The 109,530-nt window shown below is 41.3% G+C and overlaps 1 protein-coding gene and 1 non-coding gene across 5 annotated transcripts; both read right to left on the minus strand.

Annotated features, from left to right (window-relative positions):
* Window positions 1-6,351: 6,351 nt before the first annotated feature.
* On the minus strand, window positions 6,352-82,996 carry BLNK (B cell linker). Of its 4 annotated transcripts, XM_055300434.1 has the most exons (19): window positions 82,761-82,996; window positions 56,284-56,349; window positions 52,594-52,643; window positions 49,851-49,934; window positions 43,897-43,937; window positions 39,629-39,694; window positions 39,273-39,429; window positions 37,773-37,939; window positions 33,570-33,651; window positions 32,334-32,405; window positions 25,000-25,069; window positions 23,021-23,048; window positions 22,194-22,236; window positions 19,908-19,992; window positions 19,328-19,359; window positions 15,475-15,542; window positions 14,544-14,627; window positions 11,982-12,137; window positions 6,352-7,095 (listed from the first exon to the last, which is right to left on the minus strand). In XM_055300434.1, exons 1-19 carry the CDS (start codon window positions 82,805-82,807, stop codon window positions 6,976-6,978), a joined length of 1,518 nt encoding a protein of 505 aa, XP_055156409.1. In that variant the 5' UTR covers window positions 82,808-82,996; the 3' UTR covers window positions 6,352-6,975. The 4 variants fall into 4 exon arrangements, with proteins under 4 accessions (XP_055156409.1, XP_055156411.1, XP_055156410.1 ...); XM_055300436.1 differs by lacking the exon at window positions 49,851-49,934; XM_055300435.1 differs by lacking the exon at window positions 39,629-39,694.
* Window positions 82,997-96,099: 13,103 nt separating this feature from the next.
* Window positions 96,100-96,203, minus strand: LOC129494012 (U6 spliceosomal RNA). The gene has a single exon (XR_008661272.1). It is a non-coding gene; the product is annotated as a U6 spliceosomal RNA (small nuclear RNA).
* Window positions 96,204-109,530: the final 13,327 nt, after the last annotated feature.

Genomic DNA, 109,530 nt, shown 5'->3' on the forward strand with positions numbered 1-109,530 from the left:
GTACACACATACACACTGGAATATTACTCAGCCATCAGAAAGAATGAATACCTACCACTTACATTGATGTGGATAGACCTGGAGGGTATTTTGCTGAGTGAAATAAGTCAGTTGGAAAAAGACAATTATTATATGGTTTCACTCATATATGGAATATAAGAAGTAATGCAGGGGGCCATAAGTGAAGGGGGGAAAGTGAATGGGTAAAAATTAGAGAGGAAGACAAAATGAGAGAATCCTAACTCTGGGAAACAGACAAAGGTCGCAGAAGGGGAGCTGGGTAAGGGGATAGAGTAACTGAGTGATGGGCATTAAGAAGGGCACATGATGTGATAAGTACTGAGTGTTATACTATATGTTGGCAAATTGAATTTAAATAAAATTGTAAAAAAGATAAAACAATTCTAAAGATCTCTGCACATAATACCAAAGCTTTAAAATATATGAAACAAAACTGACAGAATTACAAAGAGAGATCCACAGGTATAGTTAGCGTTTTCAACGCTCTCTGTAGAGTAAGTAGGCAAAAAAATCAGATCAGTAAGGACATAAAAGATTTGAGCAACACTACCAATCCACTTGAGCTACATGAAACTTTATAACACTCCATACTTCTTTATAAATATACATGGGGCATCCACTAGATCATTCCAATTTTCAATAAATAAATTGAAATAAATTTAAAAGAATTGAATTCATACAGACTGTATTTTCTGTCTAATAGAAATCAACCTCAGAAAAAGATTTGGAAACCTGTCAGATATTAGAAATTAAATAGCACTTTTCTGATCAAACAATGGTTTAAATTAAAAAAAAACCCACAAAATTTGAAAATGTTTTGAAGTGAATAAAATTGAGAAAACTATATTAAAATTTGTAGGATGTTCTAAAGCTGTGCTTGGAGGGAAACTTTCAGTTTTAAAAAGTTATATTAGAAAACAATAAAGGTTTAAACTCATTTATGTAAGCTTCCATTTTTTTTTTATTTTTTTTTTAATTTTTATTTATTTATGATAGTCACAGAGAGAGAAAGAGAGAGAGGCAGAGACATAGGCAGAGGGAGAAGCAGGCTCCATGCACCGGGAGCCCGATGTGGGATTCGATCCCGGGTCTCCAGGATCACGCCCCAGGCCAAAGGCAGGCGCCAAACCGCTGCGCCACCCAGGGATCCCTGTAAGCTTCCATTTTAAGAAAGCACATAAAGAAGAGCAAATTAAACCCAAAATAAGAAGAAGGAAGAAATAATAAAGGCATCTGTGAAAATTAATGAATAGAAAACAGACAACAGAGAAAATTAGTGAAACCAAAATTTGGTTCTTTGGAAAAAATCATAAAAATGATATTTAGCTGGACTGAAGAAAATAAGAAGATATACATTGCCAACATCAGGACTGAAAGAGGGGATACTATTACAGACCCCACACACCTTAAAAGGATTATATGAGAATATTAGTATCAACTTTATGTAAATTTGACATTCTATTTGAATTAGACAAATTATGTGGAAGATATAAACAAAATACAGAGAAAAAATAGAAAGTCTTAATAGCATGTATCTGTTAAAGAAATTGAATTCATAATTTAAAACCTTCACACAAAGAAAACATCAGCCCAGATGAATTTGTTGGTGAATTCTATCAAACATTTTAGGAAGCAATAATATCAGTGCTATACAAATTCTTTCAGAAAGTAGAAAAGAGAACATTTTTCATGTCATTTTATGAGTTCATCAGTCACCTGATACTAAAGCTTGAAGACATTATAAGAATACTACAGACCAACATCCTTTATGAATGTATGCAAAAATCCTTAACACTGTATTAACAAATCTAATTAGCAATATATAAAATGGATGATATATCATGACCAAGTAGGGTTTACTCCAGGGAAGTAAAATAATATGTTTACAATACATATATTCATCAAGGGACTTGTATCCAGACTATATAATATATTCTTATAACTTAATAAAAAGACAACCCAATTTTTTAAATGGGTAAAAGATTTGAAGTGACATTTCAAAAAAAGAAGATATGTACATATGAAAATATGTTCAATATCATTAGTCATCAAGAAAACACAAATTAAAGCCACAGTGAAATACTACAACACACCTCCTGGAATGATTAAAATTAAAATACTGATAATATAAAAAATAATAATAAATAAATAAATAAAATTAAAAAAATAAAATACTGATAATATTAAGTGCTGATTAGAGTATGGAGCAACAGAACTCTCACATATTGCTGAATGTCACTGTAAAATGGGACATCTACTTTGGAAACATTTTGGCAGTTTCTTACAAAGTTAAATATGTACTTTCCATGTGACGCAGGATTACCACTCTTAGGTATTTACCTAAGAGGAATGAAAACAGATGTTCACATAAAGACTTCCACATAGATGTTCATAGCAACTTCCATCATTTTAAAACCAGAAACAAATTCCATCAATGGGTGAATAGAAAAACAAATGGATGTATATCCATATACTAGCATACTATTTAGCAATAAAAAGAAACAACTAACGATACACATAACAATGCAGATGAATCTCAAACGCATTTTGCTGACTTCCAAGTCCTGGAGTGTCCTTTTCTGGATTCTCCTCCATTCCCCTACTTGCTCCCATCATACTAATCTGGAGCCTCAGCACTTCAGGCCTTAGTTAATCCAGTGGCCACTCTGCCTCCAGCCTTTCAATTTTCAACTGCACTTTGTCAGAACAATCTTCATAAATGCTACTTCCGTATATCATCGCGAAAACTAAACAAAAATGTAAAATAATTAATATTGTGTTAACATTTAATGCAATTCTTCTAATGCCCCAGCTTCCAGAACTCTAAGATTTCTTGCCAGATCAATACAATAAATTTTCCTGTTACTGAGACTATACGTAAGTCTTCTAACTTGTTCTGATATTCTATTCAATGAACTGCATTTGAGACTCTTACCTTAGAACTGTATGGTCAAGGATGTAATACAAATCAGCCCTCCGTCCAGACTTTTTTCTCAGTCAGAGGCAGTTCCAGTCTTCCAGTTATCCAGGCTTGAATCAATGGAGTTAGTGTGGACTCATATTTCACCCTATTCCCCATATATGATCAGTTAACATTCCCTGTAAGTCCTTAGACATTTCCCTTATATCTTTCTTTCTATTAAAAAGATTTTATTTATTTATTTGAGAGAGACAGAGAGAACAAGTGGCAGATCAGCAGGGGCAGAGAGAGGGAGAATCAGGCTCCCTGCTGAGCAGAGAGCTCGATGTGAGGCTGCATCTCAGGAGCCTTAGATCATGATTTGAGCTGAAGGCACACACTTAACTGACTGAGCCATCAGGCACCCCTGTTTCTTTATGGAGCCCTGGTCAGTACCAAAGTTTAGACCCACATCTTACAACAGCCTGCTTGCAATAATCTTCAAATTGTGTCTTTTGCTTCTAGACTTACATGTGAGATATTTGAGACTTCAACTATGGGGATAGCATTTTCAGAGACCTACATTGCCATAAGTATTTGTATATATTATTCTCATAAAAACCCTGCAAGGGAAATAAGAAAAATAAGTGCACTGAGTACTTTGTTCAAGGTGATACAGCTAGTGAAGGACAGAGGATTAAGACCTAGGCCCACATGGCCCATTTATAAGTAAAAAGAGATAACAGATAAAATTTTAAAGTTCTACATTTGTCTAGGGTTAAAAAGGGAGGAGACTTGCACTTGAGATAATAGACAAGTGCTTTTAAGTAGGGACTTTTATTCCACGTATTTTCCTTTAAGGGTTATTCTAATTCTCAGCCATTATTTTAAGTACAGTTACCATCCTGAATAAAAGTTCTGTTTGACATTCTCATAAAGTGATGACTCTGATTTTAAAGATATTTGAGTGGCTATTTGGTTATCTTCAAGGTCTTGAGATTATTTGTGCATTTCATTTGCCTGACATACATACCAACAGACATACTCAGTAAATGTTGGGTGGTTGAATGAAAGAATTATAAATAACACTTTAAAGTTTTACAATATTTAATGCACTCATTTAAGAACCCCATAAGGTTGGTTGCATTATCATCTCCATTTTACAAATGAGGAAACCAAGACACTCGTGGCCAAGTTCATATGATTATTGGCAGACCATGGTTTATAAACAGAGATTGAGGCAACTAACTCATAATCCCTTACACTAAACCACAATAGTATCTTGCTTCTTGGCTCATGGAAGAATTATCTTGGTGGTCATTCAGATTGTTAGTAGAATTAATATATGCATCTTGATGCTTCACATTTTAAGATGTAGGCCAAGGGTTCTTAGCCTTGGATCTTTGGATCTGTGGTCCATGGACAGGCCCTATGGGACCATGTATCTCATGAAATTTGATTAGAGTTTGTGTGTGTGCATAAACACATTTTTCCCTTGGGGCAGAGACCTACAGCTCTCATCAGATTCTTAAAGAATTTTGTAATAACCAGAAGATTAGTTATTATATAATAATGGACATGGAGAAATATTTGGGATTTTCCTGAGACAAAATTAAAGTTATTAAATGTTCAAAAATACTTATAGGTCAGTTTATTTGAAGGAATGTCCACAGACTACATTTTATCTCTGCAAAGGATACTTTGGTTAGGGGACTAGAAATTAATATTTATTAGGCACAACTAAATGTCAGGTATTTAACATATCTAAGCTTATCTTAATTCTTGTATCACTACCAGAAAGATATCATTTTACAATTGTATAAAGTGAGGCTTAGAATGGTAAGAACATGGCGGATAATGTACTGAAGGACTAGGGTACCCAGACCTAACTCTGAAGCTGGTACCACCTCACCTTGTGGTTAGACACAGTTGCTAAATGCCAAGGGCATTCAATGTAACCAGCCTTGCTGAGAGGCAGCTCTTCTGTGGTTTCCTTATAATACTACCTAGAAATAGAGGCTGAGTTATATGGCACCTTCAGGCCATTTTGAAGAACAGGAATTCAGTTTGGCTTTAAGATCATATCCCATTCACATCTCTACATTCTGTTCTTTGGGACTCCCTTTTAGACAAGTCTGTCACAGCTGCAGTAGGATTGGTTTAGCTCCCAGACTGTAGGGTATCTGAACCATTGGTCTGGCTGACTCATTATAGCACACTTTAGGCCTCTGGTGCCCACAGGCCTCCTTTTTCCATTTCCGTTGTCCATTTGAACAAAGGAACAGTCCTCCTCCTCCTGCAGCTGCAATGGAGTTAGCAACATCCTTGAAACACAAAACAGGAACTGTAGTCAATTGCTTCTTTGAGCTGCTATGCCATGTACTTCTTCTTGACTAGCGACTTTTATTCTACCTGCTAGCTTGCATGAAAATCTCCCTATGCAAAACCATTTGTCAAGCACTGCAAATCACGGACAGGGCCTTTGAGATCTCTTAAAAGCTTCTCTAGTTTCACAGAGTAGCCTATACCACCTGCACAAGAAAGTTTTAGAGAGGTAGATAGGCCATCCTCTTATAACATAGGGGGAAGAGACTGCTCTCTTGGATAGGGTGTTTCTCCAGCTTTGGGGAGAAGTGGATCCCTTAGCAGAGACTGGCTTATCTCCCATAAATTCTCCCAGCCTCTGCTCCAAGAAATGTACCCTAGCAGTACTGAGTATCATTTGACTGGATTAATATTATCTCATGGCTATTCTCCTCCACCTAGCCTCACTAGGCTACCTGCGGGGAGGATAGTGGGGATGGATTCAAAGAGGTTGTTATGGGGCCAGGATTATTTTGGTAGCAGAATAAATTAGTGAGAATTTACTCAAATAGAAAATAATTCCACACAGCACTGAGGAAAACTGAAACAGAAACTTCATACTCCATACTACTAATGGATGCTTTGCTTTACAAAAGATAAACCCAGTTTATCTGAGTTTCCTAGAGCTACCATAACAAAGTATTATAAATTGAATGACCTTAAAAAGAAAACCCAGAAATTCATTGTCTCCCAGTTCTAGCGGCTAAAAGTACAATGATCTTTACAAGTGGGTCTGTGTGTTACTCTGAAATACTGCCTTCCAGCCTTTCAAAATCTTTTCAGATTTTGCTCTTACTCAGTGATCAATTATTAGATTTATCTTAATTAGCTTCTTTACCATTTAAGTACACAGTAGAATAAAAAGCTTTGATATGACAAAGTATATTACATTTCTGGGATGATCTAAGACCTTGTATGTGCCTGCTGGTAATGGTATCTCTTTTATTCCTTAGTGTTCATCAATGTCTGCTTTTCTGCTCTAGTTCTGTAGGATGTTTCCCTATTTTTGCCTTCATCCCCCTTTGAATTTTATATCAAGCTTAGGGTCCATTTAATAGACATGCAGATCAAAGAAGTATAATTATTTTTAATAAAGCTAACAACATAATTGTGGACAAAAACTTCTAGAAAGTTCCTATTCACATACATCTCCCATGGCTTAGTTGCAGTTTCCCACTCACAAAACAGACATCCCCCTTAATCTGTACTTACAAATATTGTACATTATCTTTATTTTATTTTCTACACATTGCAATTTCAACCAAGACATAATTGTCAAGCATTGGTAGTAGACATTACATTAGTGTACCAGTGACCATTGTGGTGGCTCAAATTTCCAGTAGCTTTGTTTTAATCCAAGAGTATTTTTTTCTTATTTTGAAAACAGAGGGTTATTTTCTTACATGACTAAAAAGACTTTACACCTATTTCTTTTAAATAAAGGCATTTATTTGAAGAATATTAGTAGCATGATAACTCAACCTCACCAAATATTCACAGTTCATCAGGTCAGGCAATAGAACAAGTCCATGTGAGCTTCTTATAAAGAAATGGATGACCACTTCAGTAGCTGCCTCCATCTTCTATTACTGGAGGATTCAGAATCCAAAATATGAAGTTTGGGGACTTTTTCTCAAAAGCAGAAATAAAGAAAATGTCTGAAGCGATGATGTTGACCTTTTTCAAAAAATCTATGAAACTTTAACTGCATATTTCAGTCTTGTTGAATCTTTTGTATTATTCTGACTGTCAATGAGAACCAGAGGGCTATATTGATGATTCTTGATAATTTCAGCAACACTTCCAAAGTACTACAGCAAGAAAACATAAATGAATTAAACGTTGGAATTTAACTTTGAGCTCTGCTCCTCCAATCTGCTCCCACTTTCTCAAGTTAGTCAAAGTTACTAGGTCTCAGCTGACATTCTACCCAAAAAAGTCTGATTTAACAAAGGCTGTAATCCTCAAAGTGGCAGATTCTGGCCTTGCCTGTAGTCGGTAACAGTAAAAACACTGGCAGCCTCAATTAGTGTAACCACTTAGAGAAATTATTTCATTGAATTATGATGTAATATTTTAATGGATTTTTATTTAGTAACAAGTGTAAAACTGTCATACACTGAGTTTCTCTACATTCTTTATAAAATATAGCTTATCTGTTATGTTGCACGAGTCTTAAATGCAAGGACTGATGGAATAAATTAAGTGTTTTAGTGTCAGAAGAGAGTTATTTCCCAGATTAATTCATGCTAGTTTTGTTTTTGTTTTCCATTTTGAATAAAGAAAGCTTTATTAAATTCTCATATTTCCATTTTTTTCTCTAGCTCCCAGAGCTACTTAATAATTAGTTTAGGGATCCCTGGGTGGCGCAGTGGTTTAGCGCCTGCCTTTGGCCCAGGGCGCGATCCTGGAGACCCGGGATCGAATCCCATGTCAGGCTCCCGGTGCATGGAACCTGCTTCTCCATCTGCCTGTATCTCTGCCTCTCTCTCTCTCTCTCTCTGTCTCTCTGTGACTATCATAAATAAATAAAAATTTAAAAAAAAGTTATAAAAAATAATAATAATAATTAGTTTAGAGTTAATCAATAATGGAATCCATGCTAAGCTCTTACCATACATACTTATTTTCCTGTGTGCTAACTCCTATTGTCTATGGATTTTAATTTAAGGTTATGACAAATATTTTACTGAAAATTTATCAAAATTTTAAATGAAAGATAAAATAAATATAATATACAGCAGGAAATGAAATGCATTGATTATACAAAAGTATTACAAGTTCATAATCATAAATAAATGCATTTAGAGTCATTTTCAAAAAAGCAGTAATTGTTTTGCAACACTGCCAAAAATTTAGCAATTATCACTAACTGATTTTATTGTCTTTTCATTTCTTATATAAAGACAAACAAAATAAAAAAAATTTAAGCCTTTATTATTTGGATAGCTTCCAAATATCTATATACTGAATAAAATACTCAGAATACTGGTCAACTTTTTCAAATAAAATGCCAGCTGTCTTTTAAATAATTGGCTATTTGAATATTAGGTCAAGGAGGAGAGATGAGAGACAGGGGCCTTCAACTATCTTCATATTTCTTAACTTGCTCTTCAATCATACAGCCCTTTTGCAATTGCCAATGAAATTCTTTTATAATATTCATAAAGACATTCATTTTGTTTGCTTGGCATAGCATGTTGTTAAATTGAATACAGTTGGAAGTTAAATTGATGGACTAAAGAACCAGGAAATGAAATAGCATGGCCTCTTTGAAGAGGATTCCAAGGGAAAAAGTATTTTCTGAACCCAGGAAACACAGGAGAGAGTTGCTATACTTACACAAACAGACATCCAGTCCCTGAGTATTTTTGAGTATTTCTTTGTTGGAGTGTTTGGGGCTTGAAATGTTTGAAATAGGGAGTTGAGGTGAGTTGAAATGCGTGATGTAGGGAGCAGAGTTGAGGCGTATTGAATGTAAAATTGAGCATAACTTAGTTGCAGTTTCCCCTCAGTGCTTTTTTTTTTTAAAAAAAAAAAGGCTACAGTAATTCATTGTATTTGAGATATTCATACATGGACAGAAAAACAACTTGTTTAATAACTCACAATCTCATGGTCCATAAAATAAAGCAAACATATCAAAGCTACAAAATTACTGAATGCCATATCTACTAATGCCAAAACGACTTCATAAAATAGTTAAACAGTCAGCTGGTTTCATTTTCTACTCATATACACTCAAACACAAATACAGGCAAACAAACTTTTCACAATATCCACATATCATGTAACCAGAGTTTTCATTTTCCATTCAGATATTCAGTATATGGGAGAAATAACCTTTTAATTATAGATAAGTAAGAGTTTTAATGGACTCTGTCAGCACTTTTAGATACCATTTAATAATATGCTATTTGTTTTGCTATCTATAGGCTGGATGTGGGGAGTGAGGTGAAGTTCTGATCTATATTCATCCTGTAGTAGGGATGAAGACTCTTTAGGCTAAGAGGAATCCCTGCTTACCAGAGTTTCCTTAGCAGGACAAGAGTCCAGAGCCCTTCTGGGAGCTCAAAATTTATGAGAATTTCAGGACCCCTAAACAGGATAGCTACCTCACCCACACTTAAGCCTCTTTTAGAAGGACTGGACCCCTGCCTGGGAAGGCTTAGAATGAAGCCATCATCCAAAGTCACTCTGTCCTACTAGGATCACCACCATCTGCTACCACTGATTGCTACTGAAGAGCATTTATTTTTAAAAGGTTTGTCAGATAAAGGTTTCAGTGAGAATGAAGGTTTTTGTGAGTAGGGAAAAGTAGACAGTTCTGTTAAAGTTTAACTGGTATTAAATAATAATGCAATCTATATTTTAAAACCTAAGTTTGGTCTTGATCTATGGTTTGTGTTTTCATATTCAAGAGTTTTGCATTTCCAATTATCTTAGAATTTACTAAAAGCAAAATAAAATGCAAAACTATAAAACTCCTAAAAGAAAAAGGGGGAAAATCTTCATGAGATTGTATTTGGCAATGATTTCTTGGGTATGACACCAAAAGCATAACAAAAACAAAAATAGACAAATAGGACTAAATTAAATTTTAAAACTTCTGTTCATCAAAGGTCATAATCAGTAGAATGAAAAGGCAGCCTATGGAATGGGGGAAAATATTTTGCAAATCATATATCACATAATGGGTTTATATTTAGAATATATGAAGAACTCCAACAACACAAAACCAAAAAATCAAATAACCCAATTTAAAAATGGGCAAAGGACTTGAATAGACATTTCTCCAGCAATGATATACAAATAGCCAACAAACATGAAGAAATGGTCAAAATCACTAATTATCAGAGAAATGCAAATCAAATCAGAGAAATGCAATGAGGTATCACCTCTTATCCATTAGGATAGCTACTATTTAAAAATCCCAGAAAAGAACGGGTGTTGGTGGGCATGTGGCAAAGTTGGAACACTTGTGCACTGTTGGTAGGATTGTAAAATGAGGAAATCATGAAAAACAATACTTCAGTTCCTCAGAAGTTTTAAAATAGAACTACCATATATGATCCAGCAATCCCTCTTCTGGATATATACCCAGAAGAACTGAAAGCAAGGGTCTCAAAGAGATATTTGCACATCCATGTTCATAGCAGCACTATTTACAATAGCCATCAACAATAGCCAGATGTTCATCAACAGATGAATGGATAAACAGAATGTGGTGTATAATACAATGGAATACTATGAAGCCTCAAAAAGGAAAGAAATTGTCACATGGTGTACAACATGGATGAGCCTTGAGGACATAATGCTGCATGGAATAAGCCAGTCAAAAAAAGGACAAACATGGTATGATCCCACTTATGTTAGGTATCTAAAGTAATCAAATTCATAGAAATAAAAAGTAGAATGTTGAAAGTAGAAAAGTGATTGCCAGGGACTGGGGGAGAGTGGAAAAGGGGAGTTGTTTTCAATGAACATAGATATGCAAGAGTTCTGGAGATCTGTTTTATAACATTGTAAGTATATTTAACACTACTAAACTATGCACTTAAAATGATTAATATAGTAAATTTTAAGATATTAGAGGTTTTTTACCACATTTTTTAAAAAGCAAAATAAAGAATACACTCATTGATAGAAGTTTCAGTTTGTTTTATAAATGCTAGTCTCCTGCCTGTGATCACTCAGTCAACAAGTAAATTCATTCATTTAATAAGTACTAATCAAGTATCCACTGAAGATAGCTATGCTATGGTTCTGGAAATACAGAGATGAGTAACACCTAGTGGAAAAGACAAACACTTCAGCAATTATGACACTTTCTAACAATTCAATTCAAACATTTTCTAACAAGTGCTGGGTTTGAAATGAGTATAGTTCTTTCTGGAGTAGTATTAAAAATATTTCTTAACTTAGATTTTTAAAATGCTATCTTCTCTGCTTAGATTGTTCTTTCCACTTTTCTCCTTATCTTTAACTTTCATTCTCCCTACTAAACTCAATCCATCATTCAAGTTCAGAACAAGTTTCACTCCCTTTCTGATCATTTATGATCAGAAATAATCAGATCATTATTCCAGCCCATATATCAGGGCTTTCTTATAAAAACAAGCTGACTAAACAGATGTATGGTAAGCATTGAGTTTGGTCCAGATTAAAGAGGAGTTGGACTTCATATTTGGTTAGTATTCAAGACCTACTGGAATGCTCTTCTCTTGCTACAGGCCCAAAAGCTCATTCTGGTCCTAGGGCTACAGTATAATGTTTCAACACAAGTTTCTGCATCTCCTCTGATCTTTCCCTGGTCATCTGCTTTGGTAGTTGAGTTGAGATCCTAGTTCTTGACTTAGGAGCTTTGGACACTGACCTTGATTCTACTGACACTTCAACTTTGATTTCTATGTTTTCCTGAACCAAAATACTGAATCAGACTGAGTGCACTAAATAGCAGGGTAAAGGGACTAAGATGCAGCCTTTACATCATACAAGTCTTTCTTCTTTTCTGATTTCTCATAGGACATGCTGCCTGAACACAGTATTTTATCTTGTACTCTTTTTATGACATGCATGTGAGCTTTGCACCAAATACTCTTGAATCTTTTCTCCTCTTCTCTAGCATCTAATACACTATGATGCCATTGTGCTCAATACATAGTTATAGAGTTAGAATAAAAGAGAAGTTACTGACCTCTTCTCCATTTTTCTTTCTGCCCAAAGCATACTGCTTTGTTGCTTCAATAAATCGCACAGGGATATTATATACTCGCTTATTAAAGAATACAACTAGTGTATATGGCTGTTTGGAATCATGGCCAGAGCTTTTCCGAATAAGAAATGATCCATCCTGTTTATTAAAAGGAAAACATAACTGTGGTGAGTATTACTTATGTTTTCACAGGTTATAAATCATTTTATACCTATATTATATTCAAAAGGTAATTATTGAGCTATGTGATTTTTATTATTGGTTACAATTTGTTTTATTATTTTCCAAAAAAATACTTCAGTAAAATATATACTTATAGAAAATCCTGAGTAAAGTCAATGCTAGATTTCTTTTTTAAAGATTTTATTTATTTATTCATGAGAGACACAGAGGAGAAAGGCAGAGACACAGGCAGAGGGAGAGGCAGGCTCCATGCAGGGAGCTCGATGTGGGACTCAACCCTGGGACCCCAGGATCACACCCTGGGCCAAAGGCAGGCACTCAACCACTGAGCCACCCAGGCGTCCCAACGCTAGCTTTTTGATGCATGAAATAAGATGTTATGTTTATACACTTAGAAATGGGTGAAAGGACACATTAAGATTAAATATATAGGGCACTCGAACTAGAAACCATGTCTACAAGTTATGTATGAACAACAAAATATGAAACAAATTTCATTCAAAAGTACTATGAGGAAAAAAGCTGAAATTGGGAACCAAATCATTTTAGCTGATGAAAATTCTCTTCCCTAAAACTTATATTGAAGCAGAAAGGAACTGTAACACAACATACCAATTTAATTTTTTTCTAAAATGTCCAAAGGGTGCCTGGCTTAGTCAGAAATGCATGTGACTCTTGATCTAGAGGTCATGAGTTTGAGCCTCATATTGGGTGTAGAGATTGCTTAAAATGAATAAATTAATTAAAAATCTTTAAAAAATAAATGTTCTAGAATCATAAATCCAAAAATTATGAACAAAAAATAGACAAAAAGCAAAAAAGAAGAAATGCAACAAGAATTGATCAAACTCAGGAAGGAAATCAAAGAAAAAGGCAAACCTATCTCAGTAATGAAGAAATTACAAGATGCCCAAGGGACAATATCTTTAAAAAGAGATATGATAAATGACTGAAGGAAGGCATGGAAGAAACCCAGACAATTTTTTAAAATTATTTTTTAAAGATTTATTTATTTATTTATTCATGAGAGAGAGAGAGAGAGGCAGAGACACAGGCAGAGGGAGAAGCAGGCTGCATGCAGGGAGCCTGATGTGGGACTCAATCCTGGGTCTCCAGGATCAGGTCCTGGGCTGAAGGCGGCGCTAAACCGCTAAGCCACCCAGGTTGCCTGAAAAGGAGATTTTAAAAAAAGGAAATACAATAGGGTCAGAGTGGCTGGAATGAAAGAAAGACAAAAAGGTCCAAAATGCATGTAATTTGAGATCTTGAAGAAAAATAGAATAAAGCAGAACTGCTTTTTAAGACTGGAGTTTAAGAAAATGTATTGGAAATAAGAGAAAACAAATCTACATATTAAAAGGAGTTCCATCTATCTGAAAAAATTGACCTGGAAGTCAACTCAGAGACATATTCTGGAAAGCTATTAGACTTTAAAAACAAAAGGTCTGCAGAATAAAATATGATATTATTTATAAGGGCAAGAAAATAACATTAGTTTCAAACTTTTCAAAAGCATCCTATAAAACAAGGCTATCCAGTGGAGCAACACTTTTAAAAACTCAAGACAAGGATATTATAACCAACCAAGATATCCTCCAGGTTATCAACTTATGAATAGCTTTGAATGTGCAAGAACTCAGGGAATAATAATGTAAATATAGTCCTTCCTGAGAATTTACTACAAGGTGAGCTTGGTGAAACAAAAAGAGATAACTGGTGAAGCCAGCAAAGGGATTGATGGAAAGCATTTAACATATTTAATTACAGAGCTAGGACTAAAGCAAAGGTAACAAAAACCAATATGTAAATGTTATATATTCCAACAAAATAGGGTGCAAGTGAAGAAAAATGGAAGGAAGAGAAAGCAAGGGAGAAGTGGCACTTTAACTTTGGATTTTCCAAACCGCTCCTAGTGATCCTATATGATTGGGCTTAGACTCTCCAAAAATTTACTTCCAGGTACTTTTTGCCATCTTGACCTCCATCTTTTAACCCATGCATTGATTCAAAATAGCCTGTTACTTTTCACTCTTGAATGGCTCTCATGTAGCGCCAAGCCTTACAGAGGTCTCACCCTGGAGCCTTATTCTCTCCCATTGTTTGGAGAACAGTGGAGCCTATAGATCCTTGCAAAGAAAGGGCAAGTAGAAATGAGATGGAAGAACAAAGAGGGAGAAACTTGAAAGAGAGAGAGAGAGAGAGAGAAAAGGAGGAGGGGATGGCAATTGTTCTCGAATAAATAAATAAAAAAAGATCCCTGAATCCATAATTGTTGCAATTATTTAGTCAACGGATTATTGGGATGACAGCTGTGCCTATTGTAGGCCTAGAGCAGAATATGGGATCTAAAAATGGTCAAACCTTGTTTGATCTGTATAAAGCCTCTTCAGCAGACTTCCGATCACAGGCCCCAGCGTACCAAGGCTTGCAGTGAATGTCTGCTTCCTGTGAAATGGAGACCATTACTAAGCATGAGATGGTCCTTCAATAATACGGCACCTTCTGTGCACTGAAAACATAGTCCCATTTTGCATTACCAAACTATAGGTAGTTTGCATTACCTAACTATATTTGAACCAACAATTTGAAAATGAGTTCTCTGCTTCTTTGATCAATCACAGGATTATATAATTGATTTTTTTTTTGGCCTTAGCTGTTCAATGTACTTGAACATTATTATCAATCAATCAATCAATCCTGCAAGATTCCTAAGCCATTTATTCCTTTCTCCTAAAAAGTTATAAGCTCCTTATCACGATCTTATTGTTGTTGCTTTGTGGAGTGCTTTCTAATTTCCGAAGTGTTTTTACCAAGTATTATCTTACTGGATTCTTTTAACTACTTTGAAGGCAAGATGGATACATGCTATCATTCTTCTTTTACATTTGAGAAAGCTTAGAGAGACTTGCCCAAGGGCACAGAAAGTTCTTTCTCTTTTTAAAAAACTGCTGCTTTATGGGTTTTAATATCATATTGCCTCCACAGATCTATTCTGCGAAAATTACACAGTTTAAATAGAATATTTGTGAATGGAAGAACAATAAAAATAGCACACTTCTTTGCTAGTTTTGAAGAAACACAAATTATTACTTAGGGCATCCAGAATACAAATTGGAATACGTGGAGCAGGGTCTTAATCCCTGAAAACAAAATGCATTCTGTACCTATTAGCAAATGACAACTCTCTAGCTGACTTAAAAGATAGTCTGTCCTCAAGCTTCACCCTAAACTCCTTATAAGAAGACATTCCCTTTCCTGCAGTTTAATGGTAATTATAAGAGTTCATTCACACCTGTTCTGACAAATGAGGGTTAGATGAAAATAGGCCATCCACAGTTGGGCTTCCTCCTTCTGGAAATCCTGGAAAGGATTTGAAAAATCAACAGGTCTTCATTGTATCTTGAGCAGTTAAGTGTGACTATACTCCAACACTGTGCTAGATGCTGCGGGGGACACACACACTGAAAAATCACACACACACACACCAAAAAATCCTTAATAGCGGTGGTTCTCAAAGCATGGTCTGAGGACATCAGGAATCCCCAGGATTGTTTCAGGGAGGTTGTGAGGTCTTTTCTAAACCCATATCTCTGTGAAGCGCCATTTTCTTAGTAAAGTTCAGCCAGAAAAACACTGCAACAGCTTGAATACAGAAGCAGATGTGAGAATCCAACTGTCTCTGTTATTCTAGGTATTAAAGAGATTCTTAAAATATAAAACAACGCTACTCTTCCCACTAAATTGTTTTTGTTTGGAAGATTTTTCATAAAAACATGTTATTTATGTTAACATGTAATGTATTTTTTGAGTTTAATATTTTTAAATGAAAAATATAAGTTTTAATTAAAATAGATTAATAAATCTACTAATTAAGATTTTATTTTAATTGTCCACTTTTAATTAATACATTAAATATCAATGGAAAGAAACGTGAACTAAAGTTCTTTGGGTTTGCAATGATTTTAAGAGTGTTAATGTGGTCCTGAGACCAAAACATTTGAGAATTGCTGTCTTATGGCATGAAATTCCTCAAGGAGTTTATAATCTAAATATGGGACACACAAAATAGGGAAAATACTTCACTGCATTCATTCATTCATTCATTCATTCATTCATCATTGTGTGCCTGCCATGGATCAAAACCTTGGGGATAGATGTATAGATATATCAAACAATACAGCAAAATGCCCTGCCCTTAAGTTTTAATGGAGCTTAAGTTTTAATGTGAGTGAGATAGACATAAAGCAAATGTATATACAATATCACAGAGTCATAAGTATATGGAGAAGTACAGGGAAGGGGGTTGGGGACTAGCCTTGGACACGCAGTATGTTTAAATAGGCTAGTCAGGAAGGCTTCATGAAGAGACACTCAGGTAAGATCTGCAGGAAGAGAGGGTACGGGAGGAAGCATGTGGCTGTCTCAGGAAAGAATGTACCAGGTAGGAGTGATAGCAGCACACTAGGGCCTAGCATATTTGAGGGATGGACAGGGAACCACTGTGCCTGGAGTGTGGAAGGAAAAGGAGAGACCAAGGGATGGAAGACAGCAGGTAAGGAAGGGAACAGATGTGTAGGACCTGGTGGAGCTGTTAGCATGACTTCAGCTTTAACAAACGTGGTATGGGAAACTTTTGGAGGGTTTTGAACAGAGTAGGAATGTGATCTGTCTGTCTTTCAACAAGGTCCCCTGGCTACAGGATTGGAAATAGATTCAAGAGAGCAAGGGAAGAAGAGAAGAGGTCAGTTTGGTGTTCTTACAAGCCCAAGCAGGACATGATGGTGGCCCAGGATGGCATCAGTGGATGGTTGGACATCAATTATATTTTGAAAGAATAGCTGGAAGGTGTGTGAAGAAAGCAAGCAAGCAGTCCTAGGGGGACTCTAAGGTTTTTTTTTTGTTTGTTTGTTTGTTTTTTAATTAGAGCAGAGTAGAGCAACTAGAATTGTCCTTTATTAGGAAGGGAAGTGTGTAGGAGAAACAGGCTTGGGTGAAAGTGTCCTGGATGTTTAAAAGTGACAGCCACCATTGTAACAGGAGTGGGCAGTGATGGCTTGCTGGGCTCAGCCAGGTGGGCGAGAAGGAAGGGCTCATTCTAAGATAGGGATGGTACTCCTGGGTGGGAACAGCAAAAGATAGTGGGTGGTCAGGCTCTCCCAAGGCACACAGTACAGTATAAGTTGTGGTTGGCGGTTTCTGCAGGTTAAGTAATTGGGGGTGTTCAAGACTGATGTTTGCTGAGCCTTGAATTAGTACCAGTCCTGTTCTGTTTTCCACTTCCCAGCTCATTTTGTCCTCATGTTGGCCCATTGTGGGAGGAGCTATTAGACCCCATTTTACAAATAAGGCCTTCCCTGACTGCCCATCCAGAACAGCAGACTTCATTTCCTTCCTTACTCTTTGTGACCCTACCCCCTGCCATCTTGATTTCTTTTTCTTTATAGCACTTTAGCATTTGCCTGAAATTATATGATTTATCTAGTTGTTTATATTTTTGTTTATCTCCCCCAGAATAGAAGCTCCATAAGGGCAAGGATTTATTTGTTTTATTCAATGCTGTATATATCCTGTGTCTAGAACAGTGCCTGGCATGTGACAGATGGTTAATAAGTATTTGTTCATTGAAAGAATGACTTAGGCTGAAAAACAATAAAAAGTATAATAAAGCTTACATAGTGAAAAATAAGATTTCTATAGCCAAACCATTTGCAGTTGATGTTCAGAATTTAAAAAGATATATACATATATTTAAAGTTTCATTTATTTTTAAATTTTTAAAAAAGATTTATTTATTTATTTATTTATTTATTTATTTATTCATTTATTTATTTTAGGGGTACCTGGGTGACTCAGTCAGTTAAGTGTCTGCCTTCAGCTCAGATCATGATCTCAGGGTGCTGGGATAGAGTCCTAGAGAAAGGTTCCCTACTCAGTGGGGAGCCCCCTCTCCCTCTGCCCATCTTCCTGTTCCTACTCTTTTTCTCTCCCTCTCAAATAAATAAATAAAATCTTACAAAAAATAAAATAAAGATTTATTTATTTATTTATTTATTTAGAAGAGCATGAGTCAGGGGAGGGACAGAGAGAGTGGGGTGGGGAGAACCCTCAAGCAAACCCTCCACTGAGCATGGAGCCCAGCATAGGACTTAATATCAGGACCCTGAGATCATGACCTGAGCTGAAATCAAGAGCTGGATGCTAAACCAACTGAGCCATTTAGGTGCTCTTCAAGTTTCATTTGTTGAAGATAAATTAAAAAATCTAATTGAAACCTAAAAATCTGATTAATGTTTAATATAACTGCACATAAATTGTTTATTTATAACAATTACTCTCTTTATTTAAATGTACCACATCCTGCTTATTTTGGAATATTTTCCTAATTACCCATGCAAGGTAGGGTTTTGTTTTTGTTTTTGTTTTCATTTTTCCTCCATTGAGTAGAAGGCAAATCAAAGTTTGGGCAGTTATGTTCTACAAGACTGACTTCATATATTTTTAGGGTGAGGTATTATTTGCTTTGGGAAAATTATCCAGATTATTTGTCAAATCTTTTTTTTTTTTTTTTTGAGGGAAAGAGAGAGCATGAGTAGTGAGGAGGGGGCAGAGGAGAGGGAGAAGCAGATGCCCTGCTGAGCCTGATGTGGGGCTTAATCCCAGGACCCTGAGATTATGACCTAAGCCAAAGGCAGACGTGTAACTGACTGACCCATCCAGTGCCCCCCAAATCTTTTGGGGGTAGCTTTTAGGGAAATATTTTATGAGCATCAAAATGTATTTTAGATTTAATTTAAATAGCTATCATTTACTGAAGACCTTCTATATTCAAAGCACTATACCAGGTACTTAATCTCCTTATTTTAAAAAAAGTTGTACTGTTTTTATTTAAAAATTAAGTGTAAAAGATGACCAATATGATCAGTAAAATATTCAATCAATATTAAAAAAATAGAAAGTAAAAATCACCCCAAATTTATTTACTTTTGAAAATAGCTCTATGAAATACATACTCTTGGCTCCACTTAACAGGAAAGGAAACAAACAAGAGAGGAACTAACATCCTCCAGCTGGAAATGTTGCTCAGAGAGGAATATCCAGCCTTACCCACTATCTGAATATGCTTTTCACGACTTCATTGTACTTACTTGGCAGAGGTATGGGTTTGTGATGGATTTGTCTGAAAAGAAGAATTTTCAGATTAATTAAAGGGCAAAGCACAAGATGAGTAAGTTCAACATTTTACTTGCACTGAGGATACTCTGAGCAGAGCCACCACAAAGGAATTAACACAAATGACCAATAAAACATATCTAAAGATAGGAAAGGCACCAAAGTCTTCAAAGTAAGTAACACTGACCCTTCAGTTTTTAAAAAGGAAGAGACTTGACTAAAGTGTTAGATTTTCGTTGAGACCAATACTTCACCCAAATATTAGGTCTTTGTGATTCCCAGCAGTTCTTTTAAAGTTTTCACCTGCTCAACACCTTTTAAAATTTAATGAGCACTGGGTATTATATACAACTGATGAATCACTGAACTTTACCTCTGAACTAGTAATACACTATATATTAATTGAATGTAAATAAAATAAAATTAAAATTAAAAAATTTAATTGCAATGCAATGAAATGTCAGATTTTTATATCAAGCACTATAAGCCAGTGTCACTATGTAGTCTAACAATAAAAGTGTTAGGAAACTTATTTTTAAAGGAAAGGTTTCTTACTTCTGGGTAGGAGGAAACATTGATGATTGCGTATTTTCTTGTCTGTGACTAGATGTTCGGTGGCGTTCAGCAGGTATAGGTTTTTCTGCATTAAGAAAATTCTCATATTAGGCTAAAATGAAATGTCTGTCTCCATGTCCAAACCCAGCAACACCAACTGAGGAGACCAGGATTTAGTTTGATGTCTTCCCATGAACATGTCTTTCACCGGGACACTATCTGTTTATGCATCTGGTGGTCTGGTGATGTGTTTGTACTATTAGGACCAGGACTCCTCCCCAGAGGCGTTACAGGCACATCTTACCATTCTGTGGCAATATACGTGGGGACCGAGCCTGTGGGGTGGACCTTTAAGCGTGTGAGTACAGGTGGCAACCTGAAACGAACAAGTCTGAACCACACCGGTATCCCCTACACAAATGTTATAACACCCTGGAGTATCTTCATTAGTCATAAGAGGTGGTATAAGTAATTTTTACTGATAAGAGGTACATATCAGAGTTTGCAAATAATCTACTCTTTTAAAAAAGTTAATTGAACAAATTCAAGGTCATCCTTATAATAATGTTAATCTCACTTGCGTTTCATTTGTTTTTCTGCGTGGAAGACGAAAGGGTGGAGTTATAACCAGTATATAGGGAAATGGGTATAACCTGAAATGTAAGAAATTTATATTGAACACAGTGAACTTTACTGCTGAACCACTGATAATCTGATTATAAATCACTTTCATGCTTATTCTACCTCAAATTTGGTTTGGGGTTTGTCAAATCTGGATATGTCTATGGGTATGTGTCCCACATGGAAGAAAGGTGAACTCTTGGTCTTCCATTACAGGAACTCAAAAGGAATAAAAGTAGTGCAAACTCAAAGATTCAAATAAATGGTAAGATAGACTTTGGAGTTTCTTGTATTGCAGCAAAATTCAGAAGCCTTGAATCCCTTAAGAATGTTTTAAGTCTGTGGCAAGTTACTTTGAACAGCCGTGTGAGATGTTTTGTTCATGACTTTACAGCTTGCAATTTCAGAAGGCAGAAATAGTAAATACACTTGATTCCTACAGCTGCTGAGCTTTGACCATCTCGCTTTGCCTCTGCATCTTGAAGGCTTCCTTCCTAGGTAAGAAGAGGCTGCTTACCCACATTGGGTTTGGATGATGGTTGCCTCTGTTCTTAAAACAAGTCACAAAACAGATGAAATGCCAAGCTCTTGCACTAGGAGCCCTTTGGCAGTGTGGACACCCAAGCTGCGTGGGGGTATTCACAAGCTCTTTCTCTGCTGGTTTTCAAAGTCCCCTGAAGCCAGTGGAATCTGCACAAGGTTGAGCTTATTTCCTGCAGAGGCTTACCCCAAGACTCCACTATTATTTGAGCTCACTGTTCAACAAGCATGGAAAACTGTAAGGAATGGAAGGACAGCAAGACAAAAGCATCAAAGGACAAGCGGACAAAAGCAAGACACCAGAAAGGCAATGATACCTCTGAAATAACCTGGAGGAGAAAAGATGTGGGAAATAGATGTAAAAAATCCCCAGTGGAGCAATTAAAGCAGACAGGCAAGTTGTAGAACACATTCAGAAAATGCCCACCAGTCATCACCAGAGAAAACAGGACATTTTATGTATATGTGCCCATGTTAACTCAGGAAATGGTGAGAACACTCACTCAGCTTTAACATTGGGTAGCTTCAGTTGTGAATTAGATGGGTTCAGGACTTAAGGTATAGTGCTTTAAGTGTTGAGATTATGGATAATTCTTACTTCTTTCTCTTTTTTTTTCCCCCGGTATTTTTCAAATATGAGTAATTTTTAAATGGGAATATTCGAATTAAAAGAATATATATTAGATTTTTAGGATATGATAAGATGAAGGAAAACATTTGGAGATGTACTAAAACAGACATTTGAATTCAGAAAAAAATTTTGAAAACAGCATAAGAACTTTTTCAAATAAGCAGATTTTTAAAAATTTCATTACCTTAACTAAGCTATTAGTTCTAAGAAATGTGAATAGCTCTGAATAAGGCCTCATATTTATGTGAAGTGATGGTACTGTTTCTGGCAAGTCATATGTCTACAAACAGGCAGGTTTGGGGCATATAAACTATAGCCTGGCCCCAAAGACACTGGACTGAAAGCTCAGGTCCTTACTACTCATTGCAAAGTGAAGGCCATTTTGTTATTGCCTTATAAACAGTGAAAGCAATTTAGAAATACACTTATGTACAAATCCTTAATTAAAATAACTGTAAGAGGATATATTCAGCCTTCAGAATAATATAGTTTACCTTCACAAATGCTTGAGGCATTCTGTGTAGAGGCAACTGGAGTCTATTTAAAAAAAAAAAAAAAGGCAAGGATATTCAATACAGTAGAATGTGGAAATAAATGTTAAAGAGATATAATTAAAATAAATATTTAGGGAGAACATTTCTTTGATCATAGCTATTCTTTCAATCACAACAATAAAAAAACACACAGTTCCCAGACCAACCTTTCCAATAAGTGACAATGGACTAGGGACTTCCTGGCTCTGTCAATAGGGTTGATGGATACTGTGGTCCCCAGTAGCTGCTGGCCAGTAGGTCTTGCATAGTGGGAAAGTGTCACCTGGCTTTGGTCTTAGAACTCCACCTCAGTGTTTGCTAAATGACTGTAAATGTCAGGTTACAGAGCAGGTACTAGGTCCAGGTGGGCTTCCTCAAATAGTGGGCTGGCCCAGGTTCCCTGAAAATTCTGGCCAGAATCTGAGTTTAGTCAGGCCAATGTGTGCCTGATACACCATTAGCTCCCAGACCAGCAGATGGAAAGCAGACACAGGGGCTCCCTGTGGGGAAGACAGATGTCAGGGGAGGCAGGGAGCCTGGCTTCCACCTTGGATCTGCCGCTCACACTCAGTGAAGCCACCCTGGGTCAAGTGAGGATGAGCTCCTCCCACGCAGCATCTTCCCTGGCTAACCAAGAACACTGAATTTCTCTTGGGTAGTCTGGGCAGCAATTTCAGTTGCTAAGATTGCTGGGTTCACCTTATCTGGAAGCATTGTCAATTTTAAATAAGAGAACAAGAATAAGCATTGCAGGAGATATGAAACATTTAAATGCAAAATTAACTTACTGTCTTCAGTGGTGTAGCTGGTTTTTTCCTGAGGGATAAAAAGATTGGGCTTTGTTAAAACATAACAAAGATAAAGTAGAGCTGACTACTTATCATTTTACTCTCAAATTTAAACTAGAATAATAAATATGATATGAGTGTGTTGAAAGACTGTCCTTGAAGGCCAAGGGGGATGGAAACAGGATTTAGCTGTGATCCTCCTAGCTTCAGATAGGGTCCATGGACAGATGGCAAAGAGTTAATTGGGGATAAATAGGAGCGCCAGTTGTCAGGGAGTCAGGAAAACAATTCTCGTTCCAGTTCTGCTGCTGATTACTCTGTGACCTCAGGCCTCTTTCTCTTGCCTGTAAGGCTGGTTGGAGCTTTAGTTTCCTCATCTATAAAATGAGGACTAGCATCAGTATTTTCAAGACATGTATGCAGAGCCCTCCCATCCTCCAACAGCACCCTCGGGCTACAGCCCAGGGCCTCGGGTGGAGATAGGCGGACAGCCTGGCAGGTGAGGCTACCGCAGGCACCTCCCCTGCCAACTGCTGCCCTGCCTCTAGTGACATTTTCTACTTGACATCTGCCTAGGATTTCATCCCGAACAGAGAAATCCAAGACCAACATAAATGTGAAAACCTTTGTGATCTCTGGTCCTGAAGGGGCTTTTTGAGCTAATGTTCTGGTTTGTTTTGGTAGAGACTGTAATCTCATTCTGTAAGGGTGTATGCTTCTCTTCTGTGTTTATTTTAAAGACACTCTCACCTTTTCTCTCTCTCACTTTGTTTTTGGCTGAGAGCTGGAAGATTGGGGGAAGAACACTAACAATTCTTAAGTGCCTGGCACTGGGTTAAGGCTTTTCATATGTTATTTAAACCTCACAGTGACCTCTAAAAATGGCTATTATTGTTACATTTTAGAGATTGGGAAACTGTGGCTCAGAGAGTTTAAGTAACTTGCCCAAAATGATAAAGCTGAGCCAAGCGAGAAGTTTTGGTTAAACCCTTGAACTTAAGAATGTCTTTGCTTTGGGGTGCCTGGGTGGCTCAGGAGATTAAGCTTCCTGACTCTAGGTCTGACTCTTAGTTTAGGTGGTGATCTCAGAGTGATGAGATTAAGCCCTGTGTTGGGCTCCAAGCTCAGCATGGAGTCTGCTCAAGATTTTCTCTTCCCCTGCCCCTCTATACCCCCCTATCTCCCACATGTGCTCTCTCTCTCTCTCAAATAAATGAATAAATCTTAAAAAATAAAAAATAATGTCTTTTTTTTAAAATAATGTCTTTAAGTAGAATTAAGTTTATAATCATGCAGGCCAGCTTTGCACATATTTAAGCATATTTTTAAACTAACCTATTGAATCAATATAAAATTATGGGGTCCCTTTGTGATATTAACATATTATATCTCCTAACAGTTTACAAAGCTCTTTTAAATCCAATAAGAAAGAATGACTCTCTTGTATCACCTTTGAAAGGAATCTCGGCAGTGTGGCCTTGATTGAACAACCCAGTGTATGCTGTTGGGTATATATGTGTTTGTTTATAGCTCACTAACTACTTGAAAGAGAAGTGGAGGAGTTGAAAGTAAAGATGAAACTTGCTTATGGGTCTCAAAACTATTCAGATGCTGGAGCTTCTGTCTTACGGAACACAAGTCAATTTAACTAAAAATTTAGGAAAGGAAAGACTGTTAGTCTTAATTTCAGCAGGGGACCCCTAGTCCGACTTGAAGCATGCCATAGGGGTAGAGAAGAACAGGGCAGTGGGGTTTCATTTCTACATCTTTTAGGAACACACCTATTGTAATGTGAGGTACACCTATATCTGTGCTTGGGCAGGTATGCTCTTCTGGACGGAAATAGCAGAAAAGCACCAACTTCCCCCCAGGTTTGCAGGCTGGACCCCTTTGTGGATTCCAGGTAGGCCGACCCACAACAGTGGTGGAGACCATCCACTCACATCTCACAGAGCTGTTCCTGCACAGCAGGTACTCACCCAGCCCTGGGCAGTGGGGATGGTGCAGCAGGAGAAGATGACTTAGCATCCCAGGCTCCACTGTTATGACCTGCACAAACATACACACAGGTCAGTCTCCAACTCCTGAATCTGAGGCTGATAGTGACAGTGAGACTGGCCTTCCTGATAGGCTCAGAAATACTGGCACATTTTTGGGTTTCTTTCAGTTAAGCATGAATAGGTGGTTATATGGATGCTATTGGGGAAATCTGTAGACAAAGGTGAGATATATATATATATATATGATGTCAATTTATACTTGGAACCAGAATGTGAATTAGGAACTCCATCTTGACATTTCTAAACAACTTTCTCTTTTCTCCCATGGGGCAAGTGCGGAGTCCCCTGATTCTGCAGGTTCAGTGAAAGGCCCACAAGATTCCTACAGGAAAGAGCCAAGAACACGCATGTGCATCTATATACACTGCACAGCTGTGCACATCAGTGGTGCCTAGGGATGGAGAGACACAGACCCATCACTCCTGCTACATGCCTATAGGCATTGCTTTTCATGATCACACTGACATATACTATACACATAGTAACCTCACATCCAGAGGTTGTTCATTCACCTCTGAATTCTCAGGGCCTTTGCCCATTGCACTGATAGAAAGATTGAGACCAATGACAAGCTACTGCCCAAATTGCATCTTCCAAAGCCACAGAAGAGACCCTGAGCACCTTGTCCACTGTATCTCATTTCCCCTCTGGCTACCTAAGACAGAAAGCAGACAATCACAAGGGAAGAACCGAGAGATAGGCAGAGCTTCACCACCAGACAGAGCAGGCCTGGAGGGGGAGAGCCAGATGCCTAAGCCTGCTTCTCTCAGTGTCTCCTGCCTGCCTCCTCTCATGCTGATGCTCACCTGCCTGGACACTATGGCTCTTTATTGAATATATTGAACCGAATATATATTTTATTAAGAACCTACTATATTTCTAAGTCCACAGCTCCTATTGGACCTACAGAGGATACTCTGTAAATATAGGTTGGACATGTCCTCAGGATGCATTATTTTAATTTGCAAGATAAAGCACATATAGCTGAGCACTGAGGAAATAGTCATTTACTAAAAATTATTGAGAACCTGGTATGTGAAGAACACTGTGTTAGGGGTTGTCAAAGAGGTAGAGAAGCAGAACTAGGCCTCTGTCCCCCCAGAACTTATACTGTGAGGATATGCACACACCATGCCACCTCATCTGACAGAACCGCCCATCCCAAACACAAGAGCTTCAAGAACTATTACAAATAGAGGTCATAAAACTCATTCTCATGTATTTTACTAGAGAGAGGCCTTCAGGCTTTCACTCAGTGCCCATCCACTCCTCTTCTACATATGGTTCTTACACAGGGCTAATTTCCATGAATGCTTATAAATGAAAAGAACAGTCAAGAGTGCATAGTGTTGACTCTCTAGCACTCCATGAGGAAATGGGCGCTCTATGTGACTCTCACTAAGGTGCTACCCGACCTTGATGTGACTTTTGAAAACATTTAGAAAAAGAGACTACATTTGGAATTTTTAATATTTCATGTGACAATAAACTTAAATGTCATCTGGACTATGAATCCAACTGTGTTTCATTGGCTAGGGTACCAAATGGATGCTGTTCTTCAAATTCTTAACACCTGATTAACCATATTAAAATATCCTTGGCTACTCATAGATTTTGATGGAAGATTTCAGGGAAGGGGAAAAAAAAACCTTGTCTGAAAAATGAGGAAGTAGAAAGAAGGCCTAAGTCAGAATTTCCTCCCAGGGGTTTTCCCTCTTTTTCACTGCCAAGGGTTCCTTTGGCTTGAGTATATTGTTGTTGTCATATTTACTGCCTAGTTTCTCTACTAAGCTTCCCTTCCCTTCATATCTTCAAACAGTCTGCCAACATGTTCCTTCCCTCTTCCTTCCTCATAAATCACTTCTGCAATAAGAGAGGGAGAAGCATGCCGCTTTCCTCTGTGGTGGTAGTATGAGTGCTGGTAGAAAACCGATGGTGTCTCATCAGGAAGACAGGGTTCTAGTTATTTCTTGGCCACCAAACTGGCTAGGTGTCCCTTTACAAACTGACTGGGTGGCCACTGGTGTTCCAGTGTCCCCCTCTGTGAAATGGGGACACAACCAGCTACATTACCTAACTCAGAGTTATTGTTGTAAGGCAATGGGAGAACTTTGAAATTGTAAAGAATCAGCCAAATAAAAACTAATATTGCTGGAAAGGAACTGAAAATATATGAGGTTAAAAACATGCTAAAGTGAAGAGAGTCAGACGGGGAAGGCTTTATACTATATGACTCCATCTATATGAGATGTCCAGAAAAGGCATATCTATAGCAACAGGAAGCAGATCCGTGGTTACCTGGGGCTGGCAGTGGGAAGAACATTCACCAAAAATAGGCATAAAGGATCTTTTGGAGTTGGGGTGGGCATGGAAATTTTCTAAAACTGGATTGTTGTGATGGTGGAAAAGCTCTGTAGATGTAATGATTTATAAAAATGCCACATTATACATGTAAAATGAGTTGAGTTTTATGATGTGTATGTTATAACTCATTAGGATCTCAGTAAATGTGATTATTGCTATTTTTGTTTTAGCATCTTGTTATCAACCACCACAGTGTCTCTGGGTGCTGGGCACTATGCCGGGTACTTTAAATGTGCCGTCTCTAAGCCTCCCATAACATCATGTGGAGCAAACAGAGGCTCAGAGAGGTTAAGTGGCAGGGCTGGGGTTGAACAGCGAGGCTAGCTGAGTTTAAAGCCAGGTGGACATGTTCCTCTCCAACCAATGCCTATTAATATTACTCTAGGCTGCAATTTGGCAGCTCAGATTCACTTGCTCTTTCTACCTTATGTGGGAAAGATTAGTGAAACAGAGTGGTGTTTTTGTGAATGCCCACGGGAAGATGAAAATTGACTTTCTTATTTCATAGGCCAGTCACCTTCTCTGCTGCTCTGGGCCTGAAGTCAGACCCAGGGGCATAGCTGGGGTAGGACAACCTGGTCCCTTCTGTGACCGGGGTTCTTGCTTTCTGGCAAAGCCAAATTCTTGGCTGTGACACTCCAAAGAAGAAACTGGGAATTTGATAAACGGAGATGTGTCCAAAAGTATAATAAAAAAGAAAAATCAGCTTTGTTTTCATTGTATTGAGCAAAAAAATGATGTTAATATTTGCACAGCTGGTGCTTACCAAAGTTTCTCAACTGGGAAAATGACCTACTCGTAGTTTTTCCTTCTACCGCATCATCCTCTCTTCACTCTTGCATGCGATGGTGGCAAGTTTCCTTACCCGTAACAGTCTCAATGCTGGAATAGTAAGCCCTTGGGATTTTACTCTCTTCTAGATGTTCAAGAAACCCTATTATTATTAGTGGGGCTTGTGCACCAGCTGGAGTGTCCCTTACTCTCAGGCCCTGCATGAGCGCTGCCAAGTAAAGAGATCTAATTTAATAGCTTCAGAACAATTTGGCTTATAGGTAAAATTCAACTTGCATATTGGCAGGGAACTGTAAATTCCCAAACTCCCCCCACCCACCCACCCATTTTAGGAAATGAGGAGAGAGAACACTTTTTAAATGCTACCGACTTAGAGGAACTTCAGAAATGCATGCCCTGTCTACCCATTTCTGACAAAAGCTACAAATAAATTAGGGTCTCCACAACTTTCTTCCAAATCACATTTAAAGATAAATCACTAAAACACTTCAGTCTTTCCGTTTGTTTAAACCAGTGCTTCTCAACTAGGAGTATTTGGTACCCACCCCCTCCGTGGGGAGGGTGGAGTACCTTTGGCAATGTCTGGACACATCTCTGTTTAGCGCTACTGGGGAGGGGATGGTATTGGTACTTAGTGGGCAGAGACAGCCAAGGATGCTGCTAAACATCTCACAGTACACCGGACAGCCAGGACAACAAAGAATTATCTAGCCCCAAATGCCAGCTGTGCAGAGGTCAAGATACCCTCAGTTACATTAAAACTCTATGCGGAAAGGAAGAAACAACTGTCTCCTGGGATGGGTCCAGGACACTCCTCCAGACTGGTCATGAATCAAGGCATGTGAAGCAAAGGATTCCAAAAACTGGCAAACAGAGCTATCAGTTTAGGAGTGGGATTCATATATGTTTACTCAACTTAACCTGCCCTGCCTCTTCCCCCGCCGCACGACTTAGGCACAGGTGCCATTTCCTTCTTCAGAGGAGGAGACTAAGAAACAGAGATTGATCAGCTTGTTTGAAGTCTGGCACCTAGTGTGCGTCAGAGCCAAGATCATAGTCCTTTGGCCTTGGAGTCTGTGTGGTCCTGAAACAGCGCTTCTCCATGTGGAACATGGAGCAGAAGCAGTGACTGCCACTGCACCTAATCCTCTGTGTAATCCTTGGCAAGCGCTTTATGAGCCATCAAAGAGCCAAAAGCAACATCCATTAATCAGAGTCCAGTGTTGTGGTGTGCTGCTCTGATAGAAATGCAGATCTGAAGCCTTAGCACTTTCATGATGCCTATCTAGCACTGCCTTTAAAGGCTAGTGGAGGGTTATGGAAAGACACAGGGAAGTAGTCTGGTTATTCCTTTTGTAAAAACCATCTCTGAAGACTGTTTGCATATTCAGAAAATCATTCTAACTGTTCAGGTTTGTCCCTCCCAAATTATCTCACTTCCTTCCTCCTCCTGTACTTCTTCTCATGCATATCCAACAACCATATAACCAGGAAATTATTTTTTTGTTCAGATTTGGTTTCTTCTGATGCCTCTAGTATTAAAATATAGTGATACTAGATTAATGTAAAATTAATGAATAATAAATTCAACGGGTTAATGCCCCGATGATGGCACCATGTAATTCTTCAAATACAGCCAGTACTGGGGGACACATTCACTCTCAACCAAATGACTAAACCACCATTTCAGCACCTATTCTGATTCAGGTCCTGTATAACCCCTGGAAGCACATCTACGAGCAAGACATGGAGCTGAGGGTCTTATAGAAAAGACAGGCAGAGATCTCTGGGGAGATTAGAGATAAAGGGGCAGGGCAGGGCACTATAGGGGTGGATACCAAAGGGATCTATCTTCTTTGTGAGGTCAGGAAAGGCCTCCTGAACATGTGAGATGTTAAGGCAATATCTTTAAGGAGCTTGTAATGTACTTTTTTAAAAGATTTTTAATTTATTTTTTCATAGAGACACAGAGAGAGAGAGAGAGAGAGAGAGAGAGAGAGAGAGGCAGAGACACAGGCAGAGGGAGAAGCAGACTCCATGCAGAGAGCCTGACGTGGGACTTGATTCAGGGTCTCCAGGATCACATCCTGGGTTGCAGGCAGTGCTAAACCGCTGCACCACCGGGGTATTTAAGGAGGTTAGACTGAGACCCAGCGTAATTGGAGAATAGGAATGGGCTGAGTGTAGATGGGATGAGACTTAGAGCAAAGGAGAGCTCTCTGTGGGCTGCAGAAACCACAGGTTTCCTAGTGGAGAGACCTCAGGCTGGGCCTTAGGTAGGATTTGGTATCATAAAAGTGAGAACATAAACAAAGGCCAAAAGGTACAGGCTGTTTGGAGTACCGGGTGTGTTTTAGGAAGAAGAGGTCTTTGCAAAGTAAGAAGAACATTTTAAGATGCAGACACCAGAGATGATTAAATTGTCATTGTAAAGGAGGTCCTAGGCCTTCATTTACACTTTAGGGAAAGGTTTTCTGTTCTGGTAATAACCCTTCTTCCAAGTTATCAGGAGTCAGGTGTCACCACTTCATCTGGGACCAAAGTGACCTTGCCATGACATTTTAGGTTGCTGCATTGACATTTGTTCCCAGAAGTTAAGATGAGCTGGATATGGTGGCTCTGATCTCTTCTCCCTACACATAAAGAGCCTGTGGGTTATGAGAGAGAGAATAAATAAGACAAGAATTTGTGAAGAAGGTGAACAATTGCTCAAGAAATGAGTCTGTGGTCTATAAAAAAAATAACCTCCTTTCATTTTCCTTCAAAGAGCACATCCCTAGAAGCAGAGCTCAGTCTCCTAGTATCTGTGTTCAGCCTTCAGTGCTGAGAGGGAAGGGAGTGTGTGTGTGTGTGTGTGTGTGTGTGTGTGTGATAGATATGGGTGGAGCTGCGAAAAAGAAGAGAAGGGCTGGAGAGAAAGCTCCTGTGCTTCTGTGCTGGAACAGGGTGGGGTGTGGGTGCCACTCAGCATCACAGGCTTTGGCCTTGGGACTGCCAATCTGTACAGCAGACAACTAGGAACCACTGGGTGTTCATGGTTTGGGTACAGGTGACATGGCAAAAACTAACTTTGAAATGGAATAAAACTGGCAACATTTGGAGTCACTCAGAAATTCATCTTAATGACTGAGGAGAAAGCCTACAGGCAAGGGTAGAGATTGGCTAGTGCACTCTTGAAGATGGGACATAGGACATGTGAAGTGACAATGTAAAGGAAGCCTAGACTACAGTGGTGTCAACTAAAATGGAAGAGCAAACTCAGGAAAAAGACATAGCAGGCTCTGGAAAGAACACAGGTCCTTGGACATGTGGCCTGTGGGCTGATAGGCACAGAGGAATAGGCCTGCCCTATGGGTAGGGAGGTGATGAATGCATTGAGCTTGAGGCTGTGAGAATGTCAAGTCGTTCAGAAGAGAAATCAGGTCAAAGTTAGACACCAGAGAGTAATTGGCTTAGACAAGAGAGGTGAAACCAGAAGAATAGATGAACCCCAAAGACATGAAAGATAATATTCTTTCTTGAGCACCTGCTGTGCCATGTACTGCATTGAAGCTTTCCCATGCACAATTCCAGAATTCTCCTGTCACAGGTCAGGGACTCTTATCTCCATTTGCAGAGGAAAAAATCTGAAGAGTGGAGATCCAAAGGACAGACCCAAAGTGGTATAGCCGGCAACTGGGAGCACTAGGATTCCAATCCGGCTCCATCTCGTCCAAACTCAAGGTCTTAGCCACCATACTTCTAGAAGAAGAGTAGAGGGCTGAGGACCCAACAGTGCAAACACCCTCAGTCAGTGCAGGGGAGGAGGAGAAGCCGGTGAAATGCCCAATGAGGTTGGAGGAAAGCCAGGACTTGTCTAACAGAGGTCTGAAAGCATGGGGCAGGGTCCCTTTGACACAAGTGCCACCAGACAATGCATGAAGATGAGGACAAGGCCTTCTGTCACAATATATTAAGAAATTTGGAAATACAAGTGATTATTTCTTAATATTTGATCTGAGTTGTTTATCTTATTTGAAATAGACTGGAAAACCAAACCCCCAAACAATCACTTCACACACAAAAACCCGAAACACCAAATCATGCATATACTTTACCTGAAGCTGTCCCTGGAGGAGAGGCTGGCTTTGAGGAGTTACTTGGCTTGGTGGATCTATTCACCATGGGAGCTTAAACACACAAATATATACATACATATAACAATCATAGATACAGTCTATTGTGGGAGATTCACACTTAATGGAAAAATGCATTGTGGAAATAGTGGGGCAGATCAGGGAATTTGTAAAGAATGGGAAACCCACCTGTTAAATACATAAGCCATGAAAGAAGCCTGAAGAAACTTCTTCAGAATAAATATACTAATGATAAAAGGGATAATCAAATTATTTTATTATAGGGATTTTGTTAAAATGAACTCTGGCTTGGAATTTCATTTGCCAAACTGGTGGTCTAGGAGATGAGAGAGTTTTGTTTTCTTCATCGAGAGAAGTGTATCAAACCAAGAGTGAAGGGAACAAATTCTCACCTCCCCTGCCACATGCAACACAGACCATTTCTCTTGGATTTTATGGGGTTTGGGGGTGGGGAGCAATTTCTGGTTTCATGGTGATGAGTGGCTCAGGAATTCAAATGGGTCTTGAAGCTGTTGGTGATGTTCAGAGAGGCCAGGAGAGGGTTGCTACAGAAGGGTAGAGTAAAAACTGATTATGACAACTTGAGAGTTGAGTTTGTTAGATGAGTAGGCATCGTTTCTACAGGATCCTATCCTCCGCAGCAACTAGATCCACAGTGAACATGTTATGCTGCACTCCTGGCCTGAGGGTAGATGGCACTGTCTTTTAAAGAGAATTTGTCTTCACACGTGTTATTCCATGAAGGGATTACAACCAAAACAGCTTCCATCACCTAGATAGCACTACATTTCAAGAGTCAGGACACAGAGAGGATTTCGCTTTCTCATTTCTTCTGTCCTCCGTGGACATTGTTCTGGTGCAATACTTTTGAGGCCAACACTGTGGCCTGCAGCTCTGCGAGGATTGAGTTCTATGAGAAATCCATTCTAAGTGAGGACAGTTAACTAAGAACCTAGATGTTTTCCTAATTTGAGCTGGGAGGATTAAAGCACCAAAGTGGATGGAGGCAGAAGGGTGTGACAGAGATGGGTCTCTCGCAGATGCTCTGCTCCACCCAGGGAGACAGATGCCGCCACCATGGAGGATAGAGGCCTGGGCCCCACGCATTGTGCACCCCTTGCTGCTTGCTACCAGATAATCTCAGACACCCCCCTCAACCACTAAACATTTCAAGTGCTTAAAACTACAAACTCTTGCCTTTTTCTGCCGGGAGCGAACTGCCTTCTGTGGGGTGAATGTAGTTCTCATCTCCATCCTCCACAGGGACCACATAATCCACCTGGAAGAAGTACAGAGGTGAATGAGGAGGGAGCTGTCCACTCTGGCCAGGTTTATTATCTGGGAAGGAGTTTTTTTTTTTTTTTTTTGATACCTTTATTGAGATCTAATTCAGATACCATTAAATTCCTCTCCGTGTAGTGTAGAACTTGGTGGGTTTAGTGTATTTGAAGAGTGTGCAAGCATCACAACAATTTAATTTTAGAACACTTTCATTGCCCCCAAAAGGAGCCCTGTCACCTCTCACCTACCACTTCCCCAACCTAGTCAACTACTAATCTACTTTCTATCACTAAGATTTTCCCATTCTTGGCATCACATTAGAAATGGAATCACATAATGTGTAGTGACTTCTTTCATATAGTGTACTAATTTCAAGGTTCAACCATGTAGCATATTAGTACTTCACTAACTTGTGTGGCCAAATAATATTCTGTTATATAAATATACTGCATATTGTTTATCCATCTGGTGGGGGACATTTGGGTTGTTTTCACTTTGGGGGCTATTATGAATCATGATGCTAAGGACATTCATGTACATGTTTTTGTGTAAATGTGCATTTCTCTTGGGAATATACTGAGTGGTGGAATTGCTGGGTCATATGGTAGCTCTCTGTTTAAGTTTGAGGAACTGCCAAACTGTTTTTCCAAAGTTTTCCATTCCATGCACTCTTTTCCATTCCTACCAGCAGTGTAAGAGGGCTCCAGTTTCTCCACTGAGAGACACAAAGGGAGAGGCAGAGACACAGGCAGAGGGAAAAGCAGATTCCCTGCAGGGAGCCCGATGCAGGACTCCATCCCAGGACGTTGGGATCATGATCTGAGCTAAAGGCAGACCCTCAAACACTGAGGTGGTGCCCCCCTTTTTATACCTCCTTTAGGTAAAAGCCTCTATGACTTCTTTGCCTATTTTTTAGTTAGGTTATTTGTCTTCTTCTTTTTTTTTTTTTTTTGTCTTTTTTATTATTAGGTTGGAAGAGTTCTTTAAATGCTCTAGATAGAAGTCTCTTATCAGGTATACAATTTGCAAAAATTTTCTCCCATTCTGTAGGTTATCTTCTTACTTTCTTGGTGGTGTCACCTGCAGCACCAACGTTTGACATTGTGAATTCCACTTTATCTATTTTCTCTATTGTTGCTCGTGCTTTTGGTTCTATATGTAAGACACTCCTGTCTAATGCAAGGTTGTAGAGATTTATGTCCTTGTTGTTTTTTAAGAATGTTATAGTTTTAGCTCTTACATTTACATCTAGGATCTATTTTTGGTGATTTTTTTTTCTATGGCAGGACATGGGTCCACTCTCACATTTTTGCATGTGAATATATAGTTATCCTGGCACAATTTGTTTAAAAATGATTCTTTCACCACTGACTGGTCTTGGCAACTTTGTCAATAATCAGTTGACCATAAATTAGGGGAGGAAGTGATTTTATATTGATAGGAAGCCAAGGAGATAATCAGATCCCAAATGTGGTTTTTTGCAACCCATCTTGGTGGGTAGCCCAGATGGATTCTAGAGAAACAAAATCCAAACATTTATTGAGCACTTATTAGCAAGTGTGCACCTGAGTACTTTACATGTGTTATTTCACTCAATCCTTACAACAACCCAATAAGGTAGGTGCTACTGTCAGCTCCACCTCATGAAGAAGAAACTCGAAGAACCCAAGGCATAGAGCAGTCGAGTAGCTTTCTCATGTCCTAATAGTTAAAAAGTAGTAGAGCTGGGATTCAAGAATCAGTTCAAGGATCCAGTGCCCATACTCTTATCCACTACATTCTAGGACCTTCTTGCCTTCCCCTTCTCTTTCTCCCCAATTTCTACCCTCTCTTCATTTAATTGCTATTGCTCATCTCTTTCTTTACCTCCAAATCTGACTTCTGTGACGTTGGGCAAGTTTTTCAACCCCTTTGCACCTCATCTGTTCCATTTTATTATCTATAAAATGGGGATGATAGTACCCATTTCATGGGGTTCTTGGGAAGGCTTGATGGAACAAATATAAAGCCCTCAGAACACCAGTTGATTTCTAGCACTCACTAAGTGCCAACTACTCTTGTCCTTATAGCACAAATGCTTCTTCCTCCTACGTTTTGTTCCCTTCAACTCTCCAGTTAGCCTGTACCCCCATACTTTTCCTGTAATTTGTACAGCAGAGCTAAATATTTTTAGTTATTTATGCGTGCTTGACTTCTTCTTTTCCTATCTGATGGTTCAGGCAGATCTTAATGTTGGCCTATTTTTTCTTTTTTAACCTCTTTCTTATCTTGAGTGTCCATCTGCCCATTCCAGAATGCAGCCTCCTCCATACTTCTCCTTTTCCCACTGGTTCAGACGTGCCCCAGCCACCTCCACAAGGCTGGTATTAGCAAAACTTTGCGTCTCCCCACAGGGGTCCACTGTCAACTGTTCACGGAAATGGAGAGCCTTATATAACGTACCACCGTATTCATCCATATTCTGTGTCTGAATTTATATCTTCATATGGATTTGCCAAATGCTGAAAGAATTTACAGTGAGCCCCTAACAGCAGGTCTCTGCATCCTGTCTCCTGCTCAGCTTCTTCCTGCCAGCCTCTTCTCACCCCAAAAAGTCAGCATTGCCTCTCAGACAGACAGACTGAGGGTTGGCAACCCATCCTTTCTCTCTCTGTCAGCTGCCTCTCTGACTTAAATGGGCCCTAGCATAGAAGTCAGAAACTAAACCACTTCCAGAGGCAGGCAGGAGACAGTTATGGGGACGGGTGCAGAGGAAGGATGCGTGCACGCCTCATATGAGGGGTGGGAACTATGACCAGTGGAAACAGGGGTCAGGGATTGCCATGAGGCTCAGCTGCTTTGAGGCCACAACTGGCTCAGTGTTGCCAGGCTTTCAGTTTTCAGGAGAAGCTAGAAAATTGGATTTTGTAAAGAATCTAGAACATGCTTAGAAAGGAATATATGGCACATGGAGTGCTTCCACGTATGAGGCACTGTATTTAGTGCTGTATATATGTTCTCTTACTAAATCCTTAAAGCAACCTAAAGAGATTAAAAACTGAGGCTCAGAGAGGTTATCCAGCTTGCCCAATGTCACACAGCTAGTAAGGGTCAAAGCAGCAATTTGGGTCTAAACATTGCCTCTATCTTATTTAAAAGTTTCTCTTTTCCAATTCCTGCTGGGCTACAAATCATATTAAGGTGCAAATGTAGGTTGTTGTACAACATGTTTATACATTATAGGTTTTGTCACCTATAGGCATTTAGAAACAAGTTATTTCTTCAAAAGCTGTGGTAAAATTATGTCCAGGCATATTTAAGAGTTGCCTTTATTGTTATTTTGCTTCTGAGGCTGTTCAACTTGTAGGGTTGTTCTAATGGCTAAGTTTGGGGGCTTGCCTTTGTCCTTATTTAAAACGCAAGGACCTCTGGAGCCACAACAGATTTAAGCCTTATCAGTCATTCCCACCACAGTCTGAATGAGTTTATTGGTTCCTTTTCAAACGGGAGCTATTCCATAGGGAGGAAGACTCATAAAACCTGGATGCTGACAGAAGAGAGATAATGAGCTAAACCCAGGATGGAGTCCTGGACAATCTGCAAAGGTGGGTCCCTGGATAGTAGTGGCTGAGGTGCCGGCTCCTCCATAGGTTGGGTAGGGCCTCCCTAGGACAAGCGGTCTCCATCATTTGCCCACATACCTGTACATCTTATAGGAGAAACATGGAGAAGCAGAGAGAAAAGAAGATAGAGGAAAGAAAGCAAGGCAGACAGGGCAGAGAAGCAAAGGACAATAACGATAGGGAAATCTCTTATGAAGGAAGAAGATTGGCAGGAAACCAAGGAGAGAGGGGGGAGGCTAGTAAGAAGGGCACAGATCCAGTACTGGTATTACCCATGGAGCATGGGAGTGAAAATCCTTAAAATAAGGCCACATATGCCCTTTTTAGGGAGAAAAAACCCCTATTGGTTTACCAGTGGAAAGTTAGAGGGACGGGTGGCAAGTGCTGGCAGGAGAGTAGGGGACATGGAGGAGGAAGGCATGCCAGAGGCCAGACCATCCAGGCCCTTTTCCCCCTCCCCCTGCATCCGCTTTCCACTTCGTTTCGCAGCGAAGCCTGGGGGACAGATTTATGTTACCTCATCCTCAAGTTCCCTGGGTTTGGGTGGGACTTGAGGTTTCTGAAGAGAAGTCAGAGCCGGCAGAGTGGAGGTCAGCCTGGCTTTTGCTTTTGGCGGAGGCCAGTCGGGCTTACTGGGAAGTGTCATGCTGATGGGCGGAGACTGCCTCTGGCTTGACCGATTGTCTTGAAAGGAACAACAACAAAGTAGAAGATGAAAGGGGCTCTGGATCATTCCCTGGGCCAAAGAATAAAACCACCACCAGCGTCTATGTAGTCACAAATGATTAATCAGGGCATCCCTTAAAAGTGTAAAATGGCATTTAGGCAAAAAATTTCAACTCCCTGTTGACTTATGTTATAAAAACCAACAGAATGTCCTCACCAAAAACATCCTCCCAGGGGAGTGATGGAGACCCACCAACTCAGGAGACCCAACCGCCTAGCACTCTGCCAAACACAGTGGATGGATGACCTTGGCAGGGAAGCCTAAGAGGAGTGTGCTCCTCAAAGGTTCACTTTGCTCCATGAACACTTATGGATAGTGATCCTCAATCTTCCTTACACACAAGAACCACCTGGGGAACGTTAAGAAAATGCCAAGGCTCAGGCCCCACCCCAGACACACTAATTTGAACTTGAGGGGAGGGTCCTGGCATTATAGGTTTCAAAAGTTTTCCAGCTTTTTCTAAGTTGTATTCAGGGTTGCAACTACCCATCTGAGTGAACCTACACGTTCTTCCCCTCAATGATTTCCCTCAAATCATGGCGTGCCCGTGAGTTACCCCTCACTGGGGACTGTGTCCTAGGCATGCGTCAGGGAAGGAGCACAGGATCCAAAGCCAAATGGTCTTGAGTTGGGTCCCCTGCTCTGCCTCTCACTGTCTGGGCTCGTTTGGGCTAGTTATTTATTATTCAACCTCTCCAGGACTCACATTTCTCATTTTTAAAGTGAGGATCCTAATAGCCATCTTAGAAGGGTTTTTGTGGGGATTAGGAAGAAAGCAGTGGAAACAGTGTGTCTGGCAGAGTGGAGGCCTAACAAACAGGACTAAGACACCAACAGGACCCAGTGGAGGAGTGAGGCAATGGAGTCTGTACAGTGGAATCTAAGCATGGATTTAGACTGATACATCACAGGAAAGTCTTATCATAGGACTAGCCTGGAGTCCTCACCCTGGGAACAGCCCAGGCACTCACACTGTGTCTGCCCGATGCTTGCTGGGCTTCTTGCAACTGCCCCACCTGCTGTCCCCGTGGTGCCTGCTCCTGCCTTGTTGAAGGGTGTGGTTCACTGCATCATGTTTTATCCTTTACCTGTTTTCAACATTCATGATTTAGGAAAGATACCTTTCCTCCTTGAACGGGCAAGCTTTCTATCTGGGGGTTCCATGGCTTATTGTGAGCAGCTGACTCGTGTGGAGGTGGTGAGAGTGAGAGGCGCCCACCATCTAGCCACCCCAGCTTGCCCCCCTTCCCTTGTGGCAGGCTGAGCGTCCAGGGTGTGGGGCTGCCTCACCTACATACTCGCCCCTGGCGAAGGGCAGGGCTGGGTGAATGGTTCTTGTCTCCTGCTCCGCAGGTGGTGGCTCGTAACTGTCATCCCCAGTCTCCTCAGCAGGTAGCACATACATCTCTGAGTCCGAGTGCTCATCCGGGTGTTCATAGTCGCTGTCCTGCAAGTGCAGACCCCATGCTCAGTGCCCCATCTATGTTCAGTCATCAGAACAGCTCTGGCTCTACGAGGTGGGAACTTCTCCCCCAGTGTAGGGACCAGAGAGCGAGGCTTGGAAGGGTTGGCTAAGCAAGGTTGGGCAGCCATCAGAGGCAAAGCTGGGGTTGAGGCCGAGCCTTTCTGCCTCCAGAATTTATCACCTGAACCACTATCCTGGGGGAGCATGTGGGCCATTTAACAGGAAGGGTGGCTGAAACTCTGTGTGTCTGCAAAGAAGAACAGTCAGAGATAAAATACATTTTTAAAAAAACAGAAAAGGACCCAATAAAATAGAAATAACCAATAGGTTTCATTTATCATGAATGCTGACAGTCGAGGAAAAAGATTAGTAAGGAGAGGGTAAAGGGCTGCACAGAATACACAGATACCTCTGAGGAGATGAGGTTTGTTTGTTTTTCAACGGAGCTGGTAAGCTGTGGGGGCTAAACTTTCTATCTGACCCAGAATCCATTGTCTTCTTTTTTTGTTTTCCTTGTTTTTAATATAAATTTTATTTAAGTCTATATTAAAATGATTGAATATTGAATATTCAATGTATATTGAAAATACATCAACACAGTTCAAAAGGATGTAAATCAAGTCTCCCTCCCTGCCTCTCAGTTCCTCCCCCAGGGCACAGTTCCTAGCTTCTTGTGCATTTTGTTCAGGGATCACTTAGCTAATACTTCACATGTACATATATTCATGTGCAGGAAATATTTGATCCAGGACTTAAGAGGTCCTTGGCCCACACTGCCTGACACACTGTGAGATGCTCACACGATTCACCAATGAACACGCAGGGCAGGAGCACAGTAGGGCAGCAGTGAATGATGAGTGAGGGAGTGAGGGCTGCTCTTCTCCTCAGTCTGGGGGTGGGGGTGGGGGGGTGGGATTGGTGAGAGGGGAGGAGTGGAGTGAATAGGAGAGGGACGGAGAAAGGCTGAAGAGAGAGCTTTCCCCAAGCTCCCTTACCAGCAGGTAGGGAGACTCAATAATCTATCCTGACCAGGAATATGAAATTAGACTAAATAGAATACTGGTAATGGTAATTATTACTGTAACTGACATTTCTATGCACTGCATACCTCAGGTGCCCCTTACCACGATTGTAGGAGAGTTTTTTTTTTTTTTTTTAAGTCCTCAGAGAAAGTGAGGCATGATGAGTTGAGTAATTTAAGTCTGCGATCTGTGTTCTGGAGAAGCCATAGCTGTTCTCAGACCATCTGGGAGGTGGAGTGGAAGCAGGAGGGTGGCTGGGGATAAGAGCCTGGCTTGACAAGGCTCCTCCCACCCAGCCTGAGGCTGTTGGGACCCCCCCTCATCCTGGCCTATGCAAGGACATGGTCGCTGTTGTTGCAGCATCCTAGGGAGACGTCGGTAACGTGCTGAGAAACGGTTGCTCTAATAACCATCTGGAAAGTGAAAAAAGCAGTAGGCACCCAGACACACGGGCCTGGGTGGGAGCTGGTTTGGGTGTCCCACTTTGTCTCAATTGTCGTGGAGCAGGCACCGGGCTTCCTGGACTTGATCACCTGGAGGCTGGGGAGCCATGTGCATCCTGGGGGGTGGGCACGGGGGTCCTACAGCCCCTTGGGCAGACTGAGATGACCAGGCTGGCCGAAGGGGCAGAGAAGGTAGAGGTAGAGCGACTTCACATCAGCTGCTCCTGGCAGCCCAACGCTGACACTGGGCCACCTCCCAGACCATAAGCCCCATGAGGACTACTGGGCTGAGACAGTGTGTCCAGGCCCCAGCAGGCAGTGAATGAATGAGCTGAGCTGCACCCTGGGCTCTGAAGGCAACTGAGGAGGAGGACGTGGGTGCTCGGAAGTGCTGAGCTGCCCCTTCATTTGGAAGGTCTTTTCTGTGGGAGGCTACTTTGAGGCCCCTCCTATTTCCAGCATAGTGAAATGATTGCCTTTTAATCAAGAGAATTAGAGGGGAGTCTCTTCAAACTTCTGAAGGAACAGTTTAAAAGAAACCTCCCCTCAAATTATTCTATATTCTGACAAACAAGACTCATTCTTTCATTCATTCAGTTAATACTTGAGCAAGTGGAATATGTTGGACAGTGGGATGGAAACTTTGAAGAAGGGAATGTGTATTCAGGCAAAAGCCTTGTCAAATTATCCATTCATTCATTCGTTCATTCAGTTAATCAGTCAATATTTAGTGAGCACCTATTGTGTGCCAGCCATCGTGCTTGACTCTGAGCACAGTCTCTGCCCTCACAGGACTTATATTTTAGCAGGGGAAAACAATGATAAACAAATAGTGACTAAGAGATAATAAGTAGAAAACCAAACATAAAACAGCTATCACTAGTGGTAGATGCCCTTGAGGGAATGTTCAGGGTCCTGAGACAGAGCAATGGGGTGCGGGATTCTACATCAGGTGCAGCAAAGGCCTTCCTGAGAAAGAGTGAAGCCAAGCCTGAAGGACAAGAAAGAGCAGAGCAAGTGAGGAAGGATGGCGATCCTCTTCGCTTCCCCCTCTTTTGCCTTCTTCCTCTGCCTGCCAGAGGTCCACGAGTCTGAAATCACTGAGCAGGCATGACCCTGGCCTGTCCTACAGCTGGGGGCAGATGTGTGCACCGGGCCGTGGTACACAAGGCCCTGCTGAGGCTGGACAGGTCCGCAGGGGCCGGATCTCATCTGTCCTGGAGGCCCCAGGCCTGGATTTCATTCTCTGTACAATGGGAACCCAATAAGGTCAAAATAATTGTGAGTGAATGTTTACTCAATCCTTATGGCAGCTGGTCCTTAATTTTAGTTATTTGGCTTTGGGACACAAATTATCCCCTCCTCTCCAGGATGATTTTATTTGTGTGTTCTAAGTCCCCACATTGTGCTCTTTTTATTCAGCCAGGGAGCTCCATTTTCTTGGCTTCCCGGTGGATGCAGACCAGCTCTCAACTTTGCTTCCGCTGTGTCTGGCAGCGTGCGGCCAGCAGGAGGCGCAACCACAGTGCTTGTGAAGGATGAGTGGCTGCGCCGGCCTGGAAGGAACTCCACACCCAAGTGACCGGCAGACAGGCCTTCTTATCACCTCTTTTTTACAGATCATTTCTCTGCAGTTGAGAAGGGAGATACTCCTGTCTCATAACACTCTGAATAAACTCCAGCTGGTGTACACAGTGTGGAGCTGGGCTCAGGCTCAGTGGACAGGAGTCCTAGGCTCCCATTCCAACTGGGCCATTGAGTAACAGAGTGGCTGTTCGGCAAGTCCTTTTCACTTTCTTAGCCTTGGTTTCCTTATCTGTAAAATGGGGTGGGTGGCTGTGTGGAGGCCCTCTTGGATCCTGTCCCGATAAAACACACAAAGAGTGCAGCAGGCTAACATTCTGGCTGAGTTTGATATAAATGAGAAATAATTGTTGTGTAAAAGTTTTTAGGATGTATTGTCCCAACAAGACTGCACCCCAGAGAGAAATGACCACTGGGGCCATGTGGGCTGCACCTTGAAGAGATTGACAGTTATCTCTGACATATCACCCTCCAGTGTCATTGTGGTCACGTCCCTTGCTCGCTCTGTGGTCCCCAGCATCTGCTACTGTCCTCTTGGTTACAGCAAGCATGTTGGAGTTTAAAAGCCTGATTTTGAGATCTGAGGGCCTGGGTTTGAATTTTGAAACTGCAAGTTACTTAAACTTGCTGTGCCTTGGTTTCTTTCTTTTTTTTTTAATTTTTATTTATTTATGATAGTCACAGAGAGAGAGAGAGAGGCAGAGACACAGGCAGAGGGAGAAGCGGGCTCCATGCACCGGAAGCCCGATGTGGGATTTGATCCCGGGTCTCCAGGATCGCGCCCTGGGCCAAAGGCAGGCGCCAAACCGCTGCACCACCCAGGGATCCCTGTGCCTTGGTTTCTTTACCAGTAAAATGAGCAGGGTTGATATTCAAAATGTTTGACATAACCAGCATGGCCCAGGTCCTGACTTGGCCCTAAAGGGTGTCCCAGAGGCCCCCTGATGTGCCAGGCATTCACTCTTTGGTGTGGGTTTGTTTAGGGCTCTTAGATAAGGCCCAGGCAGTGATGGAGTGCTGAGGAATTCTGGGCAGAGGCATTTGTCAACTGATACAGAAATATTTAAAAATATTTCATGTTTGTTTTGGCTGTGCTGGTGAGTACTCTGAATAGCAGCACCAAAGATGAGGATAAGAATGCCTAGACATAGGGCTGTGGGGAAGATTGCATGAGGCAATGTGGATAAGGCACTTAGCCCGGCACATGGTGGCACTAGGTCAAGTTGGCCGTTAGGAGGTTCTCGCTGCCTTGTCTATGGGTGGCCTTTCCAGCCCAGTCATGGCTCTACTGTGGTGTACCCCTGGCCACCAGTATATCGTTCAGAAACAAGCTCTTGCAAAGGCCTCCCACAGACCCTGGTGGAAACCACAACTGTCTCCTCCCAGGAGCAAATACTTACAAAGTCATCTGACCACTGCTCCTCTTCGTCAACAGGGTTCTCTGCAACGGCATGTGGGAAGCAGAAGGCACAAACATGAATCTCTGCTGGCCAGCTCCACCCTGTCCACCAGTACCCCACGCCTGCCTTCTTTGTCCTGGGGCTCCCTGGTTCTGTTCACTTATCTCATCTTCATCCACTTTCAACTCCTCTTTTTCAAAGAAATCAATTCTCAAAGCATACAGGGAAGTCTCACTGAAGCAGAGAAATGGTACATCTGAACCATGTCTGTCTTTGTTAAGAAGACTTTCAAATAACCCAGGGGGCACCTGCAATTCATACCATGTTCCTTCTAAGGATTTCTATGAATCAATATGTGGATGGTATAGTAGGAAGAGCACTGGACAGAGAGTCCCATTGACCAAAATTCCCATGCAGGCTCTGCTCCTAACTAGTCGGAAAGCGGACAAGACAGCTAACATCTCTGGGCCTCAGTTTCAAGATCTACAAGATGACGAGATCACTTCTGTGATTCTCTGTAGCTCTAACTTTGACTTTCTTATTAAGAAGCATTTACCCAGTGCTTTGCTACATGCCAGGCAATATTATCAGAGTTTTGCAGTCACATAGCTCTCTCAAAAACCTTATGAGGAAACTGAAGCCTAGCAAAAATAAGTCATTTGCCCAAGGTCAGAGAGCAAATAATAGAGCCAGGAATTGAGCCCTGCAGGCTGACTTGTAAGTGCATGCTCTGGACTCCAGTGCCATGCTGCCTCACTGCCTTTGAATGCCAGGGTATAGGCTCCGCAGGCAGGATAAAAATGAATATGACAGGTCTCAAGGAGCTTAGGATCTTGAAGAATAAAATAGATCTGAATTATGACAGCCAAAAAGACTATCTGACTCCCTTTCTTCAAAACACATTTAGAGTATGAGAAGCTTAGCATCCATCCCATCACATAAACTGACATTAGAGGTTAAATACAATTCGCTCAGCTATGTGGGCAATCAACCAGGCACAGGGTTGGCTGTGGCACAGCCACATAGCAGAGTGGCTCCAGCGACTGTGCCAGAGAGGCTCTGAGCTCTCCTCCCATCCCACTGATCAGCCCAGTGGATAGTCCCAGAAGCCTCTAGAGCCTTAAGAAAAACTTTTCTTGCTATTTCCAGTCCCTGCGATAGCAAACCCTTGAGTCCAGCTCCAGTGGACTTCAAAGAGGTACAAGGAAAGGAATTACCAAGCAAAAATGGGGGCCTGAAGGAGGTGTTCAGATCAGAGTGGCCAGATTTTAAACAAACTATGGCAGCAACAGTGCCTTCTCTTGGGAAAAACATGATAGGTACTAAAAAGGAGTTTTCTTCTTCTTTTTTTAAAGATTTTTATTTCTTTATTCGTGAGACATACAGAGAGAGAGGCAGAGACATAGTCAGAGGGAGAAGCAGGCTCCCTGTGTGGAGCCCAATGTGGGACTTGATCCCAGGATCCTCGGGATCACTGCCTGACGAAAGATAGACGCTCAACCACTGAGCCACCCAGGCACCCTGAAGGAGCTTTATTCTGTGAGCCAAATAATGGGACAGACTTTGACATTAACAGAAGATAACTCTTATTAAATTATGATTTGGGCTAACTTATACCAAATTAGAGTGTACTGCGACCACTGGGGTTTTCCAAGAAACTCAAGAAGACTAGGTAAATGAGTCCTCCTTCCAATATGTCAATACCTGACACAGAGGTGGAATATATTTCTAAAACTTTAAGGTTGGGGATAATTGAAGGTCAGCACTTAAGGTGGCAAGACCTATTTGTTTCAACCTTTAAGTAGGAATCATTATAAATATCTTTATGAAACACACTTCTCTGCCTTGGTGAACTGGTGTTCAGCCTTTTCTCAGAGAGCCAGGGCCTGCTTTATGGTCAGTCACTACTGAAAATATTTGCACATAAAACTATTTTTCTGCTCCCCATTATCTTTCCTCTCCAACACATACTTTGTACTGCTTCTAGTTATTTTCTTTTTTTTTTTTTTTTTTTTTTTTTTACTTTATTTATGACAGGCACACAGTGAGAGAGAGAGAGGCAGAGACACAGGCAGAGGGAGAAGCAGGCTCCATGCACCGGGAGCCCGATGTGGGATTCGATCCTGGGTCTCCAGGATCGCGCCCCGGGCCAAAGGCAGGCGCCAAACCGCTGCGCCACCCAGGGATCCCTAGTTATTTTCTTAAAATAAAGTTTGGATCATGCTGCTTCTTTCCTCAAGAATCATCAGTGGCTCCCTATGGAGTAAAGTCAAGGCCCTGTGTTGACCTGTCCAAATGCCTCCACGCTCTCACAGTGATACTGGGCAGCGTATTCTTCCCAGCCTGAGCTTTTGATAGTTCTCTGCCCGGGCTATTCCCCCCATCTTCCTTCTTTGCGTGGAAATCCCTGTTATACCTCTGCCATATGGTTTTCCCCAGTCCCTCAGGTTATAACCCATGACTCCTTCCTCTGGGCCCTCGAAGGTGCTGTGGGCACCTTGATGACACATGTGCTTTATTCTGCGCCTGTGCTATGATCATTTGTGTGTCTCTGTGTACTGAAAAACAAGGCCTATTTAATTTATCTTTGTGTCTGAATGACATTTGGCATTTGTAATCCATGCGGTAATAAAAGTATGAACAAACAAATGAGTAGAAAGAATGAAAATTAGAATAATAATAATAGTTTCCATTTATTAAATACATCCTATGTGCTCAGTGCTAGGGTAAGTGTATATTCTCCATTATCCTCAAATAGTGCTTTGTGGTAGGTGCTATCATGTTTCAATTTTATAGTCGCAAAACCAAGAAACTAGAGCTAAGAGATGTTGCAAAACCTGCCTGAGGCTGCATGGCCCCTGCAGCTGGAATCTCATGTAAAGTGTCTGACCCTCTACTGAGCCTTTGGATAAAATCTAGGAGAGGGACACCTGGGTGGCTCAGTGGTTGAGCATCTGCCTTTGGCTCAGGGTGCGATCCTGAAGCCCCGGGATTGAGTCCCACATTGGGCTTCCTGCATGGAGCCTGCTTCTCCCTCTGCCTGTGTCTCTGCCTCTCTCTGTGTGTCCCTCATGAAAAAATAAACAAAATCTTAAAAAACAAAAAATCTAGGAAAAACAAGAATGGCCCAATCCAGCGTTGGGGAGCATTGAGGCAGAAAAGAGAGAAAAGCATCACTGTGTGGGAGCGATTGCCTCATGGTACCCCTCCCTCTCCCAGCTACACCCACCTTCTGCTCCTAGGGGCAGCTCACAATACCCTACTCTTTAAGTCACAGCCTGTGGGTCATTTCCCAAACTAAAAAGCATCATGGTCCAAAGTACTAGATCCAGAGTACTGGGTGGTTGTCCAGCATCTCGGGGAGCCTCCTAAAGTGAGTGGCTTGTGATTTTATAATCAGGCCCCCAGGTTCAAATCCTGGCTCTGCTCTTTACTACCTGCTGGGCAGTGAACCAGGACTTTCGTTGTTTAAAGCTCAATTTCTCGCCTGTGAAACAAGGGTAAGAATAGTACTTGCCTCATGTTTTTTATGAGACTCAAGTAATACAATGCATGTAAAGTGCTTCACAAAGCCTGGCACATGATAAATGCTGTATTAATGTTACTTATTGTTGTTTTGGGTATTGGTATGTCTTAATAAACCCTCAAAACAATATCAATTCTATTTCACTGTAATCTCAACCACACAACTTGGCTACCATAGAGAAATATACCCAAGGAAGCCTTTAGCATAGAGGGTGACGCTTTCAGGAGGTTAAGTTCAAGTTTAGTATGGATGGGCCAGGTGGTTTAACTTGGGATGTAAGGTTGCACGTCTCTGGGAGGGAGTTGAAAGGCTGGTTGGGCTTCCTTATTAGGGAAAGCCTTTCCCATTGTGTCGTGTACCTGGTTTGGGGTTGATGTTCTATTTACAGTGACACAATCCCATGCCACATAATAGAGGGACTCCTCCTCTTGCCTGGCCCAGGCTTTGTGATTCACATGCCTCCCCAAGCCTGTGGGTACAGCACCTGGCACTATGAGACACGGCACTATGCCATGTCCTCTCCAGGGCTTCGAGCTTTGGCTCTGGGGTTAGGCTGCCTTGATCAAAATCCTGATTTTGCTGCTTGCTAGCAGCATGAACAGGTAAATTGCTTAACCTCTGCACATCTGTTTTCTCACCACTGAAATGGACATGAAAAGTTGTGCCTGTGTCATGGGGTTTTAGGAGAACAAAAAGAAATAGCCCAGGGAAAGTGCATATAAGGGTGCCTGACAGGAGTAAGAGTGTAACGGATGCTGCTTGTTGTTATTAATCTACTTTAATGCTCATAATAGCCTGAAGGATAGATCGGCATTCTCATCTCCAAGCAAGAATCTGAGGCTCAGGGAAGTTATAAAACTTTTCTAGGTTCACAATGTTATAGGGTCAAGGCCAGAATTCTGACCCAGGGCTAAAGGATCCCAAAGTCCAAGATCTTCTCACCCAGCCTTGGAGGTAATAGAGCTAGAGTCTAGAAGAACAGTCATGTATCATACTGAGGACAATCCAGGGCAGTGTAAGCTCTCCTGACCAACGTCTCAACACCTAGAATCAGGGCCAGGTGCTGGGAAAGTTCTGCGAAGGGTGTGCTCAGCAAAAGTTGAGGGGCTGTATGCAGTTGTGTTGTGAATGTGGGATTGACCTGGGCCTTGGAGGACGGGCAGGACTTGAACGAGAGGATGAAGATGAGGGAGAGCATCTCCTTCTACCGCCTAAGGCTGAGGCCTGAGTGTCATCCACAGAAGCAGGGTTTAGCTGACAGCTGGAAGAAGCATCTGTAAGGCATAGATGTGCCTGGAATGAACAAGCTGTACTGAAGAGTCAGGGGAGAAAACAAAGCCAGATTTGTTGCCAGCCAAGGGGTTGTTCAAGTCACAGAGGCTACTGTAGGTTCCAATGACAAGCTGGAGGCAGGGAGGCTGATGAGGATGGTGTGTAAGTTATTCAGGCATAAAGACAGAGGCTGAACCATACTGGGGGTCTTGGGAATGGGAAGGGATGGCTGCAAAGATAGTAAAGGATTCTGTGATGAGAGCTTGAGCAAAGGGGTGAAGCCAAGAGTGTGAATTGAGCCTTTCTGTTCTGGGTCATGAGCAGCGCCAGCGACTCCGGGCATTGAGGGGTGCACTCCAAGCTGTGTGCCTGACATACATTCAGTTGTGGCCCTGATTCAGCTCTAGAGGCCATACTCTGGGCCACTGGGCCTGCCAGCTTCTCCTCTTATGGAACTGGTGGTGGTATGTGGGGAACCAGTGGGAATACCACAGTGGGATGCAGGGAGGAAAGAAGGAGGGAGCCCGGGCTAGATGTGGTGGTGGAGGAAGTCTCAGGGAAGGAACAGAAAGAAGAACTACAGAAGCTGTGGGGGAGGCAGCCAGGCAACAGTCCCACTGGGTACATCCCAAAAGGAGAAAGGGATGTGACTATGTGGGGAGTGGATCTGAGCTGGCTAGGAGAGGTGATTTGCATCTAAATACTTAGCATCTTTTTTTAAAAAAAGATTTTATTTATTTATTCACGAGACACACACACACACACACAGAGAGAGAGAGAGAGAGAGAGAGAGGGAGAGAGACAGAGAGGCAGAGGGAGAAGCAGGCTCCATGCAGGGAGCCCAATGTGGGACTCAATCCCAGGACTCCAGGATCATGCCATGAGCCAAAGGCAGAGGCTCAACCAGTGAGCCACCCAGGAGTCCTCTAAATACTTAACATCTTTAAAAAGTCCCTTTGCTGCATGTCCCTTCATCCCTTCTCAGAGCCCTGTTAACAGCAGGTGGGTGTGCAGAAATGGAGGACTTAGTACTGGCTTGGCCATCATCCAGCTGGATGACCGTGGGCAGCCACTTGGCCTGTCTGGTTTCCAAGTATCCCTAACACGAGAAGCTAGGGTTGAGTGGTCTTTCAGGACTTCCCAGGCTTTCAAATACCTTCGAGTCCAAGTTTCATTCCTCTAGTCTTAGTTCCATGAGGCAGGGCTGATGGTGAGTGCAGCTCTCCCCGTGTCAGGCTTGCTGGTACCACCAGTCAGAGTGGAGACAGGGAGACAAAAAAATCAAGTGAATGCTGGCTTCAGTAAGGACATCATGGCATGGGAAAAGTGGTGTTATAGCTCACTGCTTTAGTGGACAGAAGGTTGTTAGGAATTCTCTGTGTTTCTGTGGTGGGCATTCACCCAAGAATCTCTCTGAGTACCTTCCTTTGTCCTGAGGTCTCTCCCTCTTTTTTTTTTTTTAAGATTTTATTCATTTATTCATGAGAGACACACACACACACACACACACAGAGAGAGAGAGAGAGAGAGAGAGAGAAGCAGAGACACAGGCAGAGGGAGTAGCAGGCCCCATGCAAGGAACCTGATGCGGGACTCAATCCCCGGACTCCAGGATTATGCCCTGGGCCGAAGGCAGGCACTAAATCGCCGAGCCACCCAGGGATTCCCTCTCCCTCTTTATGACTGCTCTGATCTCCCTGAATGCCATCAGTGGTGGGAAGAGAATTATTACAACAGCCCCTGGGTATTAGGGGAGAGAGGCCTCATTCAATTCTTACCACTCAGGGGTTTGTGGAACGGCCAGTGGAGCTTCCCTCCACCAACTGTGTGACCTTCAGCAAATAATGACCTGTTGGCTTTCTCAGGCATTATTGGACTCCCCACTAGTCATTAAGTGCCTGAAAGTCAGGGGTTACATTTTGTCCCCCCCACACACATCTAGTAGAGCTAGTATAACACAGAACATAGTTGTGTCATATTTGTCGAATGAGCCAAAGAACATGTGAAACAGCAGGAGCACCTGAAGATATTGATACTAGAGAAGGAACCATTCAAATACCCTAATTTCTTAATTTTATCCTTGAAGGTACATAGCACAACTCTATTTCTGTTTTCTTGAATGTTTAAAGACTTGTGCTGTGTGGCCATGAGAACAGACTTAGGAGGCCACGAGGAAATGGACCGCATCTCTGTCCTGCTGGAGCTATCTGTCCTTGACAGGACCAGATATGCTTGGAAGGTCATTATAGGAAATGTCCAAACAGAAAGTGAGCCTCATTTGTGGTGCATGTGGTGGGGTGGCTGTAAGCACTGGGTTGGATGTTAGGCTGAGGTCCTGACCTCTGAGGTCCTTTTTAACCTGGGATTCCATGATTCTATAATTTTCCTATCAAAACTTGGGCAGATGTAGTCTGCTTTGTTTTGCTTTCTTTTCTTTTTTTAGAACTTGGGAGAGAAGGATGAATTTGTTCTTATTTGTTAACTAAGCAGCTCCTTGACTTTTTCCCCTTGACTTTTTTTTTTTAAGATTTTATTTATTAATTCATGAAAGACCCAGAGAGAGAGAGGCAGAGACACAGGCAGAGGGAGAAGCAGGCTCCCCGTGGGGAGCCCCATGTGGGACTCGATCCCAGGACCCCAGGATCACACCCTGAGCCAGAGGCAGACGCTCAGCCACGGAGCCACCCAGGTGCCCCTCCCCTTGGCTTTTGATCAGGTATATTTTAAAGATCAGGACAGGGTCTTTATTTATTTTTATTTTAATTTTTTCAGTGCAAAGGAATCTCCTGGTTAACTGTTGAGACTTGGCAAGGTAAGTCATAAGTATTCTGAAACCTAGGGAGATGGGGAAAGTGGTCCAACAAGCCAGTCACCAGGCTTGATATGTTGGTTGGCATTTCTTAGTGTGATAAGATTTATTAGTGCCTAAGAGGAACTCAGCTGTCTGATTTATTGCTATCTTGATCAGTGACAGAAAAAAAGAATAGTAAGCATCCATTAAAGTTGTGATTTGATTTTAGCTGTTGCCCTGCAGAGGAAGAGACTTCATTGATGTCTGTAGCCCTGTGGCTTTTCTTAAAGGCTATATAGATCTGTCCATGTCCAGGAAATCTTTAAATTTAAGCCAACAGAAAGAGATTTTAGACCTATTTTCCCAAGTCTTCTAGAAATGGGAAGTACATCGGATAATTTAGTTTGCTCACCACTGCCATAAACAATACCAATCTGAAGATTAACTACTCTCCCCTGACAAAAATGATCCTAATTGGTATGAGTAGACGGTAGCAGGGCTAAAGTCAGAGAGGACTGAGTGAACCATGTGCCATCAGTACTTCATCCTCTCCCTTCCCCTCCTCACCACCCTCCCCCATCCCTCAAGTATCCATCTTAACAGTTCTTTTTTTTTTTTTTTTCATCTTAACAGTTCTGTATGCAGAAAGCCTTCCCTTGCCTGCTTCCTCCACACCCTCTACCTCATATTAGATTAGACCTTGCTGTATGGACTTGCATCAAACTTTGTGCTTCCCCATCACCCTGAACTCTAATTGCTTTTACATAATATATCTTCTTTTCTTCACTGTAAATACTGAGTGGGGAGACTATAATACTGTCTTGTTTAGCACTGTATCTCTACCTAGAACCTTGTGTGTGCCTGGAACATGGAAGATAATACATTTTCGATAACCAGATGAGTGGATGGATGGATGGATAGATGGATGGATGATGGTTGGGTGGGATACTATGACTCCACTATAGTTAAATACCTGATAGATTTGGACATTCTTAAAATTAGGATGGGGACTCTCGTTTTCAAATGAGTAGAACATAGTTCCGTTTTCAAGAAGTAAATATGAACATGAGATTAGTCAAGAGTCCAAGTATTTTAGAAATATTCTTACCTGAGGCATAATCCCTTTGAGGAACACTTGGAGGTGCTTTGACTTTCAGCCTATAGATAACAACCATTAAACAAATGGTGAGTGAGTAGGACAACTATTGTCAAGGCACATAATATAAGCGGATATAGCGATAACAGACAGATAACTAATAGAATAAAGGCTTCTTTTGGACCCACCACATTGAAAAACTAAATGTATTATAAATGTAGTGAAGTCATTAATCAGAGGTCTTCTATCTCCCTCATCTCCCCAGTGTGTAACAGGGCTATGACTTGGCAAAGGTGAAGTCAAGTGGTGGAAGGGTTTTGAGAGTTCAGAATCCTAGCAAGCACAGAGTTCAGAGGTTCAAGGAAAAGAAATGTTGATTGGTTGATAGGACAGTAAGAGAAGATGAACTCTATTTTAATAAATAACAACAAATGTTTTAAATAACAAGAAAAATATTAGGTATAATGAGCACTTTGGTTTTGGTTGGACTGAGATTATTTTGGCACTATTAAAAAAATGTTAAATAAGTGAGCAGTGAACATCTCCAGGTTAGGGATCGTGATATTTAGCTTATTTAGAAGTTGAATTGTTTCAGGCACTCTCAAAACTACTTTAGCATCTTTATGCATATATAAAATGTTTGAATATTCACAATCCTCCCCCCCTCATTAAAAGAAGAAAATTAAACTTACATTTTAAAAAAGATTTTATTTATTTATTTGACAGAATGAAAGAGAGCAGATGCAGAGGGGTAGCAGGCAGAGGGAGAGGGAGAAGCAGGCTTTCCACAGAGCAGGACCGTGGGATCCTGACCTTAGCCAAAGGTAGATGCTTAACTGACTGAGCCACCCAAGCACCCCTAAAATTACATTTTAAAAGTGGATCCCCCAAAAAACAAAACAAAACAAAAAATGGATCCCAATTTTTAGGTTTATCACAAGTTCTAACAACACTTTCCATTCTATTATTTGAAATGGGTAGGTTTTCTAGTAAATTATTGTTCTTCATAATAGTTGCCCATTTTATTTAAGGATACATTGCTTAATTAAATTTAAAGTATATATAAACAAAACCTATATCCAGAAGCCTTTATTTACTGAAACATCATATACTTTTTTAGAGGCAAGGTATAAGGTAACCATTACATGCAAAACATTTCATTTCTTTTTGGGAAAAAAAAAAACACAGTACAGAAATTCATGTCTGATTACAAAAAATAAGCCTGACAAACCAGAGTTGTAATGTCGCAAAAATAACAATATTTATATTTGCATAGAAATTCTGCTTTTTGTTTCACCAAAGGTTCTCAGATCGATTATTTCATTCAGTTCTCATAGCAAGCTAGCGTGTGCTGGGGAGATATTATCATTAGACTTATAATGAGGTCCAGAGAGACAGATTAGCCACAGTGTTATAGGGGGAGAAAAAGCACGAAACAAACAAGAAAAGATGCTGAATCTGTTCTTGGACTGGTAAAATTTTGAAAAACACAAACCAACCACTACCCATTATTGCCATCATTTCATAAGAGAAAAGAAAGAGTATGTTAATATCCCACAATGTATGAAGGTTATCATCTCAGGACATAGGACAGACTCAGGAAGGGTCTGGTGGTCACTGAACACCGACCAGGAATAAAATCTGTGGTTTGGGCTTCACTTAGCAGCTGGCAGCTGCATGCCAACCCCCAAGGCTTCAAGGTCCTTATTTTCTCATTTGGCCATGGACCAATGACAATTCTGTCATGGTCTTGTGTTAGGAAACCAGTGTGTTCAACTGTGCTTCCTCCTTTCAAGGTAGCACCTGTTGCCTGGCAACGAGCAAGAGTGTAAGAGCAGGTCACTCAGAACCAAAGGGCCACGGACTCACCTAGGGTAATGACTTTGGCAGCCATATTTTCCAAGCTGAGAGGAAACATGGTGTGTTAAGTGAAAATGTATTTTGGGGAACAAAGAGCATAATAAAATAGAAACTGTCTGAAAAACGTTGAGCTCTGTGGATGCTGTAAGTATGCCTGACCATGGAATAGAGAGACGTTTTACACAGAGGCTTAATATTATTGAGAAAACTGGTGTACTGTAAAACTGGCAACAGTGGAATAATTAATCCAGAAGTGCTAATGATTAAACAATGACTAGCAGGGTTCTTCATTTTAATGAGATTCTGCATGTGTCAGAAATATTAAATGAGAATAACACACCTCTCCCTACCACAGAACATGAGGACAAATACTCCTCTAGGAGATGCTCCACAAGTAGAACACCATTTTAACTATTTTATGATGATCACTTATACATATTGAGGCTCATTTGCGTTTTATAGTCTAAAAACACTGTTAGACATGATTTCTTGCTTTCAAGTTTAACAAAGACCAAATAGAATGAAGGTACTACTTTGTTCTGAAGGCATAGGGAAATGAACTTTTATACACTATGAGTGATATAAAATTTTTGGAAAGCAATTTGGTAATATCAATACAAATTTCAAGGGCATAAATTATTCCAGCTAGAAATTTCATTTAGGAATTAAGCTTTCTGGTATACTCAAAATCTCTAAGAATTATTTATTGAAATGTTATTTATGACAGTTAAACTGAAAGAAATGGCCACAAAATTTTTATTGATCTTATCAAATTGCCCTCCAAGAATATGCCAGTTTAAACTCCTGCATTGCCTTCCATATAAAAAGTGTCCACCAATACACAGCTGGTTAAATGAATGATAATGCATTTATAGCAGACTGTTCAAAATGGAATATGGCTTATCTTTACATGCCAACAAACAAAGACGTCCATAATATAGCATTAAGGAAAACCACTAAACAAAGTCAAGTTGGTAGAATGGTTTATGAAGTACGACTCCATTCATGATGAAAATGTGTGTATATGTATATGCTATATCACATACATATAGATATATATACCATACTCACTCATGACACTATTTCCCTGGAATGGGTTGAGGTGGGGGTATGGGGAAGTGGGAGATTTTGACTTTATGCAATTCTGAACTCTGATCTTTTTTCTTGGCTAATCTCTACTACTTTCATTTGCTGAATAAAAGAACTTAAGCAAAAACTTAATGGGATACTATTTCCTCTTTCGTCTTAACTTAGATCTTGAGTGGCAAATACAGGTATATAGTGTTTATTATCATTTTTTTAAAAAAAAGAAAGCTTCAAAGTTTTTGATGTGCAGGAAGATTTGAAATTCTAGCTGTCTCTCACCAAGTGCCAATTGAAAACACTATTTTAAGGCTATAATTGAAAAAGCAAAAATTGAAATATGGAAAACCGGTATGGCATCCTAAAAATGACAGAGTTGTATCTTATAGCTTCTCTTTTGGATTCCTCCAAGTGCGTCCTTGTGGACTTTAACTAAATAGTTATAGAAGCTGATTGTCCTGTTCTATAAACATTTTTGTTGACATTTGCTGACACCTTGAGTGGTACAGCTCACTTTTACTGCAGTGAGAGGGAAAAGCAAAGTGCCCTGAGTATCACCCTGTTCATTTGCCATGTTTCCTAAATATGTATCTTACCACCATGGATTCTAGGCACAAGTAAGAAAGGGTTATACACCAAAGAGGTGGCAACTCCTCACTTGGTAACAGAGAACTTTGTTCTCTTTCACTGAGCACAGGCTGGAATGATGTGTTATTTATATAAATGAGTGCTTATATAGTGCTATGGAGTTTAACTTACTTTTTTATTTTGTTCATTATTCCACCTTCATTGTTCTTGATATCATGGACCATCTTTTGAAGTTGCCTACAAGAAACAAAATTAAACATAAAATATCAATAACTAGGTTGACTTTTTTTTTAAAAGTATCTGTCCTTCTTGAATACAAAAAGAGAAAAAAGACCTACAATAAAACCCCCAAACAGTGTGAATCGTATTATATTTAATTAAGTTGACCATCTGCTACTTGCGTAAAGGGAAAGTGTGACTGATTCTGCAAGGAACATAGTCATTGGGCCATGTCCCTGTCCAAGTCCATTGGATGTCTGGGCCAGGCTCAGGCTCTGAAGAGAAATTGTGGTTTCCAGATCTGTCCATTCTGAGGACACATGTGAGGTAAAAGCCCTCTGAAAAACCTCACTCTTCACCACTGATTGTCCTTGGGGCATTCACATTGCAAGATGGAGCTCCCTTGAAGGACACATGGGCTGAAATCAGGTCCAAGATTCTTTTTGGTGAACTTTACTGGGTAGAATCTGGAAAAACCGTCACCAAAGAATTGTACATACACAGAAGCCATAACGAAAATGATTAATGAATCTGACTGCATACACATTTGGAAATTCTGTAGAACGAAAAGTAGTATGCACAAGATCAAAAGATAAATGATGTGCTGGAAGAAATATTTGCAACACAATAATAACAAGGACTATGTGTTTTTTAAAAAATATTTTATTTATTTATTCATGAGAGACACAGAGGCAGAGGGAGAAGCAGGCTCCCCGCGGGGACTCCAGCGGGACTTGATCCCAGGCCCCGGGGATCATGACCTGAGCTGAAGGCGGATACCCAACCACTGAGCCATCCAGATACCCTAGGGCTACATGTTTTTTTTTTGGGGGGGGGCTACATGTTTTGATTGACAAATCTTATGACTCAGCAAAAATATTAATAATTCAATAGGAAATGGGCAAAAAATGTGAACACATAGCTAACAGAAAAAGACAAGTGGCTAACAGACTAATGAAAAGATATTTATCATGGCTCATGTTTAAAGGAATCCAAATTGAAACAACAGTGAAGTATGTTCTGCTTATCAGACTGGCAAAACTTAATGTGATAATAACCTGGGTATATGGGGGTACAAGAATACAGATATTCTTAGGAATGCACATCGTTACAATCAATAACTGTCAAATTTAAAAACCTCTATGCCTCTGACCCAGAAATTTTACTGCTAGGAATTTGCCATTATAAACATGGTCATAAAACTATATACCATTATGTACATATACGCATTTTGTTTAATAACCCTAATCCTTCCTGCCTCCCTCCCTAAAAAAACCTGGAAACAACCTAAATGCCCATGAATCATTAAAAGGGAACTAGTCACATAAACTCTGATAAAGCTGTGCAATACCACAGACCCTTAAAAAAAAAAAGAAAAAAAAAAGACACACACCTGTATTGCTGACTCATAAAAATCCCCAACACATATTGAGTTAAACAAAAATAGTGAAGAAGAAAAAGAAAAAAGGAAGGAAAGTTCAGAATAATGTGTAGCACATATTTTTTGTGTGGGATGAGAAAGGACATGTACTTAGTATGTGTCAGTATGTATATAGCTTTTTAGAAGGATATGTAGGCAATTGTTAAAGGATTGTTTTCAAAAGCAAGAGAGTTTCTCATACAAATTAGGAAAAGGTACCCCTTTTTTTCTGGGTGGACATCTCCTCGGTGGCCTGGTGCACAGCTTGACAAACAGACAAGGAATAGATTTCAGCCTCTACTTGTCCTCATAGCTGGGCACCGTTGTATCAACTATACAATGAAGGCTGGAGGCTCGAGTGGGGATGGGGGCTTCCACTTTATAAAAAGGAGACTTTCTCTTTACAATGAAGATTTTTCTATATTATTTGAATGTTCATAGCTTGTGCATATATCATTTCTATTATGTATATAAAATAAGTACTTTATATACATATATAGAGAAAAATGTTAACAGGGTTGTTAATAAATATAAGGCCATAGTTTTTTCTTCATAACAATTTTCTGACTTCAAAAAATATATAAATACATTACTTATATTTACATATATACTTTAATATATTGAAAATATTTATATCTTATATATTATTTATATCATGTATTATATATGTACACATATAATGTGCATACATGTACAAAATATACATGCTTACATTTTATGTTGTATATAAATAATGTATACAAATACATTAAAATATACAATATGTATTATTTACATTTATATATAAACATAAATTATATTTATAAAATTTCACATGGTTCTGTCCTCAACGAGTAAGATGTTTCGATTCACTTTTCAAGCAAGCCTTTCCTTTGTTCTGAGGAAACCATTTGATTGGGCCCTATAGTTAACAAAGTGTAAATCTTGTACACAGCCACCATTCTTGGAGAAGATTGTGATTTCCTATAAACCTGACTGCAGATTTCTCTGGCTCTGGGAGCTAGGCCTTCCATTAGGTAATATGAATAGTGGTGCACAATTAAGCTTGGCAGAGGTCTATAAATCCCTGTTGACTAGGGGAATGAGGCCTATGAATCCCTGCTGAATAGGGGGAATCTGGAGGAATATTCTCTGGCTCTGCATGGATTTAGGACGCATATGTTGCAAAGCTCTTCAGTGTGGGTGGAGCAGTTTAGAGCAGGAGAGGAAGCTTGCTAGAGGAGCTGTGCCTGGCCTGGTCTGTTGGCATTCACTGCTAAGTCTTAATTTAAGGCTAATTAACCCATCTCGGCTGATGTTCTGCTGTGGTTGTTTACTGAGGACCATTGGGCACCGAGGCGTGGGGTGAGATTTACTGAGTAGGGATAGACCCTCCTACCATTTGGGGAAAAGGAAGATTCTCAAACAAAGAATGGGAACTTGCACTGGGGATTTTAGGGAGCTCTCTCCCCTCCCAGGTCTAAGGACTGTTAGGAGCTAATTCTGAAGAGCACAGACAAACCTAAGGGATAGTCATTGGTGGGCAGGTGGGGAGGGATCTGAGAGTGGCATGTTGACTGAAACCTAAGACTGGGTCTGGGCTCCAGACTTACTGGCACATAGCTACCCATTTGCAACAAGAAAACTACTCTCCATTGCTCCTGAATGTTCAGTGGTATCCTGTAGGTAGTTGCATCTCAGCCTCAGTCTCAGCCAGGCTGCAGGAAGTGTGTGATTCATTGGCTTGGAGGAGCGAAGGGCAGAAGGAAAACAGGCTGAAGGGTGGAGTAGAAGGATAAGAGAAACAGGACAATTTTTAGACTGCATTTTGGGAAATTGTCTACAAAACCGGGGTACCCACTGAGGGATCCATGTTGGGATATGGGGGGAGGTCAGTGCCAAGTGGTAAATGGGATAACAAAGGAAATGAGATCACATTTTATATCCGCAGTTAGGGAGGCTGAGCTCACTGATTCCATTCATATGAAAACTCAGCAAAGCCCTAGCGTCAGGCAGCAGAGAGGAAAGATGCATCAGGGAGATGGGGGACTACCTGCCCATCCAAGACAGAGTGTCCCTAGAGCTGGACCTTTGAGTTGCTTCAGAACACCATAGGATTCTAGAGTTTGTTCACATATATCCTGCGCCAAACCCCCATCTCCTTTTCCTGCAGCACTATGGGGAATCTCTGACACAGAGGAAGGAGGGAAAATCAAACATAAGAGGTCTGGGCATGGAGAAAAGGAGAGAATGAGAGAGAGAAGTTAGAATGGTTTGATTGGGAGGCAATTGAATAATTTCCAGTGCAGAAGGGAAGGCAACTTGGGCTGTAAACTGACAGTAATTGAACAGAACGCCTTTAGGCTAAATTAATCCTTAACCAGATTCAAGGACAAAATGAGCCAGAGTAAAGGATGCTCTCTGAAGTTTGTGAAGATGGATGCAGACAGAGTTAAGAGGGAGCTGGGGGCTGATTTGTATAAGCAACTTTGTTGCAGGTTTAGATAAACAGATGTAAACTGTTGCAAAAGAGTGTGATGTCATTTTGTCATTTGCTCAACTTGGTATCTGACGCTTCTTGGCTTGTCTTAATTTCTTTTCATTATAGATTATTAAAGTAATTATAATTACATAATTATAGCACATTGTTGAATTGTTTCATAAACCATACATTTTGTGTGCAAAACTCTTCTTCTCCATCTCTAGTTCACACAAACTGCCCACAGACTGCTCAGTTACAGACACCAAGCTTCTCTTACCTGGAAAAGCACAGTGTCCCCCAAATCAAGAAGATGTGATGATACTCTCAGCTCATTTTATCAACTATTCACACACTATGTGATGCACAGCTTTCCTGCTCTCTGGCAACATCTGTTCTACTTGGAGTACTTTTTTTCTCTACTACAACATAAAGCATATGCAAGAGGAATGTACTGCTGGACTGTTCCCAGATTTAAATACCAGCTGTCTCAGTGTGATAAGTCAAGTGTAGGTAAAAATTGGCATAAAACAGCTTCTCTTTGATTAGTCCTTTCAGAGAAATCCTTCCATAGATGGCAGAAGGATAATAGGATCACAATTTAGTTTTTTAAAATTGTAAAGACACAGCCATATTCATGTAACAAAATAAAATGAAGAACAAAATTAATCTAATATATGTTTTAAAAAGATGTTAATATGGCAGTCCCTACCAAAATAACGTCAGCATTTTTCACAGAACTAGAACAATTCCAAAATTTGTATGGAATCAGAAAAGACTCCAAATAGCCAAAGTAATGTTGAAAAAGAAAAGAAAAGCAGAAATCATCATAATTCTGTACTTCAAGGTGTATTACAAAGCTGTAATCATCAAGACAGTATATAGTATTAGCACAAAAATAGACACATAGATCAATAGAAGAAAATAGAGAACCCAGAAATGGACCCATAACTATAAGGACAACTAATCTTCAATAAAGCAGGAAAGAATATCCAATGGAAAAAAGATAGTTCTTCAAATGGTGTTGAGAAAATCCAATGCAGAATGGAACTGGACCACTTTCTTACACCATACACAGATATAAGTTCAAAATGGATGAAAGACCTAAATATGAGACAGGAATCCATCAAAATCTTGGAGGAGAACCCAGGCAGCAACCTTTGACCTTGGCCACAGCAACTTCTTTTTAGACATGTCTCCGAAGGAAAGAGAAACAAAAGCAAAAATGAACTAATGGGACTTCATCAAGAAGAAAAGTTCTTGCACAACAAAGGAAACAATCAACAAAATGAAAGGTACCCACAGAAGGGAGAAGATATTTGCAAATGACATATCAGAAAAGGGCTAGTATCTAAAAACCTATAAAGAATTCATCAAACTCAACACCCAAAAAATAAACAATCTGGGCCAGAAATGGGCAGAAATATGAACAGACATTTCTCCAAAGAAGATATAACAGACATATGAAAAAGTCCTTAATGGCACTCATCATCAGAGAAATACAAATCAAAACCACTATGAGATACCACCTCATAGTGATAAGAATGGCTAAAATTAATAACTCAGGAAACATTAGATATTGGTGAGGATGCAGAGAAAAGAGAACCCTCTCACACTGTTAGTGGGAATGCAAGCTGGTGCAACCACTCTGGAAAACAGTATGGAGGTTCCTCAGAAAGTTAAAAATAGGGCTGCTACCCTATGACCTAGCAATTGCACTACTAGGTATTTATCCAAAGGATACAAACATAGTGATTCAAAGTAACACATGCACCCCATTAAATATATAGGGATATTACTCAGTCATCAAAAAAAAAAATAAAATAAAATCTTGCCATTTGCAATGACATGGATGGAGCTAAAATGTATTATGCTAAGTGAAGTAAGTCAGAGAAAGATGAATACCATATGATTTCACTCGTATCTGGAATTTAAGAAACAACAAGTGAACATAGGGGAAAGGAAGGAAAAATAAAATAAGATAAAGACAGAGAGGGAGGCAAACCATAAGAGACTTTTAGCTATAGGGAACAAACTGAGAGTTGCTGGAGAGGAGGTGGGTGGGGGGATGGGGTAACTGGGTGATGGGCATTAAGGAGGGGGCATGATAGAATGAACACTGGATGTTATATGCAACTTAGGAATCACTAAATTTTACTCCTGAAACTAGAACTAACTTGAATTCAAATAAAATCTTGAAAAAAGAAAAAAACAAAAGATGTTAGTACATATTTTTAAAGAAGCATGGCATTTCAGCATTTTCAAATGGTGAGCAGATTATAGAAATAATTATAATTATTACTCATATAAACCAAATCAAATTATACATTCTCTCCTTTGTCATTGATTTAAACATTTTTTAAGCTTTTGAATTAATGTCAACAAATTTAGTTTTTAACAACACCCTGAAGTAGTGTGACCCAGGCTGAGCCTGAATCTCAAAAGATTTAAATCCCACATGTACTGAGTTGGGCAAATCATAGTTTGAAAGTTACCAGCAGTTTTTGTCTTCAAAGTGGCTTCTCACCTTAAACTGCCCCCTGAATCACACAGAGGGCTATTGGAAGGCAGAAGGTGGCCCCGCCCCCAGAGCTTCTGATTGGATGGGTTCCTAGAAGGTTGGACAATTTGCATTTCTAACAATTTCCTGGATGCTGACTGCACTGGTCAGAAGACCCCCTCGGAACACCCCTTTGTGCTGTGGGACTTCCATAGTGCCTAAGTTAAGCAAATTGATGCTTGGGGGACAGCTCAAGTCCTCATGACTCCCAGTGCGAAATTTCAGACAATTCATCCTCATTGGGCCATGGGTTTTAGTAGTCGTCCCTCCTTTCTGTGACTCTGCTTTTCTCTATATGGATTTAGATTACCCACTGCCTGTATATTTTAATTTATTTTAGAGTCGTGTGCTTTCCTCTTGAGGAAAGCCAAAGTGGCAGAATCGTGATGAAGAGGGTGCAGGATGAACATGCCTCTCGCATTTGCAACAATGGAAAAAAGGGACAGGATCTGCTTGGCGTCGAGCCACACGGTCAGGACCATTTGGTGACTTTGGGACTAAAGACATGACCATATCCCTGTCTGTGGGAAACAGGCTATCTTCGCTGCACTCAGCCTGCAGACTCTCATCCAGAATGGGAAGTGAGGAAGATGGGGATGTGGTGGGTGGGCCTTGGGCTTTGCTCTGTGGATGTTTCCTATCTTCCTGGGGCCTCCTGGTTGTTGGTGTTTCCACAGGTTGACTTATATGAGGATTTCTACAGTGCAGAGGTGAGCTGACACTTGAAATGATCTATGGCTGGGAGCAAAGCAGGGAAGACCTGAAGAGAGATCCAGGACACTGAGCGAAGCCTTGTCTAGTAGCAAATATAAATCATTTTCTGTCTTGTGCTTCCCTTCTGTTAGTCCCCAAATTCCAGCAGAGTCTTATTATGTGTTTATGAGACTATTAGGTTGTGTGGAAATGAGGAAAGGGTCTATGGCCAAAGGTGGAAAGAGCCCAAGAAATCCGTCGGAGCCTGGAGGATGCCATCTGCACCACAGTGTGGGTGTGTAGGGGAGTGTGGGGGTATAGGGAATGGCTCCAAGAAGACCTGCTCATGGATCTGGAGACAAGCAGGAGCCAATATGGAGCAGTGTGGAATGTGTGAGCAGCCCTGGGACTCCCAGAATGCCAGCGGCAGGAAATCTGGTAAAAGTGGGATGGGGTACTGTATTTTCAGTGGCAAAAAGTGATGTAAACTTTTTTCCTTTGGAGTCCCACGTGAGTAGTGGCTGGTCACATAGGTCGTACAGTTTTTAATTTTGTAACTTTGTTTCTGATAAAAAATGTAATACATGCTAAGTGAATCAATCCTGAAAGCCTGAAAAGGCTACATACTGAATGATTCCAACTGGAATCTGGAAAAGGCAAAACTATGGATACAGTAGAAAAAGATCACTGGTTGTCATGAGTTCGGGAGGAGGTGACATACATATTTCACAAAAATAGTAAAGCTATTTTTGTATAATGCTATAATGGCCACATGTAACAGTTGCTCATTGTATCAAAATTTGGAAATAATACTTAAAGCATCACTCTTAATCCCAACCGCCACTATTTTTTTAAAAGATTTTATTTATTTGACAGGGAGAGAGTGCACACAAGCAGGGGAGGAGCAGAGGGAGAGGAGAAGCAGGCTCTCTGCTGAGCAGGGAGCCTGATGTGGGACTGGATCACAAGACCCTGGGATCCCGACCCAAGCCGAAGGCAGACGCTCAACTGACTGAGCCACTCAGATGCCCTCCAACCTCCACTATTAAGATTTAATTAAACAGCCTATACACATGTATAGTATGTACAGATTTTACATAATTAAGATCATACTTGACATTTTGTAACATACATTTTCCACTTATATCTCAAACATTTTCATAAGTGAGCATGATCCATAGGTTTTGTCTGCTTAGCCAGACAGTGTTTATCTGTATCTTTCCTCCGCCTGCAAACAAAGGGGCTTTTAATTAGCTGAAACTCCAATTTGGGCGGATGTAACCGGGAACAGTGAAATGTCAGGACCCCTATACTTGAAGGAAGGGAAAGAAGAGACCAGACCCGGCCTGAGCAGACCAGGAACAAGAGTTGTTGAGAAGTGCTGGAGGCCTTGTTCCTGGGGTCCTTGATCACGGGGTTGGGCCTGAGGGGCAGGAGAGAGTCAATCTCAGGTTCCTTCAAACCCAGGCCACTCTCTGAAACAGTGTTTTCCTAGATTATGGTCTGAAGACTACCTAATGCTAGCAATTGTAAAATGAAGATATCTACCTCGCAGGCTTGCACAGGCACTGTCAGTTCATCACAGCCGCTCTTCTTGCAGAAGCCCCTGGAGACTGGTTTAGATTCATAGTAGTGACAAGCGCTAGAGATGGGAATGGGGAACGTTCTCACTTAGGCTGCTCTCCTTCAGGCCAGGAGGTGCTCCAGAATTGGGTTTGGTTCTGGGTGTGTTTGTCATTGTTGTTGTTTCTTAGTGTTTTTTGGGGGGAAGGGTGATGGGTGGTGGCAGGGTGGGTTGGCTGAGAACACTCCCCAACCTGGCATAGCTGATTGATACCAATATGTGGGAATCACCTACTAACCACTGTTCTGCATAAAACCGGGGATTTATGTGCCCTGACACGAGTGGCATTTTGATCATTAGCCTACAGTAATACTTTTGCAAAAAGATTAATTATTTTGGGTTCTTAGGGTGCCTTTAGTACTAATGAGAGCTTCCATACCGTATTCAAGTGTAAGAAGAGAACATTTTTAACCAACAGTAAGTTTACTGCAAGTAAAAATTATGTGCTTGCCAAAAAATTAAATTTAAAACAAAAATTCAGATTGCTGGTCCCTCAACTGTCCCAATGGAATAAAAATCCCAGGTGGGGATTTGAACAAGCTTCTTGGGACTGGTGATTCTTATGCACACAGAAGGCTGAGAACCTTTATTAAAAGAAACAAGGTGGGTTTTTCTGTTTCTAGGCCAGGCATAATCCCAAAGAGCACAAGAGAAGCCCGCCCCCCACCTGCCCCCCATCTCCAGAGTATTTTCCCACTTGCTTTTATTGCCTGAAATATCTTTAACAGCAAATCTTTACTGCATAATGGGATGCTGAAGGCTTACCCAGATACTTTCTCTCCCCAGGAAACTAACGTACTGGCAAATAGGAGTTTTAGCCAATGGTGTGATGTCTGCTCTCAACAGGGGAAAGAGCAGAAAGAACCAGCTGTGAGTGCTGACAACCCTGCTTTTACCTTCATGACCAGGCTTTTACCTTCACATATGCTCAGATCAATACAAATTTGATACAGAGATACTTTTCCTCTGCCTGCCTGCTGTTCCCTAACAACCTGGCACCAGAGCAGGAACTCTAGCTCCAGAGGCTAAACACAAACAGCTCAACCTTGTTCAATGGGTGTTTTTGAATTGAAGATAAAGATATTACGTCAATAGGCAGTCTCTATACATCGTCTTCTTGGAGGAGGAGGTCTTGATTTTGGCTACACAGTAGTCACTTAGGGTGCTTTTAATAATCCTCATACCCAGACCATTGGCTCTCAGGAGATTCTGATGCATGGCCAAGACTGAGAACCACTGGCAGTGTTACCATTTGTAGATTCCCCAAGAAAGAGCCACTGGCTAAGAGAGCACAAGGAGAGGAATCCTTAGATGCTGACTGCCCTTCAGAAAGGAGTCTGCAGGATGAGAGCAGCCCTGGTATGTAGAGGAACAGAACAGATCCAGGAAGGGTGGGTTGATGGATGCAAGGCTCTATCAGGGCCAAAAGAGTGCTGGGAACATAACTGCACCTGGATATTTTGGCCAGATCACCAAAAACTAACCTAAGAAAATTCATAGTCTACAAAATACCTTTCCAATAATGTTTATTAAATACAGGAGATGACTTAAAAGATGGTATTATCCACAAGAAGTATATTTTTTGAAATTTAGTAGAAAAAATAAAAGGATCAGAAAACATCTTGCTTTCCTTTTAGCTCCTTAATGCATTCACAGAGGACCATGAAAGGCAGGTTTTAGAGGGGTTTTGCACTTTGATCTTTCCAAGAAAGGTGGAATGCAAAACAGTGTTAATCAGAAAAAATCTGTGTTTAATCTGGATTTAGGAATGGATTCAAAAGGGTCTCAGATGTAAGAGAATCTTTGCAAACAAAACGAACAGGTAAATCCTTCCTTCTCCTTCCAAATCTTAACGGCAGCCAGGGGCTGGAGTTTTATCTTTTCAGTATCTGTGGGGCTGGTCCTCTGTGTGTGTTGAGGGCCCTTCTCAGCTACTGGTTCTAAATCCCAGTTTACACCAGCCACACCCTCCCCAAGAGCCTCTATGTGGTCTCTTGAATAATCCTGACTTTTCCTCTTGGTTCAGAGTTATTTACTCTCACTCTCAGCTCCTGGAACCCCTGCTGATGGCCGGCTCTTTCTTGTGAATTCTCTACATCTACTTGGTTAGGTACTTAAAATCTGTGCTCTCCTTACATCTGGCTAAGATGTTCCTAAGATCATTCTAGGGTAGCAATCTCTCTAAAATTTTCCTAGTATATATATATACACACACACACATATATGTATACATATACACATGTACATATATATATGTATATACAGAAGCAAAGAAGACATCCATTTTCCGAACTACTTTATACGATGAGTGAGTTTTCCAAAACATAATGATCATCGCGGGGTCTGCAGATCTTTTATCTGACTTTCTCCTCTTAGGTTTTTTTTTTTTAAATGAAACTTATTTATTTATTTATTTATTATTTATTTATTTATTTATTTATTTATTTTTATTTCTTTATGATAGTCACAGAGAGAGAGAGAGAGAGAGGCAGAGACACAGGCAGAGGGAGAAGCAGGCTCCATGCACCGGGAGCCCGATGTGGGATTTGATCCTGGATCTCCAGGATCACACCCTGGGCCAAAGGCAGGCACCAAACTGCTGCGCCACCCAGGGATCCCTCCTCTTAGGTTTTTAAATAATCTCCTATTACTGACTCTGGATTTTTAAGATGTTACTCATCATTTTTATAGTATATTTTATTTTTGCTGTTAAAATTTCAATACCAGCATTTTATAGAAAGTTGAAGACTTCTGATTAGAAAGAGAATAAGAAGACTACAAAATTTATAATGTGGAACCTTTGGATCCTCAGGCTTGAAACCTCTGTTTTTTTTTTTCCCCCTTTCTTTTTTCTGACTCTTCCTCTCCCATCACCAGTTCTGTCCTTTCACCTCTAGATGATCTTACCTGTCTCTGTTTCCTTGTGCCCACCCCTGCAGCCTCAGGCACTATGATCCCACGGGCAATGGTTGATGCCAGTGGCCTCTCCTCTGGCCTCCCTACTTCCATTCTCTCCCCTCCCCCAAATGCATTTTCTTACATTGTCCCTTTTCATCATAACACCCTACACATGGTCTCCCTGTTTCTCGCACAATAGAGAACAAACTCATTTGCTTGGCATTCAAAGGCCTTCACAATTCAAACCCAACCAGACATTTTAGACATAATTAACCCACTGCTGTGAATCCACAATTGTTCTCATTCCATTCTTTCTGCCCAAGGCCCCTCTTAAGTGGCTCCTTCCCCCTTCCAGATAATTTCTCGGGCACAGGAAAGAGGTCACGTAGGAAAAGAGCACTGGAGTCCAGAGAAGTAGATTCTACTTTCATCTCTGCTGCTTCCTGGCTGTGCCCATCTGAGCAATTCTTGTCATCACTCAGTGCCTCACTTTTTCTTGTAAAATGAGAAGACTGGATTCCATGGATGCACAGGTCTTTTGCAGCTCTAAATTTTAACTTCTATGAATCTTGGATTTCCAGCACTTCAGGCAGCACTACGGACTGGTCATTTATTCTCCAGTGCTAATAGCAGCTTCTGAAGTGTCATCTGGCTCACAGGACATCTTTTGTGTGCTGTATCTTAATTTCCTAAGCACAAAGTAGTTTTGTTTCTTCAGTTTACAAAAGCAATACACGCTGATCTCTAAACATTCATATGACACAGACGTGTAAAAGTGGAAACTATTCTTTGCTGGGCACGGGGTGGGTCAGAGGCCATGAGGACCCTGAGAAGGGTGTGGCTGACTTGAGGTTTTAAGATGAAGTGTCCTGGGAGCTGGGTCCTGCTGGGAAAATAGAAATCCACCAAGCAGAAGAGTGAGGAACAGCAGCTGGATGCAGGAACAGCAAGAGTAAGGCTGAGAGATGAAATTGGCTGGGATGTTTGGAGTCTGGTGAGAAGCTGCGAGTAGCAGGATGTGGGGTGTTGGGGGAGGGCGTAGTTAAAGATGAGGCTGGATGGTGGGGACGGGAGTCAAGGGCCTTATTAGTCGGGCCAAGGAGATGGGTTATAGGCAGCAGGAAGCCTCTGAAAACCCTTCCTCAGAGGTGTGGCCTGATTAGGGTGGCAGAATGGAGGAGGGCCTCCACATGGGGACACTGGCGGTTGGGAGGCCAGTATGACAGGCACCGTCTCCGGCCCCCAGGCCCCCCGCAGTAGGGGATGCTGGAGGGACACCATCAAGATGCCCTTTAGGGCCTCAGCTGGGCAAGAGGGAAAACTAATGGCTACAAGGTGGACCATCCTCGGGTCTGAGGCGAAATAAATCGGCAATATCGGTCCTGTCTTCATTTTTTAAAATGTCACTATTTTTGTTCATCATGAACTTTTTTTTCTGGTACTTAATTTCGATTTTTAAAATATTATCTTAAAATACTGTTTATCTTAATTTACTGATGGGGAGGGTCTCCCTTAAAGTTTAATGTCATTTTTTTATACGAGACCTGTATTTGTCTTCTTCAGTCCACAAATACTTAGTGAACACATACTGAGAAGGGCACATGTGGGACACACAGCTAATGCAGCCGAACATAAATCCTTCCTTCTGGGAATGCAGGAAAGAGGTCCCTTGTGCCTCCTAATCGCATGACAAAAACCGTCTGACTTTTGTGAAACCAGAGGACAGACACAGACAGAGGATGGGGGTGGGGGCTGTTGGGGGGATTCTCTGATTCACACAAAATATCTTCCTTTTGGGTAATTTGTCTCAAAGCTGAAGTCGCTGTTTTTAAGCCGTCAGCTTGAAACAGCATGCCACTTTTTAGTGACTGATCTATTTGCATGCAGCAGAGCCTGTCCTGTCTGGGCTCCCCTCCTCTGCCTTTCCATACCCTCTTCCAAGTCCTGGCCCTTCTTCCTCATGCTCCTCCTTCCTGTAGCATCACTGGGCCTATGTTTAGATTTGCAACTCAGCAGCCGAGGGGGCTTCCTCCTCCTAGAAAGTGAGTCATGCTGAAGATGGCCTGGAAGTTTTGACAGCCCCTTTCATGGTGGAAGAAGCCTCCCAAGTCTGAGTTAGTACCTCCACCCCATTTCACAGATGCAGATCCCAAGGCCCGGAGAATTCATGACACTTGTTTCAAACCACACAGCTGGGATCCCTGACTCCTAGGTTTGCCTGTCGTTAACGTAGTCACAGATATTTGGCAGTGAGAGAGACTGTAGGAATATCCTAGGTCTATCCCCTCTTGTTGTAAGGGAGGAAACAAAGCTATAGAGAAAGGTTGCCAGTGGCCCAGGACTGTATTCAATCTGAAGATTCCCCAGGTCTCTCCATCACACTCCTTTCTTTCCCTTTCCATACACGACTGGAGTCTCCTGCCAGAGGCTCAGCTTTTCCATGGCAGAGACTGTCTTCTACCTTCTTTTACCGAAGCCCTGGCTCCACAAGCCCAGGAAGCCATGGCGGTGGTCAAACTGGGATAATCGACATCAACAACAGCAGAAGCTACCGCTCAGTGAGCGTGTATTGTGTGCCAGGCACTTGGCATGCATGACCTCATTTAACCTTCACAACCCTGTGAGGTAGGTCCTATTATTATCCTCATTTTTTACTGTGATTGAAAAATAACCACATGATATAAAATTTGTCATCTTAATTACTTCTAAATGTCTAGATCTGTAATGTATTCACATATATATTGTAAATTCACATTGTTGTGATTATCTCAGTTTTTACAGATGAGAAAATATTTGCCTAGAGAAGTTAAAAAATTTGCCCCAGATCCTCTACTTAGTAAATGACAGCTGGGATTCAAAACCAGGGCTTTTGACCCCAGAGCCCATGCTCCCAACCAACCCTGGATAACCTGTGCTGGCTTGTTTCAGCCCGACCCTTCACCTGGGCAGGTGGTGGGCTTCATCACATGCCTCTTTGGACAATTCTGTCTCTGTCCAAGAAGTTTTTACCGGGGACACATGTGCACCCATTACTGCCCTGCTGCTGGTCTCCAGAGCTGACCTGTTGCCAGAGGGGAGCATGGGCTCCTAGGGGTCTTTTTCTGTCTTTAGAGAGGGGCAAAGAACAAAGAAGAAGGGACAGATGGTAGGAGAAGGGGAGAGAGTAGTGCAAGCAGATGAGGGGAGGGTGGGAATGTGGTCAGGGACTCTTTGGGGTCTGGGACATGCTGAGGAGCAGAGTGGCTAGACTCCTGGAGAGAGACTGGAGTATCATGTCCCCATGCATCATTTCTCAGTACCCTTGTCAGACCACTTAGGAGCCCGGGAGTGGAGGAATGTGTGCCCCTTACCTGGGATCATCTCACTGTCATGGTTCTGTGGGACCCAGGAAATCTAATAAAAATTCCCTACCCCTGGACAAGCAGGGCAGGACTAACTCCATTTTGTGCTACACCCGCCATCTCATGTAAAACCCCCCACATGACCTGCCTGTTGTTTAAGGCACTCCCTCACCCTAGTTTAGCTATTAAGCACACCCTTATCAGAAACTAGCACATATAGGAATGCGGGACCTCTGACCTTTAACCGCCAAGGAATGAAAACCCCTCTTTTGCCCGCCAAACCTGCGCCCCAATTCTAACCAGAGTAATAGGCTAGTTCAAATGGTCACTATAAGGTGAATCGTAATTCACCTGCGTGTGGACCAACATGACTGTGCAACTTTCTACGTATGTTACAATCTCATTGGCCACTGGCCCCTATAACACTGCTGTGCTTCTTAGTCTCGGGGTCCAAGTCCCTGCTCTGCTGTATGGAGTATACTTGGACCCAAGCTCGAGCTTGTAAATAAACCCTCATGTACTTGCATCGGCGTTGGCTCCTTGGTGGTTTCTCAGATTTGCAATCTTGGGCACAACAGTTCTTAACCACCCATTAAACAGAGAAGGTAACTTGTAAGTTTCTCCAAACACACTACCATTTCTTTCTCTCTTTTTTCCTACCGAGATCTGCAAATATTCTGTGGTCATCTTTGGCATGTCTGAACTGCTGATCTGGATTATAAGCAGACAGAAACTGGGCTGACTTGGCACAAGCAGGAGTAGGGATGATCCTGCTAATACCCTGAGTCCTTTTTTAAAAAAAATCCTGGCATGCTTTACCCTATCAGAGACAGTTAGGCGTGGGACTTGGCATCCTGAGACTGATGAGATGGCCAAGAAAATATGCTAAACTAGTTTTAAAAAGTTCTTAGAAGACTTGCCACTTGGTGTGACAGTAGAATCTGTCACAGCTTTTCCTCCTCTCTGATTTGTGGGGCCTACAGAGATGAAGCCCCTTCCTTCCTCTGGGCACTGCAGCAAACTTGCTGGTCCCTGTGCTCAGCCAGTCATGTGGCAGGGAAGGGCTTGGGTAAAGGGAATCTCTTCCCAAAAGTAATACACAAGCAGGTAGCAAAATCCAAAAAAGTTCCCTGTATCCACAGATGACAGACTGTTGGTTTGGAAGAGTCCCCAAAGGTCGTGTTATTTAATCCTATCACCATACTCCACTTTGGAATGCTCTTTGTTCTGACACAGTATACACGGCTGAAATTTTGCTATGTTTACAGTCTCTCCTCTACCAGCACAATTACCATGCACTACTGATGATTCCCAAGCAATAAATTTGTAAGACAGTGTGATATGTAATTCTAATCACGTTTTGGAAAATGCCAAAAGCATAATCCTATGTGATTCTAGAGTAGGAATGTGTTTTTAAGAATTTGAGCACGTTCCTTTAAGGATTAACCTTGATGGAAAAAAAAAATGAGTCTTGCCTATGTCTATGTGGTATAATGTAATATTGTTACCTACTTGTCTTGGTATCCATTTCTTTCTTTCTTTTTTTTTTTTCCTAAGATTTTATATATTTATTTGACAGAGAGAAAGAGAACATAAGCAGGGGGAGTGGGAGAGAGAGAAGCAGGCTCCCCACTGAGCAGGGAGCCTGTTGAAGGGCTCCATCCAGCATCCTGCGATCATGAGCTGAAGACAGATGCTTAACTGACTGAGCCACCTAGGCACCCCAGGACATCCATTTCAGTAGCTAACAGTGAAGATATTTTCAGGGAGTAAAGAGTGATTTTGAGGAACAGTATTTTCAATAACCTGAAAAAATTCAACTCAGTTAAGTTCATTTCATTAAGATCTGAGTAAAAAGAGATTTGGGGGAATCTCAGGTATAGGGATCAAAGTGGAAAGTAGCAAGGCAATTCTTAAAAACCATCCAGAAATGCTTATTAATAATACTATATTAAAAAACACTTTGAAACAATATCTAATTGGTCAAATATATGATCATGGGTCGCCAAGATATGATATCTTATGGACAGTATGGAAAATAATTTCATTATCAATTTTTTAATTGTGGTAAGATACACATAATGTAAAATTCACAATTTCAACCATTTCAAAGCATACAAGTCAGCAGCATTCAGGAAATTCATAATGCTGTGTAACCACCAACACTGTCGAGTTGCAGAAGGTTTGCTTCACACCAAAAGGAAACCTCATACCCATAAAGTGATTATTAGCAATTTCAAAGCAGATTTTTTCCTCATTTCATTTGGAGGTATTTATACAAATTCTTTTTGTTTTAATCGTGTCCAAGAGGTTGTTTTTAGCATTCATCAGGTATATTAGGCCCACTCATCTGTGACTGACTGGTTTGCAAATGTGATTGCTTTTAAATGTGGAGATGATAGGAAATGAAAAAACCATCTATTGTGGGGAAAAAAAAAGGACTTTGACCCTGAAAAGGCTGTAAAGATAGTATAAAAGGCAAAATAGTCAAATAGTCACATATATATCAAGGTTCCAGTTTTCCAAGAATTTGGTGTTACATTTGGCATTCTCTTTTTGAAAGTATACTTCTCATGTTTGTATTTTATTCTACCATGGTTGTTTTCTCTAGAATAAAATGACTCCTTCCTTGTCGGGGATTGACTGTGGACATTACTATGTTTCACGTGGTTAGGAGATTATCCTCTGACCTGTGACCTTTTACACCCAGTGAAGTTAAAAGTAAACAACAACAAATCAGTTGGGAAGGACCCTTCTTTCCATCTTTGAGCTCCAGTCTCTACCCTCCAGGGATCACTCTTAGCCACAGCTCCCCACCCCCAACTCTCTTTGCTTAGGTATGATCTCCCTCCTCTGACCTTTCCGAATTTATCACCAGTTCTTTCCTGAACAGTGTTGCATTCTCTCAGCTAACAATTGTTGATTGAGCCACCTCTGTGTGGGAGAGAAGAGCCCAGCGATCCACCCTCCAGCTGCAGGAGCGTCAGGGACAGATAATGCCTTAATGAGGCAATCTATTGCCCTTAGTGAGGTTTAATTTTGAACCGGGGCTCTGAGACACTTCCTTATGCTACATGGATGCCTGTCTCATGACACAATTTGGTGGGTAGCCCCAGCCGGGAGGGATTTGGGGAGAAGGAAGCATCCATTGAGCTGTTCCTCTCTAACATACTCACTGTTACAAACACCCTTATTATGTTCTATATTATTTTAACAATATAGGATATTACTTTCCAGAGGGAAAAACTGAGGCAAAGAGGGATTAAGTGACCTTGAGCTAGTAAGTAGAGAGAAGTGTTCAAACCCAGGCCTGCCTGATTTCAAAGATCATCTTCTTTTCAGTACAGCAAAAACACCTTTATGAGCACTTCTGAAATTATACCACACTGGTTCTCTATGCTCTGTCTATGTGTAAGGCAACTCTTTATAATTACAACTCACTCTTAGATTAAATAAACTATTGTGGGAGCATTCTTTGAAAAAATATGTATCTGTACATAAATGCCAGACATGTCTGGGTCAGTACAGAATTCAAGTCTGGACCAGGAAACACGTTAAAGCCTGAAATCCTGATGGGCATGGTTCTGTAGGACTTCACTGGGGTTTCTCACAGTGAATTAGTTACCTTTTAGGAAAAAAAAAAAAAAAAAGCCTAGGGAAAATATAGAACACAGACTAAGTTAGACTAAGCTTTATTGGCCAGAAAATGACACAGGATTAAAGAGGGGTAGGGAGAGAGGTGGCTACTCTCCCCATCTCCCCACAGGCAAACAGAGAGATGTGGTTCTACTGCAGGCTCTGCTGGTGTGAGCTTGGATTGTAACTTCTCCTCTCTGGGCCTTAGCTTTCTTGCCTCCAAAATAAAGGAGCTGAAGAGGTGACCTCTCAGGTCCTTGCCAGGAAAGCTGTGTGCTCTGGGTAGGAGCTTCTCCATTGGTGTCTGTGTCCGTACATAGAGCAGGGGGGAGCAGGCTTAGCTGACGTGGCTCAAGGAGCCTATGGCCAGCGCTATAATTTCTGGGGCCCAGGGTAAAACGAAAATGTAGGACCCCTTGTTCAAAATCATTAAGAATTGTAGGGCTGCAAAAGCAGGGCATTAAACCAAGTATGGGGCCTGTGTGGCTTCGTGGCCACACGTCTCAGAAGCTCAGGGCTGCCTGCTGCATGTTCCCTCCATGGTGGGAAGGGATAAAATCCGGAGGGAGCTAGCTTGCTGGAAGACCCCCCAGGCTAATGCGATCCTTTCTCAGGAAAGTGGCCAACAGAGAAGTGTGGTGGTGTGTCAAGGAGAAGCAACATGCCCTTTAAAGCTGCTTTCTTGTCTTGCTTTTGAAGTGAGCGCTGAAACAGCCGTGCTGGACTGGGAAAATGGCCTGTGTAGGGGCCTAGACCACAATGTTGCTAAATGGTTGTAAGCGTATCAAGTTGAAAATCAGCCTGCAGGCGGAGCTGCCCAGGGACACCCTTCCAAAAGGGAGGTGAGGCAGGACAGGTAGGAGGATGTGGTCAAGGCAAGAGGACAGGGGCTTGCAGGAGGAGCTTTTAGGGAGCAGCCAGCCCTCAGCTGTAGAACAAAGTACAGGCAGGGAAGGAAAACTAGCCTGTTCATGGATGTGTGTAGAACTGGAGATGAGAACACACAAGCCAATAAGGAGGCTCCCACACGGCAGAAGGTATGGACCTGAGGCATGCTCCCTGAGAGAGGGTCTGCGCTGCAGGCCAGGCAGCGTGTGCTTCAGCATCAGAGGCTGGCACAAAACCCACTTACCTACCAGGTGCTGGGAACCTTGAGGCCATGGGACCTGGAAGACTGCAAGCCATGGTCACACTTCAGGATTCACCACTCCCTTGATCTGCAGGTGAGACACTGCGGCTGGCACTCTACCCAATCAGAAGGTGAGCCCCATTTCTGGAGCACAGGTGTGCCATTCTCTTAACCTCTAATCATGTGCTGGTGCCTGGGGGCCCAGGAAGCCCAGAAAGTGTGTGCAATGAGAAAACTAAATCTGTCCCCAAGGCTTGAACAGTCCTGAGCTTGTAGAGAGGCACAGGATCACCTTAAAGAAGCAGAATGGCCCCAGATCTGTGAGATTTAAGCAGGGCTGACCAATGGGAATCACAAAGCAAGAGACATAATGTGTCTGACAGGGAGACAGTGACCCCTCTGACCAGTATCCTACAGAGAATCCAGTTAAGTGGACACAAAAGGTTTGTTTCCTTGGCAAGGTCTTATCTACAGGGGCAAGAACATTGTTGCCCTTTAGCTTGGAAGCGGGATCTAGTGTCACCCATGAGCCTTGAGGAACTGATATTACACCAGCCTCCCACCATCCTGGACCCCTCACATACATATCTTCCTACCGTTCCCAATAGTGTAAGAGAATCAAGAAACTGCTCTCCTCTGGATAAGATTGACATCAACTTAAAGAGTTGTGGGAGGCTGGATACAGGATTGTTTTATAATAGAGCTGGCATAAACTCTTTTTTAAAAAGTTGCCTCCTTGGGGATCCCTGGGTGGCTCAGCAGTTTAGCACCTGCCTTCGGCCCCGGGCATGATTCTGGAGTCCCAGGATCGAGTCCTATGTTGGGCTCCCTACATGGAGCCTGCTTCTCCCTCTGCCTGTGTCTCTGCCTCTATCTCTCTCTCTCTCTCTCTCTATCATGAATAAATAAATAAAATCTTAAATAAAAATAAAGAATTAAAAAGTTGCCTCCTTAAAACCCAGCCATCAGTTTCACAAAATATACACCAGTGCCATAAGGAGAGAGCAGGCAAGAAAAGGTGAATATTGCAGCAGAAACTATCCCAGGTGATGGCAGAGTTATTCTGATCCTCGCCACACAGACACAGCTGCAGGATCTTCATATGGGACTGAGAAGATGTTAAAGGGTTGACAGACACCCTTCACCCCTTGATCTGTCCTTTATCCTGTAACACTCTACCCATGGACTTTAGGGCAACACATTCTGCTCGAGGACAAGCATGGCATATCTACCTCATCAGAGTTTGGCCATAAATATCAGATCCATAAGCCCTTGGGCTTCTTAATATCTATCTTATCAGTTAATTTGCTCTTTATCCCAACTCTAAGGATTTCTACTCATAGTTTATACATTCTACTTACAGAGAAAACAGAGACTATTCCAAGATGATCTTACAACTGGAGAGCTTTCCTGTTCTCATTTCTCAACCCAGGAGAGAGCAATATGCTCCAACGGTTCATATAGTTTGTGGAATCTAGTTTTGTCTGACACTAACATTTTAAAACAACAACAACACAACAACAACTCATTGAAATATAGGCCCAAGCACCTCTAGCCCTTCTCCTTGGCAACTCCTCACCCAAACCATCCCAGATAGAGGAAAATCAGCCCAGTGAGCAGAGGCCCATCAATTGCAAAAAAATATATATTCTAAACGATAAATATATACCGTGACCATAAGAACATACAAATGAAGAAGTGCTTCCAGTTCTGGACAGAATTCATTTACTTGGTCTAAATCAGTTTCTCGACAGCAGCACTAGTGAAATTTTGGGCCAGTTAATTCGTTGCTGTGAGTACTGCTCGGTAAACATAGGATGTTTAGCAGCACCTCTGGCATCTACATACTTGGTGCCAATACTACCCCCCTTTCCAGTTGTGACAATCAAATGTCCCTTGGAGGGCAAAAAATGCCCCTGGTGGAGAAACACTGATCTAAATGATGCAGCCATGTCTTTGGGGGATGGGGGGCACAGATGGATGCTTCTATAGGGTTACTAAAAAGCCAAAGAAAGTTCTCAGTTTCCCTGCAGCAAGGTGCCATTCAATCTTTCTTATTCATATTCTTTAACAAGCCTAGATTCCTTGATGCCACTGCACGAAGGCAGTGGTAAGATCCTCTTTGAAAATGAACCAAACAGTAAATTCTCTACTGAACAGACAAGGTTAGTCATCTGTGGGGGAAAATGAAGATACTCTAAATGTGTGCCTTAAGCATCTGGTACCAGCCCAGTCTCCTCAAATCAGTGATGTAGAAGGCCTGGCTGGAATGTAATTGTGGTTCAGTTCTTCAAAACCTAATTAAGTGTATCACAGCCCACTGGGAAAGTAGTGCTATGAAAAGAAGGGAGTTGTTCAGCTACAGCACACAGTCAACCTCTGGATCCAGGAGACAGGGTGCCTTGGATGTGTGGAATCTGGTTTAGAGTTTTCCTGACAAAACCTGAGTTTTGTTAGCTGATGATCCTGAAAGCTATAAAAACTAAGCAAATTCTAGTAATGGCTCCAGTGCAGCTTGCCTACAAGGAGAAAGAAGACTTGTCTGGGATTCCATCCGTTTGTGTGACACAGGATGTCCCAGTTGAGCCAATACTCAGCTGACATAATGCAGGTGGGCAGTGTGAAGAGAAAAACTTCCTGGGAAATTTATCTCATCTCTACCAGTAGATGCTGTGCCTTCTTTTTGCCCTCCCATATCAGCACTGGTCTCTGCCCTAAGCTTGTAAAGAACGAGAAGAGAAATGCTCCCAGACACATATATATTCAAAAGTTGCTCTACCCACCACGAGCCCCTGCTCTGTTGCCACTTCCATTACCATGAGTAGGAAGAAAGACAGCAAATGGTCACTCATGAAGTGTGGGTTGAAGTATTGGTCATTGTGTTTACTTTTTATTTACTTGTTATACTGACCATGAGGCAAAATATCATTCTGGGCACTTCAGCCCATGTTGCTCTTACTTGGTCACAATAAGCCTGTGAGGAAGGCATCTCTAGTTTTATTTAACAATTGAGGAAACAAGCTTTATAGAAGTTGAGTGACTTCCTCAGGACCCATAGATAATAATTGGCAATTGAAATTCAATCCTTTGGGGCTCCAACTGCATTGTCCTTCTAAATACATCATAGCAACCTTCTAGATGACCTCCTTGGATGCTGTCTGGTTGTATTCTCTGGCCCTACTGTTTACGGATAGGCATCTGTCAAAGACAGATGATTCAATCAGGAAACGGTCAGAGAATGGTCTCCATGCTTAAGGGATCACATAGCATTAGAGCTGAGAGAGACTTTGGAAATTGTCTGTTTCCAAACTCTTCATTTTATAGATAGGGAACACAGGGGAGATGAGGATCTATCCAGGGTGATGTGATAGAAAAGCCATATGTAGAATATATGGAAGTATCACAAAATAAAGACTACAGGGTGTGGTAGTAAATGGCGGTGCAGAGAGGGATGAACCAGAGTTAGGGTTGATGACAATACTATTGACAGAAACAGAGTATCAGAGATGGAGCTAGTGGCAGGAAGGTGAAAAGAAGGTGAATTTCTTACTTTCTTTTCTTTTTTTTTTTTTTTAATTTCTACAGCCAAACATGGGGCTCAAACTCATGACCTTGAATTCAAGAGTTGCATGCTTTACCAAGTGAGCCAGCCAGACACCCCAGTGGATTTGTTTCTGAAGAATCGAACTTGAAAAATCAAGTAACTGGAAATTCCAATTAAGGATTCCAAGACTCGAGAAGAGAAGCCATGTCCCAAAACCTGTGAAATTAGATCTCCAAGTAAGAGTCCTAGCAGTGAGACCCAGACACCCAAGAAGGGCTCTGTGTGCTCAACAGTTTTATTAGCCACTTAGATTAAGGCAGAGGAGGGGTGTTTGTTGTGTCTCCAGTCCTTGCAAAGCTAAATGCCATAGGAGTTACAACCAACAGGTAAAATAACCAAAATAACCAAATAACCAAAATAGATAAAAAGAAGAACTGAAATGAACATAAACTTTATCAAGGATCAATGTAAAGTCCTATGTTTCTATTCAGGATTTCAATTACACACCTATGGAATTAATAAGAAAGAATAATAATGATACTAATATCATTTTTTATCTAATAATTATTATGGGCCAGGATCACTATGTGCCCTTGATGGACACTAATTATCTCTCTACTTTTGTGGCTAAAAATTTAAGCAAATTCTCATCTAAATTTTGATAAACCTAAGAATATAAACACAGCTCTTCACTTATACTGTCACCTGGTGCCAAATAATTGCAGTTAGACAACCGTCTGATTTGGTATTAACGAGTCAGGACAGAGGACACAGTCCATAGGGGTCAATTACTTCATTTCCCTACTCCTTGCCATCCCATCTAACTACAGAAAATATTTAAGATGGTGCTTCAAGTCCATCGTGTTTACAATTTCATTTTTTTTCATTTTTTTTAAAGTTCCACGTCAGCAGTGCACATTTTACCAAAACAGGCCAATTCTGTAAAGACAACTGAGTAACCAAGTGGAGAAAAAAGTTACTTCTGCCTAAGCAGATGAATGTAGTGTATGATTATCCACAGTAGAGTTTTGGTTTTCTACCCTATAATCTATGGTTGCATATTGCCTATCAACCACTCTGTTATTAAGCTGGTCTTTGTCCCAAGGGATAGGGGGTGGCAAGTGGAGATCATACAGTGATTCAGGTTCTAGTGCTTTCCTTTACTTAAATTCTCATCTGGATTTCCTAAAAGGGGTTCTAAGGCTTGGTATAGCTCTAGGTTATGGAATGTTTAGAAAGGACTTTTTAAAACCCTCTTGCTCATTTGAGAGAAGCACTAATATCCATTCCTTGTTAGTTTCTTTGGCATGTCTTTCTTACCTCTCCTTTCCTTTCCCTTCTCACTGCTGTGCCCCATGTCCAGGCCCCTAACACTAGAAGCCATCAATCCTCAACTACCGTCATTACAGAATATCCCTGTCCCCAGCTTCCTCCCCCTGTAGTCCATTCTGTCACCCATTAGTAAGCCTGCTGGCATGGCATCTCTAACCCTGTAAACCATTCTCTAATCCGCTACAGTTAGAGCCTCACTGTCCTCTGTGAGCTGGCCACACCCGACACATTCTCCCTTATGACTACCCTCTGGTACCATATACCCTATTCCATAGTCTCTGTTGGATAGAACACTCTCCTCGTCATCCCACCAATGCACTGAGTCATGGCCAGTCTCAAGTGTCAGCTTCTCTATTTCCTTCCTCCTGGTTCATTGCTTTTCCTACAATTCTCACACTACTTTTGCCTTAAGCCACCTCTCAAACCTAGCTCTTGAAGCATCTTCTCCATGAAACCTTTCCTGGCTATCCCAATTCCTTTTCTTTTTTTTTTTTTTTTTTTTTATAAATTAATTTTTATTGGTGTTCAATTTACCAACATACAGAATAACACCCAGTGCTCATCCCGTCAAGTGTCCCCCTCCGTGCCCGTCACCCATTCACCCCCACCCCCCGCCCTCCTCCCCTTCCACCACCCCTAGTTCATTTCCCAGAGTTAGAAGTCTTTATGTTCTGTGTCCCTTTCTGATACCTTTTCTATACTCATTGAGTCACTTACTACTTTCATTGATTCACCTGCCCCCCTCCCATGAGAGTGTAGCAACTTGAAACCAAGGCAAAAGCTGAAGCACCTTCTTGTCCCCTGTCAGTGCAGGTCATACCGCAGCCCTCACCAACACACCCTTGAAATGTCTGACCGCATGGATGGAGCCTACTGGTCCCAGATCAGCAGTTCATTTCAAACCACTATTTACCAAGCACCGACCAGATGTAAGATGCATACTCTCACTGTAAAGGGCCATCCCTCTGCCAATTCCAGGCTAATTTCTCATAAATTTTGTCTCAAAAGCTCTAATTCTCTAGCTCCTTATTATTTGTGGAAACTTACTTGCTACACGTGTCATATCACCCTCTAAAAACTGAAGTTCAAATGGTAGTTGGAATATATAACACTCATTGTGTATTTAAAAGTTTCAGTCTCTAAAAACATGATGCTGTTACAATGAGACAAAAAGATCTTCCAAATGAGAATTTGAGACATTGTCTTTTCCATAACTCAGAGGAGTTTTTTGATTCTTGTTCCTTGCGCCACTTCTGGTTTTTTTTTTTTTCCAAGTGGCTTTTTTATAGAGAATTGTTATACTGACATAAGAACACTGGAAAAACAGATCTCATGTCCCCAAGCACTTGTGATATACACCCACAAAATAAATAAGAGATAGTACAACTACAATGAATACAAATGATTACAATGATCCTTAACATTAAATATTAAATAGTAATCCACAATGAAATAGTTAAGCGTTTAGCAAAGGTTAAACAAGGGTTAGACAAACCCTTTCTTAGACTAGTTTGTTGTATTCAGACTCGGAAAACTGACCTTTAGTAGAATCTAAGCCAGAATTCTCCAGAATTTTCTACCTTAATCTTTCAATAGCAAAAGCCAGCAGGAATAAGCCCACTTGTTCCTACATATCTCTTTAAAAACTCAGTCTACTTCCCTATAGCAACTGCCACCCACTGCCTTACAACTAGCAAAGTATTCCAGGATTTCAATATTTCTCAGATGCAGTAGGAGCATTAAAAAAAAAGAAGAAGCAGAGGAAGGAGAAGTATTAGATAAGGAAAATCTTACCTCAACTTCTGACTGGCAGGGACAGTTATTTTATTAAGCTTGTCCATTCTTTTTGTTAATTATAAGAGCCACGAATAACCGTCAGCAGTAATGTCAGCAGGCCCTGGCCCTCTTAGGGAGAAGCATGGTAAGCCTTTGATCTCAAGGGTCCCAGTCACTTGAGTCTGATTTCCGAGAGTGCAGGCTGCTGGCAAACACCCTACAGTAGGGAGAAGTAAAACTTGCTCGAGCACATAGTCAAGTTTCATGTTTCTACATAATCATGTGATCTGGGTAGCCAGCCGGCTTGGCTGATTACTCCACGTCGTGTAAACTTTAATAGTGAAACCTATTGGACATGCAAATTTCTTTCCAGCTGCTTTCTTTTATAACCAGATTTGTAATCAGGTCAGGACTGGCTTCTGGCTGGTCACTACTTCCTGTTGTCCCAAACACACATAGCCCTGTTTTTAGCAGGTGTCATTCTGTCCCCAGTTGCTTCCTGGGCTCAAGGAAAAGCAGAATAATCAATTCCATCAGGTCTCTTTGGGACTTTCTGCTCATTTGCATAAATTCATGGATAAATTTTTCCACTTAAAGAACCATGATATGAAAACGGCATTTCTGTACTGTCATTTAAAGAGCAGAAGGCAGTTTAAGTCAGGGAGGAGGAAAATGAGAGGGACAGTTCCTTTTATGTCTGGGCACACTTCCCTGCACCCACAAGAAATTCCTGCTCACCTTTGTGAAGAAGGTGCATATTTAGCACATTCATTCAGTGACTAATCCTCTCCTGGGTCTGAAGAATATATAAGAAGGACATAGCAGAGGCTCCAAGTTACCTCTCCTGTTACAGACCCCAGGTCTGGCTGAAGATGGAGGGGGAGATGGGAGGAAGAGCCAAAAGGAGAGACCTGAATGAGGTGGGGTAGGAGGAGTGGGGAGGAGAAAGGGAGGGAGGAGGAGGAGGAAGAGGGGAGGGAGAGGCAGCCTCTCTGGCAGAGTACAAGTGGTAGATGGATTTCTTCCCTTCTGTATCTATTCTTTGTACAAACAGAGGTTCTATATTTCTCTAGGTAAATCTTGATTGTTCACATTCATGTTCTGCCTCTGAGTTTCTAGTTCGACCAGATGTTCAGGAGCAGAATCCTCAAAGCTATTAAAGGGTGGGGCCCTTCTGCTTGGCCAAGCCACTGAATTGGCCAGGCCAGCAAGGGAGCAGACAATCTTTCATGAGAAAAATTCAAGCACTTGCCTCTTCCAATTGTTTATTTTCCCCCAAACAAGAAGCTCAGTTTCCTTGCAGTGTATCCCGAAGGAGTCCTAGAGCCTCACCCATCCTCTCTCCATAGTTCTTAACTGAAAAACAAAAACAAAAACAAAACAAAACTAGTAGATGGGAACAGGGAAAGCTATTACAATGTCACCAAGGATCAAGAAAATCAAGCTTCACTGAGTGGGATGATGTTTCTTCTAAATTACTGTAAAGTGCACCCCATCAGCCACTTGACTTTTCTCTCAACTAACAAATCTGTTTAGCACCTGGACTGGCAACTTCTTATTTCCCCAGAGAAAAAAAAAGCAGCAGCAAGAGTTACACTTCTGCTTTTTCTTTTTACAGCCACTTGTCTTTCTTCTTTCTTACTGTATTAGTCTGACATAATAAAAATGAGAGTCTGCTTTTCCAGACTGGACATTTTGCCCCATGTGGTGTGTAGCATGACTACCATAATGTTCCAAGCTGCCACAACAGCTCTGCAGCTGTAACCAGCTTTCCAAGAAGATCAATGCAAGCCTGGAGATCAAGGGTACCAAGTCTTAGCTAATGACTCGTAAAAAGAATGAGGCCACACGGCATGGTTTCCACAACACATGGAGAACAACGTACTGTAATAAACAGTCACAATTTACATGGCACAGTGCACATGAAAATTAATCTCTAGATGAACAGATGACAAATGGACAATCCCAACCTTAGAGAAAATTTGGAACTCTATGACAAAAATTCAAGTAGGTACAATCACTCTGGAAACACTTTGTTATTACCAAAGTAATTTGGGTCATAGACATGAGAAAGCAGTACGAATATACCGTGTACACCAAGGCCATGTACAAGAATTGTTATGGAAGAACCATTTCTAATAGAAAATTTAAAAACACTGGAAATAATCCAATTGCTCATCAACCAGAGAATGAATACATTAATTGTGGCATATGAATGCAATGGAGTCCTATTCAACAGTGACAATGAGTGAAGTATAGTCACATTAGTATGGATAAATAATAAAAATAATTTATTGCAATAAAGGGAAATTAAAGAAGATCATGTATCACGATTCCTGTTCTATTAAGGCTAAAGACATGTAAAACTAACTAACATATAATTTATGACACACACATTTATGTGGTCAAACAGATGGAGGGAATGATGATGTAAATAGATGTAAAATTCAGGTGAATGGTCATCAAGGAAGGGGGTTGGAGTGAAGGGGAACACAGGGCTTCAAAGACAATGGTGATGTCCTACTTCTCAAGTTGAGTTGCAGGTATACAGATACCTACTGTAGGTATTAAATATTTAACAAAAAATAAATAAAAGAAGATATGTTCTAGAATTATGGGGCAAAGCCAGGACAGCCTGAGTCTCAGCTCTGTGAGATGTTGAGACTTGAGAACAAAAAGATACACTATACTGGAACCCGGGGATGAGACCCAACCAACTCTGGTTTCTCTTGGGTCTTTCCTTGTATCTACTAGTGACGACAAACAACAACATGCTACTGAATGCTTTCCATGTTTCCATATGATGACGCCCACTTCACATGTGAAAAAATTGATTTGTAGAGAGGTTAGGTAACTGGCTGAGAGTTCCGCCAATCATTCGTGGAAGAGCTGGAACTCAAACCCAAGCCTGTTTCTGTACTCTAAGCTGAGAATTACAAAGCTTTGCCATCACAAGAAAGGGCTGTATTCAGGAGGGGGCCCTGCTCTGACACAGAGGCACCAACTTATCCCTGACCTTGGGTGAATCGCTTAGTCTCCCTGACCTCAACTTCTCATCTTTAGAGAACAAAAAGGAGATTCAAGGAGAGCTCAGACTCCTGTCCAGGCACCTAGACATTGGCCCGTGTGTACAGAAATTGAATTCCACCAGTGGAAACACCCTCACAGTTTCCAGAAGAGAAGCCTATGATGGTCTTTACTAGGTTGCTTCCCAATGAGGGATTAAGTGGTTGTGGCAGTTTACAGAGCCTTGGAAGTAGTCCAAGTCTTCACTGGAACTGAAAGTTCAGCTACTCTGCCCTGCCACCCACCTGCTGATGGCTTTTCTCCTGCTAGGGCTGGTTTAGACACACCACCAAAGTTGGCAAGTGGTGATGTTGGTACTATGCGGAATTGTTCTGTGGTTCTTTTGTTTTGTTTTGTTTTTTTAAGATTTATTTATTTATTTTAGAGGGAGAGTGTGCATATGAGTGAAGGGAGGGGCAGAGGGAGAGAGAATCTCAAGCTGACTTCCGGCTAAGTATGGAGCCCGACACAGGGCCAGATCTTACCACCCTGAGATCATGATCTGAGCCGAAACCAAGAGTTAGATGCTTAACTGAGCCACCCAGGCGTTCCAGTTCTGTGGTTCTAATCATAACCTACTCCCACGATGGTCAGCCTCACAGCAACTACGAGGGGCTATTGTTATCATTCGCACTCCTGATGTGAAGTCTGAGCCTCAGAGAGGTGACATAACTTACCTAAGGCCACCTAGTCATCCTGCTCCCTAAGCCAGGCCCCTTAAGTCTTGAACCATTGAGTCTTACTTCCTCTCTTGTGCTGGCCCTCTTTCTTGGGGTAGAGTGGGGTGGGTATCTATAGGAACAGTGGTCCCGGCAGCTTCCTGATACTACAGGCCAAAGTAGCTGTTGGTCAGGCCTATGCCTGGTTAACCAGGCAGTACTAGTTAAGGGCCAAGATGGAGGAAGGTTTGAGAGGAAGCTAAGGGAGGAAGCCTGCACCCAGAGAGCAAGTGGAGAAAAATAGCAGAAGAGGCCAGAAAAGGCAGAGAGAGAGAGAGAAAAGGAAGTGCAGCAGATGCTGACAGTCTTGTTTTCCTCCTTCGTGGGGAATGGGGTCCAGAAGGGAGAAAGAAGGAAAAAGAGAACAGAAGAGATCTATGACTTGGGCAGATGGACAAAGGTTCTTTGCAGCTCAAGTCTCCACTTTTTGTGAGACAAATCCACTCCCCATTTTACCTATTCAGGAAACTTGACATTCTGTAGGTCAAATTGCTTGGAGTGCAACGTGTTTCTCTAGGTGAATAACCTGGATGGTAACAGCCTTTATTCTTGTATCAGTCCAAGTCCCTGGTTGGCAAGGATATTACAGTAGTCTCTTGTCAGGATGGACCACTCCTGGCCCACGTGCCATCACATCCTCCCTTGCCTCCAGCCCTCAGAGTCAATCTGCCGACAAGATTCTCCTTTGTAGTATATGCACTGTCACCCTGCTCTCATGCCAGCCTTGGCCCTCACCTAGATCACCAATCGCTCAGCCTCCTAATACTCCTGGGTAGCCAGATCAACTCTCATTCTCGTTCCCAGCCCACATTCCCAGCTGATGACTCTTCTTAAGGATTTCAGAGGCTTTTCTTCTAGAACAAGTATGAATGTCATTCATGCCCCTCTATGATTGAGTCTCATCTTAGGATTCATCTTATTCCTCACTCCTTCCCAGCAGGTGAGCATCTCTTTGGGGGTTTTCAAACTCTCTTTTCTCCTCCTCAGTTGCACAGCCCCGCCACCAGCCAGGAATACATTGGGAGGCAGATATGAGGGGCCTGAGGCAATTAGGAGGCCAGGTTATTCCCATCAGTCAGGGCCATGATGAAGCCAGAGAACAGGCAAGGGTGGGGTTGCAGTGTGCTCTGTCCAAGGAATGGGAGCATGGAGATGTGGAGAGCCAAGGTAAGACTCACAGCCTCCAGGGGTTGAGCTCCCAGAGGCTAGAAGTTCTTGGTAGCAGATGCTCTGATTGATTATATATTTCTATCATCTTTTATAGAGTGAAACTTGACTAGTTCCTAGTCTTCCTATCCAAACAGTCCACTTGGATTTAAAGGGCTGCAAAACAAAAGCAGACTTGAGCAAATGAGGAGACATCTTATGTTCTTGGGTAGAATGACTCAATATCGTGAAGGTGTCCATTATCTCCAATTAATATATAAATTCAATATGATGCCAAAAGATAAAACTAGATTCAAACCTCAAACTATTTACAAAAACAGCTACCAGTAGATCAGAGAGCTAAGTGTAAGAATAAAGAAAACACAGTAAAATTTGAAAACCTTCTCTCTGGCTTAAAATTCAGAGGCAATAAAAGAAAAGGTTGATACATTTAACTAGAGAAACATAAGAAATTTTTCATGGCATAAAAACATAAGCAGCATCAAAAGACAAAGGACAAATTGGGAATAAAATGCTGCATTAGGCATCACAGACAAATATAGAGATGTCTAGAGATAATACTAATATTAATACTATGTACAGAAATAATAGAGATATGTATTCCTAATAGATAAAGAGCTCCTAAGAATTGAGATGGAAAAAAGAAAAACCAAGACAAAAGGCAGCCAAAAACCATGACCATGAACAGCCAAAAACCATGACCATGAACAGCATGTTTTCATAAACAGGTGAAAAGATGCTCAATCACACTCCTATTAAAAGAAAAACTATCAGGATCCCTGGGTGGCGCAGCGGTTTAGCGCCTGCCTTTGGCCCAGGGCGCGATCCTGGAGACCCGGATCGAATCCCATGTCGGGCTCCCGGTGCATGGAGCCTGCTTCTCCCTCTGCCTGTGTTTCTGCTTCTCTCTCTCTCTCTCTCTCTGTGTGACTATCATAAATTAAAAAAAAAAAAAGAAAGAAAAGAAAAACTATCACCATTTGAAGGAATAGCTCACATATTAGATTGACAAAAATCTATAAGTCTGATGATAGAGTGCTCTGAGGACACAGGCACCCTTCACTTACAGCACATTACAGTCCGCATGGAGGGGCACTGGCTATACCTAACAAAACTGCATGAATGTACCTTCTGACTCAGCCATCTCACTTTTAGGATCTTACTCTGCAGATACACATGTATGCACACACACATGCAACATCTGCACGTAGTTATTACAGTTTTATTTGCAATAGCAGAAGATTGAAAAACCTAAATGGCTATCAGTGGGGTCTGGCTGAATAAATTTTGGTCCATCTTTATAGCAGAGTTCAGTGTAGCCATCCAAAAAGCCTGCATTCTAGGATTTGGTAGTAGAATACACAAGGTTTGTACAGTGCCAGCTACTTTTTTTTAAACAAGAAGATAGAGGAAGTTTATAGATACACATGTACTGCAAAAATAAACAAAAACATAGGAAGGAAAAACCAGCCATTAATGACAATAGCCACCAACAGGAAGCAAAGGGAGCTGGAAACAGAGCAGAAGTGATAAGGATGGATATAGATTCTCTGAATCTTTTTATGGAGTCTCAACTTGTAAACTAGGTTCAACAGAAACTAATGAATGTAAATGGTAATAATATATATACCATAAAAGAGGATGATCTTGACTCTTGAACACAGTCCTCTGTATATCCTCCGTAAAATATACCCTAAGAATGAAAATGGCTGCAAAGAAATCTCAAAATCCTCTCACTACATTTACTTTTAGTAGTAAAATATGTATTAGGATTTTTGAAGTGATGTCAATCTATGAAAAGACATGGAAGGACCTGAAATGTAACTTAAGCCCGTTTGAGAAGGCTACAAACTGTATGATTCTGACTAGATGACATTCTCGAAAAGGCTTTAAAAATGATGGAGAGAATAAAAAGGTAGCAGTTGTCAGTTCTACAGTCTCTTTCATATTATTGCTCTGCTCCCGGTTGCATGTCCTATCTATGTGCACACAGAGCCCTGACCTCCCGATGCCTAACCAATATTTCCTTTCCTGCTCTCTCTGGGAAGTTTCCTCTGGACAATGGTATCCCCACTGCAGTGCAGGACCAGATTACCCAGACTTCAGAGTGCCTTGAGACTGGATTACATTTCATGGCCTTACATTCGATCATAATTTGTCAGGTCTGGAGTAGGCTTTAGACAGTGAGTTACCAGATTCAGCAAATAAAAACATGATGCCAGAAAAATTCTAGATAAGCAAAAGATACTTTTTTAGTAAGAGCATGTCCCCAATACTGCATTATGTCCTCTATTTTCACTAGCAACCCCAAGATGAAGAAATGAAGGCCCAGAGGGTGAACTGATTTGCAAAATTCCATTTTGGAGAAAGGCCTAAACCAGAAAAAAAAAAAAAAAAGCAATATAGCAGAAAGAACAAAGATCTCCTTACTCCCAACCAACCGATGTCTGCTTTGCGAACACAACCATGTCTGTGGTCAAGACATGTTGAATCAGAGCAAGGAATCAGATCACTTATGAAGAAATCTGTGTGCTTTTCCAGTTATTTATTCTATTTATAATTATTTAACCTAATAATTTTGTTCCCAAAGTGAAAGGCTTACATGGGTCTTCACATCTCCAAACTCAGGTTACCTGAATGGAAGAATTCAAATTCCCTTTTAAGAAATGGCATATCAAGGATCGACAGACCAGAAACATCCAAGCATGCGTGTACCAGCCTTAGAGTTGCAATGACAAAATACAAAGGATCCCTTTCATCCTCCCAGAGCATGACTTCCTGTCTTATGTGATTTCAACATTTTGCTCCTCTGTAAGTTAGAGGAACTCTCATGTAAAATGTAGCGAATATTTATAGAAAGCCACGTTATATAAAGAAATCTTCATAAATGTTCTAAAACATTACTATCTAAAGAGATCTTTCAAATCGATGAGTGAATGGCTAATCCCCCAATAGAAAAGTGAGCAGAGAGCACAAAGGTTAACTCACAAAAGAAGAGGAACAAATGGCCAATAAAGAAGCTCACAATCCCACTAAGGCAAAGAAACAAATTAAAGCAAGTGTTAAGTACCATTTTTTTAACCTATCAAATTGGTTCAGCTTTTAAAAAGTGATCAGCTTCGAGTTTGTCAAAGGCCTTGGTAAATGGGTACTCTGTGGCTGACAGGGCTACAGATTGAAAGAAACGTCCTGGAAGGCAATTTGGTCATGTGCAGCAGGATTCTTAAAATGTTAATATGCTCAAAAGAACAAACTAAAATTTTAGGAATTTTTCCTGAGTGTAGAGTTATTTATAATAGAGCAGAATTAGGAATTATATAGTCATCTAACATAATGTAGTAACATTATAAATTACAATATATCCATAAAATCAAATGTTCTGCAGCCACTGAAAGCACTATTTTCAAGTAAGTTACAATGCTATGAGAAAATCTTCATAATGTATTGGCAAAAAATAATAATAAAATAAATAAAATAAAATAAAATAAAATAAAAGTATGACCTGAAACTGTCTATATAGCATAATTCAGGTTTTATAATTACACACATCCAAGAGAGCAGACTAGCATATTGAGAGTCATTATCTTTGGGTAATCATCACATCCACTTTAAAAACTTTCCTAAACTCTACAATGGATCTTTTGTTCAACCTAAAATTAGGGTAAAGATGGAAAAGATGCTTGTTGAACAGGCAAAATATTACTACCTTGTATTAGTGTCCTACAGCCAAATTATCACAAATTTGGTATCTTTCAAACAACCGAAACTTATTCTCTCAAGTTCTGGAGACCAAGGTCCAAAATCAAGGTGTAAGCAGGAGCAGGCCCCCTACAGACTCTAGGGACATATCCTTCTTTGCTTTTTCCAGCTCCTTGGGGCTCTAGGCATTCTTTGGCTTGTGGTTGCATAACTCACATCTCTGCCTCTATCTTCACATGGCCTTCTTTCTTCTCTCTGGGTCTGTCTCTTCTCTGTATATCTCTTATAAGAACATTTGTCATTGGATTAGGGCCTACCAAGTTAATCCAAGATGATCTCATGTCAAGATCTTTAACTTAATTTCATCTGCAACCGTTTTGGGAAAAGGTTCATGGTTCAAGGGTTAGGGCATAGACACATATATATTTCTGCTACTATTCAACCCACTACATATTGTAAGTCAGTCTCATTTGAATCAAAAATGTGAAGTACATAAATATAAAAAATATTTATATCTTACTTGGGACTATTTCAATTACAAGTAGCAGAAAACCCAACTCAGGCTGAATTAATAAGAAAGGAAACTTTTGGTTTATCCAACTGTCCTGGGCTAAGCAGGCTACAGTATTCAAGGCCCAAACACTATGATTAGGACTGGTTGTCACACCCTCTGACCCTCCTGCCTAATTCCTTTCTTCAAGGGAACCAGGTAGCTCTGGTTCAGTGGGTTGTTGGATGGAGCCCATATCAGCTCTTGGAAGACAATTAAATTTTCAGAAATGTTGTGAACCTATTGTTAATATAGCCATTATTTGAAAAATAAATTAAATAAGCCTATAATTAAATCAGTTATATTTAAAACAAAGGTAATAGATATTCAAAACTCATCTCTTTCTGGTTATTTTAATACATTTAGCTAATATCTATTCTCTTGAGATTATTCACACCTATGGTATCTCTCTTAAAGGTGGGAAAATGACATAGCAGTTTGCCACTGTGAATCTTTTCCACTCCACTTTTAGTGGCGCTGTTAGAGCTTGAAAACAACCATGGTGAAAATATTTACCCTACAGGAGTTGGCAGACACTGCAAATCAGGGCTGTTTGGGCTTTTGTTTGAAAGCTAATTATTAAACATTCACTAACATACCATCACTCTGGCCACTCCAACCTCAGGTTCAAGTACAATGGGATGGTGACAGCACCCTCAAAAGTGAGAGATCCACTGTGAGTGGATATTTTGGCCACATCTCCAACCCTAGAGCCAACACCAAGGGGGAAATTGATGCCCATCCTCCACCTTGGAGCTAGGTCTGAGGTCCACCCATGACCCCTACATGAAAGTCAGGGGCTGTCATTGGAGGAAAGGAGAATGGCTACCCGACAATCCTCAAAATATAGCCACTGTAGTTTGTAAAGTAGTAGCTATGTCCCCTAACCCACCTCAAGGTCTCCTTCTTCCATTCGTCATGGACAAGAGGCAAGTGGTTCTAGACTAGTGAAGCTCTTGGTAAGTGGGGAGAGATGGGTAGGTTCTGATCCGAGACATCTTCCCAAGATTGGTGGTCTCCAATCTTCCCCTGTGGTGGGATGATGTTCCCACTATATTTCCCTAGTCCCATTTTTTACTGCTCACAGTTTGCTTCCAACATAGACAAAGGAGACATACATTCTTGTATAGGTTCCTGAGATTTTTAAAAATGAATTTGAATTATTTTTTCTTTAAAGGATTCCTAATTAAGTGGGAGAGACATACAGACAAATACTTATAAAGGATGTGAAGTGTGATTTCATAGATATAGATATAGATATAGATATAGATATAGATATAGATATAGATATAGATATAGATATAGATATAGATCTGCTACAGTGAGAGCTAGTTAGGAAAGTGGGGACAGCTCCCCAGAGAAGAGGACCTGTGGGCTGGAGTTTTCCAAACAAATAGGAAGCTTGTGAAGAGGAGCTCAGAGGGACTTTCTCTTCCAAGGGAACAACATGAGCTATGGCATCACAAGGTCACCCAACTTTATTTGCTCTTTTTTCAAAACTCCAGATACCTAAGAAAAGTTCGCCTACTCTCTTGCTCTCTTTTCCATTCTGAGCCACAAATAGAATGCACACATGGGAGTCACAACAAAGTGCTGTGTGGCACACCCTTCCAGGGGGATGAAGAGCACCCGGGCTTTCAAGAGGATCTACAAAGAGTCTGGGGCACTGACATGACCCCCAGGCACCTCAGAAGCCTCTGGCTGCCTCCACACCTCTTTAGACGAAATCCATCCCTCTTCCAGGGAAGCATTCAAAGGAAACAAGCTTTACTTCTCTAGCTTTTCTCTTTGGCTCAATTATTGTATCTCCATACAGTCGTTTTCTGTTTTCATTGCCACAGCAGACATTTCTGCAACAGTCTTTCGAGCCTGGGGACCAAAGCCCCATTTATAGCTTCATTTCTATGGGGAAAAAAGTGCTTTCAAGTTCCAAACAACCAACTTACAAATAAATGATTGAACTCAATGAGCTTCCTGTGATGTTTTGCACACTTCAGTGAAGGCTGGTAAGTGTGTGTGTGTGTGTGTGTGTCTTCACATTTCTAAATATGGGCGCCAGGTGCTACATTTTCAGATCAACCAAGTGTGACATTTTTTCCCCTCTTAAAGCAACAGAATCACTTCTTGGGTGAATACATATCTGTTTAAGAGAAAACTTGGTGAAAGGAATGGCTGGGACCAAACATATAATAAAGCAATGCTGAGAATTTAGGGAGAGAGGTATGTATTTGCAGAGTGTAAGAAAAGAGGCTAACTCATTTTTTAACTTTATTGTTACAGGTTCAGGCCAAACAGTAAGCCACCTGCAAGCACAGCGAGAGAAGCTCAAAGCCACTGAACAGCTGTTTTACTCTGAGTCCAGAGATTGCCAAGTAGGTCCCTACTCCACTGCAAAGCAAATCCAGACACACTAAAACTTCTAAACCACACAGTGAAGAGAGCACACAGTCTGACTCCCTGAGAAGTCGATAGCATCAGATAACACACACACATCAGAGGGGGTGACCATGCAAATTGCTTTTTTGCATCTAAAGAAGACTTGGACTCAACACTTGATTCATTTCACTCTCCCACCCTCGCTTCCGTTCTTTGCTACAACCTTGGCCTTCTCTGTTCAGCCTCTTTATTTTTCTCTCACTTCCTCTAAATAGAGGGGATGACATGGTTGGAATTAATGCTCCTGAACCAAAGACATTATTTCAACTATATATATTTTTTTATTTCCCAACCATTTATTTATTGCTGTTTATTCAAAATTCATATCTTTGTACATTGGCACGATGAAGTATTTCCCCCCTATAAACATTCCCGTGTAAATTTTGGGATACCTGAATGGTAGGTGTTTTTTTCTTAAATTAACATATACTGTATTATTAGATTCAGGGGTAGAATTTAGTGATTCATCAGTTGCATAAAACACCCAGTGCTCATTCCATCAAGTGCCCTCCTTAATGCCCATTACCCAGTTACCCCATCACCCCACCCACCTCTCCTCCAGCAACCCTCAGTTTGTTCCCTACAGTTAAGAGTCTCTTAACTGATTTGCCCCACTCTCTGTTTTTGTCTTATTTGATTCTTCCTTCCCTTCCCCTATGTTCATCTGTTTTGTTTCTTCAATTCCACATATGAGCGAAATCCATATGGTACTTGTCTTTGACTGACTTATTTCGCTTAGCATAGTACCTTCTAGTTCCAATCACATTGTTGCAAACGGCAAGATTTCATTCTTTTTGATGGCTGAGTAATACTCTATTTTATATATCTCAAATCTTCTTTATCTATTCACCTGCCAATGGACATCTGAGCTCTTTCCATATTTTGGCTATTGTGGATATTGCCACTATAAACATTGGGGTGCATGTGCCTCTTCGAATCACTATGTCTATATCCTTTGAATAAATACTTAGTAGTGCAATTTCTAGGTCATAGAGTAGTTTTATTTTTAATTTTTTGAAGAACCTCCATAGAGTTTTCCAGAGTGGCTGCACCAGTTTGCATTCCCACCAACAGTGTAAGAGGGTTCCCCTTTCTCTAAATAGTAGGCATTAAAAAATATATACTGATAACTATCTAATTAAATGTTTAAAAAAACTTGCCATTTTGGACAAAGTCCAATATTTCATAGTGGGCAGGACTGAGTATATATTTTGTGGAATCCAGTGCAAAATGAAAATGTGAGGCTCCTTGTTCAAAAATTATTAAGAATTTCAAGGCAGTGACAGCAGAACACTGAATCATGCATAGGGCTTTTCTGAGGGTGGGGCTCTGGATGACTGCACAGGCCACACACATGCCCATGGAGCTGGCCCTGATGGAGGGTTTTTATTAATGAAAGTGTACACACATAGACATAGGCACAATTCTCTGGGCTATTATAGAATTAACCAGAAATTCATGGTGAAAATTTAATTATGTGACCTCACCAAAAAGTGCAAACATCCTGTGGTGGTTTCCAATATACTTCCTGAGAATTCACTTATTTATAATGAGTGATACAGAGAAAATATTATAATTTGTTGTAGCACCTGGGCCAACTGATGAATGGGATGTTTTGGGTGATCTGTTTTCAAATTTTTAGAACTTAACAAAATACACTTAAAATGTGCTAAACATGGGAGGAATTTTGCACTTGTAGACTTGAAGCATTTGTTCTCTCAAAAATATGGAATACTTCACAAATTTGGGTGTCATCCTTGTGCAGGGGCCTTACTAATCTTTTTATCATTCCAATTTTAGTATACGTGCTGCCAAAGTGTGCACATGGAAGGAATTTTGAAGTTGCCTTTCCCCTAGAGCTGGAAGCATTTGTAATAAGGCATGTGGAAGAGCTCTGCATGCTGGGAACTGTGATTCCTGTTAGCCACCTCTTAACTAATCAACAAAAGAGAGGGTAAAGCCAGGTTTACAGCTGAGTGCATTCTGAAGAACAGGTTTCTCTGGTTCCAACAACTTAAATCACAGTCACATTTTTCTTCATTACGTGCCCCACACCTGGTACCCAAATGGTAGTTTCATTCCCTCCTGGTCCTTCTGCTGGTTTCATGGACACCACCCTTCCAGGTCCAAACCCCTTCCAGGTCCCCATCCAGTGTCCCCACCTTCTCCCTCCTGGGCAGTCTCTCTTCCCCTTGTGATAATGGAGTCATCATCCCATGTCCTTTCTTGCAAACTTTGCAGGAGTTTGCAAGATTTTGCAAAGTCCTCCACTGCCTGGACTTCTGCTGGCTTCAAACTAGGGAGGGCATTTCTCCCGGGGAATGGGGAAGAGTCATTGCCGGGACTCCAGGCTCACCTCTCTCCGGCAGGATTGGTTGCAGATGATGTAGACTGCATTCTCTGGGGACAAACACAAGCCACCATCATATATTTATACTTTTTCCTCAATTGCCTACTCTGATCTTCAATCTAGTTTCACGTGAGCATGAGGACTGCATTTATGAGTGTCGCTGCTTCAGAGATGAGGAAGTTGGGTATACTAAGAAGACAAGGGACTCTGCCCAAGCACTATACTGCCTGCCGCTCAGCCTTTATTCTGCGCTGCCCACAAAACTTTGCTGCAAATTAAATTATAAAGCAATGAGTTTTAACATTTTCTAGGAAATAATTATATTTATGAGATTGGAAATAAACTCATTCACTCTCCCTCTGGTTTTCCCTCCCTCTACCAAGTCCCTCTCCTCCCCCCATTGCTGATTCACCTCCTTCTCCCTCAAAACCCAATGGATGATCTAATTTCCTACTCTTCTCTTCCTTCTTCCACTCAGATACTGTCAGAAAACAAACTAATAAGCAAAAATGCAGCAAACCCACAATACTCACCATCAAGAAGAAAGAAGATAACTATCTCCAAATAAGTTGGAAGGATTTCCAGAAAGTTAATAAATGTAAAAATCTAGAATTGTGTTGCCTAAGTCAATCAGCATTGCCGTACCAACTTGTAAAACTTCAAATAACTAATGTGCTCACAGACCATTATAATTTATAAAGCTCTTTCACATATATTAATGCACTTGAACTTTACAATACAGTATGACATAGATGCTATTATTAGACCCATTTATGGAGGAGAAAACTGAGGCACACAGCAGTTAAGTGACTAGCCCATGATTACTCAACAGGAGAAGTGAAGTCAGGTTTTTCTGACCTGGGAGTCTGTGTTCTTTCCACTCTCCCACACAGTTGGTTGTTGAACTACATTTTCAGAACAATGCACCTGTATTTCTTCTTTTTCCAAATGACAAGAGGCACAACTCAGAAAGAGCTACAAGCCTCATCTAAAGTTTTGCAGCTTGAACATCCTCCTGCTGCCAAATTTAGAAGTCTCTGACCTTCTTTCAAAACTTAAGTAGGTTTCAAATCAGTGGAGAAAATATGGATTATTTAATAAAAGAATCTAGGACAACTAGGAAGCTACTTGGGGGAAAGAAACTTGGATCCAGTACCCCACTCTGTACACAAAAATAAACTCCAGGAAGATTAAAGATGTAACCATGAAAATAAAACCATAAAAAAAAAAAAACTAAAGGAGAACATGGATTTTGTTTTCACTTCAGAGTCTAAGAGTGGAAAAGGGCTTTCCAAGTCTGACACAAGATTTAGAAGTCATAAAAGAGAAGATCAATATATTGGCTACACACACACAAAAAAATCTGTATGTTTAAAAAACACCACCATTAACCAAATCAAAAATTGGAGGACAAATATAGGCAAGTATGTGCAACCTATATGCAGGAAAAGGGTAATTTTGAAATAGGTGACCAAATCCCACAAATCAATTAAAAAAAAAAAAAAAACACCCGCAGTGGAAAGTGGGCACAAGATATAAATGGATGGTTTGCAGAACTAGAGCCCTGAAAGAGATGGAAAAGGTACATGAACTCACTCATGTTAAGGGAAATGCAAATAAAAACTCCACTGAGATGGCTGTTTTCACATGACTGATCAGCAAAGATCTCAAAGTCTGATAATATACTAGGTGTTAAGAGGATGAGGAAATGGGTCCATTCCCACCTCTCTGTTGTATAATTTAAGTGTAAACTAGTACCTCTTCCATGGAGAACAATTTGCAGATGGGCAAAATCTATAAAAATTTAACAAAGCACCAGAGCTGGAGGAGGAGGCCCGGCCAGAGCAGCCCCTGCCTATGCGTTAAACAGACATTCATTTAGTACTGGTGAGTACAAGTAACACTTAACTTTCAGGGTAAACTGGAAGAAATTGTATAATATGTATGTTTTTTGTATGAGGTGACTGTGGCTCAGAAAAGTTAAGTTTCTTGCCCAAGTCCACACAGCTGCTAAGTGGCGAAGCCAGGCTCCAAGCCAGAACCGGTCTCTTTTCCCTACAGAACTGCGGCCTCCAGAAGCTTCCTCTGGCCCTTTATGCTGCCATCCACAATCCCAAAAGCTCCGTAATAGGAGGGACCTGTGTACATTGCTGATCCTTAAAATTTGTTGATCCAATGAATGAATGGGGTAATCCTATGCTGGCCTTTGCCGATGAAGAAGATACTGCCCTTTCTCTGCACAGAGGGAAAAAAAATGACAATGCAGGAAATGAAGGAGTGAATTTTAGGAAAATACAAACATTCAGTCCATAACAATGGACAAAAACAAAAACAAAAACAAAACATTGTTTGCTTGCTACATACATACATTGCTACATAGCTCTTTGGTCTCTACTGAGAACTGTGGTTCATATCCCTGGCTACACAGAACAGCTACCTGAATTTTTAAAATATTAGGGATCAGGCTCCATCCCAGGCAAAGGGAGGCTGAGTCTCAGAGGCTGGTGGTGGAGCTAAGCATCCGGGTTTTCACCAAGCACTACAGTCACCTTCCTGTGCTGCTAAGGTTGTGAAGCCATGGGAAGAATATTAAACTTTTTTTTTTTAAGTAAAGTAATTTATTCACAACCAAATGCTCCAGACTTTATTTTTTTTTATAAATTAATTTTTATTGGTGTTCAATTTACCAACATACAGAATAACACCCAGTGCTCATCCCGTCAAGTGTCCCCCTCCGTGCCCGTCACCCATTCACCCCCACCCCCCGCCCTCCTCCCCTTCCACCACCCCTAGTTCATTTCCCAGAGTTAGAAGTCTTTATGTTCTGTGTCCCTTTCTGATATCTCCCACACATTTCTTCTCCCTTCCCTTATATTCCCCTTCACTATTATTCATATTCCCCAAATGAGTGAGAACATACACTGTTTGTCCTTCTCCGATTGACTTACTTCACTCAGCATAATACCCTCCAGTTCCATCCACGTTGAAGCAAATGGTGGGTATTTGTTGTTTCTAATGGCTGAGTAATATTCCATTGTATACATAAACCACATCTTCTTTATCCATTCATCTTTCGATGGGCACCGAGGCTCCTTCCACAGTTTGGCTATTGTGGACATGGCTGCTAGAAACATCGGGGTGCAGGTGCCCCGGCGTTTCATTGCATCTGAATCTTCGGGGTAAATCCCTAACAGTGCAATTGCTGGGTCGTAGGGCAGGTCTATTTTTAATTCTTTGAGGAACCTCCACACAGTTTTCCAGAGTGGCTGCACCAGTTCACATTCCCACCAACAGTGTAAGAGGGTTCCCTTTTCTCCACATCCTCTCCAACATTTGTTGTTTCCTGCCTTATTAATTTTCCCCATTCTCACTGGTGTGAGGTGGTATCTCATTGTGGTTTTGATTTGTATTTCCCTGATGGCAAGTGATGCAGAGCATTTTCTCATGTGCATGTTGGCCATGTCTATGTCTTCCTCTGTGAGATTTCTCTTCATGTCTTTTGCCCATTTCATGATTGGATTGTTTGTTTCTTTGGTGCTGAGTTTAATAAGTTCTTTATAGATTTTGGAAACTAGCCCTTTATCTGATATGTTATTTGCAAATATCTTCTCCCATTCTGTAGGTTGTCTTTGAGTTTTGTTGACTGTATCCTTTGCTGTGCAAAAGCTTCTTATCTTGATGAAGTCCCAATAGTTCATTTTTGCTTTTGTTTCTTTTGTTTTCGTGGATGTATCTTGCAAGAAGTTACTGTGGCCAAGTTCAAAAAGGGTGTTGCCTGTGTTCTCCTCTAGGATTTTGATGGAGTCTTGTCTCACATTTAAATCTTTCATCCATTTTGAGTTTATCTTTGTGTATGGTGCAAGAGAGTGGTCTAGTTTCATTCTTCTGCATGCGGATGACCAATTTTCCCAGCACCATTTATTGAAGAGACTGTCTTTCTTCCAGTGGATCGTCTTTCCTCCTTTGTCGAATATTAGTTGACCATAAAGTTCAGGGTCCATTTCTGGATTCTCTATTCTGTTCCATTGGTCTATGTGTCTGTTTTTGTGCCAGTACCACACTGTCTTGATGACCACAGCTTTGTAGTACAACCTGAAATCTGGCATTGTGATGCCCCCAGCTATGGTTTTCTTTTTTAAAATTCCCCTGGCTATTCGGGGTCTTTTCTGATTCCACACAAATCTTAAAATAATTTGTTCTAAGTCTCTGAAAAAAGTCCATGGTATTTTGATAGGGATTGCATTGAACGTGTAAATTGCCCTGGGTAGCATTGACATTTTCACAATATTAATTCTGCCAATCCATGAGCATGGAATATTTTTCCATCTCTTTGTGTCTTCCTCAATTTCTTTCAGAAGTGTTCTATAGTTTTTAGGGTATATATCCTTTACCTCTTTGGTTAGGTTTATTCCTAGGTATCTTATGCTTTTGGGTGCAATTGTAAATGGGATTGACTCCTTAATTTCTCTTTCTTCAGTCTCATTGTTAGTGTATAGGAATGCCATTGATTTCTGGGCATTGATTTTGTATCCTGCCACGCTACCAAATTGCTGTATGAGTTCTAGCAATCTTGGGGTGGAGGCTTTTGGGTTTTCTATGTAGAGTATCATTCCAGACTTTATTCAACAGGTATTTCGCTTTGTACCTAGAGACCTTTTAAGATAGAAAATACTGACACCAAGTGGAGACAACTAGAACTTCCATGCGTAGGGCAACAGCCCTGGAAAATGTAGCTCTGCTGTGTCTGGACAGCTCATTATACAACTGTGGGAGCTCCCAGGCAAACTGGCTTGTTAACAGCACCACTAACAGTTTTGTTTTGTTTTTAATAATAAAACACTATTTTATTGGGAAAAAAAGTGGTACTTCACCTTAGGACCTGCAAACACTCAGCTGTGGCAGTTTTCTCACTACTCTTCAATGTGATTTTGAATTGAGAAAAATAACCTGTTAAAACTTCAGATGAACCAACTGAAATAGTCCTATATCCAAATATGCTAAATAATGTATTACTATGAACAGTGATCTTTCCATAGAGTCAAAATTTACTGCTGCATCATCTTTCTGAGTGTAAACGGCTAAGACCCCAGTTAGAAGGAGAAATACTAAAGGCAACCAAGTGGGGTCCTGCCAGAATGATAGAACCATGTTGAAAGTTCATACATTGAAAGTTTTAGCCCGCAGGACCCCTGAATAGCTGGATCTTTTCTCACTAGGTAAAGACAAGGAAAGATAATATGAAAGGAACCAGAAGTAAGTTCAGCCTGGGTTGAGGGAAAACAATTTCTGAATCTCAAAAGACTGTCATAAAATTCAGTTATTATATGTTTTAAGCTTTACTTTCAAAACTTTGTTGAAACAAACAAATGCAGTTAATCCCTTTTTTACTCCATATGCATTAAGCGCCTGCTATTTACTCAGAATATGTGTAAAGCTTCTTGCTACATTAATGTAAGTTTCTAAGTCTACGGATTAAAGAAATAACATTTTAAGTCTTAAGTTGTGTGTTTAGATATAGGACTGAACAAAATGCCTATTTAGAAAAAACTGATAGGTTTTATTTTGTAGCATTTGCAAATCAGGATTTGCCTCCAAGAAGCTGGTGTTTCTTCTCTGATGCTAGAATCTCAGACCATACCAGGTGCTGCCCACTGCTGGCCTGTTCTAGGATCTTATTTATACTGCCTTACCTTACATGTGTGGATGTGGATGTGTGTGTGTGTGTGTGTGTGTGTGTGTACATTTATAAGCTTATGTAGGATGCAACATCACTTACCTTATGTGTACAGAGAAAATGTGAGCTTTGTCATTTTATCTATAGAAGAGCTGATTTTCTTTCTTCTTGCTGGATGGGGGGAAAGAACTAAAGTTTAGTCCCATCTGGTCATTTCAGTCCAATCTAAATTGCCCCATTAAGTAACTCTCTTTATGCTTAGATAACTCCAGAAAATGTGCTACTCTCAAGATGACACCTGGGTATATGGGAGAAGCATGTGGCCATGTGTCCTTGTGGCATTAGGGAGTACTGTCTCATATAGTTGTGACAAAGTAGAGCTATTACTCAAAGGATGACAATGCCTTCTCCCAAAGCCCTGCTTGATGCCACGTGGTAAGTGCTGGGTGGAGTAAGTTTGAGTTGTCCAGAATGTGAGGAAAACATACAAATTAAAAGTAGTGATTTCATTTAACAAGTACAAATATCAAAAGGGAGTAAGACAGGAGTCTATGTCCCATATCTTTTTAGCTTTCTATGAAGGAGGACAAAGTAGAGTTGGCAATGGCAGCCATCCACAATCAAATTCTAAACTCTCAGTTGCATCAGCCTTGGCAGTGCAGGAAAGTAACTGTGGCGCTTGAGGAAACCACAGATGCTCAGCCCCACTACCACCCTCTGAGATTCAGCCTTCATTTTCCTGGCATGGAGCCTGGTCCCTGTTATTTTAAAAACTCATGTAGTTCAGGGCACCTGGGTAGTGCAGTAGGTTAAGCATTCGACTCTGGATTTCGGCTCAGGTCATGACCTCAGGGTTGTGAGATCGAGCCCCACACCACGCTCCTCATGGAGTCTACTTAAAGACTCTCTCTCCCTGGGGCACCCAGGTGGCTCAGTGGTTGAGCATCTGGCTTCGGCTCAAGTCATGATCCCAGGGTCCTGGGATTGAGTCTCGCATCAAGCTCCCTGCAGAGAGCCTGCTTCTCCCTCTGCCTATGTCTCTGCTTCTCTCTCTCTGCCTCTCTCTCTATGTCTCTCATGAATAAATAAATAAAATCCTTAAAAAAAAAAAAGGCTCTCTCTCCCTCTGCCCTCCCCCACTAAAAAAAGAGTAAATCTTTAAAAGAAAAACAAAACGAAACAAAAAAAAACCTCAGGTAATTCTACCCTGTAGGCAGGGATGTGAACCAAAGTTCTCAGGAGAGAACAAATATTATGTAGCAACGTTTGCATGTAACAAGTAAATGGTGTTTTTTGGTTTTACTTTTTACCCATTGATGTGGGTCAAATGTTTGTGTCTCCCCCAAATTCACAGGCTAAAGCCCTAATGCCCAATGTGGTCATACTTGGAGGTGAGGCCTTCGGGAGACCATTAGATCATGTAGGTGGAGCCCTCATGAAGGGGAGTAGTGCTCTTGCAAGAAGAGACAGTAGAGACCAGATCTCTGCCATGTGAAGATACAGTGAGGAGGCGGTCATCTGCAAGCCAGGAAGTGGGTTTTCACCAGGAAACATTGTACAGCACCTTGATCTTGGACTTCGTAGCCTCCAGAACTGTGAGAAATTAATTTCTGTTTTTGAAGCTGCCCAGTCTATGGTATTTTTATTATAAGCATCGCAAATTGACTAAGACACTCACTATGCTCCAGTATCCTGGGAGACTAACATCTAGAATTTAGTGAGTTTTCCTTTCAGAGCTGCCAGGCTCTTTTTGGATTTTTCTGGAACACTCCCTGTTCTCTCCCAAAGTCCTCCTCCCGAGTCGTCTGAAGCAAACTCCAGCTGTAGTTCTCTATGCTGGACCCTCTTCTGCCTTATTTTAATAGAGTTCAGACAGACATAAGTTTATTTCCTCTGAGACTAAGTAACCTGCTACCTCAGGAAACTTTTGACAGAAACCAGGCTCTTTTGCACCACAATAGCATAAAGTTTATACAAGTTAAAGCACTTTGGTTAAATAAAATAGCATCACTTAGCACATAAGCCAGAAGCTACACGATAGCCTCCATAATTTTAAAACATTGAATATAAAATTTTCTATTATTTTTAGAAAGTAAGCAATTAAGGCTTAATTGTAAGAAAGTAAGGCATAAGGCTCACATGTCTAAAGTGAGTGCCTGCTTCCCTTCCCCTAAATTATTCTTTGAGAAACACATATTTAGCATACATTTCTCAAAGTTGTTGCATCCAGAACCGAGTTTCATACCATATTCACCAAACGTGAGATTGTTTCTACTAAGCCTGAGCGGTTGAACTCCTTTTTCCTCCCAGGTGGTGATAAAAGACTTTCACTTCCTGGCAGGGAATAAAAGGGTTTTGGCTGCATCTCCAGCAAAACCTGCTTTAGAGAAATGGTTTGGCACAGACACTTGCGAGCCTCAGCTCTTCTCTTCTGTGCACCAGGGGTGTGTCCTCCTCAAAAGTCTCACTGGCCTCTCTGGAGGGAAGCAGAAAGCTTCTTAAGCCTGTAAATTAGGGATGGTCACCTACATACAAGGATGAGCTCTGGGCCTCGAGGGAATACAGAGGTCAAAGATGGTCTCCCAATTGTCTAGAAGTTTAGACCTTCCTGCCTGGGTAGAAAGACAATCATGTCTTGTCTTTAAGAAAGGAAGTTAGAAGACAATAAAATAGGTTAAGTGTCAAAGCTGTGTTCTTAGAGCGAGTTTATGGCAAGCTGATCCTGAAATGGGGATTTGTGTGCAGGAAGCCTGTCGGAGATGCCTGTGGGATCAACATCTATTGGGGGTAAAGGAAGTAAACCAAGGAGAGGGAACATGTTCCACAGTGCAGACACAACACAGGCCTCAAGCCAATCTCTAGAAGGCTCTGGAGCTGGGGGGCTTTATAGGGGGTCACTTCAGAGTTGTCACCCTTTGAAACAAGATGGTCTGTCCTTCATAACCCGCCCCCCACCCCACCACCAGTTACTGGATGTGGCTGTCCCTGGGGAGGGTTCTGCCCTTAGGCCAGGTGGCTGCCTTTGGCAGTGAGCCATCAGCTCACTCCCTGCAGGGGAGGAAATGTGTGCCTCAGTTCCAACAGTAGCCATGACAGACATCTGCCACCGACCGTGGTACTGTTTATAGCAGGAGAGAGCAACAGTCCATTCCTAAGGGACGAGGAGCATCAGAGAATTTGAAGCATATTACTAACATCAGCCTCTGCTGTTCCTTTCACTCTGACCTGAGACCATCTCAAACCCTCAGAGTTACAAATGCTGCTATAGCATAGAATTGCCCCCATAAAATCTGGTACAGAATAAACTGAACTGACTCTTTTCAAACCAGAAAGGCCAAACACATTTCAAATTTGGTTTAATTCTATCTATTTACAGTTTTGGTCATGCTCCTGTTGTTCCCCAACTCACTGTCTCAATGACTACCGGATGTTTTCTTCCCAAAGTTGTTTCTTCATGATTTGCCTCCTGGTTCTGTCTTTACCCCCATTCTCCATCTCCACTGCTAGTAACTTCTTTCAGGCCTTTGCCCAAATGTCACCTCCTCAGTGAGGTCTTCTGATTGTCCTAGTGAAAACTAGGACACCCCAACCGCCCCCCCCAATCCTTTTGATTTTTTCTAAAGAACTTGCCACCAACTGGCCTACTCTGGTCCAGTACTGATTGTATTTATTGTCTGTTTCTCTTTAATTAATGTACATTCTGTAGAGCAGGGATGGTCTGGCTTATTCACTCTGTTTTCTTATTGAGCAGAAGAATGCCCAGAACAGAGAAGCCATACAATAAATATGGTGAGTGAGTGAATGAATGAATGAATGAATGAATGAGTGGCCCCAGTTTTGGTTTTTGTCAGCTCTCTACTGGCTGCTTGGAATGGTCTCTCAGCTGGAGTCAGGGCTTTGGATCACCACATGTGGGAGGAGTCCCCTCTCTGATGCTCTACACCACACTGCTAGGCTGACTTGTTCTTGCCACTGTCCTGCTCAGAAGCTCTCCTGGCTTCATGCTGCCAACTCAGGCATTCAGTGCTCTCCAAGATCTGGCCCATCTCTCCTCACCCTGAAACAGAGGGCTCCCTCCTCCATGAGCAGCATTCCTGTCCCTCCCCTCTCTTTCTCAAATTCTGCCAGCAGGGGATCGGAGATGGGAAGAGGGACAGGTTGAATGTTCTCCGGGTGCTCTGAAGAGTGAGCGTGAGGAGACCTGTTGAAGCACTTCATAAAACTTGACACCTTTACAGAGGACGGTGATTGCTACTCCATCATCATAATGTGATGATATCATGAAACTTATCAATTAAATTATAGGTGTCCTGAAGGTAGGAAGTATAGAATCAAGCCATGTTCTTCTGTTTACTAGAAATGAAATGCATCTAATGATTTAGGTCGCATGGCGTGGTGGAGCCAGCCAGTGTCTGCTGACAAAAGTCAAAGCCTAAATGTTCTGGAACTTTGCTAGCCAGTTGTCTAACATTCACATGCTCCCGTGCTATCTTCCCCCAATGCTTGTTGCTGGTGTGTCATCCAGAGGGGACAGAGACACTACTGATTATCTCAGAAACACCATCAAGTGACAAGGAGAGAACTAAAAGTATCTCGGGAAGAGATGAAGGAGGAGTTTCGGGAGTGTGGGCTTGTAGTTTTAGGCATTTTGAGTAAGACTCATAAGAGGAACCTGGATAGGCCCATCCAGTGGCCAATGGCACAGTCATCAGCTCCTGTGGCTCTGTCCTTTAGGCTCTGTCCAGGCTTCCTTTGGCTACCCTAGTTCAGTCTTCGATCACCTCACACCTAGATTATCACCATGTCTCCTCATTTATTCCCTTCCATTCATCCAGTCATTACTGACTGATTAGTCTTCCTAATGCACCATTTTGTCACATTCCACCTTTGCTCACTCAGCTCCCAATTCTTTGCAAATAAAATCCCAATCCTCTTTTCAAACTCTCCACTGAGGCAAGTGTCTGTGCTTTCTCCCTTCCACACCTGATACCCCTGCTTTCGCCCCCCATTTTGTGCACAGCTGGAGTTTAATAAATATTTTTGAATAAATACTAGCACAAATAAGCTGCTGTTCCCATCAATTTCCTTGTTCTTACCATCCTTTCTTACCTTGTGGACAAAGGTGAAACCCTACATTGTAACTGAAATACAGAGTTTTCTGCATGTATTAGCATGAAGGATCTATGGCTACAGATTGCTTCTGAGTGGCAAGAAGCAAATTTTCTAAGATTTTTGTCATTCAAGAAACTCTGTAAGTTTTTCCAAGGGGGTACATCAAGGCTCCAGAAAACATTTGCTGCCAAAAACCAAGCACAGCTGTTCAGGCAGCAGAGGAAGCTGGTGCTCGGTAAAAAACCAAACCAAAACAAAACCCTGCCGCACATTTGGGGATGGCAGAGTTCCCAGATCTACAGCTTGAAATGAGTAGATGATAGAAGATATTTCGTATATAAAAGAAAATAAAACTACCGGATGCAGAAGTTTTCTCTCTCAAACTGACTTCTTCTAAAGCACAAAAACAGAGCAACAGGACTGCTAGGGATAAAAATAATGTTGTTGATGACAAGAGGCCCACTTCTCCACCAAACCAGCATAAACCTGCAACCCTCTCCCTTCTTTCCTGCCCCATATGCTCAGACTCATAAAGGTCTCTAAGAATGATGGTAAGGATACCAAGTATTACCCAAAATGGAAGAACAAGTTAACATTAAGCTAAGAAGGGCAGCTGTTGCATAAGAGTGTGACAATGGCAGTCAACGACGACCAGCTATGCTCCTTTGGGGAGTGTGGAGGGGTGGTGGTGGCACTGCCTACCCAAGCCAGGAGCACCGGTCATGTCTGCCAGCATCTGAGAGAGGCAGGGTGAAGGCAAAAGTAGAATAGGGACAGGCACCCCAGTGGGCCAGGGGGGTATGTTTATGTTCTCTTATTCCTCACTTCCAGTGTGATGAAGTTGGTGCCGTAATTGCCATTTTACAAATCAGAAGCTGAGAATCCCATGAGTTAAGGGACTTGCCCAACATCATATACTTGGTGAGTGACAGGTGGTTACCAGGCCTTACTCCAGGCCCCCAGGCTTAGTGCATATGTAACCATCAGCACTTGTGTTCAACAAGATGCTACAACTGTTCTAGAGAACAAACAAACAAAAATAAAAGCAAGTTGGGAATACATTGGGCTAAACAAATTTAAAAGGCTTCTCAAAAATGTCAATGTTCTAACACAAGTTGTATAAAGTTTGCCAGGATTTCCTAGACTTAATTCACTACAGAATTTTTTGTTTTGCCCGGAACACTTCATGAAACTAGTGTTCCTCAGAACCCATGTTGGGAATTACTGCAGGCATTCCTTTAGTCTCTCTGAGATCCTGAGTCTGTTCTTGAGTGGGCTTGATGCCACTCTGAGAAGAGTCTAGGAAAGTCAAAAGGCCAGTGAGGAAATACCTCTCAAGTATATGGGAATACAGAGGGAGGACAGGGACGGACAGAAGAGGGAACAAGAAGAATGTGCTAATTATAGTAATAGTGAACACTACAGTACTCTTTGAAGTGTTTCTTTAGTCCTCATAACCATCTGTAAGATAGAAATCATTATAACCCCCATTGCAAAGATGAGGGAATTGAGACTTAGAGAGGTTTGGTAACTTGCACAAGGTCACACAGCTCATAAATATCTGGGTGTTGAATTCAGGTAGTCTGGCCCCCTAACAACCGTATTACACTTGTTCATTTTGAAGAGACATTTAGCTGGGAACATATAGGGTGGAGAAGAGAGGTTGTCCAGAAGATTCATATCATAGTTACCCAAACAGCATAGAAGCTTAATAATAATAATATCAACTTACATTTGATTTCTAGCTTCTTCCACTTTACCTGGTGTCTACTGTACAAGATGCTGCATCAGGTGTTGGGGATTCAGATGTGAATATGACCTACATGAGTTCTGCCCCAACAGGACCTTTGGTCCAGTAGGAGGTACACACAGGGGATTAGAGCGTTGCAATACAGAGTGACACATGCTCTTGTAGGCAAGTAGGCACATAAGACCATGTGAGCAGGGACGGCACCTGAATCAAATTTAGGATAGACTTTGACACTTTATAAAGGACTTTCTCCTCTATTTACTCC

This window comes from Nyctereutes procyonoides, unplaced genomic scaffold (genome assembly GCF_905146905.1).
Source record: "Nyctereutes procyonoides isolate TBG_1078 unplaced genomic scaffold, NYPRO_anot_genome, whole genome shotgun sequence".
Lineage (NCBI taxonomy): Eukaryota > Metazoa > Chordata > Mammalia > Carnivora > Canidae > Nyctereutes > Nyctereutes procyonoides.

What these genes read in the sequence shown, in the direction of transcription:
- BLNK (XM_055300434.1), bottom strand. Translation starts at nt 82,807, where the DNA reads ATGGACAAGCTTAATAAAATAACTGTCCCTGCCAGTCAGAAGTTGAG. An exon ending in TCCTCCAGGGACAGCTTCAG is followed by an intron (nt 25,070 to 32,333) that starts GTAAAGTATATG and finishes ATGTTTGTGCAG; the next exon opens with GTCATAACAGTGGAGCCTGG. An exon ending in CAAACCCATACCTCTGCCAA is followed by an intron (nt 15,543 to 19,327) that starts GTAAGTACAATG and finishes AATCCTTTCCAG; the next exon opens with GATTTCCAGAAGGAGGAAGC.